The 141,876-nt window shown below is 39.6% G+C and overlaps 4 protein-coding genes across 8 annotated transcripts; 1 reads left to right on the top strand and 3 right to left on the bottom strand.

The window, feature by feature from the left end:
* The first annotated feature begins 22,008 nt into the window (after positions 1-22,008).
* HSPH1 (heat shock protein family H (Hsp110) member 1) lies at positions 22,009-45,024 on the top strand. 2 transcript variants are annotated; one of them, XM_081950738.1, is made up of 19 exons: positions 22,105-22,123; positions 22,244-22,375; positions 24,907-24,964; positions 25,734-25,874; positions 26,082-26,204; positions 27,149-27,248; positions 29,522-29,655; positions 30,883-31,127; positions 32,261-32,489; positions 34,340-34,446; positions 35,893-36,026; positions 37,998-38,197; positions 39,068-39,199; positions 39,440-39,577; positions 40,644-40,769; positions 41,245-41,352; positions 41,440-41,559; positions 43,097-43,258; positions 44,208-45,024. In XM_081950738.1, exons 2-19 carry the CDS (start codon positions 22,269-22,271, stop codon positions 44,400-44,402), a joined length of 2,559 nt encoding a protein of 852 aa, XP_081806864.1. In that variant the 5' UTR covers positions 22,105-22,123; positions 22,244-22,268; the 3' UTR covers positions 44,403-45,024. The 2 variants fall into 2 exon arrangements, with proteins under 2 accessions (XP_081806863.1, XP_081806864.1); XM_081950737.1 differs by having other exon boundaries at positions 22,009-22,375.
* Positions 45,025-46,560: 1,536 nt separating this feature from the next.
* Positions 46,561-89,032, bottom strand: LOC309390644 (cilia- and flagella-associated protein 337-like). Its single transcript, XM_081950196.1, has 30 exons — positions 88,832-89,032; positions 82,227-82,506; positions 81,348-81,401; positions 77,944-78,027; positions 77,658-77,723; positions 76,709-76,939; positions 75,748-75,827; positions 73,217-73,309; positions 71,920-71,965; positions 71,438-71,484; positions 71,176-71,293; positions 70,758-70,827; positions 68,985-69,228; positions 67,399-67,501; positions 67,165-67,316; positions 64,621-64,723; positions 62,667-62,773; positions 62,496-62,575; positions 62,343-62,397; positions 60,967-61,012; positions 59,256-59,315; positions 58,278-58,443; positions 56,901-56,987; positions 56,446-56,504; positions 55,655-55,796; positions 54,121-54,160; positions 53,954-54,042; positions 51,114-51,289; positions 49,244-49,344; positions 46,561-49,158 (listed from the first exon to the last, which is right to left on the bottom strand). Exons 1-30 carry the CDS (start codon positions 88,897-88,899, stop codon positions 48,978-48,980), a joined length of 3,228 nt encoding a protein of 1,075 aa, XP_081806322.1. The 5' UTR covers positions 88,900-89,032; the 3' UTR covers positions 46,561-48,977.
* Positions 89,033-91,883: 2,851 nt separating this feature from the next.
* On the bottom strand, positions 91,884-111,628 carry TEX26 (testis expressed 26). Of its 4 annotated transcripts, XM_081952702.1 has the most exons (8): positions 110,740-111,519; positions 110,198-110,400; positions 106,382-106,463; positions 102,988-103,150; positions 98,001-98,157; positions 97,100-97,273; positions 95,629-95,790; positions 91,884-92,458 (listed from the first exon to the last, which is right to left on the bottom strand). In XM_081952702.1, exons 2-8 carry the CDS (start codon positions 110,340-110,342, stop codon positions 92,352-92,354), a joined length of 990 nt encoding a protein of 329 aa, XP_081808828.1. In that variant the 5' UTR covers positions 110,343-110,400; positions 110,740-111,519; the 3' UTR covers positions 91,884-92,351. The 4 variants fall into 4 exon arrangements, with proteins under 4 accessions (XP_081808828.1, XP_081808830.1, XP_081808831.1 ...); XM_081952704.1 differs by lacking the exons at positions 110,198-110,400; positions 110,740-111,519 and adding an exon at positions 111,545-111,628 and having other exon boundaries at positions 106,382-106,466; XM_081952705.1 differs by lacking the exons at positions 110,198-110,400; positions 110,740-111,519 and adding an exon at positions 109,961-110,028 and having other exon boundaries at positions 106,382-106,466.
* Positions 111,629-116,224: 4,596 nt separating this feature from the next.
* MEDAG (mesenteric estrogen dependent adipogenesis) lies at positions 116,225-129,125 on the bottom strand. Its single transcript, XM_081952465.1, has 5 exons — positions 128,387-129,125; positions 121,839-121,948; positions 119,864-119,976; positions 118,124-118,409; positions 116,225-117,792 (listed from the first exon to the last, which is right to left on the bottom strand). Exons 1-5 carry the CDS (start codon positions 128,677-128,679, stop codon positions 117,668-117,670), a joined length of 927 nt encoding a protein of 308 aa, XP_081808591.1. The 5' UTR covers positions 128,680-129,125; the 3' UTR covers positions 116,225-117,667.
* Between the last annotated feature and the right edge of the window lie 12,751 nt (positions 129,126-141,876).

Raw genomic sequence — 141,876 nt, 5'->3', positions numbered from 1 at the left:
TTACCTGTATCAAGCAACCTTTGAAATAATCTAACTAAGCAACAGGTAAATTGGTGATCTCTCTGCTATCTTGCACTGCTGCAGTCTGGATTTTTGGTTGAGGCTGAAACAATTGTGCACACTGCCTACAAAACAACAGAATTTCACTACTGGATGATTTTAATGTCCAGTAGCTCACCTCTCACCATCCTACTGCTGTGAGTGAAATCAGTACCAAAAGGGCTCAAAATTCAGGGCAGAATAGGTGGCTTGGCAGATTGCCTCTATGAAAAGTCACCATGTTGCGAGTTGGGCAGCTGTATAAATGTGTTTAATAAATAAATAAAAACACCTGACTTTTTTTTCTTTTTACATGGTTACTTTTGATGAGAAAATAGCAGAGGAAGAATGAGGGATTCCGGGCTGGCCGTCAGATAAACATTAACTGATTGAGCCATCTTTGTACTTACCTATTGGGTAGGGAGACCATATTATGCTTCACTGTCAGCTCTTTGCAAGCTCTATGGCTTCACAAAGCAGTTAACCTGTCAGTTACAGTTGTATCCTGGCAAGTATATAGAGTGTGAACATCACTCACCCACAGATTCTGCTTTGTTTTCAGTGTTAGAGCAGAAGATTTGGGCAAATGGGATGGTAAGTCTGGACGTGTGCAGAATACGCAAGGAATTTCAGGCTGGAAAGCTAATATGTGACTAATGTGTAAGCCTAACTATATGTGTTTTTGATATGATTAAGTAGTAGTGTAAGAAAACATTTCAATGTAGATAGTTCTCAACAGCAACTGAGACTAAAATTTCCATCATAAATCAAGGTCATAAAGCAAGCAATCACATGACCAGGCCCAATTTTTTTACTACAGTCATTAAGCAAAACCACATGGACATTAAGTGAATACAGCTTCCTCAATTGACTTTTTGTCAGAAATTGGCTGGGAAGGTCGCAAATCACAATCGCATGACTGCAGAACACGGCAAATGGTTGTAAATGTGAACTGGTTGCCAAGTGCCCAAATTGTGATCACCTGATGTAAGTAGGTGGTGTGATGATCATAAGTACCTGGCCATTGGACATTTTTTTTCTAATTAAAACATGTGCTTTGTAAAGTTAAAGGGAAACAAGGAACAGGTTAAATGTTATCCCTCTGTAGAAGATTATTTGTGAACTCTATTATAACATCACCAAGTGTTCAGAAAATTTAAGAGAAAACAATTATATTTAACATTATCAACTGAATTGAACCATGACACTTCAGTAAGGGCATTTCAGAAAGGTTAACAAAAGTAGAAGAATGTGATGCCCTTTAAAGCAACGCATTAGAAAATGCAGTAGAAATGCTGATCTATTTGAAATGAAATTAGGGCTGTAATGTATACATACTCATCTGGGAGAAAAAGACAGAATACAGCAATATGCCCCTATTGTGTTCTATAAATTTAATCTAATATATAAATACGGTATTTGAAAGTATATCTCAGTGAATTCAATTCAGTCAAATTTGTTTCAGCTCTTGTTTCTTTTTTTCCCCTGCCAAAAAGTGGGCAATTACCGTAGTTTCGGGCACCAATCAATTAAGTCCTTTTCTTGCAACTGGCGCTTTTCTCCCTCCAAATAGGTTAGGTTTATTAATTAAAGGTTGATACGTAGCTACCTCTGCGTAATTATGTACCCATGCCATAATGATAACAAGATTTTGCACGACGTTAAATATGTTTGTGGAATTCAAAAAGATTTTGGACATAAATTTTTAACACTAAGCAAACAATAATAACAAAAAAGGAGCAAGGGCCCTTATTACTAAGTACATATGCCTTGTATTCTAAATTTTAGGGGTTTAAGGCCATTTACTAAAACATTCACGGTTTTAGTATATGATTTCTTGAAGAGACTGCATGTGATTTCTTGAGGATCAATTACACGCAACAAAAAGATTTTTCATTGGTTTAAGATTGACTAAAATGAATTAATTTATGTACAGAAAAATTATATGATAAATATCAATACAAATAGTCTATAAGGATTTGATCAGTATAAATTTTATAAGATTAAATAATACATTAATAGCATTTAATGCAAATTCTAATGATATGTGCATTTCTATACATATACATATACATATACATATACATATACATATACATATACATATACATATACATATACATACATACCAGTGGTGGGTTGCAGGCGGTACGCCCCGGTATGGGCGTACCGGAGCCTGCCCGGAGCATCAGATACTGTTCTGGTATGGTGCTCCGGAGAGCCCACCCGCCCGCCCGAGCTCCTTACCGTGTTTTAAAGCTTTCAGCACTTCCTCGCACGTGCATGGCGCATACAGCACCTGCGAGATGCTCCGCCGAGCAGCTGGAATGTTGCGGAAGCTTGTGGAAGCATTGTTTGCAGCTACAACGCATGCGCGTGTCGCGCACATGTGCGTGCGTGCCGGGCGTGTCCATATGGGTAACGGTACCGTTCCAAACATACCAGTTGGAACGGGATCCGGAACCCACCACTGATACATACATACATACATATTGCATTGCATTGTATTGTTTTGTATTGGTTAAATAATGTATACTCAAAGTAGTTTCAGATTATTTTGGATATTTTATATGAAAATTGAGCTCGGGGAAAAAGTTATATTGCTAGGAAAGCGAAAAAGAAGACAACCAACCGCAAGGTGGATGGCCTCAGTTATAGTGGCCATGAATGCACTATTGGGAAACTTGAAAGAACAGGTTAGGGAAAGATCAATATGGAAAAAATCTATCTCACACGTAATCACTAGGAGTTGAAAATGAGTTGATGACACTTAATCAATCTTTTGTACTGCTTAAAATAAAATTAAGCATCAAAGGCAATCTCAGAGACAGGACCCAGGCAAATACAATTTTCTGCAGTCTAAGATTTCATTTTTTCTAGCAGATGCACTGAGGAAACAGGATTCTTTAAGTAATTACATTAAGGATTAGACTCTTAAGCTGCACTGATTTAGGTGAAGGTAAGATTATACTTACCTTCACACTTTATGTGTGCAGTTGGGAGTTGGGAAAATAATTAATTTCAGAAAGTTTGTACAGGTAGGGTTTGCTTACAAACCACCTCATTTTGTAGTTACAACAGTATAAAAGAAGCAGTTTTGCAAACCAGTCCTCCCATTTACTACAGTTGCAAAATTCTGTGGTCAAATGATTGTCATTTGCATGCTTCCCAAACACTTGCAACTTGCAGAATTAATTGAGAATTCAGATGTAAAATTATAAATTGCAGTCATAAGATACTTTGCTTAACAAACATGGTGTCTATCAGTCCCATCTGTCGCTAGGTGAGGACTATCTGTATGCAAACATACAATGTTATGACTAGTATATGGCGACTATCTGGACTAATCCCCGCAGTTGTCTTGACATTTTTGAAAGTAATTTGCCATTGTCTTCCTCTTAGGGCTGAGAGTGATTGGCCCAAAGTCAACCAGCTGGCTTCACAATTAAGGCAGGACTAGAATTCATAGTCTCTCCATTTCTAATAGAACGCCTTTAATCACTATATGAAACTGCATCTCAGAATGACAGAATGGCATGCTACACCCAATACATTATTTTGCTTGTCCATTTTGGGGAAACTAAAGGTCATTATTAATTACACTGGCGACAAAAATCTGTACTAGAACAATACTGAAATATCATTTTTAAAATATACTGAATGTTCTCCTGAACGTGGTAATTTGACATTACCCTTCACCCAACTACAGAATTGCTGAGCATCTTTCTCTTATTGAAAGCTATATATAATGTAGATATTTGTACAGATTAATTCTCTAGTCCAGGCTTCTTGAAGTCAAATGAATGTTCAAAAAAATTCAACTATGGTTGGAATGGCATGTGTAATGGGAAAGACCTTGGGAGACTAGGTGAATGGGCATTGCCAAGGCAACAATCAGATATGAGACAGTGAAATGTATAGCTGAATAGTGAGAGGCTTAGAAAAGACCTTTCCTAGTCTTTTGGCTATAAAGGACATGGGGGATAGAACTGCAGCTCCTCCTCATCAATGTAGTTTTGGATTTGTAGTGGATTAGCTCATCTAGTCATGATTCCTATCTGCTTTATCCAGCAAGGCCAATAGCATTATTGCCAAGTGACGTGCTTGGCAATAATATAAAAATACAATAATTAACTTACTTGAACATATAAACCTTTTGTTTGGAAATATACATTCCCCAGTTCAGTAATGTATACAAAATGGGATAATACAAAACATTTCTTAGTTTTATGGCTCAGTCACCCCATCCTAACCAATTACTAGCTGAGCAATGCCTTTCTTATGAGTGACTTGTTGTACAGGGCCATTAATCTTGGATAATTTAGGAAGCAGCATGTTGCATTCTTATTTTGAATTCTGAAGGCATTGCCTATGTGAAATGCTGTCATAAACATTTAGGAACTAGCAATAAATGTGTAACTGCTATTATGTAGCTATATATTATATTGCAGACATTTCCATTTGTAACTGATTCACATGCCTTCTTTGAAAATAGAACAAAGAATACAAGATACCTCTCTAGAATACATAGCAGCAAACAAATACTGCAACAAAAAAGTCAAGTTTGAGAAAAACAGATGATGACATCCAGAAGTCCATATTCAGGAGTACCAAACTACTCAATGCATGTATCCCCTTCCACAAATTTCCTATGGTGAATAAAAATAATGTAAAGAAAGTGTTGCCCTATTCAGCTGAATGCATCACATCCTCTTTAATACGGGGGAATAGTAAATCTTCCAGGACGCTCAATTATTCACTAGACTCATGGTTCCCAAGCTGTAATGATGGTGCCCCAGGTCACTGCAGCAAACTCACAGACACACCACGGGATATTTTACTAGTTAATGAATGAGGATGTTAGTGAGTTCACTGCAGCATGCCGGAGAATCATGGCTGACATCTTGATTCTGTGAAAAAAATACTGAGACATGAAGGTTGCTGGGAATCATCAAAGTTTAGGAACTAGGTTGTGACCACATTCAATTACATATAACCAATGTCCCATTCTCAGTCAGAGATTAGGAGAAGCAAAATAGTAGTCATATCGCCTAATTCTAAAATGAATTACTCATAACCAGAAGATATTAAGAGTTAAATAATCTGGCTGAACACCTAAACAGTCCAAGTCCTAGTAAGGGTTCAAAAGGCAAAGTAAAAGCAGGTAGGACTTGCTTCAAGTATTGAACATGATATACCAAGTAGTAGATCTATTAGGCAGTTTCATTCAAGAGTAACCAACCATTCAAATGTTTGGTATCAGCAACAGCAATTGCAGTTAGACTTATACATCGCTTCATAATGCTTTATAGCCCCCTGTAAGCAGCTTAGTTAGCAGGTTGCCCCCAATAATCTGGGTCCACATTTTACAGAAGGATGGAAGGCTGAGTCAACCTTGAGCCAGTGAGAATTGAACTGCTGGCAGTCGGCAGAATTAGCCTGCAATACTGCATTCTAACCACTGCGCCACCACAGCTCTTGTTGATGTAAATATTAAAAATAATGTTTTAGAACTCACCTGACTGTGGTATTTCTCCAATATTCATTGAACCAGCTCACTTTCTTTCAGACTTCTGTTTAGACATAAAAAAGAGATCCTGATAAATAATTACCATTAATTTATTATTTGGCAGTGTCAGTGTCAAGTTTTCTAGACCACAGTTTTTCTCCATGACAGCTCTAATGTAGCTCTCCTTGACAATCTAATGCAGCTCTTAAAACAGTGGCCTATTTTTTAAATTTCAGACTGGCCCAGAAACTTGAAAAAAATAAACTATTTGCTTAATGCTAGTACTTATTTGGTAATCTTTAAATTTTTAAATAAAAGATATTTTGCAGTTTACTTTCAGGTATTTTCAAAAATAGATAGAAAAGAGCTGGGAAAGAAGTTGTTGCAGATAGTTTCCAAATTTGATCACTTACCATATTTTTTGAGTATAAGGACACACCTTTTTCCCTCAAAAAAGAGGGTGAAAATTTGGGTGCGTCTAATACACTGAATACAGCATTTTTGGCCTCCTGAAACCCCACCCCTTTGCAAAAATGGCCATGCATGGCAGTGGTGGGTTCCGGTTCCCGTTGCAACCGTACCAGTTGCAACGGGGCCAGGCATCCACCATATGAATACATGCAGCGTGTGCACATACGCACAGCATGCGCATGCGTCCTTATCTCTTGCGATGCCTCCGCGAGCCTCCACAACGCTCCAGCTGCTTGGCGGAACATTACGCATGCACCGTGTGCTCCATGTGCATGCGCAAAAGCGCTAAAGAGCTCAAATACAGGTAAGGAGCTCAGGGGGGCCTCCAGAGCACCGTACCGGTTGCAACAGAGCCAGGCGTCCAGCACATGAACATGTGCAGTGTGCGCACATATGCACATCATGCGCATGCATCCTTATCTCTTGCGACGCCTCCGTGAGCCTCCACAATCCTCCAGCTGCTTGGTGGAGCATTGCGCATGCACTGTGCACTCCGTACACATGTGCAGAAGCGCCAAAGAACTCAAATACACGTAAGGAGCTCGGGGGGGGGGCGAGGAAGGGCCCTTCAGAGCACCGTACCTGAACGGTACCCGTTACTCTGGGTAGGCACCAGTACGCCTCTAACGGGGTGTACCGCCTGCAACCGACCACTGGTGCATAGCCTTTAGGATGCTTCCAGAGTGCTGCTGGTGAGGGCAAAAATGAGCAAAAAAGCCATTTTCTGCTTGTTTTTGCTCCCCTCCCAGCCCCCAGGAACACTCTATAAGCCCCCTAAAGGCTATGCATGTCTTTTTTGTGAAAGGGCCATTTTTTGGAGGTCTGCAGAGTGCAATTTTTTTTTAAATTCGCCTCTTCAAAATCTTGGTGCGTCTTATACTCCGGTGCATCTTATATTCTGAAAAATACGGTAAATTGTATCAGGCCTGCAACTCCTAGGATTCCCAGCCATTATGAATGTCAGATAGGAAAGGCTTAAGTAGAAAAACTTTGGGCCAAACGTTTGTTTTTGTGTCCACTACTGTTTTCATCTTAAGGACTGTCTATTTTTGTCATTAAAATTTAAGTTTAGAGTAATTTACATTTAAATCCTAAAATCCTTGATCGATGCCTCTCTATTATAATACTTGTTACAAAAGAACCCCTCTTTGGGAATACATTAACAGGCATCACAATGGCACAGAAGAATGGATGATCAGAACTGTTTCCAGGATATAAGCACAGGCATTTTTCTTAGTCAGTTTTGACCCTGTTCCCATTGTATCATCTACAAATCAATTAGAGGTACGTATGGCTAATGTATGTTAAGTAGCTGAGCTTACCAGTTGGCTGTGAAACACGAGGAGGCTAAAAGCAGATTTGGCAAATTTACTTAATTAAATTTGTTTTGCCTGTTTGCAAATAAAGGAAATCACTTAATTTTTGTAAATGCCATGCCATCTCTGCATTATACTGCCAAGACAGATAAATAGAGCATTATTTTAGTAGTCACGCGATTGGGGGGCACCCCTCCCAGATGAACTGCATATATTCTACCTCCTATGTTACACTTTCTGTTCTCGCAAATTCCATTTTTCTCATTCCCAGCAATTTTGTCTCCCCCCCCCCCAAATTTGCTGCTGATTATTTACTGCTGGGGTGGGCAGAGGATGTGGGAAGAACATAGGACTCATAACAACTAGACTCAAGCTCTGTAGTCTGCAGGTACTAAACTTCTGCTGAGAAGTTGACTCCAGTGGTATTTCTATCTTTTAAAAATTACATTAAAAGGACATTAAAATTTTAATTCTCAAATTAAAATGGAAAACCTGAAATCCACAGACCACATTCAACTTTTGGCAGCAAAAAGTGGGACCAGTTATGTTAAACGTATTCTGCCCACTTTGCTTGCAGCCAAATAATTACCATGTATGGCTGGCCTTCTAGGAACAGATTGCTCACTTCCTGCCACAGGGAACTCAGTTATCTATATTGGATGCCTGGATTGAATGGGATAGTTTTACTGTCCTTCCTTGCATCCAACAGATCTGTTCAAGTTTGAAGGCCAATAATTCTCGTCAGCTGTGCTATATAGCTAACTATGAGAATGAGTACCATATGGCATCTACGAGCAAAAAAATTGCTGGAGCCAAAAACTGCATCATCACCTAATGGGGATAATCTAAGTTGCGTGGTTTTTTTAATCAGTATGTAATGAGGAGTGGCTGAAATAGCTTCCTTTTTTTTTTAACCTGGGGTTAACTTGGTATCTGGAAGGTGGGGGATTACTACTATTTTGGTGGTAGTAATGATAGGCTGGATAGTTAAGATATTTGGTAACAGGGCAATTACTGGTATACTATTATTATTACCCAAAGGTATTCTGAAGTCTAGTGCCAACCCAACCAAAATCCAATCTTGTCTCATGTGATTAATAGCAATAGCATTTAAATTTATATACTGCTTTACAGCCCTTTCTAAGCGGTTTATAGAGTTTATAGGGTTTCTATCATTTGGGGACCATATTGCTTTCTAGATATTTGCACTATATAATTTGTAAGGGTAAGTGTGACAAAGAGAACTTTCTCAGGCTACAAACATATAGCAATAGCACTTAGACTTATATAGTGCTTCATAGTGCTTTTACAGCCCTCTCTAAGCAGTTTTAAAGAGTCAGCCTATTGCCCCCAACAATCTGGGTCCTCATTTTACCCACCTTGGAAAGATGGAAGGCTGACTCAACCTTGAGCCTGGTGAGATCTAAACTGCCAAATTGCAGGCAGCTGGCAGTCAGCAGAAGTAGCCCCCAGTACTGCACTCTAACAACTGCGCCACCATGGCTCATTATTAATATTAATACATTAGTTCAGGGACGTGCGGTCAGGGGAGGCAGGGGAGGCAGAGCCTCACCGCTCTCATCATGAAAAAAAAGGGGGGGAAGGGAAAAGGCGCTGAGGAGCCTCGGGGAATGGGACCAAGTGTGCAGGAGGGAGGTGCAGGAGGCTCCTCTAGCCTCAGCCTCCCTTCTGCACATGTGGTCCCATTCCCCGCCTTCTGTCGGGTTCTGACGCCAGAGCTCATGGTTCCAGGGTGAATGCGCATGCACGAGTGGCTCCCTTCCTCGCACTGAGCAGTGGCGGGTTTATGGGAAGTTGCTCGCGAAAGCGGAAAGTGCGACTGACTTTTCGGACCGGTGGCTACCATTTCCCTGCCAGCTCGCTCGCAAAAGGACCCTGGAAACTGAGTCGTGGCCGGCGCCTTGTTAAGAATTGCGCTGCTGAAAGAGACAGAGAGAAAAAGCAGATGTATTTTTTTTACAATTATTATTTTGTGATACGATATTGAACTGATTCCAAGAAAACTAAGTGGGGTCAAATTTGATTAATCTTCAGTTAGGATGGGGACCCAGGAAATCCTAGGCGGGGAATGGGACCACGTGTACAGGAGGGAGGCTGAGGCAGCCTCAGCCTCCTGCACACGTGGTCCCATTTCCCGCCTTCCTGATGACGTCACCAGCCTCACCAGCCATAAACCTCACCGCACGTCACTGCATTAGTTTAAATAGCTTGATAAACTTCTAAATTTATTTTTTTTAAAAAATAATATATTGGCTTCTTGTGCAAAACACACCTATGTTTTGCCTGGTTATGTTCAATAGAATCCTTTTTATACTTTACACTGTTTTTACAAACAGAAACTCAAAAACCTACTGCCTTGCTTAGTACCTGGATAGAAAATCAGGAAACCTGCAGACTGCAGGCTAAACAGGGAAGTTGAAAGTCATGCCAGGCACAGGGAACGGCAGACCACATCCATATTACATGACAAAAACTACATAGATGCATCCATGAAGTGCCCAGGAGTCAAACTATTTTCAAAGAAGATTACCTTTTATAAGCAGGAAAACTGCATTTTCTGCTTGAGTAAATTTTAATAGACTTCTAACTGTTTTGCCCATAGGTTTGTTACCTAAATTATAATTACGACATAAATAGTGGCTGACAGATGGCTGATAGCCCATGCCCCTATTTTTAAATCAATAATGCATTACACAGTTAGAGAATAGCCACAGGATTTATCTAAAATTCATGTTTCCCCAAGTAAACTGGTGCAAGAGAAGTCAGCTTTCTTTTTTGCCAAACACACAGATACTCTGAGCATGAAATACCACCGTGCCTTCTTTCTGCAACAATCAGGCTGTCTCTCATGCTTCAAGAACCTTCAGTGCTCACTTCTGCCTGAAAGAGATAATGACAATATATTACTTTGGAACCTGAAGGTCTTCCTGCAAAGTGCAGCCCTGGCAGTCTATGACTGATCTTAACCTGCAAGGACAAACACATATATCTGGCCACCAAACTGCTACATTGCCTGCACACAGCAACTGCAAGAAAATGGCAATGGAGATATTTTTAAAAGATTTTTTTTCTAGCTGTCGGGATAATGAAATACAAGGAAAAAAGATTCCAGATATGGAGTAGCTTTCATAAATGTGTTCAGCTGGAAATCATGTTATATTGCTAAAATTAAAAGTTAATACAAGTAAGCAGACCATTCAGACAAAAATCACATTGGCTTGCTAATCTAAATATTATTTGAAAAAAACCAATTGTTATGTTTCCACATTCAGTTAACAATGTAATAACACCACAAATGCTCATCTTCCCTGCTTTTGGGATGCAAATGAAGATTACATTATCATTTTAAATATGAAGCATGTTCCAAGATTCATCTCTGGCTCAGTGTTTTTGCTTGGAGAACCAACAGGTTCTTCATCTCTCACCTACCTCCAGAATAATAATAATAATAATAATAATAATAATAATAATAATAATAATAATAATAATAATAATAATAATAATAATAATAATAAATATTTATTTCTTAGCCGCACCCTCTCCCGAAGGACTCGGGGCGGCGTACAATAAAACATAGGAGATAAATATATAGACAAACATACATATAACAGAAACATATACCAAGACATATACAAAACATATACTAGGAGGAGGCGAACTGGTAAATAAAAACAAGTAAAAACACAATGTTTAAAAACCCCTAAGTAAATTAGATGCATTTAAAATCCCAAATAAAAAGCCCGTCAGGAGCGATATGATTGGATCAGAGTTGAGCCAGGCCAGCAACTTGAAATAGGTGGGTCTTGAGCTTTACACGAAAGGAGCGGAGGTCAGAGGTATTCCTAATATCCGGGGGGGGGAGGTCATTCCACAGGGCTGGGCCCGCCACAGAGAAGGCTCTACTCCTAGGCGCCGCCCCCCGGCACTGCCTGGTGGACGGCACCTGGAGGAGACCCTCTCTGTGCGAGCGGATTGGTCGCAGGGATGTATGGGGCAGAATACGATCCCGCAGGTAACTAGGTCCTGAGCCATGGAGCGCTTTGAAGATCGTTATCAAAACCTTGAAACGCACCCAATAGACCACAGGAAGCCAGTGCAGCTCGCGCAGGAACGGTGTCACATGGGAGTACCTAGTACTCCCCATAATTATCCGCGCGGCTGCGTTCTGGACCAACTGTAGCCATGGGTGCATTTCAAGGGAAGCCCCATGTAGAGAGCGTTACAGTAGTCCAAGCGAGACGTCACCAGCGCATGAGTGACTGTGCGTAAGGCGTCCCGGTCCAGTAGGGGGTGCAATTGGCGCACCAGGCGAACCTGGTGGAACGCCCCCCTTGCCACGGCTGTCACATGGTCATCCATGGACAGCCGGGCATCCAGGAGGACGCCCAAATTGCGCGCCCGCTCCACGGGGGCGAGTTGAATGCCCCCGATGGCCAATGATGGAATTAATTGGCTGAACCGGGGAGCCGGTACCCACAGCCACTCAGTCTTGGAGGGGTTGAGTTTGAGTCGGTTGTCATCCATCCAGACCTGTACGGCTTCCACACACCAGGACATCACTTCGACGGCCTCGTTGGGGTGGTTTGGGGTGGAAAAGTACAGCTGAGTATCATCAGCGTACAGATGATATCCCACCCCGAAACCACGGATGATCTCACCCAGCGGCTTCATATATGTGTTGAACAGGAGTGGCGAGAGGACCGACCCCTGTGGCACCCCACAAGTAAGGGGGTGTAGGGTCGACCTCTCCTCCCCTGCCAACACACGCTGCGTCCGGCCAGAAAGGTAGGAGCCGAACCACCGCAGAACAGTGCCCCGGACCCCTAACCCCTCCAGCCGGCGCAGCAGGATACCATGGTCGATGGTATCAAAAGCCGCCGAGAGGTCTAATAGGACCAGGATAGAGGAGCAACCTCTATCTCTGGCCCTCCAGAGATCATCCACCAACGCGACCAAGGCCGTCTCCGTGCTGTGACCGGGGCGGAAGCCGGACTGGCGCGGGTCTAGATAATCATTTTCCTCCAGATGTCGTGGAAACTGGTAAGCCACCACACTCTCTACAACCTTCGCCAGAAAGGGAAGGTTGGAGACAGGACGATAATTGGCCAGCTCCAAAGGGTCCAGGGAAGGCTTCTTGAGCAAGGGTCTCACCACCGCCTCTTTCAAGGCGGCCGGGAGAGACCCCTCGCTCAACGAAGCGTTCACTAGGCCCAGGAGCCAGTCTCGTATAACCTCCCAGGATGCCAGTACAAGCCAGGAGGGGCACGGGTCCAATAAACATGTGGTGGGTTGCAGTCGTCCACGCATTCTGTCCAAATCCTCGATGGCAACCAAGTCAAACTCCTCCCAGGTCGAATCCTCAAGACTCGCCACGGACGTCTCCGTTGGACCACTGACAGGGACCCAATCCCTCCGGATTTGAGCGATTTTATCCTGCAGATATTTCCCAAATTCCTCTGCTCTGCCCTGTAGAGGGGCCTCCCGCGGCCTCTGAAACAAGAGGGAGCGGGACACCCGAAACAGGGCAGCAGGGCGGTTCTCTGCGGATGCAATGAGAGTGGCACAGTATTGGCGTTTGGCCACTCTCAATGCCACAAGGTACGTCCTTAAGTGGGCTCGTGCCTGTGTTCGATCAAATTCGGAACGGGAGGATCTCCAACGACTCTCTAGGCGTCTCTTGCGGCATTTCATCACCCTTAGCTCCTCGGTAAACCAAGGGGCCAGGGTGGATCGTTGCCGCCGGAGAGGCCGCAAAGGCGCCACCCGGTTCAAGGCCCCGGTAGTCGCACTATTCCACGCGACCACCAGGTCCTCTACCCGGGGGCGGGTCAGGGTTACAGGTGGTGGCCCAAGCTCCGTCTGGAACCTATCCGGTTCCATCAGGCGCCTGGGGCGGAACCATCTAATGCTTTCCGGTTCCGCCTCCCCGCAGCGGGAGGTAGCACCAGGGAAGTCAAGACGAAGGAGTGAATGATCTCACCATGACAGGGGAGTGATGGTTAAATCCCCTCCTCCCAGATCACTCAACCACTGGCCAGAGACAAAAACGAGGTCCAGGGTGTGACCTCCCTCGTGTGTCGGGCCCTGAATCAATTGAGTCAGGTCCATGGCTGTCATGGAAGCCATGAACTCCCGAACCCCCTCTGATGCTTCTCCCATCGATGGCAGGTTAAAATCCCCCATAACTAAAAGCTTGGGGGTCTCAACCGCCACCGATGCGATCAGCTCGAGGAGTTCAGGCAGGGCCGCTGATGTATAGCGAGGAGCCAGGTATACTATCAGCAGGCCCAACTGTCTCCCAGGGCCCCATTTCACAACAAGGGATTCACATCCGGATGTCTGTGGCACCGTAGACTCCCTCGGCTCTAAGTCCTCCCGAATAATTGCTGCCACCCCACCGCCCCTTCCCTGGGCCCTAGGCTGGTGAAATGCTCGGTAGCCTGGTGGGCACATTTCCATGAGGGGTACACCTCCCTCGTGGCCCAACCAGGTCTCCGTTATTCCCGCGAGGTCCGGCTCCCCCTCCAAAATTAGGTCGTGAATGAGGGGGGCCTTATTAACAGCGGACCTCGCATTGCATAACAACAGCCTCAGGCCCTGGGTCTGCAGCCCCTGACCACCTAGAACGCGGGGGTTGGTACAAGCGACCGGGTGTAACCAGCACCCATGGTCTCCCAACCGACTGCATGTTCTTCTGTCCTCGCATCTGCCCCTCCCTACGACCGTTGGAATCAAAGAGCCCTGTATAGGAACGGTGTCCTCCCCCTCCGCCTCCCTACCACTCCTTCCGCTTTCTTCTTTCTGTCATCCCCACCCCCACTTCCCTCCGCAACCTATTCAGGAGCGGAGGGAAGAGCAACAGAAATGTACTCTACCCCTCACAAATGCCTAATCTGCAGCACCAATTTGCAAATGAGAGCCAAAGCCACTGGGGAATACAAATTTCCAGCACTGCTAAGAAATTGTTTCTTCCTTCTTTTCTATGCCCTCTCATTATAACAAGGAGATAGATGAGATGATAAACTGGAAGAAAGGAAAGCAGCAAACTGATGGGAAGGAAAGGGAGGGGGAGAGAGAGAGAGACGTTCGAAAGTTGGTTAGCAAAAACTTAACAGATGATCAGAGTTGGAAGGGACTTTATAGGTCATCTAGTCCAACCCCTCCTGCTCAAGCAGGAGACCCTATACCATTTCTGACAAAAGGCAATCCAATCTCATCTTGAAAGTCTCAGGTGAGGAAGCCGCCTTAGAATTAGAATTAGACTCTGTTCTATTCCTGGTGACACCAAGGATACACCAGAGTCCAGTTTGCACTGAAATTAGGTTTGGAATCAAGCAAGTTATTTACCGGACTTGGCTCTGACCGAAATGGTTCAGTTTTTTTAAAGCCAGACTATGGCTTTAACAAGGTAAATGCTATAATGTTTGAAGACTCATCTATGAAAGTCTGCAGCAATTAATGAGTTCAAAGATTCTAGATCCCCGTCCAGATATAATTTGTGTCTTATATTTTTACTTTATCGTCCTAAAGGCTCAATTCCAAAAAAGAAACCCTGATTTAGTTAGCTGACTTTAACACAGTGAAATAGCAGCATTGATCCTGTTGTTCTGCTCCATCACAATCCCATCAATACCTTTCAGATCATTCTGAAGTCTCTAATGGAAGTTAGATTTGGGCATCAGTTGTTCTGTCTGGTCTCGTACCATATTCAAGGTTTTAGCTCGATTAACCTAGAATTCATTTGGTCTCCCAGACTGTTCCTCATAGTCCTTTCCGAATCACAGCCCTGTTTTATTGAGGTGCCTTGTCTGCATTTTCACAACCAATCCAGGGATGGGTGGCTGCCGGCATTACTGCCAGTACAGTGAGCGCAAAGTAGCAGCATGTTCAGCCGCGGGCGCATTTGCACAAAAATAGATCTGTGCATGTGCAAAACATTAAAAAAAAAGAAAAAATTAAATTGTTCAATGAAAATTGTTCTGCGGATGCGCAGAACCGAAAATCAAAATGGCACTGCCGTATGAGAACCGGTTCGGGGGCGTGCCAGGCCTAGGTCGCTGCCACTTCCAGTGACACATGCCGCCAACCACTAACAGTTCGGCCGAACCAGTCAGAACCAGTAGGAACCCACCTCTGAACCAATCCCATTTCATTTCATAAGTTTTCTATTTGTTTTGTTTATCCAGAATTTTGCACTGCTTGGAAATACAAAGCTCTCAATTACTTGTTAATTATCTCATTTCATGGATACCCTATGCAATATTGTAGACTCTATTTGTTTCACTTATATGTATATGCAACTGAGTGGTGCCTCAACTATATGTATGTGCAACTGAGCAGTAGATCAAACAGATTTTTGAGAAAAATAATAATTCTTTTTTAGTTATATTTTAAAATATTTGAGTACCTGTATTTTTCAGAGTAAAAGACACACCTTTTTCCCTCAGAAAAGAGGCTGAAAATCTGGGTGCGTCTTATACACCGAATACAGCATTTTTTTGCCTCCCGAAACGCCACCCCCTTCATCAAAATGGCCGTGCATAGTTTTTAGAAGGCTTTCAGAGAGCTCCTGGGGGCTGAGGAGGGCAGAAATGAGCGAAAAAATGCCAGCCACCCCCCCTCCCCCGGCTGCACTCTATAAGCTTCCTAAAGGCTATCCATGCCCTTTTTTGACAAAAAATATGGGCCTGTTTTCATGAAAAAGGGGCTGGTTTTTTGCTCGTTTTGGCCCTCCCACCCCCCAGGAGAACTCTACAAGCCTCCTAAGGGCTATTCATGCCCTTTAAAAAAACGGGCCTGTTTTTTGCAAAAAACGGGCCATTTTGTGGAGGTTTGCAGAATGCAAAAACTTTTTAAAAAAATTTTCCTCTTCAAAACCTTGCTGCGTCTTACACTCCGGTGCGTCTTATACTCCGGAATAAAATATGGTAATTTTTTCTTAGTTCCTTCCCTCACCTTCTTTTCCAAGATCTTTGACTGGGTTAATATCTAAGGTAGAATGTACTTTGCTTGGTTATTTGTAAACAATGTTCAATGGATTAGTGATTTACACATTTGTTTAGCCATTCTTACTAGCCACCACATTCCAGCAAGACTCCAGATGGTTTATATTTCTTTTAAAACAATACAACTGAAACCAAACACTACCTTGTGCCCATTAACCGCTATGGCCTAAAATTCTTCCGAAAAAGCTTTTATCTTTGCTTCTTAAATAAAAATAGAACTCCTACAGAAATTGCTATGGCTGAAATTCAAAAGCAGAGGTTGAAGAGAAGATGGTGATTTTTTCATTTAAAAAACAAGCTTTATTTTTTTTAAAATTTAAAGAGGGCAGATTCAGGGTGAGTCCCTTCAAGTGGCAAGCGACCATGGCCATTCCACCCCAAAAAGAAGTATTAATTGCCTCCCAAATCCAGCCCAAAGCAGATAAATGAGGCATGGATCCAGCCTACAAAGGGAAGAGCTACTACTGAGAGCAACTCTTTATCAAATTCTTCCAATTTATGTTGCTTTGCCTCTAGGTCAGGGGTGGGTTCCTGCCAGTTCTAACCCCTTCTATAGAAGAGGTTCCACAAATCTGTTGCTGTTGTTGTTCAGTCGCTAAATCGTGTTTGACTCTTCGTGATCCCACGGACCATAGCATGCCAGACTCCCCAGAACTCCACTGTCTCTTGGAGTTTGCCCAAATTCATGTTCATTACATCCATGACCCTGAATTTGAGCAAACTCTGGGAGGACAGGGGAGCTTGACATGCTATAAATCCATGGGGTCGGGCATGACTTTAGCAACTGAGCAACAACATACTCCACCTCTTTTACTTTATTTAATTATTTTAATTTTACTTTAAATCAGGAAGCTGGTATTTTGCAAAGCCAAGTGCAAGGCCTGAAAAAAATATGATAAGGAAGCAAAAGGAAGCAGCATAATTGAAAGATCAGTGGAAGAAGAGGGGGCTGTCAGTAGTAAAATATGAGGGAGGTAAAGCAAGATACCGGCTTGGAATAGCCTGCTGGTGCATAAAATGGTACTTTAAAAGCTGTTTTGCCCCAAGTCCTCTTAAACCTTGCAGATAACTGTACCGCAATAAAACATGCCATAACATCATACTTCAGATTATCTATGTCATTATATAAAATTCCTGAAAAAGAAAGATGTTTGAGGACCTGCAGCAGTTATATAATAGCAAAGAAAGGCTGTATACATGTTCAGTGGTATCAATTAAAATATTGTGTGCCTTTAGGCTAAAACAGGTGCTATTACTTATCACTTAGGAGGCATTGTCTCCCAGGGACCAAACCTGATTACCTAAAGTTCTGAGGAAATAATGACTATCTTCAATCATTTTAATACTGCTGAATCTCAGCAAAAAGTGAATAATGCTCATATTTTCTGTGTGGCAAGAGCTCCCCCTAGTATTCTAATTAGGCTTAAGGATTGTGTGTGCCTTTATGTTAATGCTATGCTACTTATCAGAGCAAGCCTCCATTTTATTAAAACCATATGAAATAACTTGCAGAATAAGTTCTGCTTTCTAAAAGATCACAAATGGGGAAGGTTGATTACGGTCTCTAATTAGAATTATAAGTTAATTAATCTCTAACTCTCCTTATTGATAGAAAATTCTGAAATGCTTGATTTTGAAATGTTTTTTTTTTAGAAGGCATTGTTTTCAGGAATGATCGTCTTATTTATATGGAAATGCTTGTATTTACTACTGGGAAAACAGATACACGGGTTTCCAAAATGTCAAAGTAAGAAAGAGACTGCTTAAGCTAAAGATTTGAATATATTACTTTGAAGTAGGTCTTATTAAAATAAATACAGTAAGATGAGTTGAAATAGCTTTCAACTCCCTATGAAATAGTGAAGGAACAAATTAGTACAAATCTTCTCTTCCATTATTTATGCAATGTTACTCATTTCTTTCAAATACCATATATAGTATACATGAATGTCAGTGCTACGGAGGATTTAGAGAAGTGTTTCTTAAACTTGGCAAATTTTAAGACATGTGGACTTCAATTCACATAATTCTTGGTGGGGAATTCTAGACATTAGTTTCCAGCTCTTAAAAAGTTGCAGAAACTGAGAAACACTGAGTAGGAAATAGACATTCCTGCCAGCCGTAAAGCATTCTAGGACTAGGTCATTTTATATTCGCCATAAAGTCACAATCATGCCTAACAATATAATTACGGGGAAAAGGATAACTCTAGGTCAGTGATGGCGAACCTTTTTTGGCTCGCGTGCCACTAGTGGGGGGAGCGCAGGGGGGTCGTGTGCGGGCGTGCCGCACCCATAATGCAATGTGCAACCCCCCCAGTGCGCATGCACGCACAATGCGCGACACCCCTCCCATTTTTACATGCTTTTTTTGCCCTCCCCAGGCTCCAAGGGCTTTATAGGAGCCTGGAGAGGGCGAAAGGAGCCTCCCCCGACCCCCCGGAGGCCCTCCTGAGGCTTCAGGGACCGTCCGGAGGCTTCCCTGAAGCCTTCGGAACACTTAAAACCACCCTCCGAGCAAACTGGAAGTGACTTCTGGTTTGCTCAGAGGGTCGTTTTAAGCGCTCCGAAGGCTTCAGGGAAGCCTCCGGAAGGCCCTGAAGCCTCCAGAGGGCCTCTGGGGGGCTCTTTTTGCCCTCCCCAGGCTCCTATAAAGCCTCTGGAGCCTGGGGAAGGCGGAAAATGGCTTTCAAAAAGGTGAACTCAGCTGGCCAGCACGCACATGCGATCTGGCCAGCTGACAGGGCAGCGCCTCGCGTGCCCTGACAAATGGCTCCGCGTGCCACTTGTGGCACCCGTGCCATAGGTTCGCCATCACTGCTCTAGGTACACTTTTGCACCTTGAGCCCCTTGAAGGCATCTATAAAACAATTTTAAAAAGTCACAATTTGCAAAGGAAAAATGGTATGAGGATGCCTCTGTGAAGATGGGCAGTTTTAAAATTAGTCAAATAAAATTTTACAACATTGTCAAAATGTGTCATTAAGGCTACTATAAATTTAAGTACTAGAACTATAGCCTCGTGTATGTAGCCCTTAGCAACATACTATAACTTTTACTATAATCACTATAGGACTCTTTAATATGAACCTATGATGAGTTAACAATGTATATTAAAAATACCAAATACTAACACTGAAGATCTGACATATTAAAAAAACCCTGTCCAATTTGACTTAGAACTGTTGCAAAATTCTGTTCCAATCAAGTTTATAAAACAATGTTATTTTTTAAAAAAATAAGATTTGAATAGAATTTGCATGAATTTTCTAAAGTCTACTCATTTACTAACACTTAAGAAACATTGTAGTGTTATTTTATACACACACACACACACACACACATATATGTTGTAATTGTACTGATAAATAAATAAAGGGAGACTAGGATAGATCTATTTTGAGCTAATTAGCTCTCATCAGCTAGCCATACCCTTACTGGGATTAGAACCCGGGCTGTATATATCTTAGGCAGGAGTCTTAACCACTAAGCCACGGGTTCTCTTCCTTATCAGTTGAGCTTATATATATATATATATATATGATTAAAATGCTGTTGAGGGACTTTCTGCTTTTTTGATGCAACTTATACTTGATGCAAAAGTATACTTGCCCTTTCTGTTATAAAACTTCAAAAAGTTAGGTGGACAATCTTTTCTGCAAGAATAATTTTTATGGGTTATAATTCTTTAAGCAGTGTTTTCAAAAAGTTCAGTGGACATGTATGAAATACTAGAAACATGCTAAGTTATGGAAATGATAGGTGCAGACATATTTTTGTTAGACACTCTCAAATGTATTTTGAATTAGAGATTTGATTTTCCTACTTTTCTGTCCTGTTATTGGATTGCTTAAGTAGCCATTAAATGTACCCCTATAAGTTGACTGACGTACAGAAACCGATAGAATTTGTAACTTGAACAGGAGATAATGTACAAAGGAAGTACAGGTACAAAGATTTATTTATTTATTTGGAAAACTTATATCACAGCCCAACTTCAACCCTACAAGCAGCTTCCAATAAATCAAAACATACATAAACAGGGTAAGCAATTAAAATTATAATTAAATTATAATATAATTATAATCCTCAATAGGCAATCAAGAATACACAATTTATCACCCTCTGCTAAGGGGAACTCCAGTCACCCTAGCCCCAATGTGCTTTTGATGACTGTCAAACTAAAGAAAACCCACAAGCAGTCTTTTATTTTGATCTAGATCAGCGGTCACCAACCTGTGGTCGATGAGAAAACGTTGGTGGTCCGCAGAAAAATTATTTGCATTTTTTAATACTGCATTAAATACTATTTATCTTTTTTTTTAAATCATATTAGTGATACACGGGATTTAAAATTATGAATTTAGTGGTCCCTGAGGTCCGAAAGGGTGGCGACCCCTTATCTAGATAGCATGATAGCAGAAGAGACGTGAGAGAATTTGGTAACTCTTTAATAGTAAGGGCATTAGAGCAACTTATACACAGTGGATTCAATAGTTTCAGTGCAGGAGAAACAAAAATTTTGACACATAGGGACCAGCAAATCTTCCATTAAGCACAGGAAATAGCCAGTGTGACATCCACAACCTTTGCCACATTTTGGCCCAAACAGATCAGCAAAAAAAAAAAAAAAGCATAACTAAAATGGACTGCTTGCAACCCATCCACTGCAAATAGCTTTAAGTTTGATGACAATGGCATATGTTCAGAAATGCAATTTATTTTGTTTTACTTAACGTGTGCGTTAACTACCCATCTACCATCACCACAATGGAAAGAGCTATTTTTCCCCATGATGATGCAAATGTAGCATACAAAAATATCCAACAGGGAATGTTATAATGAAAGTGTTAAGAGTGTGCAGAAATGAACAAACTTACAAAAAGAAATAAAAGGAGGAAACAGAATATATGGTATGGAACGAGTGGTACAAATGGCTAGAGGACAGGTGTAAAGCTTAAGGAAAGACCAAATGAAGAAGACACAGGAGTTAGAAAATAGCAATGTATAGGTAGAGATAAACAAACGTGCATAAATGGAAATGGTACATAATGAAGGATTGTAAATTAAGGAATGTATATAATAGTATCGCATATATAGACAGAGAAACTGAAATAAGGGGGAAGAAGTGTATTTACAATGGATGTATGGTGAGATGGAAATGTTGCACAGAAGGAAATTGCAAAAAAATTTAAAATAATTTTGCCTTTAAAAAAAAAAACGTTTAGAAAAATTATTTTTCAAAAAATCCAACGGTGAACTTAGACCGTGACAGACTCCACCAACCTAAGGGGCAAAGTATTATCGAAATGAATTTAAATATTTTTGAAAAAGGAAAGCCAAGAAATGGCAAGCAAGCTATTAACCGACATGCCACTCAAAAGGCACCTTATCACACAGGTAACTTTTCCCTAACGAGTGACCCAAACACAGCAGCGCCCCCCCATCACTTTCACTTCTTCCGCGAGCAAAATCCGCGCATGCCCTCGCAGGACCTCCCGCCAGCCACGCCCCTCACCTGCGTCAAGCGGGCGAAAGATTTGGAGAGATGCTCGGCGTCCGAGGTCGTCCTGGCAACAGCAGCGTCACCCGATTCCGGGCGTTGCCATTGGCCGGGAGAGTTCGAGAATCCCCGAGAAGGCGGAAGCGGAAGCCGCACGTGGAGCCGGCGAGTAGCCGCCGCAGATTCTGGAAACTTCTGCCTATTGTCATCGGGGAGTCTCTTTTTCCCCCCTCGCTGGAGGTGGCTAGTTCCGCGCGCGGGTGGGGCGCGTGAGCGTGGCATCTTCCCGCAGCGGATCCTCTCTCTCTCCTCCCCCCCCTCCCGCGTCTCTCGGACTGACTTGGGAGCAGAAGGCAAAGCGAGCGGTTGTTTCCTTCCAGGAGCGGCCGGTAGAGCTGCCCAGTCATGGCTGTGGTGGGCTTTGATCTAGGCTCGCAGAGCTGCTACATCGCGGTGGCGAGAGCAGGCGGAATAGAGACCGTGGCCAACGAGTTCAGCGACCGATGCACCCCGTACGTAGCCGGCAGTTGAAAGTTTGACGCGGAGGGTGGGCTGCGAGGGTGGGGGTGGCGAATCGCCAGGAAAAGGGGAGGGGGAGGCAGTCCGTCCTCAATAACAGGGCTTGTCAACTCAGAAACGTGAAAATAAACGTGAAAATAAACGTATTTATGGGGATGGGGTTTAACGTTGCAGATTCATTCCGGGTTCTGCGGCTGGCATTCGAGGTTTATGTAGAATAGAATAAGAATAGTATAGAATGGGAATGGGAAATAGAATAGGAATAGGAATTAGGATAGAATAAGAATAGGAAATAGAATAGGAATAGGGATGGGATGGGGATAGAATTGAATTGAATTCTTTATTGGTCAAGGAATTTGTGTGTCCAATTTATTTATTTATTCACGAAGCATTGGACCTGGCTAGACTAGTAGCACTCCCTTTTTATAGCGGAGGTGGGGGGGGTTATTTTGGTCTTATTACTTAATCTGCCCCCCCTTTTTAAAGAGCACTTATTCCCTTTTTGTTCAAAGTTCTTATTGATATCCGCTTTATAAAGCTCTAGAGATTTCTGGAATAGTCGTGCCTACGAGCATCCTCCTCCCTTGTCTTTTTACCGCGAGGCAGAAGGCCATTTCCCTCTTTAAGAAAAGATCGGAGTAATGGCTGCAACCGTCTTTCAAGCCTATGTATTCCCCCGCTGGGGTTATTTTACACCTCATCAGTGTAGCCTTATTACACACCCTTTCTATGTAGTTCATGCTGGGAGGAAAATGAATTGAACAAAAGAACCCAACAGCCATCCCACCCTCCCAAAATAGCAGGGAGTAGAGGTGCTATATGACTGGCGGATCTGTTATGGTAGGTAGGATGACAGGGGTATTTTGATTTTTGGTCTTTTCTTTTTGGTGTTAGCTAAGGAGTGGGATGCTGCTGCAGTACCTTTTCACAATGTGTTGCCTAGGCATATTCCCTGGATAATGAGCTGCTTCCACTTGTGATGTTCTGAAGGAGGTGGGAGGGGAGGGTGATGAGGGAGGTGGAAGGAGGAGCCTGCTGGTTTCTGAGGAGGCATGATACCTTAAGATTAGGCCAACTTCAACTAGAATCTGGAAGGTTCTGGAGTTTCCCAGTATTAGATTAAGATAGGAAGTAAAAGACAGGGAAGCATCCCCTCCATCCTGATAGGTTAGGTTTTTCTTTGCCCAGGGCATTAAAAGATCTTGGGGGAGGGGAGGGATCAGACTGACATATCCATGATATTGGGATGTCCACTTCTTTGCATATTCAGAAATTGTTGAGGTGTATCCCTGCAGGAATTTAGTTAAAAGTAAAGTCATGATCCTCTATTAAATATTTAATACTATAAAATCCAAAATTATGGATTTAATGGATTGTATTTTTAGAGTGGAATAGGTAATGTTTATAAACAAGGTGAAAAGGGGTGTCATAGTTTGTAAAGGGGGTGATTGGACACTGCTAATTCAAAGAAATAGGTATACAGTGACATTTCGTAGGATCTATGATATGCAAACTGCTTCCCTTGCATTCAGAATTTCAGTATATAATTAACATTATAATTTTGATTATAATAACTTTATAATTTTGATCTCAGTGATATGATTCCCCATTTTTAGTTTTTAACCTTAATATGATTGTTCAGATCTTCTAATTTTAACCCTAGTAGTTAGCCCAATAAACCATAGTTTATTGGAGTCATATATATATATTTATTCTTCTTGATTCCAGGGTATAAATAGAGGTGTGTAACTTGTTCCAGGCTATAAAGTACCCACTTGGCTTTGGGAAGTTTGTAGGAGTCCTCAAAATTTATGATGGGGCCTGTAGAAGAACTACTCTTCTTAAAATTATGCTGTGTAATCCTCATTTAATTGATTATCAGTGCTGTATAAGAATAAGCACTGTGTATTATGAAGGAGGCAAAGTCAACTCAAATTTCATTTCCAAATTGTGCTTTCGGTAATCTAGTGGACTGTTTGCATACATGGAACACAGCTGTCTTTAGATTTAAGCTTTTTTTTAAAAAAAAAACAATTAGTTGAGGGTTGCCCACAAATCCTTCTTTGTTTCTCTAAATCACGGGTGTCCAATTCGCAGCATCACATCATCACGTGACTGTTGCGATGTTTTTCCCCTTTGCGGAGCTGGGGTAGGCATGGCCTGCGCTTGACGCATCTGGCCCACAGGCCGCCAGTTTGACACCCCTGCTCTAAATCATGATCAAATGTAGAGAATTCTAGCCCTTAAAACAGTTTAAATTGTCAGTGTTGTCAGATTGATATTTGTTTCTAACTGCATTAATGTTAAAATTCTACAGTAATTTTAACACATCAAATGTAAATCTTTGCATAAAATAACTATAATGTTAGCAATTGTTCTTGTTCAGGTATCTCCACTGTTGGCTTATTTGTAAATCCTTCAGAATTTTCAAGGAAATACTAAGTATAATGACTTGGTGTTTTTATACCTTCGTATGTCTTATGAATAAACTTTCCAGTGATGTTGTTTTTATATCACTTTTCAGTTCTGTAGTATCATTTGGGTCCAAAAACAGGGCAATTGGAGTGTCAGCTAAAAATCAGGTACGTTGCATTCTGAAAAGAGCAAGATAAATGATATTGTATCTTTGGCATACAAATTACACAAAAGTGTGATTAATAAATACATCATAGTGATTTTTTGGAGTAAAGCACAAAAGTAAATGGTTCTGCTCTACTGTCTAAATCCAAGAACTAAACCATAAATCCAAGATTTCATATAATCAAAATAGTCATCTTTAATATGTCTTCCAAATATGTTATATTTCCAGTATCCTGCCTTCATATGAAGGACACTAGATGTTTAGTCATGATCAAGAACCGAACCATAACACACAAGGTGTGTGTGTGTGTGTGTGTGTGTGTGTGTGTGTGTGTTTTGGCATCAGAGCTGGTATTCTGCCAGTTAGGACTGGTTCACTTGAACCAGTAGCGGAAATCGCGGGGGCTCCGCCCACCAACCCCAGCTCTATGCTATCCCATTTAGGCATTTTTTTAATCCGAAGCACATGCGCGGAAGGCTGATCGCATGTTCAGACGGGGTGCGTGCGCTTACATTTGCGAACTGGGTCCCCATGACACTTCTCTAAATGTAAGTGAATAGCTGCCCAATTCCTATGAGGTAGTATAATAACAGCAGTTTGATCAGATCCACATTTGCTTCAATGTAAAAACAAAAACATAATTAGGGCAAGAAATTAGAAATATTTTTCTCTTCTTTCATCCATAAATTTACTATTGTATTTTTAATTAGCAATGGAAAATTATGTGTGATTTTTTTTTAAATCACTGATACTACTGTCTCTTTTTACAGCTAATTACACATGCTGACAACACAGTATATAATTTCAAGAGGTTCCATGGTCGTGCATATAATGATCCTTTTATTCAGAAGGAAAAGGACAATTTGAGCTACTATGTAGTTCCAATGAAAAATGGGAGTGTTGGGATAAAGGTAAAAAAATGTCAGTAATATATTTACAATTTCCTGAACAAAAACTAAACCAGTTGTGAAAAGATTATGGAGATGAAACAAAAGTAGCATTGACTTGCTTTCTATTTCAAAATAAGATTTGGGAGGAGTGTTGGAAATTCAATGTTTAAAAAGCAACAGTGAGGTGTTTGAAATGCTACTTAGCTTACTTCCCTCTTCTTTCTGCAGGTAACATATATGGATGAAGAACATTTATTTAGTGTGGAGCAGATAACAGCTATGCTGCTGACTAAGTTGAAGGAGACAGCTGAAAATAACCTCAAAAAACCTGTAACAGATTGTGTTATTTCAGTAAGTAAAGTGACTAAATTTTAAGTTCAGTTGAACTTTTTGTTCGTCTAATAGTTTCTCGAACAATGTAAGTGACTTTGAATATATCTTGAATCTGAAGGCAAAGTAGAACTGTATGGCAGTGGTGGGTGAGCGTGTGAAACTTCATTTGCATATGTGTGGGAGCTAGGTTGTGTGTGCGAAATCATCCCCTCCACCACCATCCTGCGCCGCTGCTGAAAAGTAATATTTAATGTTTTTAATGTATTTATTCATTTATTCTCTCACCTTTATTACTTTATAAATAACTCAAGGCAGCCAACATTCCTAATACTCCTTCCTCCCGTTCTCCACGCAACAACCAACTTGTGGGGTGACTTAGGCTGAAGAGAGTGACTGGCCCAAAGTCGCTCAGCAGGTTTTCACAATATCAAAAATTGCACGTTGAGTACCTGTCCAAGTTACAAAGACTTAAATCAGATGGTGAATACTTTTAAAGATGATCAAACTCATTTTGTAAAATGCGGTTGGTTGTTTATAGGGACTGATTTTTCCCCCAGCTACTCAGCAAATGATTTGCTATTGGGTAGTAACATTCTATATACTAGTTTTGCTATAAAAGAACTAGGTTGGTGTAGTGAATAATGCATTAGGTTAGAAACCAAGAGTTCTAGCTCCGCCTTGTACATGAAACCAGTTGTGTGACCTTGGGACCAGCCCTAGGAAGAAAACAATGACAAATAATATATAAAATGAAAAATATCATTCGTTTTAATTTCTATTTTAAGCACTGCTTAGTACGTTCCTAAAGGGAAATTATTTCACTCACGAGACGTGAATGTACTTGTGGAGAACTTCATAGCTAGTTAAAATCATGGAACTTTTATTTCAGAGGAATTGAATTTTAAAACACAACATTTCCCTCATGAATATATGGTTTACATGGGTGTAATTGCTTTCTTCAGGTGCCATCATTTTTTACTGATGCTGAAAGAAGATCACTGCTTGATGCAGCTCAGGTTGTGGGGCTAAATTGTCTCAGACTAATGAATGATATGACAGCGGGTGAGTAACTTAAGATCATTTCACATTTATTTCTAGCATAATCTACATGTGGACTTAATAGTTTTCAATAATAAAACTATGTTGAAACCAAGATAATGATAGAATAATAATCCCTTACAAATGCTGCCCACTCATCAACATTATTTTCAAGCTGCGTCCTGGGCTTGCCATAGCAGGGAGAAGCAGGACACAGGTGACGGAGGGTGTCGGGATTGCCGTCGCAGTGATCATGGACCACCGGTGACCGTGTGTGTGTGTATGTGTGTCAGGTGATGGAGATGACTCAGTTATGCGGCGGAGAGGTGTGGCAAGGTCTGCAGCTCCTAGCCACAAGCAGCTTGGCGGCGGCAGGGACAGCTATGGATGAGGCGCGGAGGCATGGCAGCGCAAAGAACAGCTGTTCCAGCCCGACAATCAGCTGGGCCGGAACTTCAGCACATGCCATGTACCGGGGCAAGGCCAGCACAGGAAAGATGTGTGGCTCACCTATTTAAGGGCACTGGGAGGCAGAAGCTCCCAGTACTGGTTTCGCATCAAACAGGCTGCTTACTGACTGTTTTGCTGCTGCATGACCTTATTGTGTGACTGAGTCCAGGTGAATAAACCCAGTTTGTTACCTGACGGGTGGCGTTTTCATCTGGTGTCAGTCTGGAGCTTGGACTTTTGAGAATTATTAGTTTTCAGAAGTCCTTTATGGTGGGCATTGATCTGTTTGGTGGTATGGAGCCACAAGAAAAAGACATTCTGCTGCTCCAGCCCCTTTAATCTCTTGGTAATGTGGAGCTGTTTATAAATGTAGTCTGGGAACATATACTGGATGAGTTGTTTCCACATGAAGGTGGTCCAGAAATTACCTTGGGAACCAAACTAAAGAGGCTGTTATAGATAAAAACCAAGAAGTTGAATTCCACATTTAGTGGATGGGAATACAGCTAGTCCTTGACTTACGACCACAATTGAGCCCCAAATTTCTGTTGTTAAGTGAAACATTTGTTAAGTGAGTTTTGCCCCCTCTTACGACCTTTCTTATCACAGTTGTTAAGTAAATCACTGCAGCTGATAAGTTAGCAACCCTGTTGTTATGTGAATCTGGCTTCCCCATTGACTTTGCTTGTCAGAAGGTTGCAAAAGATGATCACATGACCTTGGGACACAGCAATGGTCATAAGCATGAACCAGTTGCCAAGCATCTAAATTCTGATCACATGATCATGGGGATGCTACAAAGGTGCTAACTATGAAAAATGGTCATCAAGCACTTTTTTCAGTGCTGTTGTAACTTTGAACAGTCACTAAATGAATTATTGTAAGTCGAGGACTACCTGTAAAACATCTCAATATTTGAAGCCCTCAACTTGTTCAGTTTAGCCTCCAGTGGTATGCCAAATTAACATAGTCACTGTACTTTACTGGGACTGTCCTTGAAGACCATCCAAGAGCTGCAATTGGATGCAGCTGTCTGCCGACTAGCAAAGATGAGTTGCCATAGCTATGTAATACTTGTACTGCAGGATCCGGATTGGTGTGCACATTTCCAAGTCAAGATATTCAAATTCTCCATTGTTTCTCTCCTATGCTAATGTAATTGATATTCTAGTTCTTGCTGTATATAACACAGTACTTCTCAGCCTGATGTTCTTCAGATATGTTAGATCAGCAGTCACCAACTGGTGGTCCATGAGAAAATTTTGGTGACCCGCAGAAAAATCTTTGCATTTTTGCATTTTTTTTATATTGCACTAAATCACGGATCCTCAAACTACAGCCCCGAGGCTGGATACGGCCTGCCGAAGCAATGACCCTCATTCGCTGACTGGATGGGGTCCTCCAGGCACTTAGCTTGGCTGCTTGTTTAGTACCTCCAGCCCTTCCCTCCCTGGTAGTCCAGGCACTTCAGTGAGCAGTATGCGAAACTTTGGCTGGGCTCCTCGAAAGGCAGAGTTTGCAGGGGGCCGATCTAGCGTCCGGGCTGGCTACAAGACAAACATCCATTCTTGGCCATATTTAAGATTCCTAGCTACAATGGACAGCAAACCTAGGGTTGACCCCAGGTGCTTCTCTAACAGGCAGCCAAGGTAAGTGCCTGAAAGACCCCATCCCATCAATAATTCATATTAGTGGTCCACAGGATTTAAAATTATGAATTTGGTGGTCCCTGAGGTCCGAAAGGTTGGTGACCCCTGTGTTAGACTACAGCTGCATCATCCCTCACTTGCGTTTTACTGGGCACACGCAAGTTAACACTAAATTATTTATTTCTTTTTGTTTTACAGTGGCTCTGAACTATGGAATTTATAAGCAGGACCTTCCAGTTGCAGAAGAAAAGCCACGAATAGTGGTGTTCATAGATATGGGCCATTCAGCATTTCAAGTATCAGCCTGCGCTTTTAACAAGGGAAAACTCAAGGTAAACTGAGTTTAGAAAAGAAGTGCAAGGTTGGCTTTATATGAAGTCTAGTTTTATGGATGGTCCAATGAAGGGTGTTAGGGATGTAACCCTAGGCTTGGCTTAGCAATGTATATAAGCTATGATTACTTTACTGTTACTTTAAATGCTTAAGAGATGTAATTGGTTTGTTACCTCAAGCAGCCATAAGAGGGAGCCAGAATGGCTGTTAGCTCTCTGTTTTGTTAGACGCTAATCAGTATATTTTGAGGTATTGTGGTTTGCTACTGTTTAGCTATACTTTGTGTGTTAGACTGATTGTTTGGATAACTGAATTACTGAACCGTGTATGAATTGGACTGTTAACCGGACTCTGAATACCTCTATATTTCTACATAGTAAACTACTATATTTTTATACTATTCAGTGTCTCTGTATGCTGGTTTGTGCGTGTTATTCCATATCACTCTCATTACGCTTCTCTGCATACTCGCTCTCCCAACGGGGAGCTTAATTACTTAACAAACGGCCAATTGTAAACGTGTTGGATTAGATTTATAGAAATGTAGGTTGAAGTTATCATTCGGCCAAAGGAATCATTGGGTGACTTTTGGCCAGTTATTCCTTTTCAGCCTCATCTTCCTCACAGTTTTTTTTTTTAAATTAGGATATAATTAGAGAATATTCCACTATATCCTGCCTTCAGCTCTTGAGAGAAAAGGCAGAACATAAATAAATAGATAAATATCAAAATAAAAATGAAGGGAGCGCTATATATTCCTCTAGGTTGTTTCTTGCACATAGAAGAGACAGTAAATAGCGGAGCGGACAGCAAATAGATAAATGAAGAAAAACATCTCTGTGATGAAGTAAAAATGAATGTAAAAGGTAACATTTGTCTTGGCATTCTAGAGTAAGAAAATGGAAGTGGGGGAAAAAAATGCATGCTTGCAAAATGTTACATTGGAATTAATACCTGTCAGGTTTCGTTATAGTCTCTGTTGGAGAAATACGTAACTTGCTTGGATGGGTGGAAACTTCTGATTCCTGGCCATTCTGTTTGCCATGCCTTGAAAACACTAATAAATCCATACTTAAGCATGACATTATTGTTGACATTATTCTTAAAGAATGCTAGGTGGTGGGATCATCTCTTTGGCTTCACATCTGTAGTGAAAATGTTTCATACATGGATGATAACGGTATGGATGATAGTAATTCATATTTTGTTCTTTTTCTTCAAATTAGGTTCTTGGCACAGCTTTTGATCCCTTTTTGGGAGGAAAAAACTTTGACGAAAAACTAGTGGATTACTTCTGTGCGGAAATAAAATCCAAGTACAAACTAGACCCCAAATCAAAAATACGAGCCCTCCTTCGTTTATATCAAGAATGTGAGAAGCTGAAAAAGTTAATGAGCTCTAACAGCACAGATATTCCACTTAATATTGAATGTTTTATGAATGATACAGATGTCTCTTCAAAGATGAATAGGTGAGTGATGAATGTGGCTAGAGTGTTTTTTTAAATCATTTTGCTGGTTCAGGCTGCAATCTAACTGTTTTCCCCCACAATGGCCAGCCAGAAGAACACTGAATGCAATAGAGCCTTCTTTCTCTTGCTTATAAATTTTTGTTCAGTTCATAAATATAGAGGCTTCCTCATATATAAATTACAGTTGGGAAGATGTTGCTGTCATGCTGAATCCATAGAGACCCTGTTACTTATGACTTCCCTTTGTACTCTAGAAGCTCATCAAATTTATAAAAAAAACTAATGTTGATGTAGATAAACTTTGCTTTGAGAACACTGGCATCTTATTGTTTCTCATTGCTGCAGAGGATTTTATTATCCTCCACTACTTTTCAAGTTTTGCTTTGATCTTGCCGTTCAGAAACTTAGTACTCATTCCTTTGTTCACCTGTGTTGTTACTATAATATACATAAACATGCCAGGCAATCTACATTCAAAACACGAATGAGAAAGCTAGCAATTTCCTTAGTCTTCGCAACAGGTATTTTAGAATATATTATTCTTAATACCTTCTCACTATTTTCATAAAGCTGTAGGTTCAAGTAAACAACCTTTCAAGGCTAACTGGGATATTTGGAATGTTGAGCATTTGTTGTAACATTTTGCCACAAGAGAATTGAATTGAATTGAATTCTTTATTGGCCAAGTGTGATTGGACATGCAAGGAATTTTTCTTTGGTGCATTTCCACTCAGTGTACATAAAAGAAAAGATACATTTGCCACAAATCATCAAAGTACAACACTTAATGATAGTCATAGGGTACAAATAAGAAATCAAATCATACTAGAAAATAATCAATATAAATCGTAAGGATACAAGCAACAAAGTTATAGTCATACAATCATAGGTGGGAGGAGATGGGTGATAGGAACGGTGAGAAGATTAATAGTAATAGTAGTGCAGACTTAGTAAATAAATGGGCATTGTTACTCAGTTTTCAGAAATGGTTTAGTCTCATTTTAGAACATAGTTCAGGGTCAGGTTGGACTAGTTCTGGAGTACTTAAGTGGCTGTTTTTGAAGTTGGAATGGGCCATTCTTAAGTCAAAATTTGTCAGATTTTTCATACCTATTTATATGTTTTTATTTTAGATCCCAATTTGAAGAATTATGTGCTGATCCTCTGCAAAGAATAGAGATTCCCCTTCGTTCCTTGATGGAGCAAATCCAACTCAAAGTAGAAGATGTGAATGCTGTTGAAATTGTGGGTGGAGCCACACGTATGCCAGCTGTTAAAGAGAAGATAGGGAAGTTTTTTGGCAAAGATGTCAGTACAACCCTGAATGCAGATGAAGCTGTTGCAAGAGGCTGTGCTTTGCAGGTATTTCCAGGAGATCAGTTTTGAAATCAGAAGTAGGGCTGGATGGATAAATATGTTTAGTTCTCTTCCCAAATTCATCCAAATCTTTTTATGGCTTTTTGGCATGCAGATTAAGCAGAAAGCAAATGATAAGAACAAGGATTAAGTTAACCTTGTTATCATTGCTTATTTGTACTTAAATACCACTAGGATACTGAACAATTGATTATTGTGGGAAAAGTCTCCATGGAAAAACAGTTTATTTAAAGTCAGGCTGAAGCAATAAGAAAGCTTAAATCAGTACTAAATTTATTTTCATGAAGTAGTCGGTTTTTAAAAGAACAGATTTTGGAAGAAATTGTAATTAGGCATGGCTGATAATGGTGCCTCATAAATTCTGTAATCTTTTCTCTCAAGTTAAAAATAGGGAACTTGATAAAGATATACCTGGAATCCAGTAGAAAGAATTCCCCTTTCTATAGGGATTATTGGTGTAAAAACATGTTCTCCTGAACAACTTCTGTGTTTTTCTTTTCTAAAATAGTTTTAATTTAATAATAAGCAGAAAAACAAGAATCTTTTGACACATAAAACCCTATTAAGGCTATTAGTTCCTCCCTTAAGCTGGATTTCTGATACCAATTTAAAAGTTTGTGGATCCATATCATCTTACTTAATTTTAAACCATTCTTTCTTCAAGGTTTTGCAAAAACCTTTCATAATTGCAGTTTTAGGCTAATGGGATTACTGTATTTTTCGGAATATAAGAGGCACCCCCCCCCCCAAAAGGATGAAAATCTGGGTGTGTCTTATACACTGAATAAGCATTTTTGGCCTCCTGAAACCCTGCCCCACGCATCCCATTTTTCTCAAAAATTGGATGCACAGAGGGTTTGGGAGGCCTGCAAAATGCTCCTGGGGGCTGGGGAGGGCAAAACTGAGCAAAAAATGGGCCAGTTTTTTGCTCAGTTTTATCCTCACCAGCCCCCAGGAGCACTCTACAGGCCTTTCAAAGTCTCTGCACGCCACATTTTTGCTCGTATTTGCCCTCCCCGGCCCCCAGGAGCACTTTGCAGGTCTCCCAAACTCTCTGCATGCCCCGTTTTTCACAAAAAGCGGGGTGGGCAGATGGTTTGGGACGCCTGCAGAGTGCTCCTGAGTGCCGGGAAGGGCAAAACCTTTTTTGTTAAAATTTACCTCTTCAAAATCTTGGTGCGTTTTATAGTCTGAAAAATATGGTATCTGGAAAATTTTGCTCTGTGGATAATAGTAAGCTTAAATAAAGAAAAATTAGGTAATAGTATTTGTTGGAGAAAATATAACATTACTCTGCTGAAATTAAAAATGTTCTCTTTTATAAATCTCCTTTGTGACATTAGGCTTTGTAATAAATAGTTAGGCAGAACACATTTTTTCAAATCAGTAAAATTATCAGTTCTCACTTTCTTTTATAAACTACTTTAATCTGACTTCTTGGAAAGGCAATAACAAAACGCCTTGTCAAGGTAAGTTTCACCCTGAATTAATGAGGCATGGACCGTTGGCTCTCCTAGTAGCATACTTCCGAATAAGCAGAAATAAAATGTGAAGCATGTTCTAATTAAAAACACTTTAATATAAAAGAAAATAAAATACAAATCTTGCTAACTCAATTAACTACATTTTGGCAGAGTTACGTTGCCCACCCTCTTGGCAGGCGAACGGAAGATCAGAAGGAAAGTAAAGAATGTGTGACGTATTATGTCTGACATGTGCACTAATCATTGTCAGATAAGAAACAGTTCAGTCTACTGTATAACTCAGAATATAAGCACAAGTTGGCAAACCAATTAACACAGTGACACTCCTTGTATTACATTTTCATTTTCCAGTGTGCAATTCTGTCTCCAGCTTTTAAAGTTAGAGAAATCTCCATCACAGATGCAGTTGCATTCCCAATATCATTGATGTGGAGTACAGAGACTGAAGATGGGGATGGGTGAGTCATAATATCAAATTTCATGTTTCTCTGCAATAGCCCTGTAATGTAAATACTGCCTCTTAAACGGAAGCTATCACATTTGACTGAATCCTTACAGAAGAGTCAACCAAGAAATTAAGTTATAAATATTATTGAGTAGTTAGTGATCCCATTTCAGTGGTAGCCACTTGAGGTGAGGACAAATTCAGAAATCCCCTTGATCTCCTGTCATAGTTTTTGTAACAATTTCATTCATTCAATTCAATTTATAGAGCCGCCTATGCCTCCCAGGCTTGTAATAATACAACTAAATAGCAGTTGCAATAGTGATTCGTGAACTGGAGCAGGTCTTCTCATGCTTGTTCACATACCTTTCAAAATGTATCCGAACTCATTTGTCACCATCATCTGTGACATTGATTTTCATACTCAGCCTTTTAGACAATATAAATTTGTCAGCTGTATGTTGCAATTATACTAAATATTTCATATGAGAATAAATTGGCAGGTGTGACTACATTGCCAGGTTCAGATCTTAATTATCTTATTGCCTGAGGCTTCAGCTCATTTGCATTGGATTTTCTGGAATATATATTTACAAAAGGGATTTCTCAATGCAAGAGCTCTTGAAATGAGTGGGAACTATGCGAACATTCTTTGTTAGCTTCCTATTTTGTTCATGCTTGATAATTGTTGTTAGTTGCAAAGTCATGTCCAACCCATCGCGACCCCATGGACAACATTCCTCTAGGCCTGTCCTCTACCATCCTCTGGAGTCCATTCAAGCTCACGCCTACTGCTTTGGTGTCTCCATCCAGTCACCTCATTCTCTCTCGTCCCCTTCTTTTGCCTTCCATCTTTCCCACCATTAGGGTCTTCTCCAGTGAGTCCTTCCTTCTCATTAGGTGGTCAAAGTATATGACTTTCATCTTCAGAATCTGGTCTTTTAAAGAGCAGTCAGGGTTGATCCATAGAACCTTGATAGTAGAATCTCCTAATAGCAAATTCCTTTTGTTCTCAAAATTATTAACAATTGGGGAAAGACTTATACTGAAATATTGTACTTATGCACAAGAATTGAAATGTTATATTATTCTCTCACTATATCCAGTCAGTGTACAAGGTAGAGACTAATACAGCCTGTAGGAAGGAATTTAAAAATTTTTTTGAAGGTGCCCCTCTCACACCTACTCACGCAGGCATACCTTTAAAACCCTGGGCACAATACAGTTCAATGCCATCCCAGAGCCTAAAGGGAGTCTGGAATTGAGGATAAAATGTTGTATGTATTAGCTTCTGTACTTTTTATTTAGTATGCATGCTATTTGATTAAAATGGGCAGTCACATAGGACTCATGAATAAATAGATAATTAAGCAGTTAGGATCTGGCAGAACAATAATAATACAATAAGACTATTTTCACATAGCTACCTCCAAATCCTTTTCCTCCTTAATTTAACTAGGATTCATGAAGTTTTCAGCAGGCATCATGCAGTTCCTTTTTCCAAAGTCTTGACATTTTACAGAAAAGGACCATTTGAACTCCAGGCATTTTATTCTGATCTCAGTAATGTTCCCTACCCTGAAAAAAAGATAGGTAAGTGCTTGTGTATGTAAGAATCTCTAGAAGTTTTTAATATTATTGGATATGGGAGGGATATTTGCAATATTTGGCAATTCAGGAATAGAACATTGTGTCCCCACTCTGTCCCATGCCACATCAGGGGTGATTTGTTTGTGAGAGAAAATACCCTGATCTGAAAGTAGTTTACATGTTCAGATTGATTTACTTCCAGAATTTGCAGATCGTCTTAAAATGGCACAGGCCAGAGAATGAAGCAAAACATTCTGGAGTTTCCAGGAATGATCTGTTCCTCAATCACAACATTTTCATATCCTTGTTATAATAGCTGAATAAATTAACAGCAACAAAAATAACTTCCACAGGAAAGGATTTTAATTACGTTCATAGACAATACAGGTACTCCTCGACTTACGACTACAATTGAGTCCAAAAGTTTTGCTGCTAAGTGAGACAGTTCTTAAGAGAGGTTTGCCCCATTTTATGAACTTTATTGCCACAGTTGTTAAGTGAATCTCTGCATTGGTTAAGTTAGTAAGATGGTTGTTAAGTGAATATGGCTTCTTGTCAGAAGGTAGCAAAAGGAGATCACGACTGCAACTGTCATAAATATCATAAGTATATAAATATACTTGCCATTTCCCAAGTATCTGAAATTTCATCATGTGACCATGGAAATGCTCAATGGTCGTAAGTGTGGAAAACAGTCATTAGTCACTTTTTTCAATGCTATTGTAACTTTGAACGATCACTAAATGAATAGTTGTAAGTCGAGGACTACCTGTCTGTATTTATTTTACTGTTTTGTTTATGTAACTAAGTGAATTCTGAACAATGAATAATTTTTATTTGTAACACGAGTCTTTATAAAAGGTCCCCAAAACTTGCAATAATATAAGTGAAAACCATTGTGCCATATGCTGTTACTGTAGTCACTGATGCTGCTTAAAGAGATCTATGTAGCAAAGCATTATTTAAAAGACATTAAAAAAAAAAATAGAATTTATTAGCCGCTCCCTTTCCAAGTAGGACTCGGGGCGGCGTACAATGGAGCATATAAAACATAGAAGATGTATAAAAACACATAGACATACATACATACAAAACACACATACACATACACGGACACGGACACGGAGGAGGTAACAAATTACATCATATAGACAGTTAAAAATCAGCATTAAAATACCCCAATTGTAAGCACCCAATATGCAATTAAGAATTTAACGTTTAAAAGACAATTTAAAAAACAGTTAGGAGGAATAAGAGAAATTACGATTGAGCCAGGCCAGATAATTGAAAGAGGTGGGTCTTCAGCTGTACACGGAAGGAGCGGAGATCGGAAGTAATCCTGATGTCATGGGGGAGGTCATTCCACAGGGCTGGGCCCATCACAGAGAAGGCTCTGCTCCTGGGTGTCGCCCCCCGGCACTGTTTGGCGGACGGCACCCGGAGAAGTCCCTCTCTGTGTGAGCGAATTGGTCGTAGGGATGTGTGGGGCAGGATGCGATCCTGCATGTAACTAGGCCCTAGTTAAGACAGTTAAGTGCTGGCTGATAAACTTTTGAAGCTACGGGCCCTTTTTATAAAATGAAAATAGGTTTTTTTCATAGAATTAATGCCAGTATGTTTGGGAGAAAATTGATTTGCTGCTAATAAACATAGTAGCAGTATTATAAATTTCCATCTGTCGTGAATTCCATTATTGTTACTTAGCATATTATGTTTAGTGTATCTTAGTATTCATGAGCAGAACAGAAATTCATTTGGAACATTCCCTCTACGAGTATAAAATATGTTTTGGTAATCTGCCATTTTGCAATGTACAGCACTAAATTAATAACAGGATTATATAACAAATCATTGGTGGGGTGGATTTTCTATCTCTTAAAAAAAAACAACTTGCTGTAGGAAACTCTTAACAACTTCATACTTTTGGAAATCTAACCTTTTCTTCCATGTTTGTGATTGTTTTCTTGTATTCAGGCAAATACGTTATCCAGAACATTGCAACTCAGAATGATGGAGAAAAAACTAAAGTCAAAATTAAAGTTCGCATCAATAGCCATGGCATTTTTAGTGTCTCTACTGCATCAATGGTGGAGCAGATGAAAATGGAAGAAACTGAAAGTCCCAATACTGAGGCTGAAATAGAACCTCAGAGTCAAAAACCTGAGAACTGTAATGTAAGTTGGTCTCCTTATATAGAAAGTTTAGAATATTCTTTTATTAAAATTAGCGATGGTAGCATTTCAAAACATCATAATCAAAATGCATTAAGGGCGGGCCAGTAGAAACATTTGTTGCTTCTTGAAATTTCCCAAATTCTAAACTGGGATGGATGAAAGTACCAAGTGCAAGAAACTGTTTAAAATTGAGTTTAACTTGAATGGGCTTTGTTTTAGTTTAGCCAAAAGGTTTTTTGCAAATTATCAACAGGGAACAACTATTGGAGCAATACAGTTATTACAGACTATAATTTATTTTTTGTTTTCCTCGGTAAGCGATTTTGAAACTTTAATCCGCAATATCTGAGAGCACAAGATTATCTAGCAAAGTCCCCAGAGTTTATTGATGGACTAAGGGTTCTATACGTCCTGAGATCAGTGCTGACTCCCTTCTGCTACGAGTCTCAGTTAACGGGTAATGGGGGGAAATGACATTTTGTAGAGTTGCTACCAATCAGAATAGCTGATTGAAACAGAGTGACAAATTTTTCTGCACCTTGTCTTGGAGTAATTCAAAAGCGCATGGGTATTAGACAGCTTATTCATTAAAAGAAGGCATTTCCAGCTCAAATGTGGGAAGAGAGATCATTCTGCAACATCAAGAGGAGAGTTAGAAATAGTGATAGATTATATAATTTTCTCGGTATTAGTGATTCATCTGTCTAGGAACCCTGAACAGAGAGAGAGAAATTTGCATCCATTTTATGATGTGCAGAAATCCTCTACCTTGTATTTCAGAGGTATCAAATGTTAAGTGTATTTTGGTTCCTTAATGGCTTTTTGTTGTTACATTTTCACATTTTTTGTGTGCCTGGGCTCCCATTTCAGAAGAATATCCAGGAAGACAACACTGAGGCTGGACCTCAGTCCCAGGTACAAAGAGATAGTCAGCAAACATCACAGCCTCCCCCTTCTCCTGAGGTTCCCTCTGAAGAAAATAAAATCCCCAATGGTGAAAAAGTGAGTGTCTCTTAAATATGTTCTGTTGGAGGGGAAATGTAAACCTACATAAAAGTAATCTCATATAAATGATAACCTACTGGTGCTCTGGCAAATCCGCATTAGCTAGATCTCATGGAGGTGCAATGTTGAAATTGCACCCAAGAGAAAAGTACAGTACTGGGACAAACTAGATTCTGTTATACAGTTTTTTTTCCTTTAGGTCTTGATGTAATTGTGATATTATATTGTTCACTCTAGGGAAATGAAAAGAAAAGTGATCAACCTCCAGATGCTAAGAAACCCAAAATAAAAGTGAAAAATGTTGAGTTGCCTATTGAAGCTAATTTAGTATGGCAGCTTGGGAAGGATCTGCTGAATATGTACATTGAAACAGAGGTATGTTAAATGGTTTTCAGCATCTATATTGGTTTTTTTCCCCCTTTTAGTTGAAACTTTGGTTCTAGGAAATGTGGTGGTGTTGTTAGTTGCGAAGTTGTGTCCGACCCATCACGACCCCATGAACACCGTTCCTCCAGGCCTTCCTGTCCTCTGGCATCCTCCGGAGTCCATTTAAACTCATGCCTACTGCTTCAGTGACTCCATCCAGCCACCTCATTCTCTCTCGTCCCCTTCTTCTTTTGCCCTCTATCTTTCCCAGCATTAGGCTCTTCTCCAGTGAGTCCTTCCTTCTCATTTGGTAGCCAATGTATTTGAGTTTCATCTTCAGGATCTGTATTCAGGATCTTCTAGGAAATGTATTGAGGCTAATTAGTAGCTGAAAAAAATAATTGAAAATGAACATTTCACTGATCAGTTAAAACTGTTGAAGATGAGAGTATGTTGATTTTTATATCAATGATGGGGTCATTTCCATATTTATTAGATAGAATTGTTGTTGATACAATTTTACTCATGTTTAGGGTTGTTGACCCTGACACCATGGGAAATTACTATGCAATCTAAAACCTGACTGATTAGGTATTGTAGACCAAGTGTAGATTAATTTCTTGCCCCTCCATGAGTGGCAGTTGACTTAGTTGAATCTGTTCCATGAAGAGGAGGGGTATGGAGTCCAATGAATCTTCAGCCTTTACAGCTTACATTTTGTTAATTACCAAATTTTACCTCTCAGTGTATATTGATCAAAAAATATTGTATAAATACTCAAAGCCTACAATAGGTGCAGTTGACATTTGATGCTGTAAACCTGGTCAATCTTTCTGTGCATGTTTTTAGGCGCTCTCGTTATTGTCATAAATTTGTTATGTGCGATAGAACGCTGTTTGCTGCATTATTATCTATCAAAGTTAGTGTTTAAATGAAAATCATAGCTTTATAACACAGAAAGCGTTTTGCGAATCATTCATTGAGTTGTAAATAAAGCCTTTGAAGACATTTAATTGAAGAGGCAATTATACTGTACAACTTAAGACTGTTCTGATTACTGTTTTTTTGTAAATAGGGCAAGATGATAATGCAGGACAAATTGGAGAAGGAAAGAAATGATGCAAAGAATGCAGTTGAAGAATATGTTTATGATTTTAGAGACAAGCTGTCTGGACCTTATGAAAAATTTGTGTGTGAGGAGGTAGTTGTTTTATTTATTTAAAATTATTTATTTAAAATATTTCATCTAGAAAGCCAGTTTAGGATATTTACAGTGCAAAAATTAAAAATAACCACTCATTGATAGCACAATCATTTCATGTACTGGGTAGGAATTCTCTGGGTAGAAGTGCAACATATACTATAAGGTATCTGATTGAAAAAGGGTAGTTCATTTAATCCTCATTTAAAGACATTTACATTGGCTTTAATTTTTTTCATCACATCTTTCTGTGGCAAATTCTTAAATTTGCATTTAAGATTCCATTGTTCACTTCTATTCAGCATATGTACCACCTTTCTGTTTGTTTACTCATTTTCTTCCTCAAATGTATTGATTGTGATTATTATTTTATATATGATTAAGAGCAATTTTGTTTTATGAATGCAACTAATCCAACTATTAGCTGGTGGGCAGCGATGATAAAAAAAATAAACTTGTTATTAATTCTGTTTAGGATCGCCAGAACTTTTCTATGGTGCTGTCAGAAATAGAAGATTGGCTATATGAAGAAGGAGAAGACCAAGCTAAACAAGTCTACATGGACAAATTGACTGAGTTAAAGGTATAGCTAACTTCCATTTTATATGTTGCGATTTTAAAAGCGTTATTGATTGCTGAAATAACCTGTTGCTGTTCTGATCTCTTTTAGAAATTTGGGACTCCCATTGAAATCAGATATCAAGAAGCAGAAGAGCGGCCAAAGCTGCTAGAGGAACTGGGGCATAAGCTTCGCATATATGCTGGGATTACAGAGGAATATAAGAACAAAGTACATAATTGTAGTTATAATACACACTTGAACTGTGAAGTGGTCTGAATTCTCAAGCAAACTGGTAGTACAAAAAAATGGAAATCCACCACTGATCTCTCCCCAGTACCTGGTCCAACAGAGCAGAAGGCAGGACATATTGCAGGTCCCAACTATCAGGGAAATACATCTGATGTGATCTCAAAAAAGATTCCCGCCATTGGAACATCATTCTTTCAGGGATAAGATTGGCTCTCACCTTATTGTTTAAGTTTTATTAGATTTATAGACCGCCCCCTCTCCCCGAAGGGACTCGGGGCGGTGTACAGACATCTCAATAAAAAACCGTATACAAAAATAAATACCCTTAAATTCCTGTAAAATCGAATTAAACAATAGGCTGTACAAAGTGATAAAAATTAAAAACAACCTAAAAACTCACCCCTAAAAATTTAAAATACAGACTTGAGGGACTAAACTGGGATTAGGCCAGGCCAGCTAAATTGAACAGGTGGGTTTTAAGCTTCTTACGGAAGGAGCAGAGATCGGTGGTTATTCTGATAACGGGGGGGAGGTCATTCCAGAGGGTCGGGCCCATCACAGAGAAGGCCCTGCTCCTGGGCGTCGCCTGCTGGCACTGCCTAGTGGATGGCACCCAGAGGAGTCCCTCTCTGTGAGAGCGGATCGGCTGAAGGGATGTATGGGGCAGGATGCGATCCCGCAAATACCTAGGTCCTGTGCCATGGAGCGCTTTAAAGATGATAGTCAGCACCTTGAAACGCACCCAAAAAGCCACAGGTAGCCAGTGCAGTCCGCGCAGGAGAGGTGTTACGTGGGAGTACCTAGTAATTCCCACAATTGCCCACGCAGCCGCATTCTGGACCAACTGCAGCCTTCGGGTGCATCTCAGGGGGAGCCCCATGTAGAGAGCATTACAGTAGTCCAGTCGGGACGTCACAAGTGCATGGGTGACTGTGTGGAGGGCGTTCCGGTCCAATAGGGGACGCAATTGGTGCACCAGGCGAACCTGGTGAAACGCCCCCCTTGCCACGGCCGTCACATGGTCGTCCATTGACAGCCGGGCATCCAGGAGGACGCCCAAATTGCGTGCCCGATCCACGGGGGCCAGCTGTTCGCCCCCAATGGCCAGTGATGGGACCAACTGGTTGAACCGGGGTGCCGGTAACCACAGCCACTCCGTCTTGGACGGGTTGAGCTTGAGTCTGTTACTTCCCATCCAGATCCGTACGGCCTCCAGGCACCTGGACATTGTTCCGCAATGCCTTGAAGACATGGTTTTGTCAGTGGATTTGGGAGCCTCGGAGCTGATCAAGTGACTTATCTGATTCTGTTACTGCTATGGGGTATGATGGGGGATAGCCTGGAGTTACTGTATGTGAGTTGGGGGGCTATATACATTTGTTTAATAAATAAATATTGGCAAATAAAATAGCCCTTAATTGGTGAACAAGAATATTAGTGCTGATACTGAAAAACTTGAGGTAGCCTTGGAAAAAATGCTTATAGCAATAACTAACATACTGCATTTTTGTTTCAGGATGAGAAATATATTCATATTGATGAAAGTGAAATGAATAAAGTAAAAAAGTGTATCAATGACACAACAGAATGGCTAAACAACATTATAAACATCCAAGCTAAACAAAATCTTGATCAGGATCCTGCTGTGCGTGTAAATGAAATCAGAAGAAAACTGAGGGTACGTTTTAATTATGACGCAGATCTATATGCCAAAGAAAAAGATACTGTAAATTCCTTGAAATCACATATGTTCCTTATGATTCATTTTTCTGGTCACGTCTAATTTAAATCTGGTCTGAATAAAAAAAGGACAGAGCATAACAAAATGTAATGGTATTAGAATAAAATTAAATAGTTGCATACTCACTCCTTATTTCTTATATGACTATGCCAAAATGAGGTGGGTAAATTGAGCAAGATAAAAATGAGTGATGTCTGGTATTATTGTTTATTTAATGTCTACAAGTATGTATTGTAATTTCTTCAGTTATTGAGCATCAATAGGGCTCCTGCATTTCTTAGTAAACATACCTGATCTCCTGTGCGCTGCTTGGGGAATCCAAGCATGGATTAAATTTGTCCATTAGCCAGAGACTTGAGTTATGTAATTGTTAACCACGCCTCCTCTGACTGTATAGCCAGTTTTTTTAACTCAGTCCAGCCTAAGGATACGTAAAACAATTTGCTCTAGGACTCATAAGCAAATTAACTCATTCTTCAGGATTCCAAATCTACAGGATTAACCAGCGGTGATTCTAAATCTGATTGTTGTGGCAGGGCGACAGTTCGCTGTCAGCCCAACTTTCATTCGCTTGGCTTTCAACCCCCCCCCCCCTTCACGACTGTAGTGGCCGGGGGAGGGTGGGAGGAGAAGGAGAGTTCCAGCCGTTCAGGATTCTCCCCCCCCCCTTTTAAGTAATTTTGCCATTTTACTTGTATGCGCTCGAGAGTAGGTGTGCCACTCTCCGTTCACTGTTGCCGTGGTTAGGGGGGGTCGGTTCGCCAATAATTTTAGCTTTACTTTCAGTCATCACATCTAACTCAAGCCTAAATAAAAGCAAAATGTTTGCTTTTTGGACTCACTGGGAGTTGCATTGTGTCACTCTTGTAATGTTTCTCTCTTGTAGGAAATACACGGTTTATGTGACCCCATTGTTAACCAGCCAAAGCCACAAATAGATTCTCCTAAACAGGAAGCGCCACCAGATGCATCTTTGATCAACAAAACTGAAGAATTAGAAGAAGAAACCAAAAACATTGAGACCACACAACAGAATGGCGATTGCCATATGAATTGCCCAGTTAGCATGGACTTGGACTAGCCTGTTGCATTTCAGTGAGGAATTTCATTGTGGTAAATTGTATTATGTGATATTAGGGAACATATGTTTTTGAGGAGTTATTTATATTTTGGAATTCTGTTGTATTATGTGGGGAATGAATATATTTACCCGCTAGAAGTTGAAATCATGATAATTTTAAAAGGAAAATTGCCTTGGTAACTTTCAGATTCCTGTGGAATTGTGAACACTGACTAAAATCTTCTGTGCAGGAATTTAACCCTTTGTATCAATTAAGGCTAAAGTGTCTTGAAATTGTTGCAAAAGGCACAGCTCTTTTGAAATGAGTGCACTTAGACCTTTTGTAGATGCCAAGGTAGTTTTTCTTTTTGTCTCCAATTTTTGTTATGTTTCTTCCATTGAAAAGGCATTCGGTCAAAAAACAAAATGAAAGCCAAGCTTTAAAAAGTTATTTCTATCATTGTCGGAAACATTTGCTAGAAGATGAGGACAAGTATGTGAAGCAGCATGCACAATTGCTTACATTTCACTTTCGTGTGTGGAAAACCAGATGAAGGTATAATACATGGGTTTTGTTGTTGGTTCCTGTGATGCCTTTAGTGAGCTTTAATAAAGTTCATGAAAATGGTTACGATTCTTAAAACATTGCCTTTGTTTGTTTGTCCTACTCAGTTTCCTACCTTTGTCTTGGAAGCCAACAGTTAGTAGGACATAATATTTTTTAAAGTCTCACATAACATTCAATCAAAATTGAGTATTTCTTTGCTAAACTGATTCCATCAATAGACATGCAACAAACTCTAGCTCAAGCTTTGATCTCAGTTTCTGGACTCTCCGGCAAGACTGTCCTTATCTTCACATTGAGAGTTTGCTACGTAGTGAGAGGGGAAGTATACAAGCAGCACCCATTCTGTTCTTATGATCCAACTAGCTGGATACCCGTACTTCGCTACGAAACCACGTGATCGGGCCAGCCCGCGGGTTGGATGAGTCACGTACTGGCCACACCCATATAAGGCAACTGGCAGTTGGAACAGAATTCCTTTCAGGTGGAGAGAGGGAGTAGAACAACTAACTCCTTAGCATCGACACGTGTTAATATACTACTGTATAAGGAATACTGATGATGTGATGGTCATTTCGAAAAATCCTTTCTTAGCGAGCACTAGAAGCCAAGAGGAACATCCTATGGATCACAGGTAGTCTTCACCCTGTTTTCCCACTCTATGTACATGCTGTGCTGAAACAGACATGTAGCCAGGTCAAACTAACAGTATTGTTATATTTGACAGCAGCAAGAAAAGAAAAATTCTATTTTTATGAATTGACCAAAACAAAAAACTTCTTCAAGACTGAACTGTCATAGCAAAAAACTGTTCTTGAATAAATTTGCTAATCTTCAAATTTCAACCATAGTAAATGACAGACAAAAAAAATATAAGCAGATGTTGGTAGCTTCATTTCAACTAAAATGAAAAACGTAGAAACAAACTGGGAATTTTTGAAAGGTAAAAAGCTTTCTAAATAACCTTTATGATAACGCAGCAGAAAGTGCTAGCTTTGGTAGATAGTGTGAGCAGGTCATTAATAAAGAATTGGATTAAACATTTATGGTAATAGTGACAAGACACAAGACCTTTGCTTTAATGAGCTGGGGAAAAGGTGTCCCTTAAAGCAGTGGTCTTGAATTTAGGATTTTGCACGTGACCTTTTATGCATTTTATATGTGATAAATTGGGAGTAGGATTGTATCTATGCGCAGTAGCACATAGTCTATTAAATCCAAAATGTTAAAGGTCAATTAAATATTGTGGTAGTTTGAGGAAAAAAGAATTAAGAATAAAGCTGAGTTGATAGGTAAGAACACTCGTTTGAACTAGGGGAACAGAATAGAGGTGAATGTGTTTTGAGTATTGCACAGTAAGAAGCAATGCAAAAAAGTTGAAAATGAAAAGTGAAGTAAAACAATAAACCAAAACTAAGGTTGAGTTCCACATTTTGTGAATAATTCAGATTATAATTTCAACTGTTTGATTCAGAATATTTCCATGTAATATTTCATTGATAAAAGCTAATGGAAGAAAAATGAAACCATTGGAACAAGAGGCCAATGCCACCTTAGGAGCTGTGAAGGTAATCTTCAAACATCCAGATAACCACAATATTTTCTATTGCTTTATTTGTATCACACTTGGGTAGTGTTTATTTTGAAAAGCATTACCCTGTCACAATCCAAGTGTCTCTTGGTAGTTTACAGTATATAGAAAACAAGGATTAAAACTTCCAAGTTCAGGTTAAAACCAATCTCAATAACCACAATAAGTTTCTGACACGTGACCATTAAAAAGGATACAAAAATAAAACAAAAATCAAGACCAGATAGCATTCAATTCTAGATTCTGCACACATACATGTGATGCCATTTCTCCCTGGATGTTCTAATACACTAGTCTGTGGCTGATTAGAGTAGATGGTGCTGGAGGTATTTAAATGCCAAGACAAGTAGCGTTATAAGTTAAAACCAGCACTATAAATTCTATCTAGCCAATTCAGGGCCAGCAGAACTAGTGTGACCTGCTCCCAGCTGTGAGAGCAAGGAAACATGCAAGCTGCCATTTTATGGACCATTTTGAGTTTCCTGGTAACTTCTAAAGCCCATGTGAAGCACATTCTGACAGTCTTTTCAGAGGTTAATGAGAACATGAGTTACTTTAGCCAGGTCCTCCTTACTCCAATTAGTGTATTTCTGTAATTAGTACACCTGCCAAAGCTGTGCATAGATCCCTCTGACCATGGTTTCTACCTATCGTTAAAGCAGAAGATGCATATCCAGAATGACTCACATATTGCAGACATGCTCTTTCATGAGTAGTGCCTGCCTATCAAAAAATGATGGCAATGGAGGATTCTGATGTACAAACTGCTACTGTAATTTTACTAGGCTTCCAACTTCAACCTGTTCTCTCCCATCGAGATGCTTAGAGACTCCAGGCATTGGGAAAGGACATTGATAATATCTCCCTTACAGCCTGAGATAGTGATGTACAGATTGAGTATCATCAGCCTACAAGGAATAAGATGGTGAAATGGTCTCAGCTAGCTACTTCTATATATTTAACAAATGAAGGAAGGAATGGACCCTTTGCATCCCATGTGTTGGGCCACTGAGCTGCTTTTTGTTCCCCACATCACAGTCTGAAATGACTCACTGAGGAAGGAATAGAAACATTACAAAACAATGCCCCCAATTCCCAACCAATCGAGATGGTCCAAGAGGATATTATGATCAGTGGTATTAAAAAAACATCAAAAGGTCCAACAGGGTCAAAAGAGATGCACTTTAAGGCCTGACACAAGTTATCCTAGGGGTGACCAATGCTATCTCCATTCCATCCTCAGTCCTGAACTGTGTTTGAAAAGGGTCCAGATAATTTACTCTGCAGGATGCTGTGAAATTGTCAGCCACTACCATACCAACAATCTCCCTACCACCACTACGTACACACGATGGTAGTTCTTCAAAATCCCTGAATTGAAAGGTAGATTCTTCAGAAAGGGGTATACCACGTTTGCTGGAAGCTCTGTCTCCCAGGAAGAAACGGTGTGCAATCTCTTGGATCAAAGTATGATATTAAAGAAACAGCTGAATTGGAGTACAACTTCCACCATTCCAACAATTACCATCTTGCTGAAGTTGACAAGAACTTTTGAAGTCCAACAACATCTGGAAAGTCTTGGTTCTTCACTCCTGCAGTTTGAAATATTTTGACGAGAGAACGGGCACCTGTTGGTTCACGCTGCCATCTAAACCTTTATGATTTGTCTTGCTTTGATTTCTGATAATTTAGTCAAAATTGTCTGTATGCCATGATTTATAGTCAGTGGGCAGCTTGGTCCCTTCATTATATACAGCCTCCTAAAACTTTTTTGCTTTTCCCACTACTGAATTTAAGTTTACATCATTTTGAGATGAGCAGGCCAAACACCAGTGTATTTGTGGGGTAGGTTTAACACAACTTTTAAAAATGTACCAACCAAAGAAATACAGTTTAGCACATTGTGTTGTCCTTCAACCCCTTGCAGCTAAGTACTGTCACATACACATTGGCCATCTAATGAGAAGGAAGGACTCACTGGAGAAGAGCCTAATGCTTGGAAAAATTGAGGGCAAAAGAAGAAGGGGACTACAGAGAATGAAGTGGCTGGATGGAGTCACCGAAGCAGTAGGCATGAGCTTTGATGGACTCCAGAGGATGGTAGAGGACAGGAAGGCCTGGAGGAACATTGTCCATGAGGTCGTGATGGGTCAGACACAACTTCGCAACTAACAACAACTGTCACATAAAATTTGTTTAGTTTAAGTCTCTACACTCTAGCCAAGTACTGTATATTACAATCTGTGTCAGTGGTTTAGAAAATCTTTCATTAAATGTGAACCCAACCAATTGTGCCTAATTCTGTAAAACACAATTAAGCAAACCATGGCTTAGCATGTGTGAAACAAGTCTGCAAAACAGTATCAATTATTAGGTTTAACAGAAAATTATCTGAATTGGGTAAGTGTCAGTTATGAGATTAACAAGTTACTGAAGTATATTACTGCTCTGTTGCTCCTTGATAATTAGCCCTGAATATGTCTACCCCAAGGACAGACAAATCAGGTTTCTCACAGTTTCCTGGGAAATTATCAATTTCATAATAGTCGATGGCATGATAAATGCTTGGTCCCCTGTGTTTAATCCATCTATTTGAAAGCTTGGATCTCTCATACTTCATCCTAAAAAAAAAAAAAAAGGAAATTGCAGGTAGAAAAACAACACTCTGAAAACGTATCCATTCATTTATCAACCTCAACTTCTTACCGCCTGCTTGAAGCTTGTGAGTAAAGCCTCTTGTTAATTTCTTCTTCAATATCCTCATCCGTAACAGTAATTTGTGACGAGTGTGGGTTATAAATAGCCTTCTGATGAAAGTATAAAGACAACTAATGTTAGCATTGTCACTGCAATCACATTTGCTGCCATCATAATGTGATTACAGAACTCTGAGCAAATTATGTCAGATGGCAAAAGATTAAAATAAGGATAGGAAACATTCTAATTTTCTAATTGCTATATAGCCGTGATGGCAAACCTAAGGCACGCGTGGCACATGGAACCATTTGTTAGAGCACACGAGGCGTTGCCCTGTCAGCTCCAGCATGCATGTGCATGCTAGCCAGCTGACTTCGCCCTTCTTTTAAGGCCATTTTTGGCCCTCTGGAGACTGCCTTGAAGCCTCCGGAGTGTGAAAAACTGGCCCTACGGGCAAACCGGAAGTTCAGGAACAGATTTCCAGTTTGCTTCTAGTGCTGTTTCTTGCCCTCCGGAGCCTTCAGGAGGTTTCCCCGAAGGCTCCGGAGGGTGAAAAATAGCCCTATGGCCAAACCGGAAGTCACTTCCAGTTTGGCCATAGGGCCGTTTTTTCACGTGGAGCCTTCAGGGAAGCCTCCGGAGGGTCTCGGGGGGGGGGGGAGGCTGCCTTTGCCCTCCCCAGGCTCCTAGAAAGTCTATGGAGCCTGGGGGGGGGGGGCGAAAAACAGGTCCATTGTGCGCCAAAAGTGGGGGGAGGGGGTCACACGCATAGCATTATGGGTGTGTGGGCACACCTGTGCACAACCCCCCCTGCGCTCCCCCCACTTTTGGCACGCGATGGGAAAAAGGTTAGCCCTCAGTGCTATACAGTAATACTGACCCCTAGGTTCTACGTATTTATATGCATAGTTGCTACAAAAATATGCGCAGGTTGTTTCAGCAGGATTGCACATGATATCTTATTATCAGGTGTATTTTCTTGCCCTCACAGGAGAATTTGTGTATTATTTCTCATATGCTGCTGAAAGATTACATTTAATACCTGTTGACTATATAGCTAATCCTCAAATTATGACCACAATTGAGCCCAGCATTCCTAAGTCAGTTGTCAATTCTGCCCCATTTTATGACCTTTCTTGCCACAGTTGTTAAGTGAATCACTGTGTTTGTTTAGTAACACAGTTGTTAAGTGAATCTGGCTTCCCCTTTTATTTTGCTTGCCAGGTCACAAAAGTTGATCGCATGACACCAGGACACTGCAACCATCATAAATATGAACCCAGTTGCCAAGCGTCTGAATTTTGATCATGTGACTATGAGAATGGTGCAAGGGCCGTGTGAAAAATGGTCATAAGTCACTTTTTCAGTGGTGTTAAATTGTCACCTAATGAATTGTTGCAAGTCAAGGACTATAGATGATTCAGGGTCTGTATGATTGTGAGTGCTATTATTGGTTTTAAGCATGATTTACAACCTATAACTTTGCTAATCATTTGTTTTATTAAGAACTAGAAAAAACACTGCTATTATTCCCATAGTGGCTATTTACTAGAAATTAAAACTTGAAGTTGAACTTGAAACCAAACCTTATAATAAAAGCCTCTAGGTCTACCTAATAAGAAGGCTTCATATTGAGGGAGAAATGCTAGTATCCCAGCTCTGTAAGAGTGGAGTAGACACTAGAGCAAGAGGCGTAGTGTTAGGAAGAATAAAAGGAGTGAATTTAAGAACAAATAAAATAAATCACAAGTTGATCTGGTTATTCTGTGACAGGAAGTCTGCCCACACTGACCATACTACATCCCAGTATAGTTTACATTTTTTCCTGCAAGCCGCGCCAAAGCATAGTCTGTGTAACTTATAGTTAACATAATAAAACCTTGGAAGGATTTTTATTCTCATCTTGGCTGATGATCTGCATGTCAGAGGAAGTGTCTTCCAGCATAGGATGTATGGGCATACTCTGTGGATCTATCAAAATCTCATAAGGGACCATGGGATGTTTCCAGGAGGATCTGTTAAAAATTTCCCAAGGTTCTTCCTGGCCAAAGGTTCCTATGAATGGAAGAAGGAAATATACTGCAATGCTGAAACTAGCAAATATGAAGAATCTGAGACCAGACAAGACGTAGTAAAACAGATGACAGGTGCCTTCAAAGTTCAATGCTGAGAAACGTACTCCCCCAAAAAGTTAATTATTCATTAGTGGGAGAAAGAGATGCAGGCTAAAAAGGGAACTAATATATAAATAATATATAAATACAATTAGATTTGCATATACTTTGCCATTATAAGACTTTCTTTACCATTGTAAGAGCTTTCACATCTGCAAAACCTAATCTTAGCTTCATTTTTAATGTTAACTCAAGAATCTACTTTTGCATTCCTAGAGAATAATGTATGGCTATGCCCAGGGCAAGGCAATGATAGAAACTCCCAAACAGACTTATTAAAGGAGGATCATTCTGTGAAAATATCTTTGAAGAAGATCAAACATATTATTACATAATGATATTATAACAGAACATTTTATATATTGCTCAAACAGAAAAAAAGGGGGGCTGGAAAAACTGCTAACATATCATTCATATCTGATAGTCCACTCTTTCATTACAGACCAAGGGAACAAAGCTTATATTACAAAACCATTTTTAACACCAAGCTGAATGTGGACTCAATTATGCTCAGAATAGATGCATTAAAAGCAATAGAATTATTTCCCATGGTTTGGTCTAAGCATGGCAATGATTACGTTCACAAAGCTAACTTGCATGATTTTGTCTTAATATGTTTTGTGAACCTAACTATTATTTGTAATATACAAATCCAGCTATTTGTTTAGTCAATAAGCCTTATAAACAATGAAACAAATTGTGTAAGCCCAGTCAAACCTAGGTGTAGATTGGATGCTGCCAATTACATCCAGTATGCGCATAACTATTATTGCCATGATGCCACTGACTTCCTGCTTTTGTTAACATGTGCAAACTTGATGGGCACGTATAATTCAATAGAGAATATATGAAGCTCAGGGTTTAATTATGGAGTCTCTGAGCTTGGTCGCTTACTTGCAGATGTCTCATTACCCAACTAAGCAACATCATCAGTGCATATAGAAATACATTGTCCATAGATATTTCTTTCAAACTGGAGTCTATTAGAATTGAAGTAATAGTGCTCCAGGGATTCATGTAAGGCTACTCACATGGTAGCACACTTTACAACCTTAATCAGTGGATTTTAAGGTTGAAAAGGCATAGAGGATTACAGTGAAAATATGCATGGAAGATATTATAAAAACGATAACATGAAACTGAATAATGTTAGGGCTACTGTAGTTGGATTGCTAAAATCCAAATAACCATTAGATGGCAGCAAACAGATACAGAGAACTAACTCTTTGCTATCTTTACTGGGCAGAGTTTTGTAGCCCAAATCTGGTAGCTCTAAAGAAGATGTGGTCTTTCGTAGAAAAAAACTACTTCTTTTTCACATAGCAAAAATTCAAAGCTAATTACATGTAGTTCTCATTTATATTAATAGGACTGATTAACCAACTGATAAGACCAACTGATTAACTTGCTTTATTATGAGCAATCATATATTAGTACAATTAAACCTGCATCAAGTTCATTATATTATGTCCACTGATAAAAATAAATAGAAAACAGCAGACAGTTCAAAATCAAATAATTCATCACACTAACAAAATAGTCGCAACAAAATAGTATCTAATTTTTTATTTTTATATGCTTTAGGCTTTTCTCGTTCTTTCCTTCCTCTTTCCTTCTCCAAAGGGATTATACCAGGGGTGTCCAAACTTGGGAACTTTAAGACTTGTGGACTTCAACTCCCAGAATTCCCCAGCCAGCTGCTGGCTGGGGAATTCTGGGAGTTGAAGTCCACAAGTCTTAAAGTTCCCAAGTTTGGACACCCCTGGATTATACAAAGGAAGAAAGGGAGGATGATTAAAAATTGCAGACTGTTTTGTACATATTTTTTTAAAAAAGAAGCAGCAGTGTTATTTTGCTACTGCGAAAAAAAACCCCTCTCCCCTTCAACCCTGGAGTCATCTTTGAGCATCTTCAGGGTTGCCACAGCGAGGCTGGATGGAGCTATGGGAAAAGGGAGGGGGGAGTAGAAATAGCTGGGGGAATACATAGCCCAAATAACATTCTTCCTTCTGGGAACCAGGGACACTCTCACCAGCACCTGGAGGGCATGGATGGGAGGCATCTGGGATGGAAAGAGAGACCTGATTGGGGCATGTGATGGTTGTGTGTGATGGGGAGAGGAAGAACTTTGGATTTTGAACTGGGCAGGGAACTTCAGATTCGGGTTTTCACCAGCTGTGCCAATGCCTAATAAATCTATACTTTGAGGAACCCTGCCTTGGAGTTTTGATCTCGTAGGGTCTGTTACTTGGAACCCTGACATCCACTACATCTTAAATTATACTAAATTATAGTTTATCTTATATTGTAATGTAAATCATTCTCATTTATCTGATAAAACTCTTACTTGATGATTTATTTAAAGTGCCATAAAGTCAGGCAATAAAATTGTGTCATGGTTTTCCATTGCATTATAATGATAAACAGAAAGATATATATTTAAGTCAACTCTGTTACTACAACTATCCAATTTCCCTTCTTCTAAGTGTTTATTAACATTTAAGGTATCGGATTATGCTCATGTTTTACAAACATATTGATTTACCAATGTACTCTCCATTCAGACTCCACAAACGAATTGTACAATCAATAGAACAGGATAAAAGGATATTATCTTCATCTATAACTTCTAACCTGTGGATTGAAAGAAAATAATCAGACCTACTATATAAGCACAAATTAATCTTTTGTAATGGTTAAGATCATACTTACGTTAGAACCAGACCTAAATGAGCTCGCCAATGGTTCACATCTGAAGCAACGAGAAAGAAAAATATAAGTTTATTCATGGACTGTTCAGAATTATATTAATAGAGAAAAACACTACAGCAATGATGGCGAACCTATGGCACGGGTGCCACAAGTGGCACACGGAGCCATTTGTCAGGGCACGCGAGGCGCTGCCCTGTCAGCTGGCCAGCGTGCATGCGCACGCTGGCCAGCTGAGTTCACCTTTTTAAAAGCTATTTTTCGCCTTTCCCAGGCTCCAGATGCTTTATAGGAGCCTGGGGAGGGCAAAAAGAGCCTGCCCCGCCCCCCCCGGAGGCTTCAGGGAAGCCTCCGGACGGTCCCTGAAGCCTCCGGAGGGCCTCCAGGGGGTCAGGGGAGGCTCCTTTCACCTCCCAGGCTCCTATAAAGCCCCTGGAGCCTGGGGAGGGCGAAAAAAGCATGTAAAAATGGGGGGGGTGTCACGCGTTGTGCGCGCATGCGCACTGGGGGGGTCGTGCATTGCATTATGGGTGCAGCACGCCCGCACTCGCCCCCCCTGCGCTCCCCCCACTTGTGGCACGCGAGCCAAAAAAGGTTCGCCATCACTGCACTACAGTATATATATTAAGGTCTTGTATTTAAACATATAATACGTGAGACCTTAAGACTGTAGTCTCTGAAAATATCTGAGTACTGAAGAATGAGGTTATAGGGGGAATGTAATTTTGGAGCACCTCGTTCTACTCCTGTTAAAACTTCCATAGTATATACTCACTAGCATTCAGAACAAGAAAAAAAATCAATGGAAATTTTGTGGACTCCAATATTCTTCCAGTCTATATAGCACTCACTTTCCCTTGCCCACAAAAACACCCGCCATACAAAGTTTACTTCAGGCTTGGAGAGGAGATAAAAATAATTCCATAACAAGGACTGAAAGAAAATAAACGGATTCATTTTTCCTGCATTTTAGCTTTTAGGAAGATTCCAAATTCATATCCCTCAAAATACAGGTACTTTATCTGCTAAAATAAAGAAGACTAGGTCTCTTTTCTATGGGAACATCCATAATTTACACAAAGCATGATTTGAACAACATATATGTCTTATTAAGAAACAACTGACTTGAGTAATAATTATAGGAGGCTGGCATCCAGACCAAGTGCAATATGTAGACTTGATCTTTAAAAGAAAGATTACAGAATAATGACTTAAATACTCCATTCAAACTTGCCTCTTACAGCTTTTATAAACATAATATTTTCTCTATTGTTTCTTGTCTATTGCAATAATTAAATAGGAGTACTTCATATAAAAATATAATAAAAACAGCTCTTGATTTTGCATTTTAAGTGATTATTTCACCAGCCTTATTGAAGAATAGTGCCTGTTTATAAAATTAAACCATACAGTGTAGGAATACCACTTTGTGAGTGATATCTGGACCAATTCACCTTTTTTGAAATAATGTACTCTAGGTTAATTTTTTAAAATTCATTCTTCCAGTTCGAGATACAAAGCTGTAATATACACATACATTTTGGTGTTTCTTCTTTGGTATCCTGAAGGGCATAATTTTGGATGTCATGGACATACACATAACCATCTTCATCAGCTGCATACATATAGGAATCATCTGCAGTCGTAGCAATGCTGCTGATCAGGGATTTCCCCCTAGACTGGAGTATACAGTGGTACACTGTAAAAGTATGCACTATTTTGAAAACGGCATGACTTCATGACTATACAGTATAAGGAGAGGTAAAAATTCCAAAGAATGAGATTCTGATTTGCATGTCCAGGAATTTCTTGTCAGCTATCTGCTCACATTACATTTCAGGGAGCCTGAATTCCTTAAGTAACTCCAATAACATCCATATAGTCTCTGGTTTATACCACAAGGCAATGTAAAATCTTGCATTCATAAAGATTTAACAAGATGAGTACTTCATGCGATGATGATCTTAAACTTCAATCAGTGAAACAAAGGACTGCAAATTTACCAGTATTCATGCTGAAGATCTGTTTATAATTCATCACACAATCAGCTAGATATATAAACTGGATTTAGTATATTATGATTATGATGATGATTGCCTTCAAGTCAGTCTTGACTCCTGGCAGCTGTTTGAATAAGTCCCAGACGTTTTCTGAAAAGGTTTTTGGAAAGGGGTTGGTATTGCCTTCTTCCTAGGGCTAAGAGAAAGTGACTGACCCAAAGTCAGCTAATCTAGAGCTTAGAGTCACCCGGTTTCTAGTTTTAATCTCTACAGCAAACTGATTTTCTTTCTAACTTTTACAGCCATTAATTTTATCAATTAAACTTACTGGTTGAAAACTTGCTATGAGAGGATCCTCTGAAAACAGGCTCCAGAAATGCAGATAACCTGGGGGAGGGGGGGGGGGAAATCATAAAGACACAAGATGAAATATTTGGTAACATTTAAACAAGCATACTTTTGTACTAACTTTAACTGAATGACCTGAAGGCAAATTTATAAAACTACAGTGATTGAAGACTTGACTATATAAAGCTTAAGATTGCTAGGACGCTCGCTACGACTTCTAATCTCATTACTTTATCTTTCCATGTTTTTAGCATGATTGATGATGCTGTGACAACTGGAAGCAAGGTTCCTGACACCAAAGTATCATTCCCTTATCTAGTCTGTAAAAACATAAGCAAAATTAATTAAAATAGAATTTATCTCCAAATTGGGATCATCAATAAATTACCATAAGTTATCACCATGGTTGTTTTGTTAATTATCCATTAATCCTACCTTGTGGCCCATTGGAAACCAGAGATGCAGTAGTTGAATCGAATTTCACAGCACGAGTCTTTAGAAAAATGATCCGTGTCACATCAACTGGTGGGGAAGAAAAAAACATATAATCACTGTAAGAAAATGTGAGTTTTTCAGAGCACTGTACAAAAGGCATAGCCCAACTGCATTATATTCCAATATATTATTATGAAATTTATTTCGCTTGGATTTGCATCCAGACATTTATAGTTTGCCAATTAAGTCATAATTAAATTAACCAAGACTTGGCACAATATGTAAGGTAAAGGTTCCCCTCGCACATATGTGCTAGTCGTTTCCGACTCTAGGAGGTGATGCTCATCTCCATTTCAAAGCCAAAGAGCCAGCACTGAACAAAGATGTCTTGGTGGTCATGTGGACAGCATAACTAAACGCTACAGGCGCATGGAACACTGTTACCTTCCCACCAAAGGTGGTCCCTACTTTTCTACTTGCATTTTTACATGCTTTCAAACCGCTAGGTTGGCAGAAGCTGGGACATGTAATGGGAGCTCACTGCATTACACGGCGCTAGGGATTCGAACCGCCAAACTGCCAACTTTTCTGATCAACAAGCTCAGCGTCTTAGCCACTGAGCATTGCTGGAATAAGTGAACTTTTGCACGATATTCTAATTTTTCGAGTTTCACCTGTATATACTTTTTACGACTACAACTGTAAATGTATATATCTGCTACAAATACACCTCATTTAATTATATTTGGAAGAAACTTTTTGGGGATCAAACTTTTCAGAAAGGTTTGTTGCTTTAATCTGCTACGTTTTAACCTCTCCCACCCTGATCTATTGCCTGCTATTTTAATTTTGTCTTTTGCTTATGAATGTGATCTATCCTTCTTAATTGTGTAAGCCATGCCCTAAGATCTTACTACAACAGACAAAACCACATCTGAATGAAATAAATGGATAGAGATCTTATTTTAAGGTTCTTATTTCAAAGATATGAGCTGTAGTTGAAGTTCTAGCAGAAATCTGTTTCTAATGTTAGTCAAAAGAGCTGTGTTGAACACATGACTGAGATACATTAATTAAACAGTTTAAGAACTTATGCCAAATAAAGATCATTTCCTGCCCACCCATCTGGAAATCAGGAGGTGACATATATATTAAAATAACATCAAAATTAATGGGCTGACTGAACTATTCCTAGTGCGGTAAAACATTGAGTTGTTTTAACTATCCCAAGGCTAGTCAATATGGGCTAGGGTTCAAGTGTAAATTTCCCCCGTATTTTCCATTTCTGGGCAATTCCATATGCAATGATTCATAAAGAATTATTCATGGCAATGTGAGAATTATATTCTACAGTCTTTTTTTGATTAGTGAACTTACTCTGAGAATGAACAGAGGCAGCTGTAGTCATTGGAATGTAGAATCTATGGTCTATGTGACCTGAGACCATATTCCAAACAATAATCTCACCATCATAACTGGATGTTGCAAGAAGATTAGGGGGACACTGAGCAACACAGAGAATGTCTTCTTTGTGCCCCCAGTTCTGGATAAGAAAAAAAGAAGTCAGAAAATAAGTAAGAAAAAAGTGAACAAAACTGATTTGAGTTGTGTTTTGGTTTTGATTATATTTTACACAATATGCAAACCAACAGGTAGATGAAATTACACAATTCAGTATAACTTCATAAGTGTAAGCTCTCATGAGTTGCTTATAGCCACTAAGTATACAGTGGAAATAAATCTACTTTATAAAATAAAGTTAATAGGCTGACGTTTATGAAAAAATAACCCTATATTTTTGGACACTGCCATGTTCATTTATCTATGGGTGGCCTCAGTCACACAGGCCACAAGAAAGCATCATGTGACTAATTTATCCTATTGGAACTCATCAGAAAAAGAGAGTTTCAACCCCATGGAGTAACATCTGATTATCCACATCTGATGAGTCAATAAGACAAATAGGTCATCTGGTGTTTCCAGGCTTTACAGATAATCTGTTTGGAGGTGGAAAGCTTCAACTTGTTGTAGGCCTCTTCTGATTCACCAGAATAATGCTTCCAGTCCACAAGATATAGAAGTGGATCCCTCTCTCCCTCTTGCTGATTTATTTATGCTTCATTGTTCTTTTAGGCAGAAAAATGGTTTGTGAATTTATCTGGAGCTAGATCATGTGATGTATTCCTAAGGAAAGTACAAAGTAGGTATTTTAAATTTATCCAGCAGTGCCAATCCACAAAGATGGATCGGATCAGGGATTTATCTCCCCTCTTACATTATCCAACTCCCCAAATGTAATCAAACTGCTTATCCCAAACTGTTTATATAGCACTTTATATGCCAAATATTTCTTACTATGTCATCCTGCCAGTGGGGCTGAGGTTTCTTAATATGATAGAAATCATCTGTGGAATCCTAGAACAGAAAATATCCAATAAAATTATATCTAAGATAATCATTTATAGTCTCCAACATGAACTTTGCATTTCCAGACATACAAAAAGAAAATTTAGCTCTAATTCTATTTATTCCTTTAAAATTACCCAAATCTGTCGCCTATTTCTCATCTGAGTTTGCATTCAATAAGTTACCAGCATTTGTTCCTATGAGTAGGTTATGGATTCCCATGCCGCTTGTATTGCAATCCATCCTCCCATTGAAGCCTTACAAGGCTACCATTTTATTTTACATTTTTTTCTAAACAGTTATCCAGTTCTGACATTAAACTGAATTTGAAGTGTGTCATTCATTCACAGTTACAAATTATCTATAAAGCCCCGGAGACGTGAACAAATACGACTACAAGTAAACCTTTATTGCAGTTTTAGAAGAGTACCTGTTAAGTATTCAGAACAAAGCAAGTAGGCTTCACTCAGGTTCACTGTTTCGGCAGGAAACTAGTTTGAATATGATTGGTCAAGCTGTCTGACAGCTCCTTATAAAAGGGAAAGATGCCAGACAGGCAAGTTGCTGGGTTGTATATAGTTGCAGAATAAAGAGCTATTTGTTACTGAACATCAAGTCCAGTCTTTTCCATTCACCTTATCCAACAGTAGCCATAACACAATAGTCTCTGGGTGTAAGAAACCAATCTAGAATTTATACCCAGTCCTATTGCAATCCTTGTTTCTTGCTCCTCCACATACAGAGAGAAGTCTTGACTTTCATCTTCTCATGCTTCACAATCTCATCTATTAAATGTAACTCTATCCTTACATCCTCTGTATTGTTACTCTTCTGTCCACTTAAGTCATTAACAGGGCCTCGATAGCAGCTAACAGACTTTAAAAGAATTTGAAATCTGTTTGCATGGAATTGTCAGGCTGTTTGGTAACTACCTGATTTAAAGTGAGTCTTTTCAATTTAGAGACAACATATATTTAGATGTATTATAATGGAAGCTTTCTGATTTTCTTTCTCATAGGTTTCTTTTATCCCCCTGCTTATAAAGGTTGAAGTCTGCAACCGATTATTAATAGACTCTTGAGTCTTTACTGGCTTGGAAGCCACTTTTCACACAATATACCACTGTGATGGTTGATACAGAAAGAACACAAAAAAAGCGTAACATACTGTTGCCAAGAAAACCTCATTGATATGCCTCATATAATCACTAGGAATCAAGCTCAATTTTTGACATACACACATCAATCCATCTGGTTAAATCTTGTGTAGAAAGTGGAATAGAGTGATTCCACTTCTGAAAGGGCCTTCTCATTGCTGCATGTGCACTGACCACTGTGGATAATAAGTGGTATTTGCCCATAGATTCAGGTAGTAGCTAACAGAATTCTTGGATTTTCTTGCTGATCTAGTCTTGAATTTGCTACTGGCAGTGTAGAGGTGCTACAGTGAAAGCAGAACACCAGCTTTTGGGGACCATAATTAACTAAGTAATGCAATTTTGGCCACTTAAAATCATGGACAATAGAATCAGTTCCTACACTAAAATGGAAAGTGTTCTCACTACAAGGCCATTATTTATGTACGAGAGAGACTTTGACACAACAATTTCAACGATCAATTAAGAGCGGCACCATTTTTTGTATAGACATTTGTTACTTACATAAAACAAATTTATTCTTCTGTCCCATCCCACACCTATGATATACCTGCAAAAGAAATGAATGTTTACCAAAATTTGAATTATTATAGTCTTTCTTGCTATGCAGCAGCAGTTTATAGTCTAGCTGCTAGGGCCAGCTATATTCCACTATCCCTCTTATATAAATTATGCTATTAAACTGTCAGTGAGTTGAATTCTCTATTATTCATTTTTAAATATAGGTGTAATCTTCAGTTGTCCCTAATTTTTCAAGCAGTTCATTCACTTTCAGCTGAGCTGAGCTAAAAAGGATGCTTATCCACTTCAGACTATAGTTGTCATGCTGCAGAATGGAGTTTGTATTTTGAGCAATACACTCTCAAAATTTTCATTCATTCTTCATTATTGTAAGAGGTTTCATTTATTAGATTTCCCCCCAATTTTTAGCAATCAGGCATTCATCTTAATTCTGTAACTCTGTCTTCAATATATATATCAGCTTCTGAATGACCATTGAATTCTTTTAACAGGATTTTGTATGAATGAAACTGTACTCTCATGCCATTGTTTTACATGCTTATTTCTCCATATTTAACTGCTGAAGACAAGAGCAAGCCAAGCTGTTTATTCCCCTCTCCAGCGCTACTCTATATCCTTGAATGTAATAAAATATCTCAACAATTAAGGGGATCCCCATAACTCAGTGGCAGAGATAAGATTGTATGCTAAAGTCTCTGGGTTTAATCCCTGGTATCTGAAATGAAAAAAAAAAGCAACTTTCTTTCTATCAAATAGATTGCTTGGTTTTCTTTTGATTGTTTCTGTTGAATGTACAGCACGATAGGCTCATGACCTTCCAGAACCCAGACACAGGATATCTGCTAGTAGGCACCTGTGTCTCTTCAGGTGTGCTCTTTTCTTTTAATTGCTCTGGTGAAGGCTGGGGTTTAGACAGGTCAAACTCTTCAGTTTCTAAACCTGAAGACTCAAATAGATCCCTAACAGAGATGGGATTCACTTACTTTCCCTACCGGTTCGTAAATGTGAGCACTCGCATGTGCCTCGTCTGCGCATGCACACCGCCTTCTGTGTTTGCGCAGTGCTCGCGCATTATGTCGGGGCGGGTGGGTGGAGCTTCCCGCAGGCGCTGCTACTGGTTCGCCCAAACAGGAGAGAACCGGCTGAGTACCACCTCTGATCCCTAACATGAGGGAAATGCATGAGATCTTTCCTATGACATCTGCCAAAACAACCTTGATGGATTGAAGCTTATTTTTTCAAGAAGAGGCCTGTTTATATGAATCAGCCCCACAAAAAAACAAAACAATCCCACATTGTTTTCATTAGCCTTTCCTACACTAAAATGCCACATGTTATGACAAATGTGGATAACTTACTCATTTTTGTTGATCTCCGCATAAGCACAGTCGCGCACTTCATCATATCGATCTTCTGTGCAGAAAAAAAACATAATGCTGGACTTGTCATTATTTCTTCCCCCCCCCTTCTTGAAACGAATGTTTAGATAATGCAATCAACGTTCTGCTTACCCTTTTTCAAAGTGTGAAGACACTGTCCGTTATTATAATTCCATATTTTCAAGCAGCCATCTTTTCCTCCAGTAATGAGTCTGAAACATGATTGCAATGCCTAATTATTTCTTTAGCAACGTGTAAAAAATATCACAGCCCTTCTCATGCACGGAAACTCTCCAAATGTACCTTCTTCCACTAAAATCAAATGTGAGGCATGTAATTGCAGAATCACCGTGAGCATTGCCAAATTCAAATACAGGCTTCCCGCTTTCGAAATCCCATACCTTGACCACCTTAAAAGAAGAAAAAAAGGGACAAATATCGAAACACTGCTGCCATGATCCTGAAACAAGTATATTACAGAGAAATCTATTCTACAAGCTGCTCTGCCAATAGATTTTTGGATGCAATTCAAAGTGCTGGTTGTCACCTATAAAACCCCTCATGGCACAGGGTCTGGTCATCTAAGAACAGCCTATCCTTCATCTTTTCTTTCCACCCCACACAGTCTGACAGAGTTGGCAGGCTCCAGGTCCCATTGATTACATTGTCATCTTAGAGGACCCAGGAAGTGGAGCTTCTTTAATGAAGAGCAGAGGGATAGGATATTTCTGCTTACACATGATTTTCTTCTGAATTATGTTTGAAGCCCACACAGCTCCAGCAAACAGATCCTTTTTCTTTGGCAACAACCAAGGTCAAATGTATGTAAAAACATGTATAGTTGCCTTATACAAGTCACACTATTGACGGTCTATTAGGCCAGTATGGTTAACATCACTGACTCTCCAGGGTTCCAGAGAAGTCTTATTTCCTAGCTGGGAGGGGGTGGATATTGGAATTGTGACCTTCTGAACATAAAACAGCCATACTTCCCTAGAATAATATTACTTGTGTTTATAAGCATTACAGTTCATGGGCGTGTGGCTTCTATTTGATCCCTTGGTTTTATCAGGCATTCCTCTCCCTCATTTACAACACAATTTATTTGTTTTCTTCTATTTTGGAATGTAGCCAAAGAGAAGTAGCAGACAGTATAGAAATTTTGTTCAGAAATTAAAGTACACAGAGCAGTTTTAAAAATATATTGGTTACAAGAGTCGTCTTGCAGCAAGATGGGAGGCCAACAAACTTAATAAACAAATAGGTTTGTTGAGACAAACTTGTCATCTGTAATTTGAGGCTAATTTATTGATGATTAGGTTTTATTGACTTCAATAAGAGTAGATAGTCAGAAGTTTGCACTGTAAAACAAAGAAAGAATAGGAATAGGAGGAAGGGACTTTGGTAGTCCAAACCCCTGCTCAGGCAGGAGATCCTATATTTCAGACAAATGGTTTTCCAGTTTTTTTTCTTAAAAGCACTCACAATTTCTGAAGGCAAGCCATTATATTGATTAATTGTTTTTACTGTTAGGAAATTCCTCCTTAGTTTTAGGTTATTTTTAAATTGCTTGGTTTTAAACAACAGCCTAATGTATCTAGCTTATCTGAGAGTAAGCCTTATTGATGACAAAAGAGGAAGAGGAGGAGGAGGAGGAAAAAGAAGAAAATGAAGAAATACCGGTATATATGATTGGCTATAAAACACTGCAATCTAAAACAAATACACAGGAAGTCTTGTTTTGTGAGAGGCCAATTCATAATAACATAGAGTGTATTTAAAGCAGTATTTCTCAGCCTCTACAACTTTAATAAATGTGGACTTCAACATGCTGGTTATTCCACACTATTTATTTGTCACATTTATACAACATCTCTCACAAAGTGAGTCTTAAACTTGTTGAAGTTGAGAAACACTGATCTATCACACACAATAAGCGAATGCTTTTGGAAGCACATATATGACATCTTGTTTTGCTTTAAGTATTTATTTAGAAGCATTTGCTTCTGATCCCGAAAGAGACACTAAGATTAACTAGAGATAATTGCATTCTCCATTAATATATAAAATCTTTTTTAAAAGCCATTTTCACCATGACTTTTGGCAAGGAATTCCAGTTTTGAGAAGGCTCAATCTCGAATTACAACTCACTTCATATCTAAAACAAAGAAACTCAGAATACTGAAGATTGTAGATAGATTGATTATATAACTAGGTGCAAAACTGAAGAGAATGTTATAATTATCATTTCACTTACAGAATCTTCAGAGCAGCTCACAACATGCCTGAACACTTTGTTGAATTTGCAGCACAAAACTGGTTTTTTATGGGAAGTTACCATATAAAGATCTGGAGCTGATCTACTTCAGACAACAGAATCAAATTATCAATAAATTTAAATGTTATTTGTCTTGCTGCTAATGCTTAGTTAGCAAAATATACACAAATGCACTATTCTATCATTAAAAGGAAAAGCTATCATACAGTACATCAAACCTGTACAAATAAATAGCAGTCCAATTATTCAAATATGAATCTGTCCTCCAAAGCCCAATTTTTTTATCATCCTTTTCCTAAATAACTGTCCAAACCAAATTTATTAATATACTAATCTTAATAAGTATGTTTTGTTGAATGTAATATCTCTAAATAAAGTTGTTGTGTATGTGTACACTGGGAGCTTATGCACCGAAGACAAAATCCTTGTGTATCCAATCACACTTGACCAATTAAATTCTATTCTATTCTATTTTCGATCCAATTCAATTCTTCAGTCTTAGTGGCAAGATAAACTTTATGTCTCTATAAAATTAACAAAATAGTAGGAAGTAAAGCCTGTGTTTCTCTATATTCACCAGAATAGATACATGTCCCTGTCTTGCTTTCTGTATCAATCTTCTAAAACTGCAGATGAGAATAGGACACATTAAAACTTTCCTATATTTAAGAATTATTAAATCACATAATTAGGTTTTTTTTTAAATTTTCAGGAACCAAACATAAATATAACATCTAGACATTGTAAAATTATTTTTATAATCAATATGTAAAAAGATAAAGGTTTCCCCGGTCCAGTTTGTTTCTTAGCCAAGGGAGCCATCGTTATCCAAAGGCATTTTCTGTGGTCCTACGGCCAGCATGACTAGATGCCAATGCACATGGAAGTCCCTTTGGGGAGAGGGGGCGGTATAAAAGTCTAAATAAAGTTAAAGTTAAGTTAAGAATGCTATTTACCCCCCCCCTCTTGAAGTGGTACCTATTAATCTATTCGCATTTTCATGCTTTCGAACTACTAAGCGGGGCAGGGGCGGGACCAAAGAACGGGAGTTGCACAGCACTCAGGTCTCGAAGCCAGACTGTCATCTTTCTAGCTGGCAAGCTCAGCATTTTTTAACCGCTAAACCATTGTGCCCTCTTTTTTCCCAATGTGTAGTATTCTTTATATAAAAATCTTTAGATAACACACTATTCTCTTTGCTTGGCTAAGGCTACTTTCATTAGTCATTTGTGATACATAAAGAGATGTACAGATACATACAGGTTGGGAAAATATCACAAGAAAGTGTTATATTGTGATTTTTTTCCAGAACTGCTATTATTTTCTGGCTTTTAAAAACTATAGGTGTTATAAGAGTAGTGAATTGAACACGTAGAAATTTAATTGGATTTCTTTCAAACAATGACAGTCACCTGCAGATTATCTAAATTAACTTTTTCCAGATATCACTGGGAATCCACCAGTATCCCTTTCAATTCATTCTCACTGGCAATTTTACAGTGTGAATAGAATAATAATTATCCCTGTGTGAAACAGAGGAGGGCAAGTTGACTGATCATGGTCTCTTACATCATAAGTTTTATTCTGACATAAACTGGCGAACAGAACCTAAAACAATATTTATATAGTTTGTTGGCTAATATTTGGCCAACCAGCATTCATCAGACATGAATGAATTACATCATATTACTGAAGTCTTCATTTTGACTTGCTTTAATTCTACTGATTGCATTTTTAATTATATTTTGATTTAAGACTATAATAACACATATTTGAATGTGTAATCTTTTAGACATTGTAGTTTAATTTCATTAACTGAAGCTAATTTTTCATTCAGTAGAATTGAATTGAAATCATGCTTTTGTCCGAATGAATCTGAAATTATAAAGGAAATGAAATCTTTAAACAAAGTCTTTTGAAGTAAAAATTAGTAACTGAAATATGTACTTCAGGTTTAATTAATGCCACTCCTGTATCTAAACATAAAACTGCATTAGATAAAGTAATAATAAAAATCTAATCTTTATTACTAGATAAATTTTTTTATCTAGTAATAAAAATCCCTGTGTCTCAGGATTTTATATGATGCTTTATAGTTCATTGGAAGGCTGATAAATATTGAAAAATACTTGTACTTCAGTCAATACTTGTATATTGGGAGAACTACAATAATACTTTCCCTAGCATTAATCAGCAAAGACTTACATTATAGGTTTTAAAAATTCCAACAAGCTAATGCAAAAATCATATTAGTAATTATTTAAAATTAAATGTTCATCTATCATAGATTTTACAAAATGTTACATCCTTGTAATATTTTGCTTAAGAGTGTGATTCTAATAAATGCCACAATTCAAGTATTCACTGGAAGTGAATTTTGAAATAGTGTGAAATAATCACACTATTTCAAAAAAAAATCCTAGAATTTTTTCAGCAATTTCTTACATTTTGGATTTTCCATAAATGCAATTCTTGAATCTGTCTAAACATCAGGAGCTCTGATTATGTTGCTTTGTACTTTACCGTAATCTTAGGTGAAGAATGGCCAATGTATCTGTGGCAACACAGAGTGATCGAGTCCCTGATATATAATGGCAAGTAGTAATCTCTCCTTTAATGCCACTGTTTTTTGAACAAGCAGTGAATAAGCAAGTCTGATCCTCCATATCCCATATCTGCAAGGAAAAAAATTGTGTTATGCTAAAGAGATACAACGAGCATAAAGGAAATATAATTTGAAATATGAAAAAGACAGACCTTAACTGTGTTGTCTGTTGATATGGAAAATATTTTGTCCTCCTCAGATACGTAGACATAGAAAATGGGGGCCGTGTGACTTTTGAGCATTCCTGTGGGTCTTCTAAAATTCAGTGGGAACATTAAATCTTAACCAATTAGGAACACATAATGAACAATGAGTTCAATATAGTAGTACAATGAGCCAGTAATAATCATAGCTTATTTATTTGGAGTTTCAAGTCATTCTTGACTCCTGGCAACTAGCTGGACATAATGGCTATACCTGGACATACCTGTGTTTCCCTGAACATAAGATGTGGTCTTATTTTTTATTTATTTTTTTGGCCACTAAAAAAGGCACCAGATCTTATTTTGGGGGGGGATATCTAATTACTGACTCACCTCATGACAGCAGCACCAACAGCCCTGCCACCGCTTGCTTGCAGCCTCTGCAGCTGAGAAACAGGCTCCAGATTGACATGTGCTTCCGTTTTGCCATCAGAGGCCTTCCAGAAAGCCCTCTGCAGCTGATAACAGAGCTCTGAATTGCACGCGTCAATCTGGAGCCCATTTCTCGGCTGCAGAGGCATTTCCAGAAGGCCTCTGATGGCGAAACAGAAGTTGGGGGGGGGGCACATGTGAGCGGCAGCAAGCAGCTACAGAAGAAGTGGGCCTTCAAGGCGAGGCGGGTGCCGGAGTGTGCGAGACTTGGTAAGTAGAACAGCTCCACCTCCCCCATCCCCACCCCAGCTTAATTTTTACTCGTGCGCCTTCCCACCCATGCAACCTAGAGTGCGTGGGGTCCTAACTAGGGCTTATTTTGGTGGTAGGGCTTATATTGGAAGCACATGTAAAAATCAAATGAGGATTTACTTTCAAAGTAAGTCGTATTTCCGGGGAAACACAGGAGATTTACAAATATATACAACAAAAATAATTTCACCTGACTCAGTTTTGAATTGTACCTTCAAAAATATTATTAATTTGTGGGATGGTTGGAAAAATACGAAACAATCACTCTTCAAGGACCAAGAGGTCTGTCAAATGTATTACTAGGAAAACTGCCTTAAGGTAATACTTTTAAAGATTTCATGAAGGGGCGACTATATTTCAATGATCCCAAAAGACAAAACCACTGTTGGATGATAGTGGCATATCTTTCTATTTTTTACAGTCAAAGGAGTGGAAAATGAAGCTAATAAATTCTTAGTAGGACAGTGTCATGAGTGAGAATGGAAAAGGTCATGGAGAGCTGATTTTGTTGCCTACAACAAATCCTATTTTTCCACCGGCTCCTGTAGAAATCTAATGAAAATCTAAAGAATAATGAATAAATAATTTTAAACACCCTTCGATTTATTTATATTATTGATAATGACAAGAAAAATATTATCCCCTCCTTCCATAACTATAGTAAGGATCTCTTAAAGGGGTATTAAGCTAACTGTGAATTATGAATTCATTTGTTCTGCATTTTTCTTTATACATCATACTAATTAATGCATGCATATCCTAAATAAAAATAGCATGTTATGCACTTAAAATAACTAATAGTTGGCTAAGGACTATAACAGAACAGTAGAAGAATAGTTGCAATATCTTACCCAGCCACGTATGGATTCCATATTCGAATAATTCGATCCATTCCGCCAGTTACTATGGCATTATTCTTTTTACTAAGTGCAAATGTTTTGACTCCTTTATGAACCCGAAAAATAATTTGATCCCCTTCAGCTCTCTGGGAGGGAGTTCCTAGCATTTCCTGTGCTTTCTTCATCTTTAAATCTTTCTTATTTTCTTTTATTTCTCTCATTTGTTGCTCAACATTGGTAGCTCCCACAATGCAACCTGTAGAAGGATATGAGAGTTTAGTAAAAGATTCCTACACAGAATTTAGACTCCGACATTTTTATACAGAGGGAATATTCATTGATTTTTTTACTTTATTTTGAGAGTTAGTTTGATCGAATGGTTAAAGCATCAGGCTATGAAACCAGGAGACTGTGAGTTCTACTCCTGCCTTAGACATGAAAACCAGCTGGGTGACCTCGGGTCAGCCACTCTTAGTCTATTTCATCTCACAGGGTTGTTGAGGGGAAAATAGGAGGATGAAGATGTGTTGGATACATTAGTTGTGTTATTTATAAAAATAAAGGCAGGATACAAATAAATTAATTAAACAAAGAAAATTGTACGTCTCAATGTACTAGCTAAGACTGAAAGCTTAATCTATACCTTTTCCATCTTACAATGGAAAGCTCAAATTATCCTATTTTGGACCTATTACTCAAAGACCTCTCTCTCTAGAGAAAGTTCTAATCAGTAGTGGGTTGCCAATTTTTTTACTACAGGTTCAGACACATCCATGATGCTTCTACACATGTGCAGAAGTGCCTGGGCAGGTGAACCACTATTACTGGTTCACCCGATCCGGACTGAACCGGGAGCAACCCACCTCTGGTTCTAATGCTGGGAAAATGAAAGGAAAGAGAAGAAGAGGCTGAACAGCAGGAAGATGTACTGACTTGGTAACAGTAATGATGGGTAGAACAAGATGCACTGGTGGAAGACATGAAGGACCATATACCATAGCAGAGTTGGAAGGGACCTTGGAGGTCTTTTAGTCCAACCCCCTGCCTAGGCAGGAAACCTTACACCGTTTCAGACAAATGGCTATCCAATATCTTCTTAAAGACTTCCAGTGTTCGGGCATTCACAACTTTTGGAGGCAAGCTGTTCCACTGATTAATAGTTCTAACTGTCAGGAAATCTCTCCTCAGTTCTAAGTTGCTTCTCTCCTTGATTAGTTTCCATCCATTGCATCTTGTTCTACCCTCAGGTGCCTTGGAGAATAGTTTGACTCCCTCTTCTTTGTGGCAGCCCCTGAGATATTGGAACACTGCTATCATGTCTCCCCTAGTCCTTCTTTTCATTAAACTAGACATTCCCAGTTCCTGCAACCGTTCCTCATATGTTTTAGTCTCCAGTCCCCTAATCATCTTTGTTGCTCTTCTCTGCACTCTTTCTAGACTCTCCACATCTTTTCTACATCGTGGTGACCAAAACTGAATGCAGTATTCCAAGTGTGGCCTTACCAAGGCATTATAAAGTGGTATTAACACTTCACATGATCTTGATTCTATCTCTCTTTTTATGCAGCCTAGAACTGTGTTGGCTTTTTTGGCAGCTGCTGCATACTGCTGGCTCATATTTAAATGGATGTTTATGGAGAAATCTTTTGGATAGAAAGATCTTTACGGATAAAATCTATTTACATGGTTACTAAGAGACAACACCAGGTTGATGGCATATAATCAATCATGAAGTAATTTTAAGGGGAGACATTACAAACAACATATAAAGAATTATATAATTACCTACTACTAAGGCTGTAGGCTCATGGCTTGATGCAGAAATTATTGCCTTAATAGAATCATAGTAACTCAGCTAAAAAGACAGAGAAAAGAATATTACTCGACCAAATACTGGTGAGTTGAGAATATTATTATTGTTTTATTTTATTTTCTTAACTTACACAGAAAAAGAACATAGCTGTATAATCATTACAAAATCCTGGAAAAGCATACCCATCAATTCTCCAAAAGGATTATGAGACATAGAGTCAAAGTTTAATTGTTTCTCAACAAGGAATTCTTCCTGCCTTTCTGGAAAAAAATATGAGTGTTTCTGGATTTCCGTAAGAAGCTTAAACATGACTTGAATGAATCAAAAAAACCCTGAATAGAACCCCATGTTCTCTCTAGATCAGAAGGCGGAAGGCCCTTCTGCTTTTACCTGAGTGACCCAGTCTTCATGAACTTTCCAACGGATGTAAGTGACATTTGGAGAAAGTATAGCACTCTCAAGCCTTATATTAGGGAGATTTTCCACTTTGGGCAGCTTCTTCCATGTCCTGAAAGACATCAGGAAAAGATAATTATATCATTTCATCTGAAAGAACTGACGCCATATCTCTACCAGGCAGGAATTACAAATTGCCAACTGAATGCCTCAATTGATTACCTCAATTGATATTTGGGCTTTTGTAAGCGCTTACCTCAGGGTCTCACCCACAGAATATAACTGCAAGATATTGACACATCCCTATAACAAAGCAAGGGGAAAGGAAAATACAAAGATATAATTCACGTTATGGGCAGGTTCCACAAAGTGGAGCTGTAGAGCAGACAGGTCCACCCGGCCTGCCTGAAGAACCTGTTCCAAATGAACTGCACAGGTCTGGTAGAGTTAGACAAAGACCCGCCTACCTACGGGACTTTGTAACCAATAGGAACATCCCAACCAAGAGGGGAAGGGTGTTAGATATTAACACTAGCTACCAGAGTTTCCACTCTGTTCCTCTGTTCCGGCAGGAACAGAGGTTTAATCCTATTGGCTAAGAGGTCTGACAGCTCCCTATAAAAGGGCTGCTGTCAGACCAAACAGTTACTGGATTGTACATACTGTTCTACTGCTAATAAAGAGCTGTTGTTGCGTTAAGCCTGTATCTGCCTTCTCATTGCCCGATCTAACACATACCTGGTCATCGCCGTAAAGAATCATACATTCATCATGACCTGTGTAGCTGAAAATGAAGTATAGGAGAAAATGAAGAATTTCTTGTCCCTCATAAATAAATTTCATACAGGTTTTCAAGGCAATCTGAATCCTGCAAGTGTTTCAATGAAACCTAATCAAGGTGGCATTCTTCAAACCCTTAAAAACATCTAGGCATAGAGCGAGGCCTGGAATGCAGATATGTGCCCCGATGCTTATGACATGTGTACATCAGAAGATCTGCAAACAAATTGTAATCAGTTTCATCTGACTACGCTTTGCGCAAAGGGTAGCAATGTGCAATCAAGATTTTCAGTTCTGCAAATCACGTTAAACTATGTTGAGCTGAACCAAATTCCTTGACTGCATATCTTCCTGTCAACGGAGAAAGTCAGAGATGAATGCGAATGAGCCAACATTGTACAGTTCTCCTCAGAACAACAGAGTAAGGTTAACGTGCTTTGAAAATGATTCAGAAGGGGTGCTTTGAACCCCATGAAAGGCTAGTACCCCCCCTCTGCTACTTATTAAAGTGACCTACTTTTCTTCAGGCTTCGGTATAAGGCTAAAAAATGCTTTAAGAACTGCCTCATTAAAACAATTCTTAAAGTAACCACTATCTTTTTTTTCCAGTTTGAGCAAGAAATCTAAGAAAGGAGAAGTTGATTTTATAGCCAGCAGGGAGCTGTTTTGCTCATGAAAAATTCACAGGATGTCCTCTGAATCATTTTCTAAATGTGCATAATCATGCACAGATATTTTGAACAGGACTTTTGGAATATTGGCATTTTAACCCTCTAAGGTCCTGGCCTGTTATAAAAGTTCTCATGCTTGCAGGTTCCCACAGTTTTCTGAAGCCTAATCAAAGGATAGTTAATGCTATAACCAATTATCTTAAAAGTGCAGGGCTCATGACTCTCTGGATACAATCACTTCCACCAATGCTAGTTAATGTGGCCACAATGCCAGCACAACCACAGGAAATCTATTTCCCCAACTTTCACGACTCTTGGAGCCGCCTATGCACCGTACCAGTTAATGCAGCAACATTTTGGGACATTATAGGAAAATTAAAAGAATGTCTTCTGACGGTTGCTGATCAACTCAAGGAAAGCAAAAGAAAGAATCATAGCCAGAGAAATGTATTGCATCACTGACCTTCTACAACTAAGAGTATCAAATGCCATAACAGAGCATAATAATAGATCAGGCCATATATAATAATACAGAATCATTATGTGATGAAAAATGGTACATGATAGGGATCTGATTGGCTTACCAGTAATCCAGATTCAAAGGTATAGCTTCCAAACCACTAATCTGAAGGTAGGGCTCAAAGTTGGAGCTTTCATAAAACTGAAGTTCACGATCCCTATCACAAGTTTAAATATGATCAGATGTTAATATCACAGACTTAATAGGCATACTTTTCCCACAAGTAAGACAAACAGTGATAAACAATAGCTGTAGACAAGGATTAGTTAGGGTTAATTTCAAAATGGATTCAAAATAAAACCAATTTTGTAATGTCACTAGATATTTGTGACAGTGTAATTGAGCATACTGTATGGTTCCATTTATGGTCAGATGGATGATACTCTGACACTTGTGTCATCCTATAATCATGCAAATGATGCAATTTGTGCATTTGTATTTGCATCAGAGGCCACGATATTAATAATACATTATTAATCATTCATGTAATGATGTTAGGAAGCACACATTGTATTTTTGTTGCTGTGCTGTGGCTCTTTCCACATGCTCCTCATAGCAGTTCTGCTATGAGAAAAATGTTAGTGGTTTTCGTGGAAGAGATGACATGAGTTTTGTAAAATTATGGGTGTTGTGGATATTTGATTCCACCTTCTTCCAAAGTTCCAGAATTCAGCTTTAAAAGGGGATTAAATAGACACGAACCTAAGACATTGTATGGTTTGTGTTATTTTGACTTAGGGTTGTGTCTGTATCCACTTATTCTGGATTGCACACTATCTGATATTTCTTTACATGGAAGTAGATTTCTATAATTATAAAAGTTACTGTTTCATTTAGTTAAACCATTAATTGTAATTTAGTGTCTTCATACCACCACTCCTACTCTATGCATTCAGAAGAATTGGAAAATGATGCATAATGGTTTATTTATTTATTTATTTATTTCACCCAGCATGTATTAGACAACACGTATATGTATAAACATGATTTTGGATACATGAAATGGATATGAATAAAAAGAAACATTAGGACAGGGGCAGTAGGCATGTTGGTGCACTTATGCACGCCCCTTACAGACCTCTTAGGAATGGGGTGAGGTCGACAGTAAATAGTCTAAGGTTAAGGTTATGGGGATTTGGGGAAGAAACCACATAGTCGGGTAATGCATTACAGGCATTGACCACTCTGTTGCAGAAGTCATATTTTTCATATTGTTCAAGCTTCTGCTAATTCTAAGAATGCTAGGGGGGGAAAGAGCAAAAATGTCCTTCACCTCCACCCCATTTGTAAAAAAAAAAAGAAAGGAAGGATACTCTGTCCCTTTCTAAGAGAAATGGAAACTGACGAACCTCTTTGTCAATTTCAGCCCTTCTCCTTTGCCTGGGTTACTGAGGAGGAACAGCAAAGCCTAGATGGCAGCATTTCCTTTACAGCAGCAATTTATGAAATGGACCACAGGTCACACCCACATAGCTGTTTTGCCTGCTTTGTCCTTGCCCCAAAGAGGCAAGAAATCATGCCACCCAAATGTTGCTGCCTTCACAAACAGATTGTACTGTAACTGCATACCCAGAGTGGCTCTATGCTGTGTTGCTGTCTATATGGATTTTAATGTTCTATTGGAGGAAGTTAGCACCAACCACACTCCTAGAAAAATGAAAAATTTTAGGAAATATTAAAAGAATATTTCCCCTAAAAAGGAGTCAGAAACTCACCCCCCACACACACACCTTTGTCAATGAGCCATTAAGGCGTGGGCCAGTACATAACAAAGATCTACCTCATTCAGGCAGAGTCATAATAGGAATCCAAAAGGCCTTTCATTACATCATCACCCAGCAACAGCTCAACCAAGCTTGGGACTCAGGACAACCTACAGAGTTGCCCCTGCCTGGCCCTATGGGAGTCTGACAACCAATCAGAATACAAGCTCAAATTCAAAAGTCCAGAGAGGACATAAAACCAGGGCACTCTCAGCATCTCTTCCCCCCCCCCCCCAGACCTCTAACCATGTGGTACTGTCTATCATCAATAGACCTTCTTTCCAAGCAACTTCCAGGAATCCAATATCTTTTTCCCCACTTGGAACTGAACCCAGATGGACATTTCTTCCAACACCTCACCAGGGGTTTCAAACTCATGTCATCATGATAGTGTCATGTGATGTATTGGGACTTTCCCCCCTTCGCTAAACCAGGCATAGGTATGGTCAGCACGTGACACATCCAGGCCGCGGGCTGCAAGTTTGACAGCCCTGTTCTATACTCAAAAGAGTTATGGTTGTTGGTTTCCTTGGCTGAAATTCCAGCCCCACCCAGCAACATCCATCTCAAAAGGAATCTCCTCCAGCTGGCAATATTCTGGTTACTCATGCATTGCTATTTTTTCTTCATTTTCCTTTCCTGTTGCAGCATCCACTGACTGACATTAAAAACATAATGGTATGTGAGCTTTGCTCACAATCTGTATCCATCTTGAAATTTTTTACCATATCCTGTAGCCATTGTTGTGTTCCAGTAAATGTTTCTTTCAATGTTCTGCAGTAAAAGGAAATGACCGATCAGGTTAGTGGGTGTATATACGTGAGATACTTACCCAGTTCCCAGAATTAGTTTATTATAGGGTGTCATGACAGTAAAATCCATCAGCCACTTAGATTTTCTCTGGATTTTCTCCTACAAAGGGGAGAAACAGCTACAATTCAACTGGCATTTCTGAATCATTAACCAGGCAACTCTTCTTTCAAAATCAAAATAAATTTTAAAAAAATCCTTGGATACAGGAAAAAGCAGAGAGGACATGGCTGTACAGAGAGAATAACAAGGGAAATAGTTTTAAGAAGAAATTCTTGCCAGTACACTTAATATAGGAAAAGATATTTATTTGGATTGTGTAAAGAATGCTATTGGAGTGGAAGTGGGAAACACTCCGTTCTCCAAATATTGCTGAGCTACAATTCCCAGCTGTCCAGTTACCATATAGGCAATTTTGACGGACCTTGAGAATAGTTGTTCAGCACCATCTTTAGGATACATTTCTCTCCCTTATGCTAAGACTTAGGTCTGATCCATACGCCCTGCTTCTTCTGGCGCAGAGGTGGTTCATTAATCAATCAGTCAATCAATCAATATTTTTTAAGAATTTGGTCACTGTACTTTGCACAATACACCATAATATTTCTTCTAATGCTTTTTTAAATATCGTAGAACAATACTTTTTTCTTTTTTTAAATCCTAAATAATTGTGCTTCTCTTGTTCTATTTGTTGATCAATGACCAAATTCTTGAAAAATATTGAAGAGATGAGACGACGGTCCTTCTTAATCCAGTGAATATCAGATGTAATGCGATGCAATTTCCTTCAGCAGCAGCAGCAAACATCTGGAAGGGCATATTGGAAAAGGCTGTATGAAGAGAGGTGGATTTGAACAACAGGGGATTCTGCTTAAGCAGGAAGATCTTTTAAAACGCAACGTCATCGAGATAGAACACAATATAAATGGAAACAAATAGAACTATATTCCTAAATACTGCAAAATAAAAAACACATGACATACAAACACCATCTTGCTTCGTTTGAGTTTGAACTCTGGTGACCAGAAAGAAATTTGCCCATCTTCTTGTGCTGTTATTAATGTGCTATCCACCAGGGAGCAAATGCGCAACACAGGCTCTCCATGCGGGATCTCTTGCATGGTAGCAGGAAATGAAAAGGTCACCTCTTTCAAGCGTGTAGATGAGCTGTCCAATTCAGCATATTCTATCTGCAAGTATGTGCAGAAATCATGCTGCATCGAGAAAAAGAGAGAGTTATTATCCTGGTGTCTATTCATGCTAGTGGCATGCATGGTCATTCAGAAGTGAATCCTTCAGTATCCAATAGGCTTATTCCTAAAGGAACATTAAGTCAAATTGATTTGTTTCTTCCTACAAACATGTGAAGTAAAAGATATGTAACATTTGTCAAGAAACATTACTATGTGGGATCCTTGGTACTCTCTGGGCTTGCTTGTTTCCTTGAAGACATTTCAGCACCCTAACTAGGTAACATCATCAGGTCTAGCACTGATGATGTTACCTAGTTAGGGTAATGAAACTTCTGCAAGAAAACAAGCAAGCTCAGAGAACCCCAAGGATCCCTTATTTCAACCCTTAGCTCCAAATATTCTCCTTTATTGGTAATGTTACTATCTTATGGAGCATGGTGCTATATAATATTTACAGAATAAACAAAACATTTGTCCTTGTACTAATGTCAGTACCTCCACCTATATTGTCAGGCCATTTATTTCCAACATTTTCAATCAAGCGTTGAAGCTACTTGTGGTCCAAATCAGAAAAAAATTGCCATTTTGCATTTATTTATTTAACACTTTTCTAATGCTGCCAGAGTCAAAGATATTTCTGCTAATTCACATTAAAAAAAAAAAGATTTCTTATTTTGTTGCGGCCAAATGCTTGAGTACACATCATCTACTTTTCCATTTTAGCAAAATATGTATGTACCCACTGAATGTTGCCAGTTGCCAAATAGTCTATTTTCATGAATAGTTTTTCCACTTCTTCATCAGTCTATAAACAGAAACAAAAATGTGCACAAGGTTAACATTAACAAAGCATTGAAATTTCATGAGACACATGTTGTTGGCGCTCACTGTTCCATTCCCCCCAATTTGATGCAGCCCCTTAAATCAGGGTAGGAAGGAAGGCATTTCCCATCCCCATTCCCCTTTTACGTATAACTTTTGCTACAAGTTAAAATATCCCAAGTAATTTCAAACTACTTGCTTACTGCATTATGTGATCCCACACATGTCTTTAATATGTGCTTGAAGCTTTCTATATCCACAGATTTATGTCCACTTGTTTCCAATCCCTGGAGGCAAATAAAGCAGCAAAGCATTATTAAGCATTAGTATAGAGCAGTAGACATGACCCAATATTAACATTTCAAATCATAGTTTCATTTTTCTGTCACTTCTTTCTTTCTTTCCGAATAATTCAAACATGAGAGCAATGTTAAACGTTAAACTAAAGTACCATAATGTCAATATTGTCTTCATCAGAAATCAGACACTGTGAAGAAATTTGCAGCTGAAGGAGTGGGAGGAATGTTGGCATAGCACTGTGGCTTCCCATAGAGAAGGCCCCGCATTCCAAACAAGGGATCAAGACAAGAGTCTGTGTAATTCTGAACTAGATGGGGGAGGAAAGGAAAAGATTCAAGGTAGCCGCACCCTAGAATTTCCCAGGGTATATCAATTAGGTTAGAAGTTTATAGCTTTAGTCTGGCAAGATTCTGTCTATTAGAGATAAGCAAATAAAGAACTGGATTCACTATGCCGTCTTTGGGCTGAGGCCTGACAGATACAGCAGTCCCCAGGAATTCAAGAGGGACTCTGATCCACTTTCACTATAGTAAGATGTCTCTGTTCCTCTACCAAAGTTACATATTTTAGTTTCTATCTCTATTGATATTTTTACCCACCTCAACAGCTCACTCAATAAAACATGCCACCTGATGAGAACAGCCCTTGTGATTTTTATTGTTTCTGGTCCTGGGTAAAAAGACACCCACTCACCTGGGCCTTCTTTCCACCTAGCTGTAGAGGCCTCCAATAAGTAGGTGGAACATTTTCCCCAGGCCAGTGGCAGATAATGGGCTGTCCCCTTTACAGCCAATGTCAAAGCAGAGAGGAAGACTCCAGTGATGGATTAACAGTTATATTATATTTTGCTCTGGTTTTTGTAGTATTACATATTTTAATAACAGAATAACAGATTGGAAGGGAACTTGGAGTCTTCTAGTCCAACCCCTGCTCAAGCAGGAGACTCTATACCATTTCAGACAAATGGTTGTCCGATATCTTTTTGAAAAACTCCCGTGTTGGAGCACTCACAACTTCTACAGGCAGGTTGTTCAATTGATCGTTCTCACTGTCAGGAAATTTCTCCTTATTGTTAGGTTCTTTCTCTCCTTGATTAGTTTCATTCACTGTTTCGTGTCCTGCTGTCAGGTGTTTTGGAAAATAGATTGAACCCCTCTTCTTTGTGGCAGCTTCTTAGATATTGGAACACTGTTATCATATCACCCCCAATCTTCTTTTCATTAAACTAGACATACCCCAATCCCTGCAACTTTTCTTTTGTATGTTTTAGTCTCAATTCCCCTAATCATCTTTGCTGCTCCCAAAGGTGCCTTTTCAAGAGGCAAATGGACTTTCTGTTTTTTCTTTGAAGACGTTTCACTTCTCATCCAAGAATCTTCTTCAGCTCTGGCAGGATGGTGGGGAACGAAAGGATTTATACTCCTTGCAGACAGCTGGTCATTTGCACTCTTTTAGCGGGTCGTTAAGGCCACCTGGATCTGCTGATCTGTGTCATCAGCATCACCTGGGTGGTAGAAATGGGGGTGGAAATGTCGTGTCACTCCTCCTCTGTTGAGAGAGGGTTGTTCAAGTTTGACATAGGTGGCCTCTTCGATCCTCTTCAAAGAAAATCCAGAAAGTCCAGTTGCCTCTCGAAAAAGCACCTTTGGGAGAACCATGACCTAGATGACTGAGAATCCTGATAGACATATTTGCTATTATTTTATTCACAATATATTTTTTTATTTACAATAGCAGAGTTGGAAGGGAGCATGGAGGTCTTTTAGTCTGCCTAGGCAGGAAACCCTATACTGTTTAAGACAAATGGCAATCCAACATCTTCTTAAAGACTTCCAGTGTTGTGGCATTCTTCTCTGCATTCTTTCTACAGTTTCAACATTAATTGACATATTAACTCCTGAACATTTTTCACGAAGAGGAACTCATTCAGTCATGTTATACTGAGTCACTGTTATAAGATGGGCAGCAATAAATCTCAGCTGAGAGCAATGGAAAAAGCTGGGAGGTGACTGGAGGAAAAGGTGTGCTAAATTTGTTTGAACACATTCAGCCGATTTTGTGGTAAAGGAGGGGAAAAGCCATTTTTCTCCTCTCACATTTTATTTTCTCTGTGTTACCCAGCTGAGCTTTCTTGAGTAGCTCAATTCCTTTTGAGATTTGATCCAGCTATAGATCAAAGAGTTATCGCAAATGCACTCTAGGATATTTGAGCAAGACTGAAAGCAAAAGTTATTAAATTAGTTATGTCTTACACTCCACAGCGCAGTTCAATTTTGAGTAATATTTTATATTTATTTATTAAATGTATATGCCAGCGATGGCGAACCTTTTTGGCTCACGTGCCACAAGTGGGGGGAGCGCGGGGGGGTTGTGTGCAGGCGTGCTGCACCCATAATGCAATGTGCAATCCCCAGTGCGCATGCGCGCACAACGCCCCCCCATTTTTACATGCTTTTTTCGCCCTCCCCAGGCTCCAGAGGCTTTATAGGAGCCTGGGGAGGGCGAAAAGAGCCCCCCGCCCCTCTGAGGGCCTCCGGAGGCTTCAGGGACCGTCCGGAGGCTTCCCTGATGCCTTCGGAACGTTTAAAACCACCCTCCAAGGGGGGCCCTGACAAATGGCCCTGACAAATGGCTACGTGTGCCACTTGTGGCACACGTGCCATAGGTTCGCCATCACTGGTATATGCCATCCAAAGTGAATACAGGTAGTCCTCAATTTACAACAGTTCATTTAGTGACCATTCAAAGTTCCAACGGCACTTAAAAAGTGACTTATGACCGTTTTTGGTGTGGACTTGTGTCCATTGCAGCATCCCCATGATCACATGATTAAAAATTCAAATCCTTGGCAATATACAAACTTACAAACACTTAATTCCAATTAACCTAATTAAGGTAGGGTCCATCTGTAGCAAATATTAAAACAGTAAAATAGCAATTCTTAATCATCATTCATCCTATTATGCCAAGAAAAGACTTGCTAGTATAGGCAAGCGCATACTGCAAGGTTTATATTACTTTCTTGCTTGACATACATTTCTTGACAATGACCTTTTCAAGAATGAATGCTTTCTTTCTTTCATGATCACCTTACATTAAAATCAAACCAATCCCAAAGCATAAATATTTTATATTAGACAAACATTTTTAATCAATAGATGCCTTGAATTATGTTTTCCAATGGGATAACATCTACAAACCTTCTCAACTTAGATCCTCCCAGAGATGTTGCAACTGCAGCATCAAAAATTTCCATGCAAATATCATGATATATTTTGACACCAATCATTTAATAGGATGACTGTACCTGAAAGGCTGTGTATAGTTTCTGCAGCTGATCAAGTGTAATCTGCTGTTCAATCTTGTCAAGACAAAGAGCAGGATGGATTAATGCATGCATTATATTGTACACAACTAAATTTCAGAGAGAAGTTTCTAGTTTGATGCCTTGAGTCAATATCTAATATCTGCCGCAAATGCGTTTAGTCCCCTCTCACAGCACCAGGAAGAATATACACTCTTAGAAGGCAAGTAACAAAATAGAAGTAATACATGAAAACAATATATAAATGTAAAACCTTAATAAATAAACCCCGAAATGTTCAATTCTGCCCCTCTGAGCTAAGGTTTCAGATGTTGTAGAGAAGCAAAAAGCCCCATTAATGCTGAATTTATCAAAAAAGAAGGTAGAATATGAGAAAATGTTTTAGCAGAGAGTGGATTAAGTTTCCCTTCACTATAAGAGTTTTATTTACATGCCTTCGGCTGGATATGTACAGATTAGCACTTGCCAGAGCAACATACCACAGGAGACAAAACATAATTCATAACCTTGAATGGTAGGTCCAGTGTCTCTGTCCTACCCCCAAACTAATAATATTTTAAAGTAGAAAAATAGATATGGGTCCCCATATCTTTGCTTTGTATTTCAGTGGTTGGTTTTGAACAGACTGCAGTGCCAATTCTGTGGCATCTCCATGGAGACTGAAATGTGTAATACTGTCCTAAATAACCTGATAAAAATGTATAGCATGACCTAAAATATGTCTCAGTTTTCACCTGACTTCTAAGCAACTCCTAAGCAGATGCTTTCTGTACAAAAGACATTTGAATAAGCTTTTATGTAACACCTCATAGCTAACTCTGGAAAATCCTTACTAAAGCCAACAAAGAGAATGCTTTATACTTTGCCTTTCCATTGGCTTCTGGAGGAATCGGCACGGTGATGAATACTTTCGCTCTCTGAGATGTTTTCCATGAGTCCAATGGAGTGACTCCTTTGCTGCTGTTTCAGCAATTCCCTCACCAGCCATTCTGGAGGTCTGGGGATATTCTTTCGGTCTTCTGAGAAGCTGCCAATAGAAACTGGAGAGGCAGTTTGCAATCTGGGGCCTGCAAATGAAGTCTGCGCTCTTCCAAACAGAGAGTCCTTTGTCAATGTCGGCTCTGTTAGCTCATTCAGAATGCTGTCCAAGCACAAAAACAGAACAGAAAGTTCTATGGGAAATGGTATTATTGTTCATTCATTATTCACCAGCTTTGGGAACAATAGTAACAAAAGAAATAAAGTTTCAGGCTGGGGTTAGAGTTAATAATCTTCGACACAATGAGACAGGTTTTTTTTTTCATCCATAAATTACAATTATTCTACTAACAAATAAAGATGCCTCAGGTATTAAAAGGTGAAGTGACTTTCTCAAATTTGGACTAAAGCTGCAGGTAACAAAGCAAGAAAGAAGGGCAGAGGAAGAAGGAAGGAAGGTGCTTCATTATGGACACTTTCTATGTCAGCAATAAGTAACATCTAAGTTTCTGTCTATCTATTTATATGCTATACAGTTTTGGAAATCACTTATCTGTATGCGGAGGTGGTACCACCGGTTCACTGCCCGCATGCACGCTTGCTCGCTTTGTGAGTGTGTGCGCCTTCCGTGCATGTGCGCGGCCTTCCGTGCATGTGCTTTACTCATGCACACAGCTTGCACGTATGCACACGGCTTCAAAAAGGTGGCTAAATAGGACGGTGTAGAGTCGGGGTGGGTAGGCAGGTGGCCACCCACAGGTCACCACTATCGGTTCGCCCGAACCGGTCTGAACCAGCTGAATACTACCCCTGTCTGTATGGATTCTCAATGGTTTACAAGAATACACACAAAATCAAATTAAATCCATAACCTAAAAACCAACACAGCATCTCAAAACCATTTGATTATGCACTAACAGCTTTACAAAAGAGCTCCAGTTTGGCTGACTACCTGAGTTTCAACAGGAGGAATGAGGTGAATATTCTGAAGAAGGAATACTCCATAGACGGACAATACCACCACATGTTCTTTTATGATCCATGTCCCTGATCTTGCAGAGCATAGCATGATTATTAGGGGTGTGTACTCTTAACAACCTAACCTGAGATTGATTCAAGTCAGCCAATTCTATCTGACGAATATACCTGCAAAGCCATGAGTATTTCCTTTTCCTGAAACGGCTCGCCCAATTTCTTCTGCTGTGTTCCCCATCCCAACAGAAGTGCATCAGCCCACAAATTCTCCAATCACTTAAACCAGGGGTGTCCAAACTTGGGAACTTTAAGACTTGTGGACTTCAACTCCCAGAATTCCCCAGCCATGGCTGGCTGGGGAATTCTGGGAGTTGAAGTCCACAAGTCTTAAAGTTCCCAAGTTTGGACACCCCTGACTTAAACCTACTTGATAGGGTTTGGAATTGATAACCTAAGCTCTCTTTTTCAACTCTATCATTCTTTCATTCTAAGTTAAAATAACAATAGCAGTTATATGTTTCTTAGTTTTTATGGTACTTCAACGCTTTCACTCTCTTGTTGCAGGATTAACACAAAATCTCCTCCAGAAACTTGTGCATTTAGATCAGAGACAAGGGATTTATCCATTCTGTAATGGCTTTTGCCTGACGCTGGAGTCTTTTTCTGCTCATATGCTAAAAGATCTTCAGCTTGCAAGGGCACAATGCAAGGTATATGCAGGGTAGCGTAGTATATGCAGAAATGTTTTTATGCCAAGGGCCAGATTTGATCATTAAGTGGTGTTCTGACAGTTAAGTTTCCAGACATGATCACAACCAGGAATAGAATGATGGTGATTTAAGTAAAATAAAATTGAATTAATCATATATTTCTTTTAATGAAAAGAAGGACTAGGGGGGACATGATAGCTGTGTTCCAATATCTCAGGGGTTGCCACAAAGAAGAGGGAGTCAAACTATTCTCCAAAGCATCTAAGGGCAGGACAAAAAGCAAGGTGTTAAGTACTTGGAATATGTTAAGTACCTTGAATGCATGTAGTTTCCACCAAGGTCCACTGCTACCAGTGGGAACTCATTTAAATCTGATTGGCCCAAGGCCCTGCCGGAGCCCTATAAAAGGGCTGCTGCTGGACAGGACCTTCGCTGGATTGTAGATAGTAGTCACTGAATAAAGAGCTGTTGTTACTGAGCCTGCCTCCTCTGTTCACCCTATCTAACACAATGGATGGAAACTAATCAAGGAGAGAACCAACCTAGAACTAAGAAGAAATTTCCTGACAGTTAGAACAATTAACCAGTGGAACAACTTGCCTCCAAAAGTTTTGAATTCTACAACACTGGACGTTTTAAGAAGAGATTGGACAACCATTTGTCTGAAAAGGTATAAGGTTTCCTGCCTGAGCAGAGGGTTGGACTAGAAGACCTCCAAGGTCCCTGCCAACTCTGTTATTCTGTTCGGTTCTGTTCCGGTCCATTCTGTTCCGTTATAGTCTAGTCCAATTTTTGTATATGTTTAGAATTTAGAATAAGATACTATTTTGTTATATAGAGTTAGTTAGGCAATAGCTTAATAATTAAGTTATATTTTAAATAAGTTAATAATAATAGTAATTTTCATGCAAACAAAATGGTGAGATGCCATGTGTATGCCTAATGCCATGATCCACTTTTCTCCTGGTTTATATAAATTCCACATTCCAAAATATTCTTTATCCTTACTTGCTTTTGAACTCTGTATTACTTTTTCTTTATAAAATATATATTGTACTGATCTCGATGCATGTGCACTTTCTGCCCTCAACTTATGCTATTTATCTCGACCTTATCACTCTACTGAATAGAGGAGTAACTTCCCCCCCCCCAAAAAAAAGCTGACTTGTTGAATTCCAGGAAGAGACATCCCTGAGTGGGCATCTTCAGGGGCTAAAACAGATAACCCTCTTACATTTATGCAAAAGTACTTAAGCCAAGAGGTCAGAATAGAATGGGCACTTGTTGTAGACATGACTGAGAAGGTTCTATATTCCAGCTGGCCCAAGAAGGAATTCACCTAAAAATATTTTTTCAGTTTTATCTGCAGAAAGGATATTTAAGTATACATTCTCCTGTAATTTATACTACTTTAATAAACTACTGGCCTCTTTGCTTTATGGATATGTTTATTGCTTTGCATCTGAAATAAATCTATTGGTATCCAACTGGCCCCTGGATGTCAGAACTCCTACTTCTTAGGAATTTAATACTTTTTCTCCCTCTATTACAATTGAAAATTATAATTTGCCAGTAATTTGGGTTCTTAGGATTTCTCCAAAGGCTTTGGGGAGCTACAGATTGCATCCCAAATCTTGTGGCAAACCTACATCTCCAGAACACCCACCTCCACTAGAAAACAATGGAGCACAATGGATGGAATATATGTTTCCTAGCTTTCCAGATCATGTGCATTTCTTAATGGCAAAACATATGACAACAAATAAATGATGTATAGAGGAATAGCCTGAACTCTCTTTAGTTTTGACTATGGTTTCCTTAGATCAGGGGTGTCAAACTCAATTTCATTGAGGGCCGCATCAGGGTTGTGTTTGACCTTGGTGGGCCAGGGTAGTTGTGGCCAGGATGGGCGTGGCCAGCTTGATGTCACTCGTGTTGGGGGTGCCTGTGGGAGCCTGAGTGCTCTGCCAGTGAAAACAGGCTCCCAAGCTCCGTTTTCAGCTGTAATAGCCTCCTGCAACCCTCTGCCAGTGAAAATGGAGCTCGTGAGGGCCACCCACGGCCTTCCCAAGCTCCGTTTTCACTGGCAGAGGCACCATGGGCCGATCCTTTGCTGTTTCCAGGGTGGCCCTGCGGCCAGATCTAAGCCCCGCCCGGGCCGGATCTGGCCCCCGGGCCTTCAGTTTGATACCCTTGCCTTAGATCAGGGGTGTCAAACTCGCATGATCACAGTGGCATCATGTGACGTATCAGGACTTTTTCCCCTTTGCTAAACCAGCCAGGGGCGGGGCCAGCATCTGATGCATTTGGCCCGCGGGCCACAAGTTTGACACCCCTGCCTTAGATGAATTTTTTTAAATGCACAAACCCGTTCCCTGGCTGAAAGCCAAACTGAAAATAAACATACACTACAGTTTTCTGGTGAGTGATAGTTTTAAACTCTGTTCTCATGTTTTGTTTACTCTCCAATGTTGCTTGGTTACACTTAAGCTAATTGGAAAGCTCAAGACATGATCTTTGCTAAAATATCTCTGTGGTATTTCCCTACTGGAGATTAATTATTCAAATATCTCAGAAAATACAATAAACCAGACTATATAGAAATAATTTTAAAAGACAAAATCTCCTTTGAGTTGAATGTAATGGACAGGTCTGTACATTTTTCTTATTAATACTATCAAAGGGTTTGTCATTTACTTTTTTTAAGGCCCATATAGTAAAAATTCTCATTCACTGTGATTAGCTAAAGCACATCTGGTCACAGCACCAGTAAGAATATGAAACCCTAAACTGTGATTCACATATTTGTGACATAATCATTCTATATAGTTTTGTTTATTCTTGCAGATACTTAACTGGGATGGGCTGAGGATGGGAAGGTAATGGTCTCATTTTATCCATATCAAAGCAACTTTGTCAGGCCTGGCTCAAAATAATCCAATGATCTCCATTGGATATTTGGACTTCACATAATTGAGCATGATATAGAGCTGAGCATGATATAAGCTACATATATTGTTTTCTATTGCTTGTTGAACAACTCTGGCTGAGAATACCTTGCTGGACAAACCATGGGGTGTGCAATGCTGTGAAAAGAGGAATGTGTAATTTATTTATATACAAAAGAGCAGAGGAAACCTAATGTAACCTTGGGACTAAGCATCTTGCATGGGCCCAACTCTTAAGATGTATACATCAAAATGCCAAATTCTATAAAAGATTGTATTAGTAACATCACATTTCATAACAAGGTGGTTTTTGAAGGAGAAATGCTTACCCTTTTTGAAAGGCAGAGGATAACTCAAAGATCAGGGGATATTCACTTAGCCCTTGTGTTAATTAAGAGTGTTTTAGAAAATTACTGAACTCCATCAATGAAATGGTGACATTCACAATTTTAAAGGTAACCATTAAATAGGCCCATTTTCTAAATAATTTTGTGAGACCCTGAGACTTTTCAAGAATGAATGACTAAATAAAATTAGACAGCATAGTCTAGTGGTGGCATAGTGGCTAGAATGCAGTATTGCAGGCTAACTCACTACTCACTGTCAGGAATATGATCCTCACCGGGTGAAGGTTGAATTAGCTTTCCATCCTTCCGAGGTTGGTAAAATAAGGACCTTGATGGTTGGGGGGCAATATGTTAACTTTGTAAACCACTTAGAGAGTGCTATATATCAGTCTAACTGCTATTGCTATAGTAGTATGTTGCACATACTGCAAGTTGTCAATGGATAAGCTCAGTGGTGGGCTGCTGCCGTTCAGACTGGTTTGCGGTTCAGACTGGTAGTTCTGAGCACTGGTTCCCCCCCCCCCCTCCGGCCCCGATGCTATCTGGTCCTAGATATCTCACTTTTTGGCTCGCTCGCCCTGCCCCGCAGCCAAGCTGATTTGCGCGCCTCTCCCATTCTATTAACCGTGGCTGACCTAGCAGGTGTACAGGAAGCCGCCCCGCATTGAAAAAGCCTTGTTTTAGATGTTGCGCGTAAGGAAGGAAGACGTGCGCGTGCACTCACATTTTCGGTATGTGCAGCCCACCTCTGGATAAGACTGAATAATTGGTTTTTTTTCCTTGTCCTAGAAAATGGTGAGTGGCAGCTCACCTCTTTAAAGGGTTCAGCTTATTCCTGAGTCAGAATTCCATTCCTGATTGAGGTAAAATATGCACAGGAACAAGATTTTCCTTCCTTACAAAAAGTGCTTTTGCTGAGATGTGCACTCTTAGCAGGAATCCTGCAAAAGTTATGTTAAATGTTATTTAAAATATTCCCTCTGCTCTGTGAATTTAATCACCGGCATACTGGAAATCTAACATGCTTTTTTTTTGCAGGAACACAGTAGCTTTATTCTTAAGTTTCTCCTGTGAAAGTAAGCCTTAGGTTATGCCATCAGAAAGTCCTCATGGGACTGAAGGTGATTATAATGCACTGCATCTTCTAAAAAAAAGAAGAGCTAGCAGACCATCCTATCTAAGAAATGTTCACACTTTTCACTGAAGCTAAATCCACAGGTCACTGTGCATATTGAACTCCTGACAAGATAGAATTGAGGAGGAATCATTGCTAGGTGAAGAAGCCATAATGCCAAGCATAGACAATTATAATTCTTACACAAGGAGAAAAACAAACACTGAACTCCAAACAGCTTCGGCTCCTTGACAACCACACAAGCTTTCCAAACACGACTGCCTTTGGCAGCTACAACTAATCTTGTTTCGTGTTGAAAGAAAGAAAAAATAAATTAAGGCAGCAATGTTTAATGTATAGACGTCACATCTTCCTCTCCATTATTGCCCCTTACCTGGTCAGTGTGGAGGACTCTAACTTCCCAGAAGCAGAACTTGGTCGCACTTTTTTCCTCAGAGGCATTATGGAATCAGAATAGTTTTCTTCCTAATTCCAGTGGCTGAAATCTTGGATTTGTTTTTCGTTCATAAGGCAACAGCTTGTGCTTACTTTTATTCAGGAGTCTGGAACCTGCTGTTTGATCTGTCTCCAATGCTCAGGTTACTGCAATCTTTGCACCTCCCTTAAGTCCCCAGGAGAAGTCTGGGAATAGTCCTAGCTAGTGGTGGAGTTAAATACTTTGGCCTCCTAATGAGAAGGAAACACTCACACTGGAGAAGAGCCTAATGCTGGGAAAGATTGAGGGCAAAAGAAGAAGGGATGACAAAGAATGAGGTGGTTGAATGGAGTCACCAAAGCAATAGGCATGAGTTTAAATGGACTCCAGAGGATGGTAGAGGACAGGCAGGCCTGGAGGAACATTATCCATGGGGTTGCGATGGGTCGGACACGCCTTCGCAACTAACAACAACTGATGGAGTTGTCACATGTATTTCAGAACACATGTTTCTCAAAGTTATGACAAGTTTCAAGAAGAACTACAGCAAATAGTCAGGTACAATATATTCATACCACTTTTGGCATCTTTCCACAGATCTCCCACTGCATTCACTATGGATCAAATGGTCTATTGATCCAGATGTGCAGCAGTTTGTTGTGTCATGCTGCACATCCCTTTGTTGGTTAAAGTTGGCAGGGGTTGAACTTTAGACGTGGTCTGCACAAGTGGTCCTGAATGCAACAGTGAACCAATGGACATGTCTCAGAACCCTGATGTAATGATGCTAGTTCACAAACTGAAAGGATTACCAGTATGTTTCTGAGTGCAATTAAAAGAGCTGATGGTCATTTATAAACTCCTTCACAATCTGAAGTCTGGATACTCATGGGATCACCTCTCTCTGATTGTTTCTGCCTGTCTGATTAGATCTGACGGGTTTGTATTACTTAAACAGTGTCACCCAAAAAGTGAGTTGAAAAAAGGGGTGTCCACATGAGGGGTCAAAAACATTATAACCTTGGTGGCCACAAGGGTACAATCAAAGCTCAGCTCTATGTAAAAAAGTGGCAGGACTTCAGTCAATATATGTGGCTTCCATCATGACTTTTTGGACATCTCTCCCTCCAATGAAGGGGAAAAATAATTTTTATGCCAATGGAAAAAAAAATACTTGTGAAAAAAAGCTACAACTCAAGATGCTCATTTATACAAAACACATGTACACGAATAGTCTGGTGAGCTCAGAATCTTTTAACTGGAACACAAATATGAAAATAGCTCTAAATGATTCCAGAATGTCCTTCTCTCTGTTGGGTTACACAACACATAGGAATGTGGCTGTGAAGCCTTTCCCACTTTTCTCAAGTATTGTTTCCTGTATTTCTGATTAAACAAAAATCAATAGAGAAATTCCAAAATGATTCATAAAACACTTCTAGACAGAATATTTCAGAAATGTAAGAGAGCAGACACAATCGTTTGAGGATTCCTGTACATGTTTAAATTGTTTTAATAAATCCTGTGTAAGAATTGCAGTGAAAAATGTAATCAACAGTTGAGCTGAAAGCCATTTGCTCTGAAAATATCCCAATTTTTGTGATACATGGTGATGTAATCACATAAACACCACAATCTATGTACCTGTGTCAGACGCCTTGACAATTTACCACTGGCTGCGTCCACACATAACGCTAATCTAGGATTGTCAAACGGCATCTACACAAAACATTAAATCATAAATTAGTTTTGCAAATCAACCCATCTGGTTCTCATAATCTGATGCCAAAATCAGACAGGTTATATCACAGGTGTCAAGCTCAATGGCGTCATGTGATGTATAGTGAAGTTTTTTGCCTTTACGGAAGTGGGGTGGGCGTGGCCTGCACGTGATGCATCCAGCCCAAGGGCCCCAGTTTGACAGGCCTGGGTTATAGTATGCTAGGTTTGCACTAATTCTAGAGCTACGTAAAACATTTGAAGGGAGCATGTTGCACCAAAGCAGCTTTCCTAAATGTATTAAAACAACTGGCTATTGTCCCTCTTGCATTGCATTAAAGCAGCTGCATTAGCTTCCTCCTTGTATTTAATTCCGTGCACTTCTATATGATTTCACTAAAGAGCAGAGCATTATATTTTTATCCTCCCCTATCCCTAGACACATACTCAGCTGTATCTGGAAATAAGTGTTTTCATAAACATTCTAATTTGCATATGTTTTGATTAGGCTGTTATGAAGCACAGCAGGAATATTATATATGCTATCATGATGTCAAGGGTCTTAGATTTCTAATGGCAGACTTATTTCCAAATAAGTGTGCAAATGATTAGCCTTAAATTCCCCCTCTAACTTTGTTCCGTAGCCTTGGATGTATTTGTGGTTTTCAATGTAGATAAGTGCTGAATTGATTGAAAATAATATAAAATAAACATATACAACAGAATTATTTTCTAATGAGGTTGTCTTGGGTTTTTTTTTGTTTGTTTGTTTCTGACCAGATTAATTTATAAAGCAATAAACATAATTAATATGTAAATATATGGCTTCAAAGAAATAAATTGAAGAATGAAAATCTTGCAACTATAGTTGATTAATTAAAATGGAATGTTTAGTTGATCAAAAGTTAATGTTTAGCCAGAGAAATGTTCACAGAAAATATGTAAATACCTAATGCTAGATAAAAATAGTTTTGCAATGACAAAAACTCTTATGGCATTCAGTTTTTTTCATACTCCGAGATGACTCTTTTAAGATGAAATCTCCCACTTTTACTTGTGCAAATGTAATTATTTAATTGTGCCTATATATATATTTTACCTATGCAAATGCAATTGTTTAATTTTGCCTTTTGGGCATTTTCAACTGTTTTGGCATCACTGTTTTGGCTGGGTGTTCTAGGGGGTGCAACCCTAACAAAATTGGAAGGCATCAGGTTGCAAAGAAAAAAAGAAGAGGCAATTTGTCAACTAAAACTCATCCATTTATTAAATTTGTAAGGTTAGAGTCCAATTAAAATGTTTGATCGTTGTGTCGGTACATTTAAGCAAAAATAAATGTGTGTGTGTGTGTGTGTGTGTGTGTGTGTAAAATCTTTATTTAAAAAATTTCTCAAAACTGCAGCAAGTCAAACAATGGTGCGTAATTAATATAACTGATGAATGTAATTAATGTAATCTCACAACAGGATGAAAATCAATCTCCAGTGCAACTGGAATGGATTAAGAGTTTTGATTTGCAATATATCAAGCATGCCACATCTTAGGTAATAATAACTGAACACTGCTTCAATTCACACTATATTGTCAGTGCTAGGGAATTAGTAGTGCCACTGCAGTCTTTCAAGATTTCTAAAGAAACTCTCAAGTATAAGAAAAGTAAATATAGTCTTCAAATGGTTTACTATTAAGACAGATCACAAGGATATTGCATTTTGAATCAGCCACCTTCCCATTTTGATGGATTTTCTTCTGAAAAGTATCAGACACATCTGATTGGATTTTCTTCTGACTTCTTTGATGAGGAAGATCTTTGTAATATTTTGTCTCCACTGACTCTATCAAGGAAATTCTGAAGAATTATTTTTTCTGGAGAAAAATGGAAAGGAGGTTTATCACTTACATCTGAAGAGCCAGACAAAATATATACCATTAATTATTTCCAATTCAGAGAATGGTTTGGTTGTCCACAAGATTTACCTAGACGTCACACTAAAATAACTCTCTGTATGTAATGCATAATAATCTTTTTTTAAAATGCAAATTACCAAGGAGGTTTTTGACAAGAATTAATAATTAGAAAGGGATTAACGTTTTTTTCTTGTGATATATATAAAAATTATTCCTCAAATCATGGTATTTTTCACAATATGAGGTTTCTATTAAAAGCAAATTAGTTGGACAGTTTTCATTTAACCCGAAGTAGAAAAGGGCTAAAATTATAAAATTGCATTCCCACATTCACTACATTGCCCATTATTCCCTGCCTTCCCACGACACACACTAGCTGCCCAAATTTCTGTAATTTAAAAGCTTTAAGTCTCAATAAGGTTTAAAGGTAAAGGTAAGGGTTCCCCTTGCACATATATGCTAGTCGTTCCTGACTCTAGGGGGCAGTGCTCATCTCCGTTTCAAAGACGAAGAGCCAGCGCTGTCTGAAGTCGTCTCCGTGGTCATGTGGCTAGCATGACTAAATGCCAAAGGCACACAGAACGCTGTTACCTTCCCACCAAAGGTGGTCCCTATTTTTCTATTTGCATTTTTACATGCTTTCGAACTGCTAGGTTGGCAGAAGCTGGGACAAGTAATGGGAGCTCACTCCATTATGTGGCGCTAGGGATTCAAACCACCGAACTGTCAACCTTTCTGATCGACAAGCTCAATGTCTTAGCCATTGAGCCACCGTATCCCAATAAGGTCTAGGACCCTATAATACAATAATACTTCTCGAATTAATACTCTTTTCTTCATATACACCAATGGGCTTCTGATTGTCAGGCATGCAGACATCCATACTTCCAAACAGGATCTGCTTTCCACTTCTGCTTCTATCTGTTCAGTTGGCTACCAAGGTCTCCTCTAAGGTCAGATGATTCTACTGACTTATATGTATCAATTGATCCAGATGCTAATGTTGTTTTTCATTTCCACAAAAGATCTCTAAGATCTTAGAGATGAATTAATATGAATAATTAGAAGTCTTACTCAAGTATACTAGGAGTAATAATTTTGTGCTTGAAGATGGTTAACTCATTCCCAAACAACCCACGTGACAGCCGCGAAATCCAAACTGAAACATTTCTTTAAGCCAATAACTTTTAAAATCTAAATTCTGATGCCTCACATCACTTTATATGAATAGAGGTGAATAGTTTTTAATATAAATGCGTTACCTTTTATAACACTCATAATATTCATTTGTTGGGTCATGGTGTCTGCCATATCACAATACAATACAATACAATGCAATACAACAGCAGAGTTGGAAGGGACCTTGGAAGTCTTCTAGTCCAACCCCCTGCCTAGGCAGGAAACCGTATACCGTTTCAGATAAATGGCTATCCAACATCTTCTTAAAGACTTCCAGTGTTGGGGCATTCACAACTTCTGGAGGCAAGTTGTTCCACTGATTAATTGTTCTAACTGTCAGGAAATTTCTCCTCAGTTCTAAGTTGCTTCTCTCCTTGATTAGTTTCCACCCATTGCTTCTTGTTCTACCCTTAGGTGCCTTGGAGAATAGTTTGACTCCCTCTTCTTTGTGGCAACTCCTGAGATATTGGAACACTGCTATCATGTCTCCCCTAGTCCTTAAAAGATTCTTGACTCCTACTTTGTATGTTTTAGGTTTATTTAGGTAGGCAACAGATCCAGGTCTTGAAAGAAACTTTGCAAAATGGAACACATAAAAAACTTACCATGTAAGTTTTCAAGAATCCAAGATGGCTGCACGCGTAGACGCTGCGGCTTTGAACTCCTGGTGGACAGTGGACTGTCTAGGCAAAAACTACTCTATACCCACAGGGAGTTACTAAAGATTGGATAAGACTGTCAGACTCTTAAACACAATCACAATCACTCCACACATGCGTGGCAATCTATGACTAGTTTTTCTTTTCTTTCTTTTCCCCCCACCTTACTGGAATAGGGATTATTTTTTATACTATTTATGTTGTTTATATTTTTGTCATGGATTGTCATGTGACGGCCGTTTATATTTTTATCATGGATTGTGATGTGACGGCCGTGGCTAGGGGGGCGTTCCACCAGGTTCGCCTGGTGCGCCAATTGCGCCCCTTACTAGAGCGGGACGCCCTTTGCACAGTCACTCATGCCCTAGTGACTTCTTGCCTTGATTACTGTAACGCTCTCTACATGGGGCTCCCCTTGAGATGCACCCGAAGGCTCCAGCTAGTTCAGAATGCAGCCGCGCGGTTTATTATGGGGAGTACTAGGTACGCCCATGTAACACCTTTCCTGCGTGAGCTGCACTGGCTACCTGTGGCTTTTCGGGTGCGTTTCAAGGTGTTGATTGTCATCTTCAAAGCGCTCCATGGCTCGGGACCTAGTTATCTGCGGGATCGCATTCTACCCCATACATCCCTGCGACCAATCCGCTCTCACAGAGAGGGTCTCCTCCGGGTTCCTTCCGCTAAACAGTGCGGGCGGGCGGTGCCTAGGAGTAGGGCCTTCTCTGTGATGGGCCCAACCCTCTGGAACGACCTCCCCCCCGATATTAGAACCACCTCTGATCTCCGCTCCTTCCGCAAGAAACTCAAGACCCACCTGTTTCGAGTAGCTGGTCTGGCCTAATTATAATCGTAATTGTATTTACAAAGGGAACATCTATCACTAACTTTCCTAGATGGCTTTTTAAATTTTATATTGGGGTTTTAAACGGGTTTTAAAATTGTTTTTAATTATTTAAATTGGTTTTGGGGTCTTATATACAGACAGTATGTGTGTGTTGTTTTTGTTCAATGTCTTATGTTATGTTTTTGTTGTTTTGATTATGAACGATCTGTACACCGCCCCGAGTCCCTACGGGGAGAGGGGGCGGTCTATAAATTAAATAAAACTTAAAACTTAAACCTTAAACCATTGTACTAGTGGGGCTAAAACAAATTTCATTGAATACATGATGTACAATGACAATAAAGGCTATACTACTATGTAGATAGAAAGGATAATCACAAAGTCTTATCATATGCAACATTATGACGTCCTATACAAATCACACACCCACCCCAGCAATCATCTACCTGGTTTAGGAGCTCTTTCCACATATTCTTTAATTTCTTCTGGATCTACAGAATTTAGAACTGATAGGATATCAAGATAATCATTTCCAAAATCCTTCTGATAGGTGGACAGATGTTTGCTATGTTCATGATTCCAGATCTGAGCAATTGTCATTGAAGGCACTGTGCAGGCAAAGCAGTAACAGTCATGTCAAACTAGAATTCAACAAAAGTGAGTATTGTCCACTTTTTAAACTCTTTCCTCCTTCATAAGAAGTGGCATGTTGTTGCCCATGCACCAGGGGTGAGTTCCTGCCAGTTCTAACCTCTTCTATAGAAAAGGTTCCATAAATCTACAGTGCCGTTTAGAACTGGTTCCAGCTCCCTCCCCCCACCCGTCCGCACATCAAGATGAAGAGTGAGAGGAGGAATTCTGGGAGTTGAAGTCCACAAATCTTAAAGCTGTCAAGTTTGAACACCCCTGGGGGTTTTTTTCTAAAGGGTTTGGGGTGCAAGGGTCTTGTAACTTGACAGCTTTAAGACTTGCACACTTCAATGCCAGAGTTCCTGAGCCAACATGACTGGAGGAGAAATTCTGGGAGTTGAAGTCCACAAGTCTTAAAGCTGTCAAGTTTGAACACCCCTGAGGTTTTTTTTCCTAAAGGGTTAGGGGTGCAAGGGTCTTGTAATGACAGCTTTAAGACTTGCGTGCTTCAAATGCCAGAGTTTCTGAGCCAACATTTTGGTTGCTAAGCAAGAGCGTTGTTAAGTGAGTTTCACCACATTTTACAAGTTGGCCACGCCCACCCAGTCACATGGCTGGCAAGCCACTCCCACCCAGTCACATGGCCGGCAAGCCACTCCCACCTGGTCACATGGCCAGCAAGCCACTCCCACAAAGCAGGCCACACCTACAGAAGAGGTTCTAAAATTTTTGAAACCCACCACTGCCATACACTCTCTGTTCTCTTACAATTATAGGCCTTGAATATGTGGGAATCTAAAATTGTACTTGTCCATTGAGAAAATGAACAGAGTGCTACTTCAGATTCCTTAAGATTGATACTCTTAGAGTAATCCAAAGAGAGGATGCCTGGGAGCATGAGGAGCAACATGGTGGACTGGTGATCTTCTGCTAGGAGAGTGGGAATACTTGCACATTATGGTGACTAGTATTCTTTAGCTCAGAGCTGGAGCACATATGCCTCTCCCCACAGCACTTTTTCTTCTGAAATTTGGTAAGAAATCTGAATACAACCTCATTTCTCTCTTTTTTTATTACAATAAGGGACAAAATGGCTCATGCAGAGTCCATGGAATTTAATGAAAGAACTACCTAGGTTATAGATGCTGAACATTGGCCTAAAAAATCTTGTCTATTCTAGTGAAGTTCATTGTCCACCACATTTGTGATCATTGAAAGCTGGAAAGAAAAATCTGCATAGTTAATTTATGGAACTCTATAGTTCAGCTGTAGAAAAACACAGCTTACCAGCACCTTTGATGGGAATTTTACGTTTTGCATTACACCCATATTTCCAAGTGAAATCCATTAATTCGGGTGCACGGACTTGTGGCTGATAATGGCGCCTGACTTCAGTATCTGGTGGCTTTGGGATTAATGTTTTCCAATCTGGAGGGGGAACATCATAATCCCTTGGAGTACCTGAAAAGATTAAATAACACGTAAAAAAAAAAGAATTATTGTGAAAGGAATGGGGAAGGGGTATCAAGTGAAAAGCAAGCAGCGGGAAATTATTTTGATTGCAGTCTTAAATGCACTTGAGAGTAAATCCTACTAATCTCACCAGGGCTCAAATTGAAGGATGGTACCTTAAAGGGGTGGGTTCCTACCGGCTGAACAACCGGTTCGCTTCCTCCGCGTTTCGCGCGTGCGAAGTTTAGCAAAAATTGAACTTCCGCATCGCAAACGAGGAAAGGAGCAAGGAAAACAGCTGAGGGGCGGCAATTCAATCTGCTGCCACTGATCAACTGAGCTTCAGAAGCAGAAATAAAGGTCAGTATAACCCGGGGTGGACCCACTTTCACAGAAACAGACGACCGGTTCACTGTCGGCTTGCAGTCAGAGCTAACGGGTTTGGGAGAATCGATAGGATTCTCCAGTGGTACCTTACCAAATACCCCACATGTAGTTCACCACAAATTCACTATATAAATGTTCAATGCATGACTTTGTCCAAAGAACTCTATTTTCCATGTTCTCCAAGGTTGGGGTTCTGTGTGTGGTTACTTTTATAATCTCCTCTTTTTATAATCTCTTTTTATAATCAGAATGTTTTTGGGGGGATGTTTTCAGCTTTCAGTCAAAACTTTTCATGTGCACTTCATTACATATTTCAAGAGAAGGAAGGAAGGAAAGCCACAACGCTCACCTGGTTGCATTCCTAAATAATCTCTCGTGTATACTGTTTTGTACTGCTTCTTTAGTACTTCCTCCAAATCTTGTTTACTAAAAGGTTTTGTCCATGGTGAAAAGCTATCTGTAGGCAATGCTGCTTCTTCGCGAGGCAGTTGCCATATCAGGAAACGCTAAAAAACGGGAAGAAGAAAATGATAAAGAACAAAAACTTTTTTTAAAAAAAAGAATCCATCCAAATGTACTTTCAATTATGACTTTTAAAAGCAATTTAAATGTTTGTGATCTTTGTAAAAGATGCCTGTGATCATAAATATTATTTATACCTTCCATAGCTCTGAACTGCTTGTTTTAAATGTTTATCAGTAATATTAAAAAAAAAGCCACCAAAGAACATGGTGGATGGACACCATCAAAGCTGACACCAGCAGGAGCATAGAGCAACTGAAAGAAGCAATGCATGATTGGAAACCGTGGAGACACCTGGCCCACAGAATCGCCAGGAGTCGGACGCGGTTGAATGGATAACATCATCATCATCATCAATTGAGCACATATGTATTGGAATAGCAATTTCAGGCCACTGAAATTTTTCTTTAGGCAGATAATCTTATTTCTAAAAAGCTTTCCTGCCCTACTTAAACTCTACAACTGCCCCTATCTCCTTTGGGGAAATTTTCATACACCATGTATACCTGTATACCGTGAAACCACAAATACAATTTTGTACTCCAGTAAAATAATTAGTGAACAATTGCATGGGTACATATTCAGCATTATAGATAATCTTTGAGTTACACCAGCTATTGGAAAGGGATTTGCCATTGCTAAGCAATGTGACTGTGAAGTATGATATCATGTGACTACATCACTCAGAAATGGCAATCCAGGATGTCCCAGTTGCTGTTATAATCCAAGGCATGTGGATCATTATGTGGAAAGCGGAGGAATTGCCCAGGAAGGACTCTGGGGAGCAGGGGGCAGGGAGGCCTAGAACAGATCGCACACAAGTCAGAGAAAGGATGCCTGGTGTGATGTGAGCTCAGAAACGCCAGGAAATGAGAGATCTGCGTGCATGCAATTGCAGGGAGGATGTGGGTTATATGTGCACATGTGTGCAATTGCAGGGAGGACAAGAAAAACGGGCATAGTGTGCATGCAATCTCAGAGAGGCCATGGAAAGATCATGCAGACTGTGTGCAATCACAAGAAAAAGGGTACAGGTCAGCAGTGGGATTCACCTACCTTCCCTACCAGTTCGCAAATGTGAGCATGTGCGGCGTGTCTGCACATGCGCACCGCCTTCTGCGCACACGCAGTGCTCACACATTATGTCGGGGCGGGTGGGTGGAGCCTCCTGCAGCCGCCGCTACTGGTTTGCCCGAACTGAAGAGAACCGGGTGAATACCATCTCTGGTACAGGTTTCATGCATGTTTGTAATCATAGGAAAGCCAGGGAAAGAGTGTGTGGGATGTGTGCGATCACAGACAGGCCAGGAAACAACATGGAGTATATGCACATGTGAGATCACAGGAAGTCCATGGAAAGAATGTGGGGTCAATTGAGGGAGACCAAGAAAAGACAATGCAGGATGTATAATTGCAGTGAGGCCATGGAAAGAGGATGTGGAGTGCAGGCATCTGTGTATTCAAGTAAAGGCAGGCTGTGGAAAGAGGGCACGGGTGTGTGCAAGTGAAGGGGAATGCAGTGGATGCAAGTGAAGAAAGGCTGGGGAGGGAGGCTTAACCCAGTGACCTTCCCTGTCAGCTTTCCCATTGATTTTCTAGGGAAACCGGCAGGAAAGGTTATAAATACATCACTTTGGGGGGGGGAGGGGGAAGTGGTCATAAATCTTTTTGTTCAGCATCATCAAAACTTCAAAACTCCAAATTGACTGGAAACCAGAGATGTTCCTACTAGGAATAATGACGACCAAATATAAAAAAGAGACTTCGTATTTAATTCTGCAAGGCGGCGAGGATTGCTTTCGCTCAGAAATGGAAAAATAAATTGATAACAAACGAGGACGAAATAATAAGAAAGATTGTGGACTGTGCCGAAATGGACAAGTTAACAAAAAAAATTCAGGGAAAGGAAGAGACAGAATATTATCGGACATGGGAAAAATGGTATAGGTCAGTGGTCGGCAAGCCGTGGCTCGCGAGCCACATGCGGCTCTTTACACACTTTAATGGGGCTCTTCTGTGTGCCGGGTGCCCGCTCCCCTCCCTCCTCTCGGGCACTTCAAAACAAGCGCCTCTTTCCCTTTTTTCTTTTCAACCCACAATGATTAGGGAGGATCCTGAAGTCGGGCGGGGACGAGAAGCGAGGAGGCAGAAAAAGAAACGGAGGCTAAGGAGCTTCCCCCCGCCTCCTCCCAGCAAAAATCTAACCGGGGAGCCGGGCGGGCAGTAGCAAATTAGCCGATCACGCCGCGTGATCAGCTAATTTGCTACTGCCCGCCGGCTCCCTGATAAGATTTTTGCGGGGGGGGAGAAGCTCCTTGGCCTCCATCTCTTTTTCTCCCTCCTCGCTTCCTGGGGCTCCACCAATGGGGGAGCAAGGCCCGCCCAGCGCCAGGCTTTGGGCTAACACAGAGGTCTGCAAAGTTGGCTGTTTTAAGACTGGTGGACTTCAATTCTCAGAATTCTGGGAGTTGAAGTCCACCAGTCTTAAGAGCCAATTTTGCAGATCCCTGCCTGGGCTAATATGATTGATGCCCTTGGTGGACTTCAACTCTCAGAATTCTGGGAGTTGAAGTCCACCAGTCTTAAGAGCCAATTTTGCAGATCCCTGGGCTAATATGATTGATGCCCTTGGTGGACTTCAATTCTCAGATTTCTGGGAGTTGAAGTCCACAAGTCTTCAAGCTGTCAGGTTTGAAGACCCTGGGTTTTTTTTCTAAAGGGTTAGGGGTGCAAGGGTCTTGCAACTTGACAGCTTTAAGACTTGCATGCTTCAATGCCAGAGTTTCTGAGCCAACATGACTGGAGGAGGAATTCTGGGAGTTGAAGTCCACAAGTCTTAAAGCTGTCAGGTTTGAAGACCCCTTGGGGGTTTTTTCCTAAAGGGTTAGGGATGCAAGGATCTTGTAACTTGACAGCTTTAAGACTTGCGTGCTTCAAATGCCAGAGTTTATTGAAACTAAAAACAGTGTACCATCCTATGTATTTTCGGTTTTAAAAATGTGGCTCTCAAAATAAATTTCAATCGTGGTTTTGGCGAGATTTGGCTCAGTTGAAAAAAAAGGTTGCCCACCACTGGTATAGGTGGTTGGAGGAAAGAAACAAAGATTAATGAAAGAATCTAACAAAGTTGAAAACTAGAAGTTAAGGAGAATTGTCATATATATCTATATCTACGTATATCTATATCTATATCATCTATCTATCTATCTATCTATCTATCTATCTATCTATCTATCTATCTATATATCTATATCTATATCTATATCATCTATACCTATACCTATACCTATACCTATACCTATACCTATACCTATACCTATACCTATACCTATACCTATACCTATCTATCTATCTATCTATCTATCTATCTATCTATCTATCTATCTACTAAAGAGAAACTAAATTTAGCAGAGGTAAACAGCCAATATACTAGATAGATAAGCAAAAGATAACAAAATAAGAGGTTTAAAAACAGTGAAATTTAAGTGAAAGATATTAGAAGGGGAAACCGCATAAAGATAATTGTACCGATTTGAAACTGCTATAAGAAGGAAAACGAAGTTCCAATGTGTTGTGTAAATGTAGTCTATGTCTAAGATTTTTGTATTTGTATGTTTGGAAATAATTTTTTTTTTTTAAAAAACTTCAAATGGTTGTAATTAGACTTGCCATAAATAATGCTAAACACTTAGCTGGCTCTGCATATCATTTTTTTGTTTAAAAACAGTAAAGTTTGACTGGAGAAAGGTTTTTAACGCACATACCCTCCCGAGTGTAATCCTAATTGGGACTGAAGGCTTCATACTTGATGGAAATATCATTAGATTCCATAAAACTCAGTGATAAATAAATACATATAAAATTGAATGCAAAATTCAGGCAATGCAAAGCAATAAAATACATTCTATGCAAAGCATAATAGCAAGAGTGGAGCACACTATTAAAATAGCTGCATCCTTTGCAAGGCTCACATCGCTGCTTTGCATATTGTTCACATCTCTAGGTGTGGATGGATGTGTGTATACAGCCACTTCACTCTACTGGCACTTTTCAGTTCAGTGGAAATGATGTCTGCAGGTGCAAATTTAAGTGCAGAAAACAAGAAAGTATTTGAAGCCTGGCCTGCAAGTAGATCCAGCTGTTTTAACACTTCAAAGAAAGATGCTTTGACATTTCAAATGCATTTCACAACTCTATTACCGTATTTTTCGGAGTATAAGTCACATCTTTTTCCCTCAAAAAAGAGGCTGAAAATCTGGGTGCGTCTTATACACTGAATACAGCATTTTTTGCCTCCTGAAACTCCGCCCCTTCACCAAAATGGCCGTGCATAGCCTCTAGGAAGCTTTCAGAGTGCTCCTGGGGGCTGGGGAGGGCAGAAATGAGCAAACAATTTACCTGATTTTTGCTCAATTTTACCCCCTAAAGGCTATTCATGCCTTTTTTGGACAAAAAACGGGCTATTTTTTGCTCGTTACCCCCCCCCCCGGAGTACTCTGCAAGCTCTTAAAGGCTAGACATACCCTTTTTTGGGGGGGGGGAAACGGGCCCATTTTCGCAAAAAATGGGCCGTTTTTGGGAGGTTTGCAGAGTGCAAAAACTTTTTTTAAATTTGCGTCTTCAAAACCTTGGTGCGTCTTATACTCCGAAAAATACAGTAGGTATTTCTTATAACTAAACCTTTCCTTTCCCACAATATCATCTTTGAACAATGATTTCAAAACCAAGTTATCATATATCCAAAATCATCAAAGAATTAAAATAGGAAACATAAGTAGGACGTATTCTTGAAATAGCAATAAATTGAACTCTACTTCTCCAGGCTGAGGATTGTTCCTGTCCTTTACTGTCACAAAGCCATTTGTTATAGGCTCTGCCTTGGAATATGGCTTCCAGCAGAATTCATCTCTGTAGATGCTTTTTGCAGTTGGTTCATCTACTTGAAAGGGAATGACGTGTCCTGTCCCGGCTCTGGCACTGCAAGAAACAAGACAATGGCTATGAAAAGGCAACCACACACCTTTTGTCTCTGAACTACCTGAACCTGCAGCTATCTCTAATTCTACTCGATGTCTCTTCTCAATAAAGTGTATCTATATATCAGTGATGGCTAACCTTTTTTGGCTCCCGTGCCAAAAGTGGGGGGAGTGCAGGGGGAGTTGTGCCACCCATAATACTATGTGCGTGACCTCTCCCGCGCACACGCATGCACCCATGACCAACAAACCTACACCCCATGCTTTTGGCGCGTTTTTTCGCCTTCCGCAGGCTCCAGAGGCTTTCTAGGAGCCTGGGAAGGGAGAAAACAGCCCCCCCCCCCTGGAGGGCAAAAAACGGACTTACGGGGAAACTGGAAGTTCAGGAATGGTGACTTCCGGTTTGTCCATAGGTCAGTTTTTCACCCTCCGGAGGGTGAAAAATGGCCTCAAAAGAAGGCTGAAGTCAGCTGGCTAAATTTATCTAGTTTGTTATTGTCTTCATTAGCATTCCCCAACCTAACTCTGCTGGTATTTTGGGATTTCCCACTCAGTACAGCCACGGGCAGCTGGGCTAAATGATGAAATATTGGCAAACCAGATGGCCATTACCCAGGGAATATAACACCATCACAACTACCCTGACATCAGCTGAGAATCAAATTCTGTGAGAATTATTAAATACAGACTATGAAAGGATGACAATAACTGGGGCTTTTTATTTGAGATTAACGCAAGTAAGAAAACTGTAGTCTATAAAATTGTATGCTGTAAAAAGGAGGAGCTGTTAGAACATGGACAGACCCATGAAACTAATTGCAATAATATTCAAGACTGATAAAAGGAACTATTTATACCAGGGGTGTCAAACTGACAGCCCACGGGCTGGATGCATCACGTGCAGGCCACGCCCACCCCAGCTCTGCAAAGGAAAAAATATCACGAAATGCCACGTTGATAGCAACATGGCTGTGAGTTTGACACCCGTGATTTATACAGTGCAAAAGGTGGAGTAGGGTGGAAAGTGCTAGACTAAATAAACCTCTGGCCCATTCAGAGGTATCTTGATACATTCTTTAGGAAAACGTGTGATTGGCAGGATAGGCCTACCGGTAAACCATTCTTTCTCTCTTCTATAGCAGATCCATATCACGTATGGATCATAAGATCTGCATTCAAAGGATACGTAATATTTGGACTGTATATAATGCTAAGCCATTATACAGGCTGTTTCCATCTAATTCAGCATTGTGTTGAACTGGTCTTATTTAGTAAACCCTAGATCTTGGTTTAGTGATCGCTACATAAATACAGCTATGCTTTTAATTTTTTTGTAGCCAGCCTTGAAATTAAAAAATTGTAATTTTGTTGACACAGAGTTTCAATAGGAAAAACATATTACAACAATGGATGTTGTCTTGTGAATTTCTTAAAGGCGGAGAATGGTCAGTACAGTAGTAGATTTATTCTATGGTTTCCACTTGGTAACAGATAATTTATTGAAACAGCGTTCTCTGGGGTGTGAATAGCCATTAAGATACAAGGACATCTTATCTATGAGGTCAAAAAGATAGCAATAAAATAGCCTTTCGCCTGTCTTTCTGTCTTTCAATCAATAATACCCGATATAGTAACAAAATCTTCAAACTGGCAGAGAATTAGTTGAAGGCTAAAAGCATATTTTCATGGAATATATATCTTCTAGAAAACTAATTTAGGACTGGTTATCCTACTTGATTTATTTATGCTCTATTTATATGCATAAATATTTCTCTTTTCCAAAAGAAATAAATCCAAATAGTCCATATTTTGGACTTTTGACCACTTGGGAAATTGGTAAACCTGTGAATATACTGTAAAGTTTGTATGATATTACAATGCTTCTTATACCTGTACATATTTGCAATACATATGAAAATACTATATACTTAATACCAATTCACGGTAATCAAAAATTATTTGGGCTGAATGTTAAAAATTTAGCTAATGCTATTTGCAATGGCATATTACATGAAAATAAGGTGGTCCAGATTCTGCAAATGTGTATCATGAAAAATTTATAAACTAGGATGTTTCTGCCTCAAGAGGAAGTATAGAATCAACATTCCTGACTAAAAAATTGTCAACCCCAAACAAAATATGTTCCACTAAGGAGTAAGGACTATTTCCAATAATATCAGAGTCATAAGGAACTAGAAGGGCATTGTGAGTTTTTGATATGCCCTCTATACATGCAAAGGGATGCATTGGCTCATTGGCTAAGATGCTGAGCTTATTGATCAGAAAGGTTGGCAGTTTGGTGGTTTGAATCCACAATGCCGCGTAATGGAGTGAGCTATAGTTACTTGTCCCAACTTTCGCCAACCTAGCAGTTCGAAAGCATGTAAAAATGCAACTAGAAAAATAGGAACCATCTTTAGTGGGAAGGTAACAGCGTTCCGTGAGCCTTCGGTGTTTAGCCATTCCGGCCACATGACCACCGAGATGTCTTCAGATAGCGCTGGCTCTTCAGCTTTGAAACAGAGATGAGCACTGCCCCCTAGAGTCGAGAATGACTAGCATATATGTGCGAGGGGAATCTTTACCTTTACCCATACTGTAATTTACATACTTAATTAAACCAGCTGCTTCTTTTCCAGAAAAATGATTCTGATTGAAAATATGCTTCAGAAAAATAACCTGAATTTATGCGGGGGGGGGGGATTACATTTTATGTGGACTTTTGGTTGAAATAAACTCTATTTGTCATGACAAACAGCAGATGTGAGAGAGTAATCTTTGGCAAAAAAAATGAGCATGGCAATCTGATACTGCTCAGAACCGGTTAGAGTAGGAATTATTGTGTCATATTTTTCTTCAAAAGGGATGTGGCTTAAACCCACTAAAAAAAAACATGAGGGATGTGTCAGTTGGATTCTGGAAATATTAGTTTAACCTACTTTAAAAGCTTAAGATGGGAGAAAATTGCAATGATACACTAGTTTGTGGGAAAAGATAGATAAAATAAAAGGAAACAAAATTGTTCTCAATCTAAATAGTCTCCAGCACATAAAACACAACCAAACTTAAAGCTAGCTTCCTTTTCTGTATATGCATCATATGCTACCAGAAAAACAAAACACAAAAGTTTTAAGAAACAGATTAATAAAAGAACATGAGAATGTTTTCAAAAGAAGTCAATAAACCAAATATGATTAAAAAGTTTTAATCAGTTAAATTAGTATATTCTTACCAATCTGCTTCAGGGTCTGTTGTAGTTTTAAAGACAAAATCATGTTTCATTGTCGATTCATAAGGATCCCACTTTAGTCTACCTACTAAAAACAGTATGTGTTAAGTGCTAGACATTTTACATACTCCCTAAGGTTTCTTGTCTTATTAACCAAGAATGAACAAAATGATGGTTAGGCAACAGCTCTTTTGAAAGTGTCTTGGCATCGATGGGAATTACCATCCATGGGAAAGTAAAGGGCAGATTGGGTGGGGAATCTGGTCCAGGTCTCTGATAGACAAAGATAACGTTATCTGTCTCTATGTTATTGTTTTCATTCAGTTCATTTCTCTCCCACCCAAAGGTACTATTTACTTTCATCTTACTACTAATAATAATTCAACAACTTCTTATAACAGTAAAAACATATCTATCACCTCTAAAAAAAAACCACTTACACTGTAGCGAATTGAAGACAATCTCTTTTCTGCATTTCTTTTTCTGTTTCTATATAGTCAACTGGCAATTATAGAACCTTTACTACACAACATTCAGGCTTCTTACCTGAGCTGTTTTAAAGTAACGGTACCCCAGAGGCTTTCCTCTCTTCATCAAAGTGATAGAAATTCATTCATTCATTCATTCATTCATTCATTCATTCATTCATTCATTCATTCATTCATTCATTCATATATATACTATATTGCCAAAAGTATTTGCTCACCCATCCAAATAAACAGAATCACTTGTTCCAATCACTTCCATGACCACAGGTGTATAAAATCAAGTACCTAGGCATGCAGACTGCTTTTACAAACATTTGTGAAAGAATGGGTCGCTCTCAGGAGCTCAGGGAATTCCAGTGTGGAACTGTGATAGGATGCCACCTGGGCAACAAATCCAGTCATGAAATTTCCTCGCTCCTAAATATTCCACTGTCAACTGTTAGCTGTATTATAAGAACACAAGGCAAATGCCGATTTTGCACCTTTGCTCCATTGTAAGCATTACTCAGACCCAGAGGTTCTTGTTACAATGCAGGCCTCATAGTTGACTATCTCAACTCCACTGCGAGAAAATATATTTTGGTTCAAATATTGCACTATGCCATTCTTTGTGAAGCCACGCTTGGTTAGAACATAATTATATTCGAAACCATCAACAAGATTTGGACACTCCCAATGCCTAGGTGAATTCCCCCAATAATTTAAGTTCAACGCAACAAATCACATTGTAACTTTATACAAAGGTGCACAATCGGAATTCATAGAGTTTACATTGGAATCCCCAAAGCCTTCAAAATAGTACCCAAAGACCCTTAACAATTCTAATAAAATTGTATGTGTTCATGCAACACAAGGAGAAAATTATTAAATTTTCACAGAGGAGCAATCATATTACTGTACTAATTCTTAATTTTATATAGAATTAAATGAAATTATATTTTTCTTGGCCCCACCCACTATTCAGCATGCTTCTGAAGGACAAAGTCTGGAAAAGTTACACACTATTAACTTAGTCCAATGTATGTATCCAGTCAGTGCAATAGAGCAAGTTTTTTGTGTCTTAGTAAGCCTGAGTTATAAGCCAAAAACAAACCTGGTTTTTGCATCTCCCATAGTTATTCAGAAACCAAAATGCACAAATGATCAGCTGCTGAAGGAGCTATCCATACTTATAATCATTTCCGACAGGAGGAATTGAGAAACACCTACATACCGTGTTTCCCCGAAAATAAGACAGGGTCTTATTTTCTTTTGCCCCCCAAAATAAGCACTTGGCCTTATTTTCGGGAAAGTCTTCTTATTTTTGAGGTGCAGGAGGTGACGAGCGTGGTCACCTCATGGCTGCTGCTGTTTTGCAATATTTTGGGGGAGAGCTTATTTTGAGGGGAGGGCTTATTTTAGCGCATGCACTCAAAAGCCCAATTGGGCTTATTATCCGGGGAGGTCTTATTTTCAGGGAAACAGGGTAGCTGCCCTTTCTAAATGTAATGCAATAAATACAACCACTGTACTGTACTCAACTGTAGTCCATACTGTACAACCATTGTACTGAACTCAAAAATCCCATTTCCTGAGCTTTTTATTTTTAAAAGGGTCTTCTGCTAAGAGACTTCTGGGTTTCTTCTTCAATCACGGACAGCAATATGCAGCTTTTTCTTGCTGTTTCAAATAGCACCTAAAATATCTGTTTTAAATCACTGAAGAATCTATTCCATCTTTCCTTTCAAAAAAGCACATAGAGAGGCATTCCCTATCAGGCATCTGTAGCTCAAAAGTCACCTGAGAGCTTCACAGGTGAGCTGGGCAACATTGAACTAGTTCTTGCCTGTTACAGTACAGCAGGGGTGTCAAACTAGTGATGATACATTGCCATCCCTTGGCACATCATAACTTTTCGCTAACTTGGGGGTGGGCGTGGCCAGAGTGTGATGAGTCCAGCCCGCGGGGAGTGAGTTTGGCATCCCTGCACTACAGGTAGTCAACTTACAATCATTTGTTTAGTGACTGTTCAATGTTACAATGGCACTGAAAAAAGTGACTTATGATCGTTTTTCACATTTGCAACTTCCCCAATCATGCGATTAAAATTTGGATGCTTGGCAACTGGTTCATATTTATGAGAGTTGCAGTGTCCTGGGGTCATGTGATCCCCTTTTGCTACCTTCAATGGGAAAGCCAGATTCAACCATGTTACTAATTTAACAACTGCAATGATTTAATTAACAACTGTGGCAAGAAAGGTTGCAAAAGGGGACCAAATTCACTTAAGAACTATCTCGCTCAGCAACAGAAATTTGGGGCTCAATTGTGTTGCAAATCGAAGACTATTGTATAACCACACTGAGAGAGGGTCACACATTGTTCTGGGCCTTTCTTTAACCATAATTTATTGAGTGAAATCCCAATTAGCTTGATGGAAGCAGCATAATAACCCCGAATAATGACCCTAACCCTAACCTTATTGTGACACAACATGTTGTGAAACAAGCAGCTGAGTGGCATTGTTTTGCTTTCACTGAGACAGCATTTCTCCAACTTGACAATTTTAAGATGGGTGGACAACCATCTTCCAGAATTTGGGGAAATTAAAATTGCCAGGTTGGAGAAATGCTGCCCTGAGAGATAGGGCAGAGCCCCTGAGTATCTGAACATTGGAAGATTGTGGATTTAGTTTTGTTGCTGTTTTAAAATCCAAGTACAGGAACTGGGCATGGCTAGTCTACTGAAGAGAAGGACCAGGGGAGACACGATAGCAGTGTTCCAATATTTGAGGGGCTGCCATGGAAGAAAGGGGTCAAGCTATTTTCCAAAGGACCCAAAGGCCAGTCAAAGAATAATGGATAGAAACTGATCAAGGAGAGATTCAACCTAGAAATAAGGAGGAACTTTCTGACAGTGAGAACAATCAACCAATGGAACAGAAGTTGCCTTTGGAAGTTGTGGGAGCTTCATCATTTGACACTTTCAAGAAGAGATTGGATTGCCATTTGTCAGAAATGGTGTAGGGTCTCCTGCTTGGGGGGTTGGACTAGATGACCTATAAGGTCCCTCCCAACTCTGTTAATCTGTTAAACTATGTTACAAAAGAGTCTACCCAGGCAGAACGTAAACACAAATTGTGGTTTTTTTTTGGGGGGGGGGGCTTTGTCTCATTTCAGTCCGTTCCATTCCGACCGTCGCCTCCAGCCTTCGTCGCTTTCGCAATGTTTTCCCGCCTCAAAAGTTTAAGGGCGCGCCTTCCAGCTCCCCAAGGCGCAGACCCACTCCAGATAAAGACGCTCGGATCTCCGTAGGCCCCGTTTCTCCCCTCCCTCCAGAGTGGGATTCTCACCAGCAGGCGGCGGCGGCGGCGGCGCTGCCGTGCGCGCAGACCTGGGTCTCCATGGTGGTGCGCCGGGGAGGGACGCGGGAGGCGCTGGGGCGGCCCCATTAATCGGGGGAAGGAGAGCGCTCTTGTCGCGCTCCGGCAACTGCATGCAGGTGGGTTAGTTCAACTCAGCCTCTTCCTGGCTCTCCGATCGCAAAGCAATAGCTCTGGAGCAGGGAAGAATTGGGAATGGAGACGGCGGGGAGTTTGTCCTGTCACCAAGCCTCTGGCAAAGCAAGAGACGCAATAAACGCCGCTGCCTGCCTGCCTGCCTGCCTGCGTCCAGACCTGCCTGTTGCCCAGGCACCAGTTTTGCGATTGTGACCCAGAGAGTTAGCAGGCTGCACCTTTCTCCCGCTGGCTTAGGCAAGGGGCCGGGGATTGACCGCTATGGTGCTAAAACGCACCGCTCAGTTTTGCTTTGCCTCAACCATCCCTAGCATGTTATTTAAACCAAGACGACTGGGTTCCTAGATTCCAACCAAGAACCAAGGGGACAGGGGTACCTTATTCCCCAGTCGTGTGCGCTCCCTGCCTGACGTTTGAGTAGTTCCAGACCGACGGGAGGACTGCAAAAACAAAGGAATGGGATGTATGCTGAAAGAAATAATACACTAACACATGGATCCTTAAAGGATTGGCAGCCTATTAGTGACAAAGGATAACCTTTGAAATTGGGGGACAGAGGGCAGTAAAGGGGGCACCCCTCAAACGTGGTTGAGTCCCCCCCCCCTTATCTGCCATGAACAGCTGCTATTTATAAGCTGCAATATCAGGTTAATCATTGCATGGCTTCAAGGAGTTTTCTGCATTTCTTTCCTTCTAGAGAGTGAATTTTTATAGCTCAGATACGTGCTGGCGTTTTTCCAATTTCAATGTTATGCTCTACTTTTCACTGTCTGTCTAGCGAAAGTGGCACAAAACTCTGCTTCCAACTTTTCAGCCACTTATAGTCAGAAATAGTAGTGGACAGTCAGAGGCTTGACCCTAAGGACCAAAACAAGGGATGGGTAGTAGCTAACAATTGTCCTTTTCTTATGATCAAATAAACTCTCTTTGGAGCTTATCTTTATATAGATCCCACAACAAAAGTAGCCAAACATAATCTGGCCTAGTCTGAGCAATCTGATAAAAGTACAAAGACTCTCTTGGCAGTTTAAAATAGAATGGAGTGTTGTCTGGGAAAAGGGGATTATTTAACTGGAAAGGAGCAAAGAGGTAGCACTTTATATGGAGAATGTTTTAAGTTTGCAATGCCTTGGTTATGTGAGATTCCACTGGGTTCTTTCTTTTGTAATTGTTCAATGATACTTTAAAAGAAGAACATGCTGACTCTTCTGGAATTTGAGCCTTTAGGTGGTGAGTGAAGGGAAGAAATTTAGAATAGAAGCCACTGGGTCACTCCTCTAAGAAAACAATAATTACAAAGAGTTCAACCCTTCATTGAATCTAATACAGTAATAATATGGTTAGCAAGCTAAGGTTGCCACCTTTTAAAAAGTAAGATCCTTATTCTTTAATAACTGCATGTTAGGGGGAAAATAGGTAATGCAGATTTTCTTGGCATGCAAACACAGTAATAGAAAAGTTCATTTACAGACGTTTCTGATTAAAAGTTTTGTGGAAGTATGGAAACAGCAATGAACTAGCTTGAACTTACAAAGACATCTCTGTGCAAGCCTTTATGGCAATGAATTTAATATATGTGCTTTTGACTTATGACAAGATTGAAGATAAAGATGTAGGAGATGGTGTTGGTCTGTGGTGCAAAAAAAATTAGGAATCTGATTTTTTTTTCAATCAACAAATTTTATTAAAAGTTATAAGCTTTCCTGAGCTGCCCCTTTCTTCATCAGATGCAACAGAAGATACAAATGGGTCAAGTTAGGGGGCTGCTTAATAGACACTTTCAAATCTTCACATTAGATGAAGTATTTGGTCACAAGTGTTTATTCTCCACTTTCAGTCATTACACGTATCATTTGAAATTCCCTTTCAAGTATATTATATGAAATTTAGTAGTGGAGTTGCATTAGGGAGTAATAGATAAAGGTTTCCCCTGTCGTGTTCTACACACAAGTTATTTATATTTCATATTTTTAAACCATCCATCTCCCTCAGAGAGGGGAATGCTTTGACTTAATCAATCCATCAAGTTCCTAATTGTGAATGCTGTTAAAAACTCCAAATATGTAAGCTGTGTTTAAAGCTATGATCATCAGCTCTACAATAGACCACTTGTGCAAGCTTTTTTTTTTTTAGGATTCTGCTATATCAAAGCAAAGTTTTCAGTGAGCAGGCAATGCAGGCTCCTGCCCTTTTTATAGGATAGCTGTGTAGTCACTAGCTTCTCTAGCTATGACAGCCACCAGCATTTACAGAACCATTATAGTTTTTAGAGAAAGACATGCACTGTTAAGTTGCAGAGGATAATGGTGCATACTCCTTTTTCTGTTTCCTGTCTGCATCCAATCTAGACTGCCACCTTGTGGCTCTCGTAGGCAGGCCACCTGAAGGGTCTGGAAAGTTCCTGAATCTCAAAGGTGCTCTTTCAAAAGGCAACTGGGTTTTTTTCTTTTGAGGAAGACCTTTTGCTCTCATCCAACTCCATTGGTTCTGGCAGGGTGGTAGGGGTGGGGTGAGTGACCCATGAAGCTTCTTGGATGAGAAACAAAATGTCTTCTTCAAGAAAAAAAGGATCCAGTTGCCTTTTGAAAAAGCACCGAGACAATTATGACTTGGATGAATGAGAATCTCCAGACTTCTCCTTTGAATTTTGACATTTGTAGATACCCACATTAACCTTCATTCAAGCCTCCTATGTGTTGGATGATGTTTTTTTTTATCCCCATCTCTCTTATTTTACATGGATAGGTTGATTTTTTAAAGTTATGATTTTATTGTCCAGCTTATTTGTAAATTGCTTTGAGATATTTTTGTAAGGATAGTGCTATGTGAGGATGTATATACACCCAGCCTATTTGACAGAGGTGGCAGATAACTAAGAAGCACATAGAAATTATCTGCTGCAAAGTATCTCTAGTGCCCAAATTTATACTATGAGTAACCATCAGTTGTTGTTTTATTTCAAGGCCTTTTAAGTGGAGGTCCTTTGTGTCCATCTGCCGGAACCCTTAAAATGGCCTATGCTGCAGTTAGGTTTTTTTTTAAATCAATTTTTAGTTAAAACCTAAGAACACAAGCTCTATTAGAAAATGAAGTTATAATTAAAATCTTTTTTCAGTTATTCATATGCTAGAAAGGTCATGTAGCATAGCTGTTTAGTTGCAAGATCTGTTGAGCTGAATTCAAAACTATTATCATTCATGCAAACCTTTTATCCTGCCAAATTGTTTTCAGATTTACTATACGAGTTCACTCTTTCAAGATTTTACTCGTGGGAATTACCAAATGTTGGCTGGTTGCCCAGTCTTAGATTTTTCTTAGTCGGGGCACTTTTAAACAGAAAAAGAGTCACTAGAAATCCACAATGGAAAATTGATATAATGTGGTGTGGGGGAAAGATGCATTAATCAGAAATCTTCCTAATAATAAATTTAGAAAAGAACTTTTTTATTAGCCCCAATAAGGGCACTGAGAAATAAAGGGTTATCTCTGTATGCTTAAAGAAACCTCAAAACTAGCTGAAATAAAAAAAAAAATACATAGAAAAACCAAGAAAGACAGCATACTTAACAGCCAGAACATGCTTGTGTTTAGAAGAAAAAAACACAGCACACCAACATGGAACGGAGTACCGCTGAAACAGTGAACAGGTATATGGCGCAACTATGCATAGCGCCCTTGCATTTTATAATGCATTTGTTAAAAATATCAAGTGATTCCATTGCCAATACGAATGTAAATTCCTCCTGTGAATTTGGCAAATTGTTGGGGACAGTAGATGTTCAAAACAAAGGAAGAACTGAAGTGTAAGCGGCGATAGACTTATGCTACAAAGCTCGAATTTTGAAGGTTGGTCTGGATATTCACTGTTCTTGTTTTTTGTGAGGAACTTTTGTGTTTGATGAATTTTGTCCTTTTGAAAGCATTTAATTTCCTTGCCTTTCCTTTTCAGTTATTCTCATCTCTGTCCAGTTTTCTATTTTCTTTGCTTTTCAGTGCAGTTACTCGTTGCTCTTATCGTCATCCTGATTTTTTCCTTTTTTGTTGTTTCTTCTGGAAGGAAGGGTATGTAGGGTGTGGGAGTGGTTTCTGAGTGGTTGGTATTTGCATATGAGAGACGAAACAGCTTCTAAACGGAATACCTTCTTATGTAGACATTATTACTGCCATTATTACTATTGCTATCATTACTATGGTTCTGGCCCTACTCTTTTCTAATCTGACATCTATCAGACCCTCCTCTGTCAACAAGTGTATTATGGGAGAGAAATATCCAGGATTGGTTTTCGCTATAGTTAAGGAAAATGCATTGCACAATATTTGTGTGTTTATAATCCCTTCTTATTTCCACTTCTAGAGTTTCTCTTAAATTTGCTTTTTTAAATATATTACTGGATTTTCCCCGCGTTTGTTTGTAAAAATAATCAAAGTAGGCTTATCAAAAATGCCCCAATCTGGGATGAGAACATTCTGGAGAATCTGGAAGATTCTATTCCCTCACCAGATTATGTTCTTCTGGGGTGGTGTATCATTTTCAGAAATAAACCCTCCGAGCTGGAATCAGTTGGAAGTATCCCAGATACAGCATTTGTTTTGTCCAGAATTACATGTCATTGAACTGCTTCCAGATTGCAGGATTTACTTGTGGGAACTCCCAAACAGAACTGTGTGACTGGAGAGAGGTTTGATGTTACCTGTTGAAAGAGTGGGAAGTTCCAAAGGTGTATGGAACACTGCATGCCCAATCAAGTAAATTTTGCACAGCCCTGTAACAATGGTAGTTTACAGCTATTCATTTCCTTTTAAATTAATGTATTATAATACACGTAATTCTTGACTTAGGACCATAATGGAGCTCCACACATATTATCAGACCCAATTTAACTATTTTGCTTGTGGTGCAGTGGTGGATTCCGGATCCCGTTGCAACCGGTACAGTGCAACGGGACCGGGCGCCCACATGGTGTACTTACCGCCAACAATGCTCTGCGACGCCTCCGTGATGCTCCAGCTGTTTGGCAGAGCATCGCGCAGGTGCCGTACGCTCCGTGCGCTCAAGCCCCGAAAACTTAAAATACCGGTAAGGAGCACAGGCAGGCCCTCCGGAGCACCAAACCGGTACCTGGTGCTCCCGGCAGGCACCGGTACGTCTGTACCGGGGCGTACCGATCATAACCCACCACTGAGCGATGGCTGCTAAGCCAATGTTTGCTTTGCAGCCACCCATGGCCTGGAAAGGTTGGAAACAGGCAAAAAACATAAATCAGAGCCATGTGACCACAGAATCCTGCAATCACCTATATGGGTTGCTAAGTGACCAATCTTTAAATGAGGACTACCTGTATTTATAAATTACAGGAGCTCTCAACTTACAGTTAGATTCTTACAGTTAGATTCAATGCCTAAATAGCCATTAAGTTTCACATAAATAGAGGATTGCAATTCCAATCATGTTTATAAACCTTCCTTTCCTTCAACCTTTTAATTCTAATTTTTAATCTCTCAATTCTTCATTTTCAAATTAGATAGCTCTTAGCATTTATTAGTTGTGCCTCCTCTAGTTTTCGGGCAAATTTCAGCTATTTTATATCTCAGGATTTTACATATTCAGTGCCTTTTAGTGTTGCGGTTTTCTCCCTACTTACTTTCAACCTTTATTCAAATTCCTGCTGTGTAATCTGGCTTAATGTTTATAGATCAGGGGTGTCCAAACTTGGGAACTTTAAGACTTGTGGACTTCAACTCCCAGAGTTGACTTCAACTCCACAAGTCTTAAAGTTCCCAAGTTTGGACACCCCTGTTATAGATGAACTGCAGTTTTGACATTGTGCAACATGGGAAGCTAACTTGAAAAAGAAAGAAAAGATCCATATAACCTCTGTTTATTGTAAAACAATGATATATAGAAGGCACTGATTAGGCAATTGTTTATACGTGAGGTCTCTTCAATATAAAGAGACTGAATATTGAATTCCTTAAGATGCAGACATTTAAATTGATAATAAAAAAGAATACTAAGAAAAAAAAAGAGATACTTTTTATGGCATATTCATTCCAGTCATTCTTTGAACCTGCTGGCACTCTCCACATTGGGTGGGCCTACAGCCAGGCGGTGGGAAGTTTAGAAGCTGAATCTCTAAAAGACATCAGTGGGAAAGGCTGCTATAAGCCCAAAATATACCATGCAATTCAAATTTAACAAGGTCAGTTTTTCATGATGCAAAAATTATGCTTCATCTATCAAAACAGTGTTTTAATGCTATGTCATAAAGAAAAAGTAAAATATTCATCAGGTAGCCCCAAGGTGACTCCTTAAATTACCACCATTCAGCTCTTGCACCTCCCATTTACTGCGGAGTACATAACACTGACATTTTCTATAACCTTCCAACATAATAAGCTCTGATTCAAAGCACCTCTATGTGTTATGTTTACATATCCCAGTAGAATCTGTAAAGACTGTTTATTCTGCATTTGAGATGTACAAATAACTGCATGCACACCTCTTTGGATTCAATTACAACGAAATATGGAGTGCATAATCTGGAGTGCATCTGTCTGCTGTTATTTAAAGCAGTCTGTCTTTTCCTAGGCGAGCACAACTTGCAGCCACATAATCCTGGAAAAGATTTAAAGAATTGGACAGATGTTCTGTTGAGTATCCTGAATTTTGCTTTTGGATTAAATCTGAAGCACTGCACAACCCTGGTGAAAATAATGCCCAATAAGTGAAAGGCCATGCAGCAATGTTTTCCAAGCCAGAATACAGCCAAACTCTGATAGCAGTTGACTTCTGGATCAAAAGACATGGATTTGAGTATTCCTTCTGCCAGTTCTATAGCACCATCCATTTTACCCCCAAAAATCAAACCCAAGTACAGTTCATAGTACTATCTGTCATAGCTACTTACAATTCAAAGCTGTTTGGAATTAACAATTTGCCAGGGTATGATAAATGTTGGAGCAATCACAAAAATAATGTATTTTTCCATGATTCTGGAAACCTGGCAGTTATTTAGAAACTGATGAAATAATCCAGGATTTAAAATCATTCTAGCTATACTGATAACTGCAATACCAATAACTCTAGGCTTCAACAGCCTTTAATGTTAAATGTAGAACCAGGTCTGTAAATAACACTTTAGTAATCAGGAGTCTTGCCCTGAAATCAATGAAAGCAACATAGAATGCAGATACATCCTATTATTTGCAACAGAAGGCAGAAATTCCTTGCATTCTGCAATAAGATAATCCCAATGTGGTTATCTTCCTTCTTTTTTCAATATATCTTTCTCGATGTTAAGGAAATCAGACTTCGATACTTGACTTGTCTCCAAACTTCTGAGACCCTGAAACTGTCCAGAGAGCTAAAGGAGAATCCATCCAAGTTGATTGTGGTGTCAAGTTGCCATTAAACACATCATCTATTGAAACTGCAAGATAATATAAATACATATGAAATGTCTAAAGAAATAGTAAACTTCCTCATCCTGACCCAAACACTCATAATTGATCCAAAACACTCATAATTTCCAGACATTCCAGTTAATTGGCTGAACTGAACACATTTAATTTTTAAAAACTGAAAAAAGTGTGTAAACCTTGTAAACTCCAGCTTATGTCTTACCATATTGCAGAAACAGAGTCCATTGTGTCAACAAACAACGCCTTACAGTAATGTGTACTGAACTTAATCACAGAATAAAGCTGTTCTACCTATGGAGAATGTAATATTTAAAATGTCATAATATACTACCAACTCACCTCTAGAGATAATGCTGAACTTCCTGTCTGAAAAGCTGTTTGAACGCAAATTTGGTTCACTCATTTTATCCAGAAACTTAGTTATAATTTCTTTCTTCTCTGGATTGGTGCTTGATAAATTAAGAACTTTGCCATTCATTGAAACAGTTCTCTTGCTGATCCCAAACCAATAAAAGAAATCGAATAAGGCATCAGTTTTGAACTCATATGAGAAACTTAAACTTTTTTCATGAACCAGATAGGCTTCTGAAGGAAAAAACTTCTTTACAACATCTTGGAAGTTAAACTGTACAGAGAAAAGAAAAATTATTATTGATCAGTTGATTCCATAAATGGATGCAGCCTTAAAAAGCCTGTTCCTCCCCTTCCTGTTGGAGCCCCTTACAGCTACAATTTCTGAAAACCAACTTCATGGTTTCCTCCCATTTTGAAATAGGAAATGCATTAAACTTGCAACTCTACATTTAACATAACTTCTAAAAAACAACTATGCTTCTGAAACTTGTAAAAGCTTGCAAAATTCCAGCCATACCTATCCATGACATAGTACCTCTCATTCTTCAAAAACTTAAATGACACCCCCCCCCACACACACAATTGTTCAGGTTTATAAACAAACAAACAGGTATTTAATATGGATGACTATAGTAGTATTAAATCCCAGTACCTTAAACATTTGAGATTCAACTAGCCTTTCCGTCTTTAGAACTGAAAATTAGTTTTTACATTTTTGTTCCAGAATGGTAGATAAAATCTGATACCAGTAATATTAACAGATGACTGATGCAATTTGTCTGCATTTTTCAGCTTGAAATCTGATTTTAAATAACAGGCCTTATGGCTATTATAAAGCTTGAACTCATGCTTGGACTGTTTTGCTTCTTTCCCTTCTTCTCTATACATGGTATTGTCAAATATTATATAGTCTTCCAGAATCTTGGGAGGGCTTAGCAGTATAGTGGTGACAGTAGAATTAAAGGCAAGACCCCAGTTGCTGGAAACATTGTAGACATGCAATTTGTTATCATTATTTAAAATGGTCACCAGAAAGTACCATACAATAACACCCATTTGGGTATACTCTATTTTACAAAATGGGAAAGAAAGGAAGTAAAGCATGGTATGAGTCATGGTGGCATAGTGGTTAAAGTGCAGTACTGCAGGTTACTTCTGCTGCCTGCCAGCTGCCTGCAATTTGGCCGTTCAAATCTCACCAGGCTCAAGATTGATTCAGCTTTCAGATCCATCCTTCCGAGGTGGGTAAAATGACCCAAATTGTTGGGGGCAATATGCTGACTCTGTAAACCGCTTAGAGAGGGCTGTAAAGCACTGTGAAGTGGTATATAAGTCTAAGTGCTATTGCTATCTCTACACAGATCATCAGAAATGTTGCCATCCATTGAATTTTATGCATATAGCAACATACATGTGGATATGTTCTATCCCAAAGAATCCTACAGCTTAATTAAAAGCTGTTTTTGGAGCAAGTTTGAGCCCCAGCTCCAGGAACAAGATGGTTTTAGTAACTGTTGGATACCTGAGCTGCCACATAGCAAAACATTAGAAAACTTGAATTCACATTCACTTTTCACTGTCTTTCGGTGGATTTATGGCTGTGTTCCTCCAGGAGAAAGGCTTTGCCTTTCTAATTTATTCCAAGAGCGATGTCCTTAAAACACATCCAAAATGCCAACTTGAAGATACGAAGCTTATGCTAAACAAAAAATCTGCTCAACTTACCTGAAGCTTATAGCTTTCCCCAAACACGGATGATATTACATTATTCATGCTGTTCTCGATTTGCCTTCTCATCTTTGGGTGTCGAGTATTCACAAGCAAAGCGTATGTTTTTTCTAATGGGATTTGACATTGGTAATGTAAACAATCATCATCATCATCATCATTTGCAGATCTCAAATGTTTTCTTACATACATCATACAATTTTGCCCCTGGGTGCTTCTATTCATTACAAAACAAGCACTTTGTTTTAGATCTTTTCTGAACCTGTACATTCCTAAGAAGGCATTCTTATGGAGGAGAACTCAGTCTTCTTCAGGCTTCCTTATCGCTTTCTGAATTTTTTTCTTATCTTGGTGTTGATTAGAAACAATTTCATACAGTACAGGGAAGTACCGTATTTTTCGGAGTATAACACGTACCTTTTTCCCTCAAAAAAGAGGCTAAAAATCTAGGTGCGTACTTATACACTGAATACAACATTTTTGGCCTCTTGAAACCCCACCCCCTTCACCAAAATGGCTGTGCAGAGCCTCTAGGAGGCTTCCAGAGTGCTCCTGGGGGCTGGGGAGGGCAAAAATGAGTGAAAAATGGGCCGTTTTTTGTTCAATTTTGCCCCAGTCCCCAGGAATACTCTATAAACCCCCCAAAAGGCTATCCATGCCCTTTAAAAAATAACAGGCCCGTTTTCACGAAAAACGGCACATTTTTGGGAGGTCTGCAGAGTGCACTTTTAAAAAACATTTGCTTCTTCAAAATCTTGGTGCGTCTTATATTCTGAAAAATATGGTATGATATTTGAATTCCCTCCTATACAATCATGCTGGCCCCAAGTCAGCTTAAGACACTTCAGTTCTCCAAAGCTTTTAATTGGACAACTGTGCATTTGAGCAGGATAGCCTTTGTTGTACAACTTTTCAAAAAATGTGTGGTTTTATTACAGTGAAACCATTTTTAACAGATTCCTAGGGGGAGGGAAGGTCCATTACTCTTAACTACATAATACATATGAAAGTCATTGTGATTTGGTAATAATGCCATAAGGTAAGAGGTAAATCACATCATGATACTGTATCTGGACTGATTAGGTTTAATCAATCTGCCTGTTGTTTGGGGTGCATCCTGATGAAAATCAGGTCTGTTGCATTGGAAACACAGTAAAGTTTTCTATAACACTACAATTACTGATTAATTATTCTAAAGGGTTATTAAATATTAGTATTGTTATTAAAACAAGAATGTGGAATATATGTAAAAATAAATCCGCTAGGTTTTTTTCTGTTTTAATTATTAACAGGTCTATTGGTGATGTTTCACAATTCTTGGTCAGCTAAATTGTTTTATTGCCTTCTACTATAAATGGTTTTAATCTTAGGAGAGTCGAAATAATAAAATTTCGAAACAAATAAGCCATATCAGAGAATTCTTAAAGTCTATTTTATATTTTATTGCTTTTATGCTACATATTGTCAGATCTAGAGTTAAATACTGAACAGAATTCTTGTCCTCTGACTTTCTAAGATGCAATGACTATCACTTTAGTAAATCTTATGAATAGCGCCATTGTTGATGTAACAAGCTCAGTCACTGAAAGTTATACAGACTACTCCATTTTCTTGCAGGTGGCTGGGGGAAAGGCTTGGATTCAGTTGAAAGTGCTATTGTTCTACTTAGAATCTTAGAGAAAAACAACCTACTTAACCATATGTAAGAACGCAAGGTATGTTAAAGCACTTTCATAAGCAACACGCTCCTTGGGAAGTTAGCATTTTTAAACGTAATTCTATTACAGCAAGAGTCATGTTGTTAGAAAATTAAATATTTCATACCCTTGCAATCTAATCTTACCAGTTTCACAGAGACATCACAACTTGCTCTTTTATCCAAATTCAATCATGTTATTTTAAAGGATCCAATTATCTTTTTTTAAGCAAGGCGGTCCGTCTGTACATTTTTCAATAGCCTTATGGTACATACCTTTTGAAGAATTGTATTTTGTTCGGACGTTAATGATAAACACCAATGGCCGACCCAATATAGTCTCTCTGTAGTTTTTGTAATCATGATGGCTATTCAACTCTATGTGCCTGTTCAAGAAAATAAAGTGCAAATATTCAATTTCAGCCATTGGTGAAATGTAGAATTTAAGAATGCAATGTTGTGTGAACTCAAGATAAGTTCTTGAAGGAACTCTAAAAGCCGTTACAGCAGGGGTGTCCAAACTTGGGAACTTTAAGACTTGTGGACTTCAACTCCCAGAATTCCCCAGCCAGTCAGAATTCTGGATTTAGAGAATGCTGGCTGGGGAATTCTGGGAGTTGAAGTCCACAAGTCTTAAAGTTCCCAAGTTTGGACACCCCTGCGTTACAGCATCGTTTAGTTTCTTTCAAATCTCACAGTCTGTCCCATCATAGACTGTCTGGCCCATCCTATGTAGAAAAAGAAGCTAATAAATGTGTTAAAATTACAGGAGGAGCAAAAAAAGGGAAAAGATAATTTTTGGAGGGTGGCAGGACAACTAAGAAACGCAGCATTTTGATCACAACTGAGATGACGTTAGTTTTGACCACAACACAACTGAGATGACATTAGTCTTGACCACAAGTCTTCCTCTTCCTCTCAAAAAATAACTGGAAAAAGAGGAAATGGTAGCAATGCAGACTCACTATTATACAAACAGATGATCTATGCAAAGCTTCAAATTCACTCCAAGAAGTGCTTTGAAACACATTGGGATGCAAATTTAGCACCTACATGCAATTACTTAAAGCAACTACCGTTTTCTTCGTTTTCCTAGGATTGTAATGACAACGGCGTGATCCCAGAAAAAGAGTAGCTTAAGAACCTGTCTGCCCTTTGATGTGCTCCAAAGCACTTTTTTGGAATAAAACTCTTAAAACATTGAATAGTTCTAGTGAATATACTAAATCAACCTAATGACTTAACGTGAAATATGACCAGAGGAAATCACACTCTCTCCTGCACTCCAATCAGAGTGGCTTGGAAATGCCAATTTGGATACTTCATACCTTAATATAGCAAAACAGAATGTACATGGATTCTGTTCACACCTATCTGGAGAATGTAGGCATAAAAGTTTAACAGCTGAAGATCATTTATCATTTGATTAGTCAAAGACAGGATGCATGCACCTCAGGTTCAGATGACACTAGCCTCAAAACAAAGGAGGGAATACTGTTAACTTACAACTTTATCAGTCCTGGATTGCCTAATGTTCAAGGGTGCTGGGAGCCAAAGTTCAACAATATCTAAAGAGACATAGGTTTTCCATCCTTATACTAAACTTATTAGCAACAACTATTTCCAAGCTTCTCTAATTGAGAGGCAGAGATAAGGGCATGTTAGCAGAAAAACAGCAGAGCTGTTGGCCTAATTCTGTATACAGGTAGTCCTTGACTTATAAATGCTTCAGTGGTGGGTTCTGAATGGACGCGCACAGTGCGCACATTCGTTGTACTTGCCTATGACGCTTCCGCAAGCCTCCGCGACACTCCAGCTGCTTGGCGGAGCGCCGCGCAGGCACCGTATGCACCATGCACGGAAGTGCCAAAGGCCTAAAGCACATGTAAGGAGTTCGGTTGGGCGGATGGGCCCTCCAGAGCACCGTACCAGGGTGTACCGCCTGCAACCCACCACTGAAATGCTTCTTTAATGACTGTTCGAAGTTACAATAGCTTAAAAAGGATGCTTTGTGGTCCATTGTACACTTCTGCCTCTCGTAAAATGTCATTCGCGCCCATCCCCTATAGTCACATGATTATGAGCTGGGTGTTTGGCTCATATGATTCCCATTTGCAATCTTCTCTGCTGGCTTCCTCAGAAAGTCAATGGGGAAGCCGGCAGGGCAGGTTGCAAACAACTGCTACCGCCCGATTAATGATTTCCGCTCCCCTCCATGGGGGCTTTGGGGGGGGGGAGAAACAGAAATCAAGCTCAGATCTTTAGAATCCAAGCTGAATGTCTGCAGCCCGTCATATGAGTTCCCTTCCATGCACAGAGGGAACAGTAACTCCTGCACTGGGCTGGAGAAATGAAGCTTGCAACCTGAAGATCTGAGGTTCATTTCTCCAGCAAAGTGTAGGTGTTCCCTTCCATGCATGGAAGGGAGCTGTCTGATCTCCTTTTGGCAGGCAGCTGTTTTGCTCTGTTCAATTAATGACGCCTGCATTTGCTTAACATTTTACATGATTAAGCAGTTGAATAATATTTATTTGTGAACTGGATAGAAGTACCTGAATGAAATAAAAATACTTCATCTTAAAAAAAAAAATCTTCATTCTTGTGTAAGACATCCAGATTAATGTAAAATTAAAAACCTCTGGTTCAACTTTAATAAACTGATGCAATTCCTTTTTATATAAACTATGGCTCGGATCCATGGATACTCCTAAAATTTATAGTCAAGATAATGCAGAAAAATCAGCATTCCTTAACTCTGCTTAGTTTTCAGTTTAAACAGATTGAAATAATCAGGACAACACGCCATGTCTAGGCCAAAGAAGCAGAAAAATTAAATTTGAACAGCTCTCAATACATAACTTCAAATACTTCTTAATTAACTAGGTATATTTTAACCAAGAGATCCTGACCTTACTTAGGTAGCAATTGTGGATAGTTCTGTGGATGAGCCAAGTAGTTTTGTTTGCTCAAACAACCAAATGTACTGTTATTTATTAATTGCATACTACAGTATGTGTTCATCTAGATCAGTGTTTCTCAAACTTGGCGACTTTAAGTCCTGTGGACTTCAACTCCCAGAATCCCCCAGCCAGCATAGCTGGCTGGGGAATTCTGGGAGTTGAAGTCCACAGGACTTAAAGTCGCCAAGTTTGAGAAACACTGATCTAGATTGATTGACATTGTCCATGTAATGGCTCAACAGTACAGTATGTTTTTTCTCCTCTCCAGAAACAGTTTAGTTATGGAAAATTCTATTGTTTAGAAATAAAACTACCATAGTTCTTTTATAAGCATATGGCAGCAAAACTGATTCATTTTCCTACCAGGGCTAATGGGTTTGATGGAATAACATACCGCCAGCTAGATCTAAGAAAAGTTGGAAAGGAGCTAGAAGCAATAACAGGCATCCATGAGTCAGCTAACCCAGACATGGCAGTTATTATCCATTGAAAATGATTCATTTGCAGTGCATAAAATATAAGGAGCAAGTTAAGTGGTACAGCTTTCGAAAAGGAAAAAGTAATGGAAAATTGAGATCATCATTTGCAAGCTCCAATTTCTAAGAACTAAGAAAAGCCATTAGTGACAAATGCTGAGAAATGTTTTTAATCATCGTTTTATGTTTACGACTGCCCTTCTTTCCCTGTTTGCTTTTATATAAGCATATGCTTATAGCCTGTTACCTAGTTTACTCCTCCTACATCAGGGGTGTCCAAACTTGGGAACTTTAAGACTTGTGGACTTCAACTCTCAGAATTCTGGATTTAGAGAATGCTGGCTGGGGAATTCTGGGAGTTGAAGTCCACAAGTCTTAAAGTTCCCAAGTTTGGACACCCCTGTCCTACATAAACTGCACCTCTATTTGGTTTATTATTATGGTCAGGCAACAAGCGAAAAACACTTATTGTACCTTTTAAACTTCTGGAATACCTAAGCCTGTATAACAGCCTACAATGTTAGAGTCCAACAAAATGCTCCCATAACAGTTTGAATGTTTATAATGACTTCATCTCATAGGTCTCTGCATGGAAGCAAATGACAACATGTGTGTGAAAAGATTCCAATTTACGTAGCGTTTTTGCATAAGATCACCAAAAAGTAAGTTTTCTTCAGTCCAACAACAACTACCAAATTAACTTTAGGACTTATGCTATAGCTTTTCTGTCTTTCTCACTTCCAAAAGATGAAACCCGTCAACTATTTTGCAGTGCAAACTCTCTTTAGGCAACATTTCAGACACATCCAGTGCTTTTTCTCCCCCTGTAGAGCCAAACTATCTTATTCAACTTCCTGTTAGAAAATTACATTTCTATGATTTTGTTCCAATAGAGGTTGAATTCCTATGCATTTTAAATTTTAAACATTATGTTTAATATCTGTTGGTTTTGGATTGTTAATAACAGTATTAAATTACATTGCGTGTGAAAAAAGAATTCTTCCAGCTAACTGGTAAGTGTTAAGCCAAGAATAAGCTGAAAGGTGTCACCACTTGGTACTGTTGCACGAGAACCAATGACTCATTTGCTTTAATAAAAAGGTACCTTTCCTGTAGTACAGCAAGTTCCACTTAAGATATGTGACACAATAATGTACTTTACAGAGATACCTTCACAAAGCAGAGGAAAAGCCACATCTGTTTACTTACCTTTGAAAGTCCAAGTTTTTATGAGCCTTATCAGACAATAAAGAAAAAAGTACCCAAGAATAACCTGTTACACAATTCTGTCAACTCAGGATTAATTAACAAAGAAGCCACAGACTACTTGCTTTACGTACAAACCCCCCAGGCAGACATTTTTAGAATGTTCTAGAGGAAGTTATACAATAATAATAAAGCCTCATTGCTTTGGTGACTACACACTTGTTATTGGCGGGAGGGGAGTTAAATTTATTAATAAAAGCAGAGTTTAATTAGTACAGTTCATTTCATACTAACAAATAGAATCCACAATGTTCCATTAAAATCTAACCAACTTTGGAAGAACCACATTGAGCAATTAACATCTCTGGTAACCTCTTGTATTGTATTTTTTTCTCTCAGCAACTGGAATTCCCATCTATTCACTCATCCAGTCTGTCCCATTCAACCCACCACACTTTGTGTCTTCTGTTGGTAGCCATGTCTCTAGGCTATCTAGATGAGACAAAACCTTTTTATCAAGGCCTCCTCCTGATCAGGTCTACTCTTTGATTGCTCCCTTCAAAGCAGGCCCTGGAGCAATCATTGTACTAAGTTGTGAATGAATGGTATGCATAACACAGATAAGACTAAGAACTAGTTCAGGTGGGACTAGTAATCTTTAAGCACACTCACAAATGTCCTTCTTTGGAAAATAAATCCATTTTTATCTCAGTGGCAGTCTTGATTGACAGACACACAAGGGACACACAAAGGGTGGAGAATTACTGTATTGTAATAGCAGATTAGTGCTATATTCAACAGCTGATATTTCCTCTATCTACTGCAGTGGTTCCCAACCATTTTTTGGCCATGCCCCACCTAAGCATCTCTAGAATCCTGATGCCCCCGCCCCATGTAATTCTTACTTTACTCAAAAAGTGAACTCTACTCAGGAGAGAGGAAGGAAGCCTAAAAGGCCATTAACTTGGTTTAAACAAGGTTCAAATTGCCCCCATTAAAACTCAAATTGCCCCCCCTGTGGGGTGTGGACCCCATGTTGGGAACCGCTGATCTACTGGATCCTTGTTCTTTTGCTATCAGGTCTTTTAAACAGCAACCACATGATGAATTGCAAACCTGATACAAGCCATAGTAAACAAGTACTCTGTCAGAGAAGGCTGGCTCAGGGTCCCCGCCCCATGTAATTCTTACTTTACTCAAAAAGTGAACTCTACTCAGGAGAGAGGAAGGAAGCCTAAAAGGCCATTAACTTGGTTTAAACAAGGTTCAAATTGCCCCCATTAAAACTCAAATTGCCCCCCCTGTGGGGTGTGGACCCCATGTTGGGAACCGCTGATCTACTGGATCCTTGTTCTTTTGCTATCAGGTCTTTTAAACAGCAACCACATGATGAATTGCAAACCTGATACAAGCCATAGTAAACAAGTACTCTGTCAGAGAAGGCTGGCTCAGGGTCCCTCGGAATGCTCCAACTTACTACTGGATTGCTTTAAGGTTTTAAAATAAACTGCAGAATGTGAGGTGTCCTACATTTAATAAGCATCCACTGGCAAGCTTACCCAATCCTATGCACAATGTTTATTAACCAGGAAATGGCTATTGCTTTTTGCAATACTGTTTGTCTGGTCTAGTACTAGATCCTGTTGTCTATTCAATCTGGCACCTAGTTTACGACTATGGTTAGGGGGTGTTCTTCTGTCATTAAACTTAACGCAAAGCAGTTATTTTTGAGGAGGAAAAAGCTACACCAGCTTCTCTCCTCCAAGCCTACTTTCCCTAATAAAACCTCTCTCCATCTTTCCAAGTGAAGCAACAGTAATCTACTCACCCGCCCTAGCGTTTCATAGCCTGCAAATGAGATGAGATATGAAATGAAATGAAATGAGATACCAATTCAGTTTATAGATCGCGATTAAGTCGTTGTGGTATAGGCCCTCAAATAAGGAGCCGTTTTATGGGATTACCTTTTAGTTACAATACCATTTGCTAAACACCCGGCAGGTAGCCATGCAGCAGGTAGATTTTGTTTCCAAAATAAATACATAAATGTTAAGTGGCAGAACCACTTTTCCCGCCACCTGTATGATGAGATTCCTGTCCCCGCACTAGAGGTGTTTTAAAGAAGGCAACCCCGGCATCAAGAAGAGCGCGGGGAAGGAAAATTAAGAAAGCGTCTGCTTACCTCTTGAAGTAGCCGGTGAGCCTGCACTGCTGCCGGCCATCCAGCTGGAAAAACCCGTCGCTTATCACCGTGAAGCCGCCTCCGGGCCGGAGGTGGAGCGGATTCAGCACCGCCAGAGTGTCCCCTTGCAGTAGAAAGGAGTCTGGCTGTAGGGAGAGCAGCTGCCGCAGCGGTAACACCGCCATCTCGCAGTTGCAGGTCCGAAGGCTCTGCAGCTCTCCCGAAGAGACGGAGGTCAAGCTGGGCCTGACCAAGGTTGCCGGGACAGAACCGGACCCGCTCCAGACAGCCATGGCAATTCCGCGCAGGGAGCAGCGGAGACGAGAGAGAAAGATGCGGGAGGGCTTAGGGAGAACCAACAGCTTGCGCGCCAAGCTCGAAAGCGCTGCTAGAAATTGGCTGCCGGTTGTCGGGGGAGAAATTAAAAAAACAACACACACACACTATGATAGCTCCGCCTCTGAACCGCCGGGGAGTAAGGGCGGAGGAGCAAATCGCTTTGACTGCTCGCCCTCAATTTGTCACCCTGCGCAGCCTCGCGGAAAAACGCAGCTGTGGGGCAGGAAAGTCCGCCGGACTGGCGAGGGCGGGATGGCGGCGTAGCTTTCAAAAGGCCGGCTTCTTCTCCCCCCACCTCAAGACTTGCCCCTGCCTCTCGCACCCTTGGCGGGGGCGGCTTTCTAACCTTACTACGCACATTCGCGAAGGAGAGTGGCTCGTTCACACGCGCAATCTCACACAAACATATATATAGACACACAAACCTCACGCACTTCTTTCCTTTCGCTAACTGGACGAGGATATTTAAGGGCTATAGCCTAGGCTTGGAAGTTGCCAATACTTGAGAAGGGGATATTTTAGGCAAAAGGGGGAAAGGGGCTGATGCTCAATTCTAATCACGTGTTAAACGGTTACAAGGAAATCTTGTGAAGTTGTGCTAAAGAACTATAAACCCGCTTTGTAGACGCGGCTCTCCCCTTTCCTAAAGGTGCGTTTGGCAACCACTTGAAAGGTGGAGAGGTGGTTTTGCATTTAAGAGAATCTAGTTTCAGCCTGGAATTTCCCTTTAGGTTGGGAAGCCCTGCATTCCTGTATTGTTATGCGCCAAGGATCCTATCACGTGGTTGCAGAATATGTAGCTGAGGGCACAGCTATTTTAAAAAGTTTAACTTTCCTTATGCGGTCAATTGAAGGGGGGCGGCACTGTTAACGGTACCCCATCATTATCCTCCTGTGCCTGCTGGCAGTATTGAGCAACGAAAATCAAACCTTTTGCTGGCAAACTTGATTATTACAGGAAGGTAAACATGGAACGTTTGGAGAGAACATGAAAGATGTTTTGTTAATGGCGATTTGTTGGGGAAAAGCTATCCTCTTTGAGGGAGATGGGCAGTTCAGAAATGTGAAAAAGAAATAAAAAATAATTTTATGTCTGTCAGCTTGATTTCTGATAGAGCCAAGTCTACAGCGTTGCTCTTGGTTGCACACTATTTTCTGTACCCGTTGTCAGTCATTACATGATGTTGCAGGCATGCTCTGTAAACTAATCTTATTTAAAAACTTGATTTATATTTACTAAGTGTAAACCTCTTTTCCAAATGATGTTGCCTCGTTTGAGCAATGTAAAGTCTGCAAGAAAACAACTCAGAGCGCACCAAGGGCTTTTTAAAATTTGCGATGTACACCCAGTTTAATAAGAAAATAATCCTTTCTTTGTACAATATTGATTACTGTACTGTCTGATGGAATTATTTCCTTTTGGGTTTTGAGCTGCTTTTAAGCTCAGTGGAATTTTTTACCCGTTAGCAGCTGGGTTCTATAACCAGGCATTATTTGACCCATGAGGAATGACTGCTCAGGCTGGCTGATGCTATTCCAAAAAAAAAGTCAGGCACAAACTCCACCCATGAAATGATGGATATGCATGATGAACTTTAAGAAATAGCCTGCAGACCTCAAGGACTGGGCAACATCATGTGTCAGCGTTCCAAATATTATCCAGAATTAAATCAGAGTCAAGGCGGAGCTTTCCTCAAAGTTCCAATTTAATAAGAGAGACATGTTGGCACATCTGTGGAAAACCCGAAACTGAAAGCTTCCTGGTTTCCCCCACCCAGTTGTAAGTTCAAGATCTTGCCCCACACCCACAAGTCCATCACATGGTCCAATCTTCCACTGCCACGCTGGCATTTCCACCCATCTAGTTCCGGTCAGGTGCAGAGGTGCAGAGACAAAGAATGACCTTGGGCTTCTAGAAAGGAATGCTTTACAACAACATTCTACTCCTTACTATTCCCCCTCCCAATTACCCCACTAATGAAACAGCATAGTAAAATAATAGAGAGTGTGGCAGGCCAAAGATCCTAAAAGGAATATGACTGCAGGCCTGACATCATGCAATGGATAACCTAACTTCCATCTTTCTGGCCCTTTCAGTCAACCTCAATGCAGAGGGAAAGTGAGAGAATGGAGTAATAGAAAGAAAATATTGATTAGTGGAAAAAGGATAAATCTTGATGCTTGTGGAATCTTTCCATCACCCCATCAGAACTGATGAAACTCCTTAAATGAGAAGTGAAGCGTTTTCTTTTTTTTTTCCTCAAGGAAAAAATAGTCCAGTTGCCTTTTGAAGGAAAAAAAATGCACCTTTGAGCTAAATCTTGATCATTGCATTTACTTCACTTTCCTCCAGGGGTGAAATTCAGTAGGTTCTTACAGGTTCTGGAGAATCAGTAGTGATTGAGTAGTTCAGAAAACCGGCAAATACCACATCTGGCTGGTCCCCAGAGTGAGATGGGAATGCAGATTTTGCAGTATCCTCTTCCTGCCACATCCACCAAGCCACGCCCACAGAACCAGTAGTAAACAAATTTGAATTTCACTACTGCTTCCATCGAATGAAGGGGAATATTTGTGTCCCAGAATAAAGTTGCATAATCCAATCTGCGTTGGTCACCGGGACCAGAGGTTTTCTCTTCTGAATTTTCAGACTCGTGCTGGAGTTCATCTTCAGGGAACTCTCTAGCAGACACACTGCTGTTCTCTCTGCTAGAGAGAAGTTCCCTGAGGAAGGGGTCCAGAACGTGTCCGAAAACTCAGAAGACAAAACTTCCGGTCCCGGTGACCGACCCAGATTGGATCCTTCACTTCCATCTTCTGCCAATACCAGACTCCTTGCGAAACTATTCCTCCCCCCCCCAATTTTTTAAAATTTTATTTTGATTCAAACATCATCTTCCATTAAACTGTGTGTCGTCTGAGTACAAATATTTTATACAATTACAAATTACAGTCATGTTTATTATTTTATCTATTCTTGACTTAATGCTAATTTTAATATACCACACCTAATACTATAATGGTTCTTTTCTTAACTTATTTAACTTTATTAAAATATTTTCTCTATTTCACTCCTCTGCTTTTTTCCACTTTTCATATTTATTCTCTGGTTATTGATAAATGGTTATCAATGGTTATTGATAAAATATTTCCCATATGTTATAATAATCAAATTGTTGGGAAACTATTCCTGATAGTAGATGGTCTTTAAGAGAAAAAAAGTGTTCCTTGCCCCCCTCAAACAAATTGTTGATATGTTTTACAGATGTACATCTAAGTAAGATCAACTATCTTACAAGTTTCAGTCTTGTGTCTACTTAGTCGGCATCAAGGAAAAATTTGGTATCAAATTTTCCAGTCAGAAGGAGAGATAATAAAGAAAATATTGGATTGCGCAGAAATGAATAGGTCGACATTGAGAATAAAGGACAAAGAGGAATCAGTGTACTTGACATGGGGGCAATTTTATGATTGGTTAGAAAAGAGATATAACTAAAGAGAAAGAAAAGAGTACAGAACAAATAACCCAGAGGACACATTAATGAAGCAAAGGGGGTGGTGGTGGTAGAAAAAGTATTAAGATACAAAAATACAGATGAAAAAATGATATAAATGGATTTATTATAGGTAGGTATAATGTGGAAGAAAAAAAATTCAATGTAAATATAAAGTTGGGGCCAGTGGAATGCCATCCCTAGAATCCATTAGAGGAAGAAAATAAGTAAGGGCAACAGCGGAAAGGAGGGAGGAAGAGGAGAGAAAAGAAGAAAGTAAGGTAAGGAGAATAAGAGTAAGAGAGAGGGTATTCGATTAAAATATAATCATGGTTAGAGAAAATGATACATCAGCCCATAGAATTTAAGCCAGATATATTCTTATTGAGTATTCTACCAGAGAAATATACTAAAGAAGACTCATATCTGATTGTACAAATAATTAACAGCAGCTAGAATTATATTTGCACAAAATTGGAAAGCAAACAAAATCCCACCAGAAGGAGAGATAATAAAGAAGATGTTAGATTGTGCAGAAATGAATAGGTTGACATTGAGAATAAAGGACAAAGAGGAATCAGTGCACTACAGGACATGGGGGCGATTTTATGATTGGCTTGAAAAAAGATACAATAGAAAGAGAAAGGAACAAAGCACAAAACAAATAACTCAGATGACACATTATTAAATCGGGGAGGGGAAATAATAAAGTATGAAAATGTAGATATACAGGCGGAAAAAATGATATGAATTGACAAATGTTAAATAGCAATTATAAGAATGTATATTTAAGAATGAACTTGAAAGGAAAAATAAAAAACTTTCGAAAAAAATAGAGGGTAAGAAGAAGAAGAGAGGAGGAGTGAGGGAAGGAGAAGGGAAAAAGAAAAGAGGAAGGAGAGGAGGAAAGGGGAAGGCAGAGAAAGGAGGTTGAGAAAATGGAAGGAGTAGGATTGTTGCAAAACAAGATGGAGATAAGGGGTGGCAAGAAAGTGACCCCAACTGTGTTTTCTATACTCATAAGAAGATTGTGATAAATGTTAACAGCTAATAGATAAATGTTAAGAGTATTTGCAAGAATGTATATTTGTGAATGTATATGAAAGGAAAAAATAAAATTTTATGGAAAAAAGAGAGGAAAAATTTGGTATTCGGTATTTGGTACTTCACTTTGGTATAAGTGAAGTGCTTTAACCTATGCTGAAATTATTCTTCATTGAGGATTACTAATACATCTTAAATCTAGAAGGTATTATTGTGGCTTTATTAATTTTTTAAAACATTTAAATAGTATGTTTGTGACCGCCCTGTGCAATGGTATTAGTTAGCTTGGAAATTAACTCTGCTGATTTTTCACACATACACAGTATGCTCAAGACTACAGGAAGTCCTTGACTTACAACCATTCATTTAGTGACTATTTGAAGTTATGACAGTGCTGAAAAAAGTGACTTATGACTATTATTCACACTTATAATTGTTACAGCATCCCAGTCATGTGGCCAAAATTTGGATGCTTGGCAACTGGCAGGCATTTATGTCTGTTGCAGTGTCCTGGGATCATGTGATCACTTGACAAGCAAAGTTAATGAGGAAGCCAGATTCACTTAACAATTGGGGTACTGATTTAACAACTGCACTGATTCACTTAACAACTGTGGCAAGAAATGTAAAATGAGCCCAAACTCAACAACAGTTTTCCTTAGCAATGGAAATTTTGGATTCAGTTGTGCTCATAAGTAGACGACGACCTGCACAAGTGCTTTTGATGCTGAGATTTGACTGTGTAATTGGAAGTTATAAAGCAGCAGCAACTTACCTAAATTCTCAGGAAAGAGTAAGTTCTGTCATGGTATCCAGGGAATGTTAAATGGAAACTGATGACTTCATTCAGTTCTGAGAATACAATGCCAGTGTACTCAGAGCATATAGTGCAGAGCATATGTTACACTGCAATGCTAGCCGTTTTCATCCATTCCTGATGCATCAAGACTTCTTTAGATTTATAGACTGCTGGAGAGGAGAATTTACAGAAGGAGGCCTTGGATATGTGTATATAAACAAGGAGATCAAGAAACATGTAAGCCAACTATGCATATATAGGGTCATTTTCTTCAGAATGCATGGCTTCCATTTGATGTATGGAAGTCAAGAAAGGGATGGACGCTATGAGTAAAGCCATGAGCTATTCGTTGTTTTCTTTAGGATTAGGGGATCTGAATGGAATGCATGGATCACTCTCATTGCACGACTAAAGGATTCCAGTGGCATGTGGTTTGCATTACCAAATAGCTCACTGTCCTGGGTCTGAAATGCACAGCAGAGTCACCCTTGGCTTTTCATATTAACTTGCACACAGTAATGGCCAATAGAGTAACTGTAGGGAACCTCCATATGCATTAATTTACAACTGCCATAGTGTTTTGCCATTGGCCATATTACATAAGGGCTGGTGCAAACCTTGAAGCAGTACTAACAGGAAAGAAATGGGATGTGGTGTTAAATAATGTTTATCGAAATGAAGACTTTCTACAACTTCTAAAAATAAGTATGCAACTAGTTTCTGTAGATGAGGTCACTATTCCAGAGAAAGGCATTGTATTAAGAAAAACAAGGTTATTGGAATTATATGGGATTATAGAAATGATATAATTAATTATTAATCTTATGGTAGGAGTTGGATGTATTTTATCTGTATCAAAGAAAGTTGAACACTTTTTCCCTTTACTTTTTCTTAATTTTGATTTCTGTCTAACATTTCTTTTTCTTCAACTTTGTTTCTACTGTGTATTTTTATTCTTGTATTTGAAATTTAGTAAAATGGTGTTTTAAAAAAGAAAAATAAGGTCATATGATATATATCACATTCAGTGTTTTACCAAGACCCTTACTGTTAAATTCGCCATTTCTAGGGGGGAAATTGTTTCTGTAACAACAGTGTGGAATCTGCTTATGTAGTCCATAAGAATCATGCAGTCTCTAATATAAATTAACCTTGTATTTATCTAGATTGATAAGATTTCATCAGAATCATTCATCTGCAGTTTTCATACCTATGGATAATCATATTTCGTAATTTATTTCTTTGCTTATTTAAAAAACACTTTTCTTTAGAAATTCATTCCTATCCCATTCAAAAATATGCACACCCCTGCCACTTTATTGGATTCATAGTAAGTATAATCAAGGTACATGAGAACAATGCAGTAGTAGTACTGCATTGTAGTACAGTAGTCTGACAATGACTCTGTTATCTATGCCTCTTCAACCTTTGGCATAGTTTTTGAGTTACGCATTACTGATACCAATCAGCAATGTGTTTCATTTATTAAAAAGTTCCATTCAGTTGCTTCCATGTCAGCATAGGCCATATTCTATTCTATTCTGTTTATCTAAACAGTGTGTGTGTGTGTGTGTGTGTCAAAACAATACTGTGGGGATAAGACACCCCTAACACCCCTCGGGCTGGTGGTGTTCTGTTAAGATACAGCCTGTTGTGCCTTAAAATGGCTTTTACTGTACAGCACAGTGGAGTTGCCATAGTAATGGCTTCACAGTATTCCACAAGTGGACTCTCTCTGGTAAGGGGGAACATCCAACATTAGAAATTACATTTGGTCCAGACATTTGTGAATGTCTAATACAGGATTGGGATAAACAAATACCTGGGCAATGCCGGGTTAACAGCTAGTCATTAATATTTATACTTTTGCCTTCCCACATATCACTTTATTCTTCAACTTCCTAGTGTGTACTCAAGGTGGTGAATTTCTAAAGAACTGTTCAGTAATTACTGTATTGTTCAGAGTATAAGACACACCTTTTTCCCCCAAAAAAGAGGGTGGAAATCTGGGTGCGTCTTATACACTGAATACAGCATTTTTGGCATACCAAAACCCCATCCCTTTTGCAAAAATGGACGTGCAGAGGGTTTGGGAAGCCTGCAAAGTGCTCCTGGGGGCTAGGGAAGGCACAAATGAGCAACAAACGGGCAATTTTTGCACCCCAACCGCCAGGAGCACTCTACAAGCCTCCCAAAGCTGCATGCCCCCCCCCACCATTATTTTTTTTGCAAAAACCAGGCGTGCAGAGGGTTTGGGAGACCTGCAGAGTGCAAAAAGTTTTTTTTTTTTAATTGCCTCTTCAAAATCATGGTGTGTCTTATACTCCAGTGCGTTTTATAATCCGAAAAATCCGGTAGTTAGACCTGTTCACCTTATGAGAAAATGTTTGTGCTTTCTTTTCTTAATCAATTTTTTTAATGAGAAAACTATTTTTTTAAAGAGAAAACTATTTTTTTAAAAGAGAAAACTATTTTTTTAATGAGAAAATAATATAACGAGACATGCAATCTATATCTGAGTCGAGTGAAAACATGTGAAAAAGATACTTTGGGAACACAAAGCCTAGCATTTGTCTGCATTACTTTAAAGTGGGGTTTTCTTTCCTAGAATGCCACAGCTGCCTTTTGCAACTTCTGTGCAATCCTGGGAAAAGATAGATTTAATTTAAATTACAGAGAGGTGCTAATTTTTCAGCTTTGGGCCCCAAAACACCTTTCAGCCCAGTGGAGTGTTGAAAGGAGACTTGGATTCAGTTCCTTTATTAGCCACAAAGCTATCGTCTAGATTTAAAGATGATTAAAGTTTCTTTTGAGAATAAAAGGGAGAACAATGTGTTCTGACTTGAACTTTCAGACTAAGGGTGGAATAAAAATAGAATAAACATAAAGCAACCTTTGCGAGAAATTTGATTTGTCAACATGTGTGCTTACTACAGAACTAGCAGATTTTCTTTAGACAATTCCTATAAATTCTATTGCAAAATTATACACAGGAAAAACAGGAAATGTTTTTGGGTGATCTCAGCTAAATTTCAGTCCTAATAGACTGGAAAATGAAATGAATGTTTATTTAAATTGCAATAAAACATTTGGTGCTTTAAAAAAAAGAAACACATGCCTCAGATTTTATGTAACTTGTGATTTTACAGTTGAAGGGTTCTCCTTTTGATTGTCTTCTCTTGATGGATGAAACATACTCAAATATGAACAAATTCTGCAAATCAAGTATGTGTGATGGGATAGAATAGGACATTGCAGACAAATAAACATTTTCATTTGAGATAAAGTATTGCAGATCTACAGTTTGTAATTACCCATGAAATCCTAGATCAATGGTGTTTTTTTAATAAGATACATCCATGCTTTTAAAATACAATTGTGCTATTTTAATTAGGAAAGCAGTATAAAGAACTAAACTAGTGTTCTGAATAATGTAATTCATCTGGAATCAGAATGTGCTACAGTTCTACATTTTAGTATGGGGAAGAGAAAGGTTGGATAGAGCAGGGGTGTCCAAACTTGGGAACTTTAAGACTTGTGGACTTCAACTCCCAGAATTCCCCAGCCAGCATGGCTGGCTGGGGAATTCTGGGAGTTGAAGTCCACAAGTCTTAAAGTTCCCAAGTTTGGACACCCCTGGGATAGAGGATGGTGCTGTTAAGGCAGTATTTCTCAACCTTGGCAACTTGAAGATGTCTGGACTTCAACTCCCAGAATTCCCCAGCCAGCGTTGGCTGGGGAATTCTGAAGTTGAAGTCCGGACATCTTCAAGTTGCCAAGATTGAGAAACACTATGTTAAGGGATAATGGTATACCATCTTTGTTGTTTCTTCTATTCCATTGTGTCTGATTCTCAGAGATTGCCTGGACAAGTTCCTGCAGTTTTCTTAGCAAGTTTTTTCACAAGTTTGTCTGTCATTGCTTCTTTCTTAGGGTTGAGAGAAAGTGATAGGCTCACCCAGCTGGTTTTGTGCCAAAGGTGGGATTAGAACTCCTGGTCTTCAAGTTTCTAGTCTGGTGCCTTAACCACCATACCAAACTGGCTGTTAAGCATCATTAAATGGATCTGTCTTGTTTATCTATAATCCAGTTTTTTTTACAAGCAAACCATAATTGTGGTCATTTATGAGACTGAGCTATGTTGCTTTTAAACTCTTTCTTTGTTGAACAAGCCACAATGCCTAAGTTGTCTACCCAAATATAGTTGTTCTGTGTGGATTGCAAAACTTTGAATGAAAAGAGGATTCAGTCATACAAGTAGAGTAAAAAAAAGACACACTGTAAAACTGATCTCAGGAAAAGAAAAAGAAAAAAAGGTTAGCAAAGAATGGTAAGAATAATCAAAGGGACATCAGATACCCTGGGGACATAGATAAACCCCCAAGTGGCCTCAAGAATTTTCTAAAACAGTGATGGCTAACCTTTTCTGGACTGAGTGCCCAAAGCATGAACATGCTGCCCGAACCTCCAAAATGCAATGCATGCCCCCGTGCATGCCCCCTACTCCCCAGCGTGTGTGCATGTGGCCCCCGCGCATGCCTCATGCACGCACAACCCCTTCACATGTGCCCCCAGGCATGCGCCCATGACACCCCCGCATGCACCCCCCACATGAGCCCATGTCCCTCGCCCGTGCCCTGTGAATGCACATTGGATCCTGTGCATGCGTGCATGACCCCCCTTCACATGTCCCCGTGTATGAGCGCAACCCCCCACATCTTGCCCCCCCACGCATGCACAGCAGAGACCCGAACGCCAGCAGGCCAGCGGGAGGCGTGTGTGCATGCACATCGGAGCTGAACTGGGGCAATGGCTCACGTGCCATCAGAGAGGGTGCTGCGTGCCACCTCTGGCACGCATGCCATAGATTTGCCATTACAGCTCTAAAAGAAAACAAATGACCAGCTTTATGTAAGGAATATAAATCCTTCCATTTCCCACCATCTAATTAATGCTGTAGAAGCTTCAGCTTGGATGAGAAGCAAAACCTCTTCAAAAGAAAAAACAAGGAAGTCCATTTGCCTCCTGAAGAAGCACCAATGGATTTACACAGAAAAGACAATACTCTTATTTGGAGAATTTTCAAAAGGCTAACTCTTCTTTGAAGGTTCTGTTTGAAAGTCTATCTACTTCTAAATATTTCTATCCATTGACTTGTAGTTCATTAAAAGAACCCCCCAAAGCAGGCTCTAATTCTGGTTTTCCCAATTGTATTCAGATATAATGAATTGCATTTTAAATAAAGGCTGGATTACTTATTCACCAAGTCATATTTAGTATAAGCATGTTTTTAAAGCAACAACTGGCAGGCTTCACATTGCATTCTAATCCCTGGTTTGAAAACCAGAAGAGCTTTCCTCACACAATGTGGTCAAACAAATCACTTTATGGTCCAGTGTGCAGTGTGTTTGAAACCAGCTGTATCATTTCTTTAGACCGCATCTGGCATACAATATATTATACTTGAGCACATCCAAATCATTCCATGCATTTTCTCTCTTTTTGGCAATGCACGAGGGGTAGCTCACCATTTTGCCTGCCTATCCCTAACGGTATTCTAAATTGGAAGTGTGAATGATCAGTTTGACATTTTACTGAGAGTCTAAACCAGCTAAGCTGATATGCTAAGCCAGGGGTCGGCAACCTTAAACACTGAAAGAGCCACAAAGGTCCTAAACAGAAGACCCCTGTTCAATTCTGGAGCTGACTGGAAGTCTGGTTCCCCTACTGTTGGAAGAAATGTCCTTCTGGGTTCGGCTCCAAGTGGGGAAAAAGACACTGGAGACATGGAGGCTGCTTGGAAAGATGGTTTTAATGGTGGACAGGACCACATGGCTTAAGTCCTGAACAGAAAAGGTGATCACATGCTTCAATGTTGGTGAGAAGAAGAGAAGGGAAGAGAAGGGGAGAGAAGGGGCTTGCTAGGCTTTTTATAACCTGTTCAGTCCCACCTATCTGTTTCCTGTTCCTGTGTAAGAAATGTATTCTGATTGGTTGTCAGACTTACATGGGCCCATGCAGGGGCAACCCTCTAGGCTGTTTTGAATCCAGGTTTGATTGAGTTCAGCTGCCATGTGGTCAGTTGAGTAAAGGCTTATATTATCATGCCTTCATTGTCACTGCCAGAACTCTACACCCATCCCCCTGGAGCTGAAGGGGAAAACTCTTTATTATGTAAAGTGGACTAGCTTGGCCTTCTTAATGACCCATTGATAAAGTGAGGATGGCAGAAAGCTGCAGGAATTTTCTTAGTTTTTTAAAATGTGTTTCTCCCTTTTTTCACATCCAGGAAAATATAATATTCTGCCTTATCAATATTTCCTAGGATATTTCATTTTTCTGAGAGAGGGCTAGGTGATAACTTCCTACACTACCATAGAGTCTCCTCCTAGTGTGGCACCCTTTTTCCTTTACCTCTCCTAACCGAAAGCCCTATCAATTGTGGAGACGACCGGTGATAGGGAGCCGCAGCAGAGAAATGAAAGCCCCACATGTGGCTCCAGAGCCATGGGTTGCTGACCTCTGTGCTCAGTTCCAACCAAACACTATTATGCTTATTCTATACAGTTTTTCTATAATTCAACTTAAAGTCTGGCGTGTTTCAACCTATTTGATTCCATCTGCTTTAGTTTGTCAATTTCATGAAAGAGTTTCAGAACATTTTTTTTTAATGGAGAAGAGTTTAAGACAACAATAAAGAGAGTTTCCACCACAGAAATTCTTCTGAAGGGTGAGTCTGTTGGAGTGCATGTTGGTTTAACCAATTTGGGGATCTTTTATTAAAGGGAGACATACCAAGCAAATCCTTGCTTGTGGCTTTTGACCAAAGTAGAGTCAGAGAATATATTGGCATAAAAGTTAGTTTATCTGCAACTGAATAATTAACCACAGAGATTGAGAAACTGCTCACAAGTTCTCTAAATCAGCTTTTTCAAAGCGGGAGGTGAGGCTAGTTGGAAATAATAATAGCTTGATTTTACTCAATCCTTTCTCCGCTGCACAGGAATTAGTCATCAGGGTAATATTCTTTCCCTTCAAAAATGACTCACAGACTTTCAACATCGCAAAGAAAATAGGGGGAAAAAGGTCTTTTATGTTTTAGAACATCTTGTTTATTATTCTGCTGCCTCTTGTTTCTGTTATTTTCTTTTTCTACAGGCCTGAATATCCTGCAGCCATTTTTTGTGAAATCCTTTCAGATAGGAAGCCAACATTTAAAAAGAAATGATATTGGGTTTGTCACACTAACTTGGGCCATAAACTCTAATTTACCAACAACAAAGCAAGGCAAAATAAACCAAACAAACCACATTGGAAAAATTGGAATTATGAAGCTGGAGAATGATCTCGCTTCTGGGTTCGGCTCCAAGTGGGGAAAAAGACACTGGAGACATGGAGGCTGCTTGGAAAGATGGTTTAATGGTGGACAGGACCACATGGCTTGAGTCCTGAACAGAAAAGGTGATCACATGCTTCAATGTTGGTGGAGAAGAAGAGAAGGGCCGATGGAGGGGCTTGCTAGGCTTTTTATAACCTGTTCAGTCCCACCTTTCTGTTTCCTGTTCCTGTGTAAGAAATGTATTCTGATTGGCTGTCAGACTCACATGGGCCCATGCAAGGGCAACCCTCTAGGCTGCTGAGTTTTGAATCCAGGTTTGATTGAGTTCAGATGCCATGTGGTCAGTTGAGTAAAGGCTTATATTATCATGCCTTCATTGTCACTGCCAGAACTCTACACCCATCCCCCTGGAGCTGAACTCTTTATTATGTAAAGTGGACTAGCTTGGCCTTCTTAATGGCCCTTGACAAAGTGG

This window comes from Natrix helvetica (assembly GCF_964273705.1).
Source record: "Natrix helvetica genome assembly, chromosome: 4".
NCBI classification, from domain to species: Eukaryota; Metazoa; Chordata; class Lepidosauria; order Squamata; family Natricidae; genus Natrix; species Natrix helvetica.
Note: the sequence above shows the minus strand (reverse complement) of the source record. Positions and strands in the feature narration are given on the sequence as shown.

Bases quoted from the DNA above. Each gene is read 5' to 3' on its own strand.
- LOC309390644 (XM_081950196.1), bottom strand. From the start codon at position 88,899: ATGCCTCTGAGGAAAAAAGTGCGACCAAGTTCTGCTTCTGGGAAGTTA. The intron at 61,013-62,342 runs GTAAGTTATCCA...TTTCTTTTGCAG, and splicing joins GCGGAGATCAACAAAAATGA to GTATATCATAGGTGTGGGAT. The intron at 54,043-54,120 runs GTAAGTATGATC...TTCAATCCACAG, and splicing joins CATTTAGGTCTGGTTCTAAC to GTTAGAAGTTATAGATGAAG.
- TEX26 (XM_081952702.1), bottom strand. From the start codon at position 110,342: ATGCAGTTGCCGGAGCGCGACAAGAGCGCTCTCCTTCCCCCGATTAAT. The intron at 106,464-110,197 runs GTGAGAATCCCA...TGTTTTTAGTAG, and splicing joins GCCGCCGCCGCCGCCTGCTG to GTAGACTAAAGTGGGATCCT. The intron at 97,274-98,000 runs GTGAGCGTTGTG...TAATCTTTTCAG, and splicing joins TTATTTAGGAATGCAACCAG to GTACTCCAAGGGATTATGAT.
- MEDAG (XM_081952465.1), bottom strand. From the start codon at position 128,679: ATGGCTGTCTGGAGCGGGTCCGGTTCTGTCCCGGCAACCTTGGTCAGG. The intron at 121,949-128,386 runs GTAAGCAGACGC...TTTCTTGAACAG, and splicing joins CTCACCGGCTACTTCAAGAG to GCACATAGAGTTGAATAGCC. The intron at 117,793-118,123 runs GTGAGTTGGTAG...ATTATCTTGCAG, and splicing joins GTTCAGCATTATCTCTAGAG to TTTCAATAGATGATGTGTTT.
- HSPH1 (XM_081950737.1), top strand. From the start codon at position 22,269: ATGGCTGTGGTGGGCTTTGATCTAGGCTCGCAGAGCTGCTACATCGCG. The intron at 26,205-27,148 runs GTAAGTAAAGTG...TGCTTTCTTCAG, and splicing joins TAACAGATTGTGTTATTTCA to GTGCCATCATTTTTTACTGA. The intron at 27,249-29,521 runs GTGAGTAACTTA...TTTGTTTTACAG, and splicing joins AATGAATGATATGACAGCGG to TGGCTCTGAACTATGGAATT.